Source organism: Cupressus sempervirens, chromosome 2, assembly GCF_028749045.1.
Source record: "Cupressus sempervirens isolate cs-2001-9-10 chromosome 2, ASM2874904v1, whole genome shotgun sequence".
In the NCBI taxonomy this organism is placed as follows: domain Eukaryota; kingdom Viridiplantae; phylum Streptophyta; class Pinopsida; order Cupressales; family Cupressaceae; genus Cupressus; species Cupressus sempervirens.
Window position 1 is genome coordinate 412,760,158 of NC_143119.1, and position 144,179 is coordinate 412,904,336.

The 144,179-nt window shown below is 34.4% G+C and overlaps 2 protein-coding genes across 5 annotated transcripts; both read right to left on the reverse strand.

Moving 5' to 3' along the window:
* Nucleotides 1–5,803: 5,803 nt before the first annotated feature.
* Nucleotides 5,804–100,624, reverse strand: LOC149572858 (fumarate hydratase 1, mitochondrial-like). 4 transcript variants are annotated; one of them, XM_089813931.1, is made up of 19 exons: nt 100,446–100,624; nt 100,177–100,253; nt 99,810–99,962; nt 86,770–86,887; nt 80,220–80,369; nt 65,891–66,001; nt 65,404–65,487; nt 64,668–64,766; nt 64,383–64,433; nt 64,256–64,305; nt 47,721–47,802; nt 38,131–38,225; nt 37,977–38,043; nt 37,628–37,678; nt 35,038–35,133; nt 34,705–34,803; nt 34,562–34,591; nt 34,363–34,428; nt 5,804–6,108 (listed from the first exon to the last, which is right to left on the reverse strand). In XM_089813931.1, the coding sequence occupies exons 2-19, from the start codon at nt 100,230–100,232 to the stop codon at nt 6,022–6,024; spliced, it is 1,545 nt and encodes a 514-aa protein (XP_089670057.1). In that variant the 5' UTR covers nt 100,233–100,253; nt 100,446–100,624; the 3' UTR covers nt 5,804–6,021. The 4 variants fall into 4 exon arrangements, with proteins under 4 accessions (XP_089670057.1, XP_089670058.1, XP_089670060.1 ...); XM_089813932.1 differs by having other exon boundaries at nt 100,382–100,584; XM_089813934.1 differs by lacking the exon at nt 100,177–100,253.
* On the reverse strand, nt 30,367–32,822 carry LOC149572859 (uncharacterized). The gene is made up of 5 exons (XM_089813930.1): nt 32,001–32,822; nt 31,576–31,872; nt 31,340–31,464; nt 30,969–31,245; nt 30,367–30,861 (listed from the first exon to the last, which is right to left on the reverse strand). Exons 1-5 carry the CDS (start codon nt 32,745–32,747, stop codon nt 30,475–30,477), a joined length of 1,833 nt encoding a protein of 610 aa, XP_089670056.1. The 5' UTR covers nt 32,748–32,822; the 3' UTR covers nt 30,367–30,474.
* Nucleotides 100,625–144,179: the final 43,555 nt, after the last annotated feature.

Sequence of the window (144,179 nt, forward strand, 5' to 3'; positions counted from 1 at the left end):
ACTACGTAAGGGTCTATATGACTGTCATAAAATCAGAATTATAAAGTTGCCAGTACTAGCCTTATATTTCCCATCTTTGTTTGTATCCATTTGGTGGATACAGCCACCTTCACATCCTTCTTCATCATTATCTGCTATTGCATCTTCAACAGGCGCTCCCCCTTCTACTTCTCTGAGTCTCAGATTCTCAGCTTCTATTTCTCTTACCTCTTTCACCATTCTGTTTTTGAACCTGCACTGTTGAACCCAGTTTAACAGTTTGAACCTGTCAAACCTTTGAACCAAGATGAACTTGTTGAACCTTTTGACATACTTGAACCTGCATTTCTGAACATGTTCACACCTGTGTGAACCAGACTACCTGCTTGAAGCAAGTTGAGCTAACTTGAACTGTATCGTAACATAATGAACCTGCCTAAACCTTCTGAATTGATTTGAACCTGTTCAAACCTGTTGAACCAGTTTGTACCAGTTGAACCTAACTGCACCAATTGTACCAATTTAGGCCACTGAACTTAGCCATCGAACTTGAACTCTGAATCTTTGAACCTCTTGAACCCATTTAACCGTTGAACTAGCTTGTACCATATTAAACCTGCAAACTGGGATGAACATGTTTGAACCTTTTGAACCTGTTTGTACCAGTCGAACCAGTTTGAACTGGTTCAAAATGTTTTGAAGCTTGTTCTTGAACCAAACTGGGTATGATGTGAATTAACTGGACCATATGAACCCAATTCAATGAAGTTCGGGAATCAAGGGAAATTCAAATTTTTAAAATTTTAAGTGCAGGTTTATATGTGGACCAACTCCATGGTAACACGCTTTTTCTTCTTAATGGAATCAGTATTCTCTCAATCAAATTCAACTTTTAATTTAACTATTATAATTGTTGTTCAGTCTTTTCCATAATTTGATTGTTACATTCTTATTGCTTCTTTTAAGACTTTTAGGATGATTGCTTCTTAATATGAAAGATTCGACTACGAAACTTTGACATCAATGACAATCATTCCATCAAACCTTCGGAATTGAAAGATTTCCTTGACCAAATGTAAAGATCCCTTGAAGGCCCATCACGTGAATAATGCAGGAACAATTAAACATACTTAAAGACTTCATAAATTGAACACAAGAAGACTTAAATTAATCAACAGTTAGCATTGCATTGCATGGCAGGTTGGCATTAAATTGCATAGCTAAAGTTGTCATGTCTATATATTCTGGAATCTTAAACTTATGCATAGACATGCATGGAAACACATGAGAAGTAATGCATAGTGTCATGTGGAAGTACATGATGACACTAAAACAAAGCAGCTGGCTAAAACAGACAAAAGCCAGGAAAAGACTGGGAGCCAACTTAGGGCCAACAGGCAGACACAAGCTAGAGACAGCAGAAAACACAAATAAAGCAGAATTAAACAAATTTCTTCAGAAGCTCCACCACTTCCAGCTCCAGTTGATCCATAGAGATCGCTGCACTTTTAATATCTTCAATATCCTTGTTCACGTGAAGTGCCTTCTTCCTTGTACTTGCTCGAATTCTCTTACCAAGACCAGCTGAAGCATCTTTGGGGCTCATACCCTTATCATCCATCACCTGAACAATTGCTTTCTCCTGGTTAACTTGATCCAGCTTCTCAATCAAGATCTTCAAATGCTACACGAAATCCTTGAGAATTTTATAGCTCTTCTCCCCAATTTTCTTAAAGGTGTCTCCAGACTGGTCACCCTAGCTTCCAGACCATTAAACTTGGTGTCAACAGCCCCAAACTTAGACTCATGCCTCAGTAATTGCATCAGCATCAGTCACTACCTTAGTGAGGTTCTTAAGACTATTAGGGAAAGAACTGTTCTTACCAACTTCCAAGGACAAAGCATTGTGGGACAAAGCATAAAAGTACTAATTATCATGGCATGTACAATGTTTTGGGCAGTTTGCAATGCACTCAAAATCGAATCTCGTCTACTTAAGAGGCAAGAGTGAAATGCACAAAAACAAATAAGTATATTTTCTTACCCAAACAAATAGAACAAGAGACAAAACCCACAAATTTTATGAATCTAATAAAAAATAAATGTGAAAGCCTTCATTTAATTATACAGTTTGGGTAATAAGAAAGTTTTTCTCTTTCAACAATGGGATGTCACCCCTTTCATCCCATGGCACTTTTGAATAACAGATGGATTATCCTATCTTTAAGAGTAGTTACATTGATCTGCAATTTTCAATGACAGATGTATTATATCTCACATAATGTTTTATTTAGTTGTACTAGTCAATAATAGAACACATTGATCTGTAATTTTCCATGACAGATGTATTATATCTCACATAATGTTTTATTTAGTTGTACTAGTCAATAATAGAACACATTGTATTCAGATGTGTGGGGAAGTTGTTAGTTCTTGCTTGCAAGTATAGCAACTCTACAAGTTTAACTCGTGAATAATAATGCATTCGAACCAGTTAAAGTGATATATTGTCAATCTGTTGTTTGGTATAGTATTTACTAAAACTAAGAGAGAAGATAACTTGTGTGCATTTTTTAACACATAATTATATAATAACGTTTTTTTCCCATGATCATTGGCCAAGAGACTTTGATATCTTATTACAGCCTTCACATAAATCAACGATAATTTGACAGAATCACTTTCTGAGGTTGCAACTTGGTCCAACAGCCCTGACTTTTGAACATGTGAAATCCGATCCAATTTCTATTTGTTAATCTGATTTCAAATCTCTTTTATAGGACAGCGGGTGGGGGATATTTTCCACAGAGACATGCTCCCCTCACATCCCTAGTAGAGGAACATTTCTAAGATTTGGGGACTTGGAGGAAACTTGCCCACCACAACACCACTTCTGCCAACTCCATCAGGTGGCTTGCTATACAGCACATACTATTACATACTGATTGCAACCTAACTCTGTGAAAACCTCTTTGCCTTCATTGGGCACTCACATATATGTTAATTTGCTAATTTTGCCTTGAAAGTTTCAATTCACCTCAATAGGTATATCAGCTTCACACCCCAGTCGCTTTGTCCCCATAGTCCCCTTGAAATCCTCCAATTTAGGCCCTTGATCTCCCTGTCTCTAAAGCCCATCCCCACATCCCTCACCATGAAACTTTGTAAATAGCATGCAATGTATATAGCTCAAATGTACAACAAAAAGTGTGTGGACAGTATGCCAGGAGATAAACCTGAACTGATAAATGTATGTCAAACATATTCAATATTTTAATATGTTACCCCAAGTTTCCAGTAAAGGGATAGCAAGGCACAGTAGGGTGCATTTTGGGTATACAGACGAGGGAGCCATTTTGGGGGGACATCTAGGGGAGAGCTATTAAGAAGGGGAATAATTTTAAAAAAATAGAAATTCCAAAGAATCGTCTGATAGCATTGATAAGACAATTGCTGCAGAACCTCAACACAAGACATTAGAGTTCAACTGAGATTTTCCACGACTATGATAATTGATGTGGTACAAGCTATTGGGTTTCATTTCTGTTTCAGTAGAATATAGATTTTTCAATTACTAGTTTTTTGTTAGTAAATAAAACTGCTCAGAAAAGCTGGAGAGGATATGATTTTCTTTATTTTGCAAAAATGCATCATATATTTCATGAAGAAAATTTGGAATGTATTCCTAAGTTAAAGAGTAGAAGTACGAGTGCAAATCCTCCATATAAAAAGCATGGAAAGAAGAAACCTCCTAAATGGGCTATAAATCAAAAATTTAATTTACTTAACTGAGCCGTAATAGTTTAACCCTAAGCTACCATATTCGCTCATGCCCACTAGAATTCGATAGTCGATTTGTGTCAAGGTAAGGTTCGAATCGAAATCGTTTCAAATTAATTTTTTTCCTGAGGAATTCGCTGCATATTCACCAAGATGGACCCTGGTCGAATTTGCAACGATTTTTGCCAGGCATTCGCTAGCAATGACGTGCCCAAAATGAATGCTGTGCGAAAGACCTGTAAATGTGGACCACTTTAAATAAAAAATTTATTCTTTTCATTACTATTTTTTTCATCGTTTTTGCTTTTAGGTTACGTGTGCGATAACCATTCTTCCGAGTTTGTTAGGCGTACGCGACAAATTTAAAACACCATTTAATATAAATTTCCGTTTCTACTGACCGCAGATTCGTTCTCTCATGATTATGTTGCTGCTAACACGAACCTTTGATGAAGCGATGGCCAATGAACATTTTTCTTCCACTGAAGTAAAACTTACAAATCATTCTTCATGCGGTCCACATGATCCCTGCACTTTTATTTTACATAAAGTTTATAGCTATTTCTTTATGGGTGTCTCTGTCCATCGATACTGTTCGGAAAATTTATCGGTACATAAAGTTATAAAGACAGAAGGTTATAAAATTTATTGGTACTTGATGGCTTTCTGAAGATAACAGGTTATAAAGTTTATACTATCTAAAAATGTTTCTAATAAATATACTTCATTAATTCAGAAGTTCTACATGTGCAAACTTATTATCTTTCTGTTCACAATTTAGTCATTGAAATCATACAGTACAGTACTCTCTCAGTCCTTTGCAAGACCTGACAATTTCATTAACAGTCATCTTTGGTGCTCTCTTTCATTAAAAGTCATATATATATATATATATATATATACACAGATGAACCCAAAACAAACCCGTACCCGACCAAAAAAAAATGGACGAATTTCGAACCAGAATGTTGAACCCGCATCCAAACCAGAATCCGTACCGGCAACTTAGGTTTAAGCTGAAGCGTCAAATCCAAGATGTTCATTCCTTCAAGATAATCAAGGAAACCCAAATGACAAATATTCACTCTAAATGTTTTTATAAGTTTCAAAAGCAGTGATCAGTTGCATGTAAATATCACCTCATGGTGTTTGCTTTTGTTGGATTTGAATGGCTTAACAATCACAAAATCTTCGACGGATAGGAAAATTCTCTTTTTGTTATTTGTTTGATGCTCTGTATGGATATATCCCTTTAAATCTATGTTCTGACCTTCGAAGCAGACCTTACACGAACATGAATATCAGCAATAAATTTGAATGTCGTGTTTCATTCTCAATAATGAGTTCAGGAAAAAGCCATAGTCTACACTATGGAGCCAATTCGCCCAGTCACCACATGACATTTGATCTGCCTATCTCTGTACATTTGATAAAACAAATTGAAAAAGTTCATGCTTATTATAAATTTGGCAGCTCCCATAACTTTTGAGGATCACAACATGGAAGCATGATCATCAGGTTTCAGCCAGGTCGTGTTCACTATTAAGCAATCCAGTTTATAGGTTGGAACATTTGATAAAAGTTAAAACAAATTAAGAAAGTTCATGCTTATTATAATTGGCAGCTCCGAAAGCCTTCGAGGATCAGAACATGGAAGCATGATTATCAGGTTTCAGCCAGGGTGTTCACTATATTAAGAAATCCAGTTTATAGGTTGGTACAATTGATAAAAACAAATTGCAAAAGTTCATGCTTATTATAGTTTGGCAGCTTCCATAACCTTTGAGGATCACAACATCAAAGAATGATGACCAGGTTTCAGTCAGGCCATGTTCACTATTAAGCAATCCAGTTTATAGGTTGGTCACAGCCTGCTTGTGGCCTGAAAGGCCAAAATTCCTTCAAATGTTACAATTCAAAAGATAATTGAAATGGGGACAAGCAGTCATAACTAGTGCACAATATAAATAACAATTTGTGCTAAAAATTTGCAGATCTGAACTACTTGGAAAGGAGTACTCCACAACCCAGTAAATCAGGTCAGTTAAAGAAATCAAGGGTCGATTTTATTTAGTTGAATGGAAGCTACAAACATTATTACGGGCCTATCAGGCTGATCTCTGTTCTCCACAATAAATTGGAGGAAAAAATTTCAAAGATTGAAACAAATATCTCACCTGTATTGGTTATCAAATTTATTACAATATATTTTAATATCAAAATTTATGAGAACCCCGCCAAACAGTTGGGCTAATAGAGGGATTACTCTGATGGCCCAAGCATCTTCTCCGGTACAACCAACTCATCAAACTCCTCAGATGTAAGTACTCCAAGTTGCAAGGCAGCTTCCTGGTCATTATAACAAAACATTAGCCTAAGAGTTCTTTATTCGTGAAATGCCATTTCAAACACACATAGTCAAAGAATAATCTCAAATAAATTATCTCCAACAATTAAAGTCTTATAACTACAAGATAAAACCACCATCCGTGTTCAGAATTATTTACACTCTTATTGCATATAATTTGAAACCTGTTAGATATAGTTATGCAGCAACAAACAGTATGATAGAATTTGAAAATGATTAGGTCTATTTATGTATCAACAAAGAGTAGGGTAGAATTTAAAACTCGTTGAGTTGTTTATTGCCATGTGAACATATATGGTCATATTTACAATAGCAGCCATCACAACTTTAGTGCAGTAACTTTGTCTCCAGTTAGCTTGCCATTGAGTAGGGATTAGTTTTTCATAAGATTCCAGTACCCGTATGCGATCATCTACAATACCACAAAATTTCAGTCTGATACTTCATAGGCAGTAGAGATGTTTACCTATATATTTCCAACTCGCAAAAGGATGTCTCTTCTGGTGTAAAGATTGTGCAACATATTGAATGATTGATATGGGGACATCAGTACATGTGGAATGATAGTTTGGCAATCAATTTTGGAAGAAGTTTTCACCATCTGGATGCCATCAAAACAGCCAAGGGCTACGCAACAAGAATAGCTGTTGTGACATATCTAAGAACTGCTGCTAGTTTCTTCTAGGTTTTAAACCTGTAACCTTTAGTTTGATTTGTTTCAGGCCAATATAACTTGGAGATATTATAGATCTCTTTTTGATGAAAGACTTCATGTTGCCAAATATATTATGCAGTTGTAATGTCCCCATTTTTGCTAGCATCAGAGTTTACGGGATTAGCCTATTATTGTGATTCTCGTACGCTAATTGTTGTGGATAGAGAGACTGCTAAGGTAGAGACTCGGTTATGGGAGGGTCTTCCCTTGTTCACAATTTAGTATTTTCCAGTTTGGTCTTCGTTTGACTCAGATTAGACTTTGTTTGGACTTAGTTTCATGCACCTATTTATGGCATATTTGCTGATGGTTGAGAGCAACCCTTTTTATTTTAGGAAAGTGCATTTTGTCACATGGGGAAATAATAGGTGTGACTTTTGTTTTAGTTGACATATTCAAATAATTAAGTATTTTGGGAGTTATTATTCTTTTAGTGGCCAGATAATTAGTAAATCGTTAAATGGCTTATTATAAAGTTATAATTTTACTTGAGTTGAGGGTTGACTCATCATTGGAAGGGGCCATTTATGTTATTAATTCATGGAAGTCTATGTCAAGAAATTAATTAAAGTTTGGAGTAAATGATTATCATTTTATATTATTACAAATTCAAATATGCAACAAAAAGAAAAGTTTGCATTTAAGTGAAAAGTGTATTGAAGAAGCTATTGGTTGTTGTTGTGTTGAAGAAGATTTTGGCTTTAATTGTTGTCTCTAGCTTTGATTTATTGATTTCTTATTATTTGCATTTTATTACTGTGAATTTCATGAGGGTTTCAACATTGACTAAAGAAGAGGACTGATTACTCCGTTTTGTTGGCACTTTGAGCTGTTGAAATATATAGTGAACTGTGTTCTGAGTCTGAGAGTTAATTCTGCATTTTGGGTTTCACAAATTGGTGCTAAAGTATAGCAGTTTGATCACATTAGTTGCTGTGATTTGCACCTAGTTTGGATGCCCCTTCCTAGCCTTCATTTATGTTCAAAATACTATTACTTTGAAGGTGTTTATGACCTGCAATTTTGAATTTTGATGTGCTATTGGATTCTACATTGAGCAGCCAGTTTTGAAAAGTATTGTTGGGTTTTTGAGGAGCAGCAATTCCCTTAATTGGGTTGTGTTTTGGTTTTCTACAGCTGCAACGTTGCATCTGCTAGAAACATCTATACCATTGGCTGCCACATATTTGAGTTTGGTGTGGAGACTAATTTGATCAGGTTGCTATCTATCTAATGTCAACAATACTTATAGGTTCTCTATTTAATAAGTTAAGATTGCATGTCAATTATTTGTAAAAATGTTTATTGATTGTAGATGCACATTTAATATGTAAATCATATTTATGCATTCAAATTGTTTAAAAGGATTGCATTTTTGTTTCACTTCTTTGCCTGCATTTCCTAGTAATCATTTGCAAGCATTTCAACTTGTTTTAAAATAATTTCAAACAAGTTAATACAATCTGGAAATAAAAGACAGCGAGATAAAGGTTTCATGCAAAGCATTTGACACAATGTCAAACACCTAAAAAGATAAAGCAATTTTATATTTCTCAAGTACGAACCAGCAAGGGTACTTACAGTGGCATCAAAGCGATTTCCTGTCATCCGTATGGTAGGAAAATAAAATATATTGTGCATATATCAGAATTATGGCCACTAATAAAAATAAAATGAAATGGTATTGTGAAACAGTTGAATGTGTTGGTGAATGAGTTGAATTAAAACCACAAATGGATGACAAAAGTGGTTTCAAATCCAAAATTTGAGCAAAACATGATATTATTTTTTCAAAGGAAGAAATGTGATGGTACAGTGGACACCATTAGAGAGCAAGAAAATGTTTTCAGACAAAACTTTAAGTCTGATTTTTATATCAGCAGTGACCCAGCTAAGATTACAATTGCACTTGGTCTTATAGCAAAGTTCAAAAATGTTGTTGATAGAGTAATGGATGATAATGTTCATGTTCTTGATGATACTCAAGATGATAACATGGATATTGATAGCCATATTAGTTCTGATTTGTATGAAAACAATGAGGATTTTTGACATCATGATGTTACTATGGCAGCTACAGATGTGCAGGACATTCCTTTTGAGTTGCCGCATGTCAATGTTCTGGTGTTGGACACATTGAATGTGGAGTGTGATTGAAGTTCGTTTCAGGTTGAGCCAGGTGGTGCAGTTGTTGGCGTCAATTCCCAGAATCATGCATTTGATGGTGATGCAGTGATAGTGGAAGTGAGAGTGTGTAATGATACCATCAAATCAATAGCTACTTCTGTTCTAGTTGAGCCATCTATTAAGGTGTTTAGCAATATGCATGGGGTTGTTGATGTGTGCACAAAGGATAGCACACATGTTGTTGTTGATTATGAGGTGAGTGATGTAGAGACAATGTCATGTTATAGTACAGATCAGCACAGTGGTAAGGTTCACTTGTGGACAATCCTCTATTTGATATGGATGCAAGATTGCCTAATGATAATCCATTTTTTGAGGTTGATGTTGATCACTCACCGGACTGAAGTTGCGCACAATTTACACCATCTACAAACACAATTCAGTTTCCTATACTAGTAGGTAGTAATGTTCGTACAATTATAGGTGCACATGTTACAGTTGGGATGAGTGCATCTATAGAGAGCCACATGTCGCATCGGGTTCTCCTGTGGTTACATCCACTATAGATGTTGGTGATGAGCTAGATGACAAGGGTTACATTTAGAGCTATGACAGTCAATGTTAGACCAAGGTGGGAGCCTTTTATCAGGGCTGCAAGGAGAGGGGTATTCATCACTACTACTTTGGTCCACAATCGTTTTGGTAAGGCATCAGTGTGGACTAGTTTTGAGGTTGTACCATCCTTTGTGGGAGTACTTGCCATCTGCAGTAAATGGGATTAGTGACAATAAGATGGATTTCATGCAAAGACAACACATCCTTGGGAGCCCTATAGAGGATGGAGATGGTGGTCATATTATAGACACCTCCAAATGTTTTTATTTCCATAATAGTGATAGCTGTGAGTTCAGTGTGCTTCAGGTCCCTTGTGTTGACATGGTAAGCCCTAGTGTTTGGTTGGACCTCATTGAGTGGCTTCACCATTTTGGGCTTGGTAAAGTTGAGTTCAGAGTTGAGCAGCAGACTTGAAGGATGTTCTTCTCGGCAAGCTTTTGTTCAATGTTTGGGATCCGTTTAGTGCATCGAGATTCCAAACAAGGCTGGCAAAGGAGTTTGGTATGCATGAATGATGTTGACTACATATGGTTTTACTTTTAACTCTCATGTGCATGATATTTTTCTAGTGCACAGTTCAGTTGCGCATGTGTCAGATAATGTGAATGCTGTGTCACTTTGCACAATTTGGAGAAGCAAGCTTTGTCATCTTATCAAGTTACTTCCCTTTGAGATGTTCATTCCTACAACATCTACAATCAGATTTGCCTCAGTGTGGCAGGTTCAATTAGTTGTATAGGTGATGATGTTACAAGAGTTGGTTAGTGATCATAGGGACATTACTCGGTCTTATCCATGGGATCTGAGTGGGCTGATGTGTTATTTGTTTTTGAGATTGCTTGGGGGCAAGCAATCTTGGGTAGGGTGGAGTGTAATGTCCCCATTTTTGCTAGCATTAGAGTTTGAGGAATTAGCCAACTATTGTGATACTCATAGGCTAATTATTGTGGACAGAGGGTCTTCTAAGGTAGAAACCCAGTTATAGGAGGGTCTTGTCTTCTTCACAATTCAGCATGTTCCAATTTGGTCTTTGTTCCGCTCAAATTGGAATTAGTTTCATGTACTTACTATTTGTGGCAACTTTGGTGATGGTTGAGAGGGACCCTTCCTATTTAAGCAAACTGCATTTTGTCACATTGGGAAATAATAGGTGACTCCTATTTCAGATGTCATATTTGAAAGATAAATATTTTGGGAGTTATTATTCTTTTAGTGGCCAAATTATTATTAAATCATTAAATGACCAATTATAAAGTTATAATTTAACTTTATAATTTCACTTGAGGGTTGAGTCATCATTGCAAGGGGCCATTTATTTAATTAATTAATGGAAGCCTATGTCAAGGAATTAATTAAAGTTTTGGAGTAAATGAATATCATTGAAATTACAAATTCAAATATGCAACAAGCAGAGTTTACATTTAAGTGAATAGTGTATGGAAGTAGCTCTTGGTCATTGGTGTGCTGAAGAAGATTTTGGCTTTATTTATTTTTTTAGCAAGTCTCTAGCGTTGATTTATTGATCTCTTATCATTTCCATTTTATGACTTTGTGAATTTCATGAGGGTTTCAACATTGGTTGAAGAAGAGGATTGATTTCTCCATTTTGTTGGCAAATACACAGTGAATTTTGTCCTAAGTCTGAGAATTAATTATGCATATTGGTTTTGACAAACTGGTGCTCAAGTATACAAATTTGATCACATTATTTGCTGCGATTTGATACTGGTTTGGATACCCCTTTCTAGGCTTCATTTCTGTTCACAATACTATTACTTTGAAGGTGTTTATGAGCTGCAATTCGGCATTTTGATCTGCTATCAGAATCTACATTGAGCAGCCAAATCTGAGAAGTATTGTGGGGTTAGTGAAGAGCAGCAACTCATTTAATAGAGCTGTGTTTCAGTTTTCTACAGCAGCAACTTCGCATCTGCTAGCAATGTCTATACCATTGGCTGCCATATATTTGAGTTTGGCATGGAGAATTATTTGTTCCTGCAGCTATATATCAAATGCCAACAACATTTATAGCTTCTCTATTTAATAAGTCAGATTGTATGTCAATTGTTTGTAAAAATGTCTATGAGTTGTAGATGCACATTTAACATGTAAAAAAACATATTTATGCATTTAAATGGTTTAAAAGGATTGCCTTTGTGTTCCATTTCTTTACCTGGATTTCCTAGTAATCTGCAAGCATTTAAACTTCATTTAAAATCATTTCAAGCAAGCTAATACAATCTGAAAATAAAAGACAGCTAGATAAAGGTTTTGTGCAAAGATTTTGACAAAATGTCAAACATCTAAAAAGATAAAGCAATTTGGTGTTTCTCAAGTTAGAACCAGCAGGGGTTCTTTGCAGCAGTTTTATTTTCATCTGGGATTTATAAATAACATAGAGAGCAACATGTGAAGAGAGATAATGACTTCAATGCCACAGTCTCTCCAATAAAGTTTCAATTAAATATACCCAAGGAGGGTTAGTGATGCACGTACACTGTACAACTAATGCATTTTGTTATTACTATTGATAGGAAATCATAAATCCAACCTCACAGATTTCCATGTAGTAATTCACTTCATCTAATCTTCGCCTTTTTTAATATACCTAACTTATTACCAAAAATAATCCAACAAATGCAGTTTATTTACAAATGGAATTCTATAATAAAATTGCATAATTATAATGCCAGTTTAGAGAAAATTCTAGGTTTCGACTTATAAACAATATTAATTTACATCAAAGCATCAATATCAACAATCTACAATCATATACAAATAATCTTTATTAAAAATCGTATCCTAAAATCACTCATATCTATTTCATAGCTTATTTCCATAGTGTTAATGTTTTGGTAGCAAAAGGAGATATCATTCATGCTTTGTGGTGATAGTGCTTATATGAATTTATTATTTCTCCTATATTGCTGTTGAACCTGATCGATGCTGGACTGTTCTCTTTCTATGTTCCTCAATGGTGTCGTTGAATGGGATTTTTGTTATGCCTTCATGTTCGTATATCATCTATCTAAATTTGTCATCTTCCTCAGCATTTGATGGTTCATATGTCCACTGGCTGAAAGTCGTAATTCTCAGTGATTGATTGTTCATATGTTTGCTGGCTGGAAAAAGTAATTCAATCAATTCAGTTATTAGATACAGATTTTCAGAATATTCAAAGTGGCATGTTTTTAGAGCCATGTGCATACATGGCTGTTGGCATTTAAGGAACCATATGTTCTGTAACATTGGAAATTGAAAAGCTACATGTATACATGGCTGTTAAGTTGGACATATCATTTGTAGTGGCATTTTTTATATTCAAGAGTCCGTCCTTTGGGACGGTATATGAAAGAAAATGAAGTCTTTAACACGGGAGTGATATGAAATGGTACATTAATGGTAACTGCCATCTGTACATGTGTTGCAGCAATCAGAATTCAAGGGCCCTTCATTCTTGTTGATCAGCATTCTGGGAATCACTTCACTGTTAGAGTTGCATGTGATATTGATGGTTGTTGCCATTCATTTGTGATTTGCTATCGATGTGATTCATGAGATTGTGACTGTTCAGGACTACCATCCATGTCTGTTGAGTTGCACAAGGAAGTGTAACATCACCTTATTGTTACAACAATGGTCATTGGGTATTCATTCTTTATGACAGGAGTCATATGGTCTTGTTGTCGAGGTGTCTACAGCTCACATTGTAATTCACATTTCAGTTATCTTGATTGGCATTTTATGCTTAGGAGTGAAGCCTGTGCTTGGACTTGATACCTCTAAGCAGAGTGATTGAAGATTGTATTGATCATTGTGATTCAATTCTATTTGCAGGACAGTGATAGGTTGACTAATGTTATTAAGTGGCATTACTTTCTTTATGTATTCATTGTGTGATCAGCTTGGTGAATCTTGTCTGTGATTCAAAAGAGCGTTCATATTCTGTAAATGTTTGTTATGTGATAACAGCCTTAATTAAGAAATCATTCATCTGACTTAGCTTATGAAGCTTTGTCTTTGAATTTTGATTATTAAATAAAGGATCTACTTTGAGTGTAGTGGATTTTTTTCCCCTCGGGCTGAAGGATTTTTCCATGATAAAATTCAAGTATTGCATTTGATCTTGTGTTTTTTGAGTTTCTGATTTTGCCTCTTCATTTTCTGGCTCTAAAATTAACAGATAGGACACCGGGAGATGGTCTTCCTCAACCAAGCCCAAGGGCACAAAATGCAAAAAATTGCAGGGCATTGCAGGGTGTTTTTGGTTGAGAAAAGGTACATCCACATTTTTTGAACATCACGTACCATACATTCTTAACTTAGTGATGCAAGTGATTGACACTTCAATAAAGAGGAAGAAAAGTATATACACTCCAAGTGAATGAGATTCAAATGTTTGTTACTAACCATTATATGTCACAAGTCATCTTTAGGGAGTTCTCAAATTTGAAGTTCTTGAAGATAAATTTACTCTATTATATTTACATATGTTTCAACATATTTGTGATTTGTTTTCTACACAACTTTAGATTGTTAAGAATCATATGCATCACAAAATCATTTTGAGGTGACTTGTGAAGATGAAGGTGTAGGGTGACATGATCATTAGCCACCAATGCATAAGGGACCAAAGGGTCAGGTCACTGATATTGGATGATGATTGGCAGGCTTCTGTGGACTATACCATGGCTTTCACCAAGCCTATCATGAGTATGATCAGGTTTGCAAATATAGATCAGCCATGTTCTTTCAAGGAATGACCTTGAAGAGACATTAGTCTATCATATATATAATGGATGATAATGATGATGGATATATGGATAGATATGCTTTTCTACAATCTCATTTTCTAAAAAATGAATTCTTGTGTGATCATTCTGCTTGATCATAGATAACGGTTGTAATATGTTATGCAAACTATTGTAAGGACAAAGATTGTAAAACCAAAGACAAGAAGATAGCAAAATGCTTAAAGTTAGTTGTAAGAGGGCAACTACCCCATGGGATACAAATAGCATTGATGGCATCCCAAGAGAAGCAAGACCAAAATATTCAATCGAAATCACTGTAGAGTAAAATGATATGGAACAAGAAGATAGCAATGGAAACCAATAGGACAATGAGAAAGAGTAAGGGAAGGACAAGCATGTTGCCAGCTTATGGCCATATCATCGAGATCATGAAAATAATGTATCATGTCTACATCATTTGAAGTTTATTACCCGTTGTTTCATTAACTCAAATTGCATTGCATTATTTTGTCTTTCCAGAGTTTCAGATACTTAGGAAGGTTTTTTCAATTTTTTCTGAGTTATGTTTGCATTTGCAATTGTGGTCTAGAGTTTCAAAAACAAAACAGAGCAGTAATGAAGATACTAACAGTGAAGAGGTCCAGATTCAACAAATAAGCAGTAGAAGTACTATCTGGGGTTCTAGGAATGGAGGTGTTACACAGACTAGGAGTTCAAATAACCAATTTGAATGATCTTTTTTTATGTCAAAAAGGTCCCTTTTACAATTCGCAACAGCCATAGATAAATACAAATGAAAAACCAAGGAGGTGTACATTATTGCTATATTATTTGTGTGATAAAATCCATACAAGCTGTTATAGATGAGAGTTTGACTTATTTTCATATTTTCTATAAAATAGACAAGAGGTAAAATTAAGGTAGCCTTGGCTAAGAAGGTCAAGAAAAATAAAAGAAATGTCCATAGGAACTATGTAACCTAACATATCAATTGCCTACCCAAAGCAAAGATGTTGACAGTAAAAGAGGTCAAAGTTCTACCGAGGGAAAGAAAGTGTTAAATGTATATAGATTGTTGTTTGTGGAGACTAAACTAAATTGTATTTGCAGAATAATATAATGATCAGAGCAATATTCAATTCTCTTTCTGAATTTGATATAAGTTTAATTGATTTTCTTTTATTTATCAACTGTGCTGATGAGCAATAACTTTGTCTTTCATAAGTGCAGATCTATTTTAGACTATACTGAAAGTATATGGCAGATCGAACTTGTGATATATAGCAGACTGTATTTGTTTTGAACTGAGATTTACATTACCACTGTTATTGATGTGTATCTGCAGTCTTGACAGGACATATATATAATACATTGTAACATGCCCATGTAGGGTCATGAACCTACGTGGCTCACGCCACGTAGAGTCATGACCCTACGTGGTCATGTTCCAAGTCACCATTGTTTCAATGTATTATAACCGATAGCCGATACTTTGATCAACATTTGGTCTTTAAAACAACTGATACATATTATGATTTCAATAATGTATCTTGGTAAATAATATATGTAAATATGTCAGTTGATGATAATGATACTATATACATATGTGTGTGTGTGTGTGTGTGTGTGTGTACACAGACACATATTAGATCAGACTTTCATATATTAGATTTTCATATATATTAACATATATTATATTATATATACATATAGAATTTGCTTCAATTTACTATGAGGCTAACTTTCTCAACAGAAAGCAGAACAAGTAATCTAGTTATATTTAATACTTGATCATGATAAGTAGCTAAGTCTTCTATTGTTAAATTTTACTTTGTCCATGCCATGCCATTTTTGTAAGGAAATTAAGGAAGTGGAACAACTTTTTCAGATTTTTATAACAATTACAGAAATGTTGAGAGAAATACTATAAATAACATGCATACCACAACATAGTGACCTACGGGACAACTTTTTTGGAAGAAAAACCTCACCACAAAATCCACCCAATCTATTAATCATAAATCAATAACAGATTACAATATACTTGCAAAGCAAGCTTCTCTCGAGGGTATCACCAACCAGAGATCGGAAGGTAGCTGAATAACTATAATATTTAACATCAAATCTCCATCTCATGCAACTAATGCATAGCACATACAATACACAAAACATCAAACACTATCACAAACCCAACGGCATAAAACCACATATAAAGCGGCCCCATTCTTATCTCCAATCAAAGATGCCCTATGATGAGTCAATACACACAACACTTATAACTCCCATTTACAGCTCATTTATGTGTTCAGTGCATTTTTCCATTTCCTATTTCAGGAAACCGAAAGTTTTAAGGCCATAACTTTTGAATCAAGTGTCCAATCAAAAAATTGTTTGAAGGGCCGGAAAGCTCATAACATGCTCTATCACCCAATAACCCACTAAGTTGGTTATGAACTTTTTCAAGATAAGCATCTAAAGCATTCAAAATTGAATTCAAAAGATTTCTTCATGAACTTAAAAAATGGAAACTTAAATAACTTCAAAACTGGTTATGATCTTGAAACAAAAATTTACCAGCAAGCTTATCTAGCCCATCTGAACCTTTGGGGAAAGAATAGGGAAAATTTATGCTCAAATGAAAACTTAATATAAATAGGAACTCTATGTAAATGCAAGGTTGAGACATATTTTCCTAACAATTTCCTGCAACACATTCTCTCTATTTCAAACAAATGTTCAAAGGCACAATTAATGAATAACACAAGGCTAAAGCATGCAATGGGTGAGAAATTCAATTGTCTATTCATGCATATTCAAGCCTACAACAATCTATATCTTGTTAACGGTGAAAAACGGGCATATATTGTTGCTTTTGCAGGGTTTGTGTAAAAAAAAAAAAAAGTTAACACCTATAGTGAGATTTTTTTAACAAGTAGCAATGGTGTTTCCAGGGTTTACAACAACATCCTTCATATTCTATGTCCTTGTCTTTTCTTTGCGGAAATATAATCCTTGGTAGAGTGATCCTCTCTTCCAAACAATTGATTTTTTACCTTTTTAACAAGTTCAATAAATTGAAATTTATAAATTGGCCCTAAATGAGGAAATAAAAATTCATAAAAATGAGGCCAAATTATTTTTTGGGAATAGAGCAATCATCACAAAAGTTTTAATCAAAATGTACACAAAGTAAGCTTTCAAATGAAGAGGATCCATGAATATATCTATGTTAGGATTTTGTCTACAAGTTTTTCAAACTCATAGGAGTGAGATTTTTTGTCATAGAAAAGACACATCCGTTTGTAATTTTATTAAATGAATAAAAAGAAGATTGCATTTAGTTGAGATTTGTATTTAATGATATCAATCTTTCTAATTTGTAGCCTTGTAATCAATCTAATTATCTTCTTTGTGAAATCATTTGATGTTCAGTTATTTCATCTCTCTTCTTGAAGTCAATTTGTTGGAGTCTATAAATCTACATGCAATTCTGACAAATGTAAAAGGTACTTGTCTACTCTTAGTCTTAAAATTGTAGGATTTTTCTTTTGTTAAATGGCCCATTATTTGGCAAATGTTGCAAAGTATTTTCTTGGAACAATCAATTTTGGTGTAACCTTTGCTTGTACAATCAATACCACATAATTATTTAGCTTCTTTGCTATTTTATGTCTACCTTCTATTTCTTCATCATTAGAAACATGATTCTCCATGGTGCTTGTACTATTCTAGATTCACTAAACTATTTCCATCCAATCAATCATCTTCAAGTGTTTTTCGTTTGGATCATTAAGCCATATTATTCTTACTTTCTGTCTACTGCTCTATTATATACTTTTGAGTATGAAAAAGGTGGTATAACTTTCATATTTTTCCTTAATGAAGCTCCTTCAATGAACCATCTTTTCTTTCAACAATGTGCATGTGAGTTTTCAAAGTTTACGTCTAATTCATTGAACCTACAATTATAAGTTCTTATAGGGTCCGTTTGGTTCCTGGAAGATGACAGGAATTGGCTTTTTCAAAACCCGGATTTGAAAATTTGTGCGTTTGTTTCAAAATTTGCAAAATGGAATTAGCATACGAGACTTCCAATTTTGCCTCAAAACCAAGTTTTCCAACTTCCTACTAGCAAGTAGGAATTGAAAATCAAAACCTGGTTTTGTTTTTTTAGGAGTGTAAAAACAATAGATTGAACTCCTTTTTGAAATTTGCCTTCAACTCCAAGCTTACGCACTTCACACGCATCTTCCAAGTGAAACAAACAGTTTTAGTAAAATCCCAAAAATCGGAATGAAGATATGCAAAACCTTGATTTGGCTAAACCAAGGTTTGTAGAAATCCGGGTTTTTTAAATTCCACGAACCAAACGGACCCATACTTTAATGCTTATCTTGTCTAGTGCAATAGATGTTACCTACAATTTCCTTGTCATCTCAAAGAAATTTGAATCCCTTCAAAATATTTCCATTATTTCTCCCATGAATTTCAGGAGATAGGTTCAATCTTTGTGTACACATTGATGGCCATAGCTCTTAGGGTGGCTAGAAGGATCCATAGCCAATATGCTTTGTTGTCCTATTCTACCCAAATAGTTACATCTTGGACCAACATGTCGATATGATTTTTTGTCCTGCCCAAATAGTTATATCTTGGGCCAATATGCCTTCAGCTTGATGGTAGTGTCATCATGGCTTATCTCGATGCAAGCTTAGTAAATAAAACTTGCTTTGTATGGAGATCTTATTTAGATGTTCCAATGCTCCTTCAGCACTCTTTAACACATGGATATCCTCTGCTCTTTCTACAGTTTGTGTTCCGCACGCTTGTTCAAAGTCTCTTTCATATGCTCCAATGCTTAGCTCTACATGGATCAATATCTTTTTCTTTTATTAACCCAATACCTTAAAGATTACTCCCATATGCTCTCATAACTTGTTCAATGAGGAATATTTGAACTTTACCTCAAAATGAAGACTTTCGTTGTATAGAGGGTGTAGTATTGAATCTTGATTCTTCATTCTAATTTCTGTCAATAAAATTGATGCAGGCTTCATCCAGTAATGGAAATTGTCTAGCTATTTCCACTCACGATTCGTTTGTATAATTTTTTAGTTTTTAAACAAAAGGCAAGTAGCCTGATACCTATATTAATAACAAAAGTTTGGATATGCATTACAATTCTGATAAAACCATATGCAACCAAGAACAGTAAACAACTTTAACCAGTCCATTCAAAAAGGCTTAAGAAATAGAACCAAAATGGCTTTGTTTGAAAGCAACGTTTCTGCTATTGCTGAGATAATTGAAACAGCTCCTCTGGTATCCAAATTAAGATGATAAAATTTAGCATGTCACTCCTCCATAGCTATGGGTAAAAGCTCATTCTCTCCTTGCCTCTCGAATGGCGGATACTCCCTGTGGTCTTCAACAGCATTTGGTGAATGTGTTGCACTGGCATTGTCTAGAACTTTGCATCAAAACCAATTTGCCCTGTTCCAACATTAACATCCGGGAACACTGGTTTCGGATAAGCATCTTCTTCAGGTAGGTCTTCAACATGATCGTGTTCCAGCATTACCAGGAGGGTAGTAACTTTTTGGTGAATTTAACGAGCTAACTCTTCACCAATTACCCTATTGTCTTGTTGGAGTGCATACATAACATGCCTGAAATTTTGTCTTTCCAGGGTGAGCTTCATATTATCATACACAGACATATATGAATGATCATTAAGAAGAAAGTGGCGTGAAAACAGACCCCCAACATGGACTTGGCCCTTTCACAAAGCATATTGTTCTACAGCCTTTGACAATTTATTTAGATAAATAAGAATGGTTTGACTATCTTATGTGCAATAATCTCCAGTGAAGAACATGATCTGATTGTACAAGAAAACCCTTTGAAAATTGGAGGAAACGCTTCTTCAGAGATGTCATGTTAATGCTGAGAGAAAGTGGGAATATAACAATCACTTTCAAACATTTCTAGAGTACCAACTTTGAAATGAATGCCTGCAATCAATGAACAAAAAAGGTTAGTGAAAATCTTTTTCTTGCACTTGTTGGAAGACTGCTTTTGCATGCGCCAAGGTGTTGAGCATGCAAATTAACAGGAAACTTTCATCACTGAGTACTCTTCTTTTTGCACACAAGCGTTCCAGGATTTCACCATGCGGAAAATCTGCCTTAACGTCACCCTATCACATTTTAATTGTCAATATGATGCTATGATGATTATTTCATAGTACTTGAAGCTTGCTGTGACTTTCCCGAGCTATAATATTTGCCAAGTCAGGCAAGGCTTCCATATTAAAATTGCCCTCCAAAGTGTCCATTCCCTGTTTTTATTGCACCCCATGTTGGCAAGATGAACAATAAGTTTGTTCCCCTCCCTAAATGTGTGTCAAATGAAATATTCAGAATGAATCCAATATATCTACTTCCACATGTACCTTATTGAAGCCTGGTTTTTTTACTAGAAGCAATCCATGCAACAATGCTATAGATTTGGCCACACTGTTTATTCCTAGAGGAAGTGTAATTGCTTTCCCTGTTAGTAGAGACCTGATTGATCCTGAATGCACATACAAGCCCTTGAAGCTCACAGGTTACCTCTTGAAACACCGTTGAGGATCGAGGATGCCATTTAATCTGGCTTCTATCAAGTTTGGCCTTTTATGAGAGTATTTGACTACCATTATGTTGTCGTGCATTTTGTCACCACAAAATGCAAGTAACATTACAAAACTTTTTCAAATTAGTTTTGCATTTATCTGAGTTTAGTTTGTTATTTAATTGGTTAGTATTGATCAACCAATCAACTCCAATTAATATAATGAATCCTTTTACTGAAGGCTTTTGTCAAGTCTTTTTCATTTTTTTGTTTGTTGACCCTGTGCTTGATTTTTGAGGCCTTCAAAGTCATTTTTCTCATTTTTGAGTGTGTGTTTGGGTAAAAGGAAGCTCAAGACTTGTTTTTAAAACATGTACATGCATCTCTAAAGTGTGTTTTTCTTATAACACATGCATTTGCATACCAAAAACCCGTTTTTGAAGATTCAAGGCCAAAAATTTTGATGTTTTCCTCCTCCAAAAACATGTTTTTCATCAAAAATGCTTGGATCTACCCATATAATGGCTTGAAATCCATCACAAGAGGGGTGTTTTTGAGTATGTACATTTGGGGGTCATGATTTTGCATATCCAAGACAAAAATGACTCATATTTTTGCATTTTTGAGCCACGTTTTTGTTAAAAAGCCCAGATTTGGGGCAATTTTGATCATTTTTTTTTCATATAGAAGTTGTTTTGAGGTTTTGATCCATATACATACTATTGACGAACTCATTTTTGCCATTAGAAATCAAAAATTCTTCATTTCATGCCTTTTATAAATCACATTTTTGTTAAAAAAACTCAGAAAATTGGGTTTTTAATCTGCTTTTATGCATTTAGAAGCCATGTTTTTCCATTTGGATCCATGTATTAGCATTTGGGGAAGTCGTTTTTGCATTCACAAGTAAAAAATGATCAATTTATATGCATTTGTGAGGCAAGTTTTTGCAAAAACGACCCAGATTTTGGCATGAAAATGGCATGTTTTTGTTCAAAAAATGGCATTTCTAGCCCATACCTTTGGATCGATAGGGGTTGTTTTTGAGTTTTAATGCATACCATTTCCTTTGAAGACCACGTTTTTGGCATTCTCATGTCAAATTTGACCCTTCATTGCTCATTAATATTTGTTGAATACAACTACGGAAGAAGTTAAAAAGTTGTTTGAAAATCCGGATTTGAGGGAGAACTGGTCTTCAAAGTCTATAAATCTTGCTATTTTGGCTCATAACCTCCAAGTGGATATTTTCAAGGTTGCTCATCAATTCATGCTTATCTTGCTAATTTCCATACATATTATGGCTTGTTATTGCACATTTGTCCAAATGTATACCATGTAAAGTGCAAATTCTCTTTAAATATGATGAAAACATTCATTTTAAGTGTTCGAAATTTCCTCAAATTCCAATTTCGAATTTGCACTTGAAAGCAACTTGCTTCTTGACATGTTTGAGTCTAAAACTAAAGGCATGTGTTTGTTTGTGCTTGTTTTCATTGTTTGCTTGCTTGCTTTTTCATTTTTCTTCGTTTGGAAGAAATTGCAAGTTCTTTCCCAAGAACTTGAAGATGTTTCACTTCACTCCACCTCCCACCTCTTCATGCAAGTGCATCGTTTCATTCCATATTCGCACATTGCCAAGGCACATTGCATCCACTCCTTTCATATGCAATTACACTTCAAAGAGCAATGATGTAATTCCACTTTCCATGTCATGACACACTGCATCTCATTCTCCACATGTGATTACATATAATCTCATTCTCCATCCACAATTACATGTAATCTCATCTACCATCCGCATTTACATGTAATTCCATCGTTCATATGCATTTACATATAAACCTATTTTTCAACCCCACTTACATGTAATCTCATCTTTTGAACCTAATTCCATGTTTGCATCAAGTCATGATTACATTTAAATCACTTTACATGTAATTGCATCTTGAGAACCCATTTTGACTAAAGGTCACACTTTTAAAGTCAAAAGTTATTATTTGCATACATCCATATGCATCCTAACTTGCATTCTTGGCCATACCCACAAAAACCCATCATTGCTCACATGCAATCCATCCTTCCAAGTCCAACTTTGGCCATTTCCATCCAAATACACATGCTTTCTGGTTCATTTACAGCCATCACATGTGTTTCATGAGTATCTAATGCATACTTCAAATACCCAATCCTCATGGATTCACCATTGTAACTCAAATCTCAAAGCTTTCATGGATTCAATCCCATTGAACCTTTCATGTTGCAGCAAGTCAAGATGTGTCAGAATTTCTATAAAGAATGAAGACATCCAGTAAAGAAAGCGTGTTTCAAATCAAAGAAGCAGTAATTCATTTGGTCTCTATTTTTCCAATGGTTTTTTGAGAACCTAAGTTCGTGTGGGAATGCGACAAGCACTTTGCTTCAAACAAACAAAAAAAAGTTAAAGGTGTTGACGGAAAGTTATTCCTAGTTTACATGTGGACATCATCAAGAAGGTTTTCAAAGTGTCAGAGATTCTAGAATGTGCCAATCTACAAAGGAGAATTCATTACAACTTGAGCGAGAAAAGCTTGATCACATCAAGTTTTCAAATGACAAAAGATAATTCATCAAAGAGAATCAGAAGCTATCAAAAGACACAACACCATGGCCATTAAGGTCAATGAAGTGGCACAAAATACAAGAACTCCCGATCCTGTTATCATCAGGGATTGCATCGCCAAGTACAAGGCCCTTCAAAACAATCCCTAGCATTGTTCCAATTCTCTTCCATTTTTCTTCTTCTTCTTCTTTCATGTTTGTAATTGAAGGGGATGTATTACATGAAAATGTGTAATTACATGTAATACGACTTACATGTGTAATGACATGTAATCCAATCATTTCTCTTGTTAGTTTGACCGGGTCAAAGTTGGTTGAGTTGCTCTCACTTTTTCCTCCATCTTTTTCTCAACTCCTTCGCCTGTATAAAGGAGTGCCCCCTCGTTGTAAAAATCATCTTTTGTTATATGCAAGTGTTAGTAAAATAGGATCGATTAATCTGCTCTGTAACTTGTAATAGCACTTATGGATATTTTATGTGTTTTCCAAGTTACTATACGAATGAATATATATGTGATATGAAGAGGCATGCCGCTTGAAGAGACATGTCTCTTTAATAGATTAACTTACATTAGTTATAGTTATAACACAGTTAATATACCCTCAATATATTATAATGATTATATAATAAGATATATATCACTGTTAATATAAGTTAATTATTCCAAATATAATATTTGTCATATATTATATATCTCATATATATAATATAATTTATCCGACATAATTATAACATTAATGCTCCCTCTTAATGAAGAAGGATAAAACACATAGATATTACACCATAGGTAATATTTCAAGAATAATACATATAGGAAATCTTTGATCAGAAGATTTCTAGAATATGATATCATATAAGTATTGACCTATCAAAATATCAACACATGATATTCACCAATTACTATTTGATATCATATTAGGTAACATGAGCATTGGCCTATCAGAACATCAATCAAATGATATTCACCAAGTACTCTGAGTAATGGCCTATTAGAACATCAACTAAATGATATTCACCAATTACTCAATGTGGTAATGGCCTATCAAAATATCAAGGCAAGATATTCACCAAGTACCTAAAATATATCTATTCAAGCAACTTGTAGATAGTTAAATTAATAACATCTAACGCCTAGTTGTTGATTTATAAAATAAAGCCTTTCATGATTTATTTCAACATTTACACAAAATGTATATCATGATACAAGTTATTGTAAGATCGTCACTTTTCAATAACTTCTCCTAATACAAGTGATAATCATTTAGAAGTTGTCACTTCTTCATGATGTACACAGGGGGCAGGCTCATACATGTATGACATCAAAAATTCGCATGAAGTCTCCACGAATACTGTCATATGGTGTTGTCACAACATTCACCATAAAACATATCAGAGAATACGGTTTCTCCCTCTTAGTTTGATATCAACTTTTTTGACCTCTTAGCACAAGGTTCTCTCCGATGAAGTGTCAGACTTCCTCTGAACCTGTTATCATCCTTCTAAACTCTTGGTAGCAAGTCATGTCATGCTTCCTAGTTCAATGGGTATCCAGATAGCATAAGGCCTTCCATCCTACATACATAAGACTTTATCCCATGAATCAAAGTCCTTTAGCTGTTGTAGTTTCTGACTAGTGTTGAATCCATCAACAAGGTCTACTACTTTTGAACCAAGATCATCAAAAGTTTGATTGAAGCATATCTTCTATCTACTCCCTCTCATTGTCAAAGGTTACCTCTCATAACATTATTCATGAAAGTGCACACCAAACTCCTTAGCTCCTTCATTCAAGGTTGCCCTCAATGGATTCGTCAAACTCCCTCTAAATGTGAAATTCTCCTTTGTGAAGAATTGTCTTCATCCATCAATCTTATGACTACAAACATCAAGATCTTTCTCAATTGAGTACAATTTCTTATACTTCTTAATCCATCCTGAAAGTATTTCGTTTGAAGAGATTACAAATAGTTCAAAGAACTAAACTATTTGAAAGGAAAATATCAATGATGGAAGCATACAATATTTTATTATCCCATTATTATAACATGAATTAACTACATAAAATTCATGACCAGTAATCAAAAGTATAATCATAAAATACTTATCTCTTTTGGTCAAAGATTAATAAACTCCAGATGATACTTGAATGGCTTTGACTAGGAATCTCACTATCTCCTCATTGCGAGTTTCCTCTCTCTCCTCCTGTTCAATGTATATTCTCTGATGTTACCATAAATACAACTTGATGCTACCTCACAAAGTTTGTCAGTAGCAACACATGTTTTTATATTTTCCAAAACTTAAGGATCCAAAATCCTTTCTACAGATATATGCAGGTATCTGCAAGATATATGATTCATACACCCTATTTGAAAGGACTACAAAATCAAACAGCATATGCCAGATGATTTTAATAGTCCCCAGGCTTGACTTTCTTCTGAAGGTAAGGTTTGAAATACCAAAAAATCTTCCCTCATCAATCCCTGCAATGATAAATCATTTTCTTTGCCCAAATCACTATGGGTCACAACTACAAAATCTTCTGATGATAAGCAAGATTGCCCGAGTTAAGGATGTTATTTTTCGAGGACAATCTGTCCCTTTCTTCTATTCAAGAAGACAACAACCAAGCACAAGGAGTTCACAAGTTGCTATAACACCTTTTAATAATATCGCTCCCAATTCTTGTTGTTTCAAATATACACTTGTTGTAACTAACACTCTAACTATTTCTAGCTTGGATAAAACAAGGAACATGGACTCATGAAATAATCAGACATTGCTTAAGATCGTTGTACAACACTTTTAGAATCCCATCAATCATCAAAACTTTCTCTCCCACAACATGAGTTCCCTCTCCCTCTCAAGAAATACACGAACAGTGAGGACCACTCAAGGAATTTAAGCTATATCTAGCTTTTACCAATTGAATCATTAATTTTCTCTCAATGTGGGACTCAATCTCACATACTAAAATTTGTTTCAATGTGTTTCCTCATTGTAAAAGTGAGAGATCTTATTTAAGGCTAGGGATCACGTGATAGCATCCATTTCAATGATCCTCTCATTCCAACCGTGATTCATAGTATTTGAATTGGTGACACACATGATCGTGCAACTTCATTGCAATGTATTGTTAGCGATTTTTCTTCCACTACGATCTTACCATTGAATGTGGGCCTTTCTGATCTGACTTGGCTTCTCCCTTCATTTTCATAAGCTCCCAGCTCATGCAACATTTCTTTGTCTGAATCAATATTGTAATTGATGTTTATAAAATGTTTTCAGCAATGGGATAGTCTCTAATTAGAGTTTCACTTGCATATGGCTCCATTGATAATCAAGTTTTAAAATCTGCTTGATATATATGTCATCTCTTTAAATAGATATTAAGTCACAAAAAAAAATATCATAAAGACATCCCACAATCACTGTTATACTGTAAACCCTAAATATTTCCTAGCAAGGCATATTTGGTCACGCTTTTGACATTGCTGACTTGGGCCCTTCTTTGAATAAGAATAATTTTACCAACTTCAAGATATCCTCCCAAATGCCTTCACAAGAAATGTTAACTTGGTACATTCATTTCAGGTATTTGCATCTCTTAAAACCGTAGGAGTTAAAAATCAATTTCCATAAACTCAAGGACCTGTGTATCAAACATAGGAAAAAAAAATTCATTACCACATTGATATTTATTACTGTGTAGTAATCCAATATCAAACGGAATCATCCAAAATGGATTCACAACATTCAAGACGATCCACATAGCATTACAACTTCAATTTGATAGTTTTCTGGGTGTAGTTGCTTATAGAGGTTCTACATTATTAATACCGCCATTCATATTTGTACATATTAAATAGATTTTTGTCGCATCCCTAGAGAGTGTGTGGCCATATTTTACTTGGCCATACTGGAAGGTCTAATTCTACTTGGCAAGCCTCTGTTCCCTAATAGAGCTTGATATTATTTATTGTAATCATCAACCCAAACTCAGATGATTTGTTGCCACCAAACCAGACATAGATGGCTTGTTATTGAATTCAAATTTTACTTGTGAGGTGAAACTCGTGATATTGTATCATTATCACTTCCTATATGTGTTCCCAAGTTTGCTCTAATACCATGTTAGTGAAATAGGATCGATTAATCTACTTTGTAACTTGTAATAGCACTTCTGGATATTTTATGTGTTTTCCAAGTTACTATACGAATGAATATATATGTGATATGAAGAGGCATGCCGCTTGAAGAGACATGTCTCTTTAATAGATTAACTTACATTAGTTATAGTTATAACACAATTAATGTACCCTCAATATATTATAATGATTATATAATAAGATATATATCACTGTTAATATAAGTTAATTATTCCATATATAATATTTATCATATATTATATATCTCATATATATAATATAATTTATCAAACAAAATTATAACATTAACAGCAAGAAAGCTCTGCTAAACTTGTGCAAGCATAACTTTGATTGGGCAGTTCCAATTTTGAAAAAAAGTGAATAAAAAAAGCAATTGGATTCAAAGCTTTGACTAGAAGCAATTGTGATAGAGCAAATTAGAAGCTTTGACTGTAATTTGTGTCTATTATCTTTGATTCATGTTCTTATTGTGTGTTTAATGATAGAGTGTAGTGAGTTAAGAAGCAATCGGAGCAGAAGCTTTGACTGGGAGCGATTGTGGTAATTCATAAACTAGAAGCTTTGACTATAGCTTGTATTACCATCTTAAATTCATGAAAAATAGTTAGAATTCCCTACTTCTAGAAGTCTTTGTGCCCCAATGGTAGAGGTTATTCTTATAGAATAGGTTAAAACGGAACTTAGAGCCAAACTGGTACACTTTCAACTAGCCTTTGAGTTAGTGTCAGTTTATCGGTATCACCGTTTATATCTTTAAGATAGAAGTGTAGTTTGAGGTTTCATCTTGCCCATTACTCACTCTGCGAGTAAGTGGATTCTTTCCTGAAAGCTAAGAGGAAAGAATATTGGTAACACTCCTTACAAAATCTCTCAACTTCTTGCTTACCTTGAGTTGATCCAAGGAATGATAAGAAGGGGGGGCCTTCCCTTTAAGGTAGGAGAGACTCTGTCTCACACGCTGTGGCTGGTCATCCTAATTTGCGACTGGATTTTACCCAAAATTGTTCGTTGCAAAATATCCACCCAACACATTACATGGCAAACTAATAGATTTCTATATTTTCATGATATTATCATCCCATGAAGTGAATAACGAACTGCAGTTCTTGTATTGTTGCACATTAGTATTCACTACCTCAGAGATAGATTTGTCTATAGTTTCTTGAACCTTTCCAATTAGAGATGCCTATTTCCTAAAAGTTTGCTTGGCACACTCCTACCAAATGAATTGTATAATAATCACAGGAGTTATCCTCCAAATGCATGCAAAGAATGATGTTTTATAGAGGGCAGGCAAAGATTGAAACAACCCCCAAGGTGAGTTTGGAATGGGTTTAAAAAGCTAAGGATTACCATCACAAAATTCCACCATTGTTGGGAAAAGGAACATTGGATAAATAGGTGATCCATATTTTCAAACTCTTCTCCACATAACACACATGTGAAAGGTTGTCCAATTTGTAGTTTAGTCAACCTATCACTAATGAGAACTCTCTTTCGCAGTGCTAACCATGCAAAGCTTCTTGCTTTTGGCATGATCATACTATTCCAGCAAAAAGAGTGCGCTCTTTGAGACAGCTGTTGGTTCTCTTTTTCTTGCATGGCCTTATATCCCTGTTTAACTGAATAATTGTCATCCTTGGATGAAGCCCAAATGATTGCATCAGATATATTAATTATGACAACTAGTCTTGGTGAAAGGGGATCTGGTTTAGCAAAGCTTTCTGAGTTTCCAACTCCAATATAGTCATCCTCTCTGTTCTCTTTGCTCCGCCAACATCAGAGATTGTCTATTCTCTTGGTCCTAATCACATTATGGTCTCCATTAGTGGGATCTAAAAGAATTAATTCCCTTTATCAGACCCAACTCCTTTAAAGCCAAGCACCAACATGTACTCATTCATCCGATAACGCTACTACATAGCATAATGAAGATAAATAACACATACTAATTTTAGTAGAAATATATCTTTATTCAAATGGAGTTCTTATATAAACCAAAGACGATCAGCCAAGGCTCTACTTATTTTTCTTGACTATGGAAGTCTATTTAAAGCACCTGACAGTTGCAAAATAAAACCACAACTGTTCACAACCAACAATTACCTACCCAAAATGAGTATGTGAACAAAATATATAGCTGATATAAAATATAATAAAGACATTTTACACTACCTACATAGGTATTCAAAACTATAACTATATCCTTGGAGAGGTCAATTGCAACTTTGGCATATCTATGCAAACTCAATGCATCAATCTTCATTATTTTTCTTAGTTGCCGATTCGTGACACGAATCCGATTCGGGCACGTGAATCGGATCCGTGGATTCGGGATTTTTTTTTTTTCCCAATTATGATTCGTGGAGGATTCGTGCATATATATATATATATATATATATATATATATATATATATATATATATATATATATATATATATATATATATATATATATATATATATATATATATATATATATATATATATATATATATATATATATACACTAAAAAAAAGAGAAATATACATAATTCTAAAACTAAATCATTTCATAGTATGAATCTAGTATACTTGATCAATGACATTGATAATTAATCTATTTTCACGATTATAAAGAAAATCAACACATTCACATTGAATTACTGAAAGTGAAAGCTTGTAACATTCAAAATATAGATCATTAAACTTAAAGTTTATAACATGATTTACTCATAAAAGAGTCAAGAGTCAACACTAAAGTTTTTTATTTAATCATCAAATGGATTTTCAAGAAAATCTGCATCAGAGGGGTACTGGTGAGCTGCAAGTGCTGCATCTGTATTAGTAGAGGAACCCAAACCACTAGTAGTAGAGGGGATTGTTAACTCATAATCCTCCTCCTCATCATCCACATCAATCAAAGTGGATCTAGCAAGATCTCGGATGGTCATATCTAAATCAGGAGTCTCGGGTGCTACATCCCAAAGCTTTTCGGGCCCCTTCTTGTACTTAGGATCCTTCCGTGACAACAAGCGCAAATTGTTGTGAATGAACACAAGGTCTTCTGATTTTTTTGGAGCCAACCGGTTGCGTTTGATTGAGTGGATAAAGGAGTAAGTACTCCAATTCCGCTCAGCGGCAGAAGAGCTGGCAACCTAAAGAGAAATTAAAAATTATCAATACAACAATCAAGATAAATAAATTAAATAATAAATTCAAGGAATTGAGAATGTTAACCTTAAGCTTAATTTTACAAACTTACTTGGGATAGGACCTTTATGGCAAGAGGTTGGAGGTACGTGAAGGCTTGCCCATGAAGGTACCACCATTTGATGGCACCCATCCTGCTTTGGTCTGCTATGGCAATAGGGTCAAAATCCTCACCTGAGTTGAAAGCAGCAAATTCACTCCTCACAATTGCCCCAATCTCTGGATCTTGGAATATCTTAGCTAGTGCCCTCTTATACCCATCTGCAACCTCTGCATCTCTAAATGGTGGCACTCTACCTGGAAGGCGAAGTACATCTGCACTATAGTACCTGGGGATAACAAAAGACAATTGAACACTATCAAATATCAATAGCACAAACATTGGATAAAATAAGCACAAACATTTGATAAGAACTACAGTACCTCGGGGATAGAGCATATGCAAGGAGGTGCAAAGGTGTGGTCATCTTGTTCCATCGATGATGAACAATTTTTTCCACCTTCTTGTAAAGGGTGTCCTCAGGATCATTCTCCCTCCTCTGTATGACCTAAGATATGAAATATGAATAATAATTATAATTAGTGAATATGTCAATTTAAACTTTAGAATCTAGATATCTCTCAAATAAAAAATTGTTGTAAAAGAGCGTAAAACTTACCATTTTAATTTTTTCCAGCATACTATCCATGGAATCATAAATATCCCCAAGGCATGGCTCATCACTATCTGCGAAGCGAAGCATTGCCATTATTGGATCGGTGATTTCCAACACATAACTCACAAGACCCCACCAATCCTCATCTAGTATCATTCTTCTCACATTTAAAGCCCTTGCTGTATTGGAATTCTTCCAAATGCCCCATTGGGGGCTAATGACCATATGCTTCAATGCTTCTTTTACCTTCACAAGTCGTCTCAAGACGATTGTGTGAGAGGCAAAGCGGGTTTCAGCAACCTAAGAACATGTTAAACTCAAGTTAGTAAAACATTTAAAAATTAAAACATGTTAATGTAAACAACAACAAAAATTAATAATTGTGGAATCCAATAATATTCAATTATATATTAAATATAAAAATTTACCTTCAATAACTCCAAGTCCGAGAAACTCCTAAAAATTGCTTGTGACATGTGGTGATTTGTCACAAACATTTGAATCTCTTCAGCTTCCTCATATATCATTTTCACCCAATCTATTTCGGTGCCAATTGCTTTCATCACTAAATTGAGAGAGTGGACGGTGCATGGTGTCCAAAAGATATGATCATATCTAGACTCTACAATTATCCCTGCAGCCCTGCAAACTTTTGCATTGTCCGTGACCACTTGAACAACATTATCAGGATCCACTGACTCTATGGCATCAATGAGAATGCGTGAAATAAATTCTGCATCTTTCACTTGCCCTTCACAATCAACTGCCTTCAAGAACATTGCCCCCTTAGGGCATACAGCAATAACATTGATCAATGGACGGTTTCTACAATCTTTCCAACCATCCGAAATAATAGACACACCCGATTGAACCCAAAAATCTCTTATTGGTTGAAGTTGAGCCTCTACATTTTTCCTCTCATCATGTAATATGGTAGTGCGCAACTTCTCATAACCAGGCGGTTTGTAACCATGGGGTGCATCATTTATTGCTTCCACCATCTCCCTAAAATAAGGTGATCTAGCAAAATTAAATGAAACACCATTTGCAATTAAACAACGTCCAATTTTGTGATCAGCAATGTCTCTCTTTTCAATTTGGAATGCCCTATCTAGTGGGCCTCTCTTGCGGGTGAGTGGAGATGGGTCTTCATCTTCATCATTTGTAGTTGGCATAGGCAAAAAAGGATGTGTTCTTGTGTTTGTTTGATCAAATGATGGTGTTGGTATATTTTTTTTTTGGGAAGCACCACGTTTTGCTTTTGCAACTGCTCTATCAGCATCATCTTGCTCTTTTGCTAATGCTGCTATTTGTGCAGCTGGTAATCCCTTCTTATCACTACCTTGACACATGTGAATTCCTTCACCCGCAGGGCCCAAAAAATGTAGTTTCACTCGGGAATAGGAGCTTCTATGTTGTATGTTGCAAAAATTACATTTCCATATGTATGCCCCACCCCCAGGACATTGTGCAACTCTTGTTGTGTGTCTCCATAAAGGAGACCCCTTATCAATTTTGAAGCTTGGTGATGCAGCCCCACCCCCACCCACTGAGCCTTGACTACTCATTGTTCTATTCTTGCAATCTAGAAAAAGTGAAAGAAAACCATACTTCACACTTGCACAAAAACTTGAAAATTTGGAAAACTAAAAATAAATCAATAATCTATGAAAGAATTCAAGAATATGGTTGAAATGCATACCTTAAACACTTCTTGCAAGGTATTTGAAGCTCCACAACCGATCTCCTTCGAATCCAAGCACTTCACTTCAAACTAGCAATTATGAGAGAGCAAAATGAGAGAGCAAAATAGAGAGCAAAATAGAGAGCAAATGAACTTGCATTGTGATTTAGAGGGTCGTTTTTAGGGTTTAGGGCCTTTAGGGCAAAAAAAAAACATTAAAAAATGATAATGGGCCCACATTTTTGCATTCTCCTCCTTCATTGCCGCGGATTCACGTGGATCCGCGCGTGGATCCTCGAGGATCCGGGCAGGATTACGAATCCTACCCGGCGCCCGCGGATCCTTACGGATCCACAGGCAGGATTACGAATCCTGCCCGGCGCCCGCGGATCCTTACGGAACCACAGGCAGGATTACGAATCCTGCCCGGATCCTCACGGATCCATACGTGGATCCGGATCCGAATCGGACCCGAGCCCGGATCCGGCCTTTTCCAGGCGAATCCGGTAACTAAGTTATTTTTAAATAAGGTGATATAATTCTTTTAAAGGATAAACAAAATCTGACAAGGTTTCCTTAGAAATAACATCCTACTTATGAATATAGCAATTGCATAAATTTTACAACATTGTTTCAGAGAAAAGGAACCCCTCAGCAAAGAAAATAAAATCACAACTAAGTCAGTGACTAGGAATACATGGAAAAATAGGAATCTCCTTGGTTGAGCTCAGATTTAAGCCTTGGCATCTAACTTTCTTTGAAATATTGGAATATCCAGGTATTAACCTACAAAGTAAATGTGTAAGGAATTTGTTCTAATTACAATATATTTCTGATAACAGCATTGCTAGCATATGTTTTCTTATATACACAATGCAAATATGGTTTCAGTTTATGCCCACTACACACTGTAGCAAGGTGTATGCAACGATCTTATTTGGCATGTATAATAAAAATATAAAAGCTGTTAATATCAACGTGTCAATTAAAACCAGGAAAAAATTATCACCTAAAGCATCAAATTTGCAAGAAAATCTTTTCCGTGTATGGGATGAAAAGGCATTATTCAGAAAGGAAACAAATATAATAGTAAACTTAACATTTACCTTCAATGTTGTTCCCTCCTTATGGGCTTTCTTCGCAGTCGCTGCAGCTTTATCATAACCAATTTTCTAGAAAAATAATACAATAAAGTTGAGATATTAGAATCACGAAAAATTCTGACCAACCAATAGCATCAGGAAGTTGTTTCCATAAAAAAGAAATATTGGCAGAGATATGCCTAAGGTAAATGGAAACACTTACAGGATTCAAAGCTGTAACAAGCATTAATGACTGCACAAGATCAGACACAAGTCAGCTTCTTGCAATATCAATCGCTAAATAAGTGTGTTGACTTAAATTAATATACAATTTCAAAGCTACAGCTAGAATAGTGCGGTGCTTACCTCTCGCACAAGTTGTGCTATTCTTTGATTATTGGCCTTAATTCCCCGAACACAATTCTTTTCAAATGAAGCTGCTGCATCTCCAAGTAATCTTAAAGACTGAAAAAATAACTAATTAAGAACCTTAAGCCATTTGCAATTTCAAAATTTAGCAGCACTAAAAATGAAAAGATTTATCCATACATTTCATTTACTGGGGCTTTCTATAAGAAAACCATTCATACTAAACAAGCTATTGCAATATATCTATGCTGCTAAATATATTATTGAAGTACAAAATAAAAACAAAGAAATAACAAATAACAAATACAGTAAAACAAAGGACAACAATACCCGAAGTAAGGAACTTGCAATCAATGGCTTGTACACGTTGAGCTCAAAGTGTCCATTTGATCCTCCCACTGTAATTGCAACATGGTTTCCCATAACCTACAAGCCACATTGCTAGATTAGATAAATTTGCCAAAAAGGGTATTTTATTTGGATTTGCATTTCATAATATTGAAATTATCCTAATGTCTATATATGACCAAAATAGGTCAGCAGCACTTTAGTGCATCAGCAAGCAATAATAGCAATGCAAATTCCTAAAACGAGAAGCTCCAACTTACACAATGTAAGAAAGGTTTCAAATGAAGCCTCGTATGATAAAGAAAAACCTATGTAGCAGGGTTTGTACCCACAGGCTCCATACCTGGTGCGGGTGTGGATGTGGGTGCAGGTGTGGGCCCAGTGCACTGTGGGTTCACACCCACAGTGCTGGGCCCACACCCTGTGCACAGCAAGCGCAAACCCAGATGCACCCGGGAGCACCTGCCGGCTTGCTGTATAAAAGTGGGCCCAGAACTTAATAAAAAAAAATTCTTTATTTTAAATTTTCCCGGTTACCAGCTAGAGCAGAATCAGAAAGAAAGCATTCAGAAGATGTTATTTTCTTGGCATAATAAGCAAGACGTCCTAATAAATATTGGCGGTGGAAAATTTAATAATGCTTTATCTGCTCCTTTTCAGTTACATATTAGTTATATCTTTGAGTATTTTAATGATTAATATCTGATCGAAATGATCTGGCACTATCAGTTTAGGAGTAACAAACTTATAGCTTCTTTATAACCATACCATAGGAGAAACTTCTATAAAAGTAGACCCGATCTGATCGAAATGATCTGGTACTATCAATTTAGGAGTAACAAACCTAATTGTAACTTCTTTACAACCATACCATAGGAGAAACTTCTATAAAAGTAGGCCCAATCAACATGCAAAAAAGAGAAGTGTGTGTGATTTAACAGTAGTTTTGAAAAAAAAAAAAAAGGAATAATCTGTACCTGTGTTATGAGAGTGAAATTACAAGATTGATATGTGCAATTAATTTCTTAGAAATTTGAGGGTGGCATGAAGACTGAGAGTTCTGATTGAAATGCATTGAAGATATAGAGCATTTTTATTCAAATACATATATACTGAACAGAGAATTTATCTTCAATACATAAAGCAACAGACATAGATTTAGTTTTAAAATTCTATAAATTTCTCTTTCTTTGTATATAATATACACACACTCAAACCCCCAAAAACATCCTTGCACCAACATACCAGGTTTACGTACCCACACCTGAAGTGGCGACTTCGGGAAAAAATAATGCAGTACAAAGTAAAGAGGGCAAAGAACTATGAAGTTGGTCGATCAATGCTCAAAGATTGTGATGTGGGACATTGATAATTTATTATGCACTCTAAATATGATATAGAAACATCGTAATCACTTTCAGCCTAAGTTGCAGGGTTCAGACCCTGCCAGCTGGTTCTGGGTCTGGGTTTGTTGCGGGTCCGGGTCCGGGCAGGGTACGCGCCACAGACTGTGGGTCTGTGCAGAGTCCTACAGTACTGTCTGGAATATGCTTAAATCTACTAGTTGACGTTTCACAGGGATATTGATGGTCTTGTTTACTAAATAATGATAGATTAAATAATTTTAACACTAGTAAGTTGTTCAACTTTGCTTAAATGCTAAAGAGAAGCTGCTTAATACTTTCTATATAGAAATGACCAAGCATATCAGATCTTGTATCAGCAATCAGGCAAATTTTGATCAACACAACTCCGCTAAGCACACATCAGTATCATGTCCTCTAGTGTCAACAAACTAAAAATTGCATGCGACTAGAACTGTGACATACAAAATCTAAATTTCAACTTATCTTGCACAGTAAATTCAGATTGGATTTCGGTTAAAACTGGCATAATCAAAGTGGTGAATTCTATGTGAATAAAATCTCAGTCTAAAACATTCATATCCAGCATTATAGTTAGTCTTAGTATAGTTGTCTTGCATTGTGAGTTCAATTACTCGAAAAATCATAAAATCCAGAGTACTTGTATTGGGTAAATTACAATGTTCTTAGTGGATGACCATTTACGTATCAAGGTCAAAAGAAAACTACAAGGTAGATTACTAAATCCAATATCTGCACCCGAGTTTGTAAGTATTGAAAAAACAAAAGTGAATTCCTTAGTTCTACATCAGAGAAATATAATGCACACTCTTCATATAGATTGGGGTTGTCTGCATTATCATTTATAATCCCACATTATTCTATTATTTTTGTATACACACACGAACCCCGCACACCCCCCCCACAAACCCAAATGGAATTTATTATTTTTTGGCCCAAACCCACAAACCCATACCTGAATCTGAACCCGTCCCCAAACCTGAACTGGCAACTTAGCATTGTTAGCATGCTTCTGATAGGTTTGTCAATCTATATAACAGGAGTGATGTATTATTAATGTTGCATGTTGAGCTTACATAGTGTGGCAAAAATATTAAAAAAATAACTAGCGTGGTTATCATACTTATCAAGCATTTGTATGATCTCATGAACTAAAGTAATGTTATTAGAAGAGAATGGAGGTTTACCTGTGCGCAAACCATTGTCAAAGCCTCACACTGGGTAGGATTCACCTTTCCCTGGAGCATATAGTATACAATAAGAATTTAGTACAATTAAGTAGGATACTGATCCAGCTTCAAATAAAAAAGCACAACAGTTAAATGAAACTCTAATGCAATGAATCTCCACAGGTACAACCTGCAATTTTTGGGCATGCTAGGAGTTATATTTTTATGAAATATTAAAAATCAAACACACAAGTAATAGAAAATATCCTCAGAGGAAAAATATTTCACTATTTCACAAACAATTTATGTATATCTACAAATGGAAAAAATAAAAAACTGTCCTTCCACTATATACTGTAATACTTACAGGCATTATGCTACTACCAGGTTCATTTTCAGGTAGAAGCAATTCACCCAGCCCACAGCGAGGTCCACTGATAATAGATACATATTAGCAGGACATTTCGATAAATATCTCAAAAAGTAATACTGCCGTTGATATTGAACAGTACATAATATACCTTCCTAGCAGACGTATATCATTTGCTATCTTCATTAGAGAAGCAGAAACAGTGTTCAAGGCTCCACTGGTCTCAACAAAAGCATCATGTGCTGCCTAATAAACATAAAACAACATTTCCCCAATTGAATCAGGGCATTCTATTTATGCATGTTACTTTGTACTTTAAATCAAATGAATTTCAGAAGACCATTTCAAGGTTCTTAGTATATGATATATTCATTGATATCATCCTCGCACGCAATCCGAAAAAAATTTGCTGTATCTGTTAGACATTCCATAACTTGCAGCAAGTCATGCAAGTTTAGGCAGGTCGTGAGCCATGCAGTCACTTGTGGGATTTCATGACCCGTCGCCGTAACTATCAAACACATCAAGTCATGGGCTATGACCAGCATGACTTGGCCAAGTCATGCAGGTCATGGCATGACTCGCCAAGTTTGACGGTCATGACCCACGGATATCACAAAAAGAGGTTTCTTTATCTTAATGCTACAATAGTTCATAGTATTATAATTACTGTGACATGTCAAAGGAAGAAGCTGCAATGCTCATCTGTGAGCCCCCAACTTCAACTATATATTTTTACTGCAATAAATTTGTATCAATCACTAAGCTATGGCTAGTGCAAGATGCAAGGCATAGCCGAGTAAAAAGTGTATTACATGTTCAATCAACCACAATACAATGGAGATTGTCTTAGTATTATTTTGTACACTAATTTCAATAATATTTTCCTATGATTTTCTACTCCTTACTAGAATATTATAATATTTGTTTTTATTTTTTAATGATCATCTTAGTTAGTCCTTAGTTTATGAGACAGTTTTTATTTCCGTCTTTAATTCACGATTGTTTCTTTTAGAAATATCGTCTTTGTAAATCTGTATAAGGAGCTTTCCTATCTTTTATTTAATACAACTACAACATCGATTTACCATAACTTGGTATCAGAGCAGATCGATGGGATTTCATAAAATTTGGTGAGTCTTTAAAGAAAAGTTTGAACCTCTTTTGATCTAGAAATTTTGTTTTTCAATTTTTTACAATTAAAACCATTGGAAGTATTTTATGAAATTTTGTCGTTTGTCTTAGACAATTTTTGCCAAAAATCATGAACTTGGTTGAGGGTTTTAATTGCGTGATTTCTTGATTAGGGCTAAAGTCTCTAATTTTCGAAGGTTGCATGTGAGTTGCATGTGCTTGCATGTGTATTTTGCAAAGTAACAAGAATCAAAATTGGATCGGGATCGGCAAGGCCGAATTGAATTGTGAATTGGCCATGAATAGGAATTGAATCAGTCATGATTCGGCAAATTTAAAAAACCCTTGAAATTGGAGATTTTAAAAATTTAAAACTTATTTCATGCACCCTTTATCAAATATAACTTAACACAATATAACATCATCAAATGGAAGCTAACATACATAAACAAGGAATATAAATGATAAATCCATCACATACATTACACGTAAAAAGTAAATTGTAGCTGCAATAAATAGAAATTATAGGATCATAATGAGTCAAATCATAGAATGTATGTAAGATGAAGATCCATAAGACATCAAATCATAAATGTATGTAAGATGAAGATCCATGAAATGTATGTTTATCAGTATCTATAAACAAAATGAAAAAACAAGGCTCTAGCTCAAGCCCCATCATCATCCTCATCATAATCCTCAAGCTCGGTCCTAGCCTCAACCTCAGCCTCTAAGTATCACTATCTGTAAAAAAAATGAGAAAACAAGGCTCTAGCTCAAGCCTCATCATCATCCTCATAATCATCCTCAAGCTCGGCCGCAACCTCAACCTCAGCCTCTGAGTATCTTGTCTTACTACTTGTAAACCTGTGGTTTTTCTTTTCTTTTCTTCTCTCACTTTTCCTCTCTTCTACTTATGTTAAACAAATAGGACCTTTAGGGTTAAAATAAAGAGGAAAGGCAAAAAAAAAATTAAAAAAGATGTGTTTTTTTTAATATTTGACTTGACTTTTTATCAAGCTGCGTGGGCCGATTTTTCACGATTAATGTAGGAGATTTTGGCAATTTTTTGGATGAATCGCTGAATCGGCAATTTATAGCAATGAAATCGTCGATCTAGTTCAACAATTCAAAAAAAATCGGGAAGCCCGAATTGAATTGCCAAATTGACGATTCACGTGATTTCTAGGCGATTCTCATTACTATGGTACTTTGTCACTTGCATGTGTCGTTTTATCGTGCCAATTCTCCTATTTTGACGCATGAATATTTTGTTGATGGGTTTTCATAATTATTTTTCCCTTGAAAAAATTTCTAATAGGTTTTCATTATTTTTTCATCAAAAATTGTTTTTCGGGTTCATAATATTTTTCTCAACAATTATATAATAGGTTTAATTTTTTACTCAAAAATTATAAGTTAGGTTTTAGCATTTTTCCTCAAAACATAGCATTGTATTCTCTTATCTGTGTCTTGGATTCTATTGTTTGGTTTTGATTATGTTAGGATTAATCGAGACAGAAATAACAATTACATGCAAATATAACCAATATCAAAAAATAATAAAGCGCACAGAAGAGAACACAAGACACAAAGATTTAACATGGTTCAGCCAATCCCTCAGCTACATCCACCAAAAGTGAGTCCAATATTCTTATTATCCAGTGTTTACAACCTTATTTCAATCTATAATCCCTTATAGCTCAATACCATTGTAAGAAGCTACTATCTCATCATCCATTATGAAATCCCTAACCCTAAGCCATTTTATACAAGCTTTCGTCGCTTACAAAACTAGGGCTAGATTATTGTCTTAACAAGTTAACCTGAAAAACACTTGACGAGTCAACCTTGGGAAATGGTTGATAGGTCAACTCAAAAATCCTTGACAAGACAACCACAAAAAAATCAATGAATTATAAAAAGTGTACAGTATTTTCCTGATCAGTTGCCACATATCAACATCTGGTTTTTCCAATTTTCCTCCTCAAAATCATGGCTTTTTGCGATTTGTTTTGAGATATCATGCTAATTTGCAAAGTTTGGAGAGTTTGTCAAATTTTCCTCTAAGTTCTGCTAGTTGTTCTTAGTGTTTGTCTTTGTCTCAAGGGAAGAGCAATTTCATTATCCAACATAAGGTTGGATGTTTTGTGATGATTTATGGTCAGATGTTTTGCTGATTCTGGGAAGGTTAGTAGTAGACCCATCTTAGTGGCAGAGTTAATGGGAGGCTCTTGTCTCTTGTTGCCAAACATTATGAGGAAGGGGGCACCATTTTCTGTTTTGTTTTTTTTGATGGCTTCTTGGTCATTAACATTTAGTAGATCCAAGGAAGGGCTCAACAACATAATGTTTTGAAGAATTTGTGACCTCTTATTGCCGAAGGATCCATATGTAATGACATTGTCTATTAAGTATGTGAAATAGATTCAGTATTAACAAATATTGAATATCCTAGGAAGTAATGAAGGAGTCCCAAATCTTTCATTTCGAATTCTCTAGTTAGATCTTTCTTACACTAATCTATGAGATGATCATCACTTGTTATTAGTAAATCATCGACATACAGTATCAGAATTACCATATCATCTTTATCTCTTTTATAATATAAATTTGGATCAGCTTCATTCTTGGAGAATCCTAAGCTGGTGAAATACTTATCAATTCTTTCATACCAGGCCCTAGGAGCCTCTTTAAGCCCATAGAGAGCTTTCTTGAGCTTGCAAACAAAAGCGTTAGGATCATGAGTTTCAAATCCTTCAGGTTGCTCCAGATAAACTTCTTCTATAATCTTTCCATTTAGGAATGTTGTTTTTACATCCATCTGATGTACCTTCCATCCCTTTGATGCAACAATTGCTAAGACTGCTCTTACGGAGGTATATCTGGTAACGGGAGCAAAGGTTTCTTCATAATCAATTCCTTCTTTTTGAGAAAATCCTCTGGCTACAAATCTGGCTTTATACTTCTCAATACTACCGTCAGCAACATGCTTTATTTTAAATATCCACTTGCAAGAAACAATAGATTTTCCTTTAGGTCTTGGAACAATTTCCCAAACATCATTTTTCAAAATATATTGGTATTCTTCTGTCATAGCTTCTTTCCAAGTTGTATGTTTAATAGCATCAGAAGGATTGGTTGGTTCTATTTTGGATAAATCACTCATGTCTGTTGTATAACTACAGAATCTTTTAGGTCTTTTGCTTTCTCTGACTGTTCCGAAAGGTGCAGCAAAATCTTGAGCTGCTTCAACTATTTTAATGGCCCAAAGTGGTCTTTTCTTTGAATTTTCTTCAAAGTTCATATTTTGAATTTCATCTTCAATTTCTTCCAAGTTCTCCCTCTGGGACCCAGATTCACTATTTCTTTCAAAACTAAATAAAGGAAAAGGTTCATCAGAACTTATGGCTCTTTTGAATGCAAGATCTTCTTCAAAGATTACATCCCTACTAAGTTCAATACTTTTCTGTCCAGGTATGAAAATCCTATATGCCTTATATGTTTCACTATACCCTACAAAAATACCTTTCCTCTGAAAGGCTTCTAACTTTGTTCTCTTTTCTTTTGGAACATGGATATATATAGGACACCCAAAACTTCTAAGATGACTTATATTGGGTTTTACTTTAGTAAATACTTCTTCAAGGGTTTTATCTTTAAGATAGGAGTGAGGGCTTCTGTTTTAAATATATATAGCAATACAAGAGGCTTCTGCCCAAAGATAATATTCTAGATTTTGGTCAAAAATCATAGCTCTAGCAGCTCCTATAATTGTCCTGATCTTTCTTTCTGCTACCCCGTTTTGTTTTGGATTATAAGGAACAATGTACTCCCTCTTAATCCCTGATTCTTTACAAAACTTTTTAAACAAGTCTGAGGTATGTTCTCCTCCGTTATCAGTTCTAAAAGTTTTAATTTTATGTCCTGAAAAATTTTCAGTTAATGCTTTGAATTCTTTAAATCTTTGTAGGATTTCTTCTGATTCGTTGCATTTTAAAAAATAAATCCATGTTTTCCTAGAAAAGTCATCTATGAACAAGATATAATACCAGAATCCTCCAAAAGAAGGAACAGACATAGGTCCACATAAATCTAAATGAATTAATTCTAGTACATTATTTGTTTTCCTAGTACTATCATGAAAGAGACTTTTGGTGTTCTTACCTAGAGCACACCCTTTGCAACTACTTGGGTGGTCTTTATTTAGTTTAGGTAATCCAGTAACCATCTTCTCCATAGTTGATAAAGTTTTGAAATTTAGATGCCCTAATCTTTTGTGCCATATTTCATTTATATCTGCAGCTTCATGAACTAGGGCTTGAATAGATTGACTAGATTTTGTATTCCATTCATATAAATATCCTTTTCTTTGACCAAATAACTTTGCTTTCTTGATGGAGAAGTTCTTAGCCCAAGTTAATACTTTGCCATCCACGAATGCAACATTGTGCCCATCATCTTCAAGTGTTGTAATTGAGATTAGGTTTCTTTTAATTCTTGGTACATAGAGTACACCTTTAAGAAGAAGAGTATTTCCTAAATTTAGTTTCAAAGTACAATTTCCAATTCCTTCAACGAAGTGTGCTGAATTATCACCAATTGTAACTTCACCATTAACCTTCTTTGATAAAGAGTCTAGAGTTTCTTTGTATCCCGTTATATGTCTAGAAGATCCACTATCAATTACCCGTGCTTTATTTGGAATTTCATTTGATAGAGAGGAATACAAAACACAATTTTCAGGATCATAAGTGTCTCCTCTAATAACATTTGTACAGTTTGCTTGTGGTTTGGAATTTTCAGGACAATTTGATCTATAGTGTCCAAATTTTTCACATTTGAAACACTTTATTTTAGATAGGTCTTTCTTGGGGTTTCCATTCTTTTGATTTCTCTTTTTCTTCTTGAAATGCTTCTTCTTGCCCTTATAGGAGTTTGTATTAAGAACGTGAAGTTCTTCATCTTCTGCTTTCGGTTTCCCTCCTTTCTTTAATTTTCTAGATTCCTCTTGAGGATAATCGTTCTTGAGTCTGTTAAAGTCCGGAAGATTATCTCTGGCACTTATTCCTTGTGCAAATGTCTCCCATGAATCTGGGAATCCATCTATACTATAGCCATAAGTGTTAATTTTGTGTCACTAATGGTGGTTCCTATACTTGATAGTTCATCTCTAATGCCGGCAACTCTTAGGAAGTAAAAACTTATCGATTCTCCTTTCTTTATCTAAATGTGATTAAGTTGCCTTTTTAGTGCAAGAACCCTAGTTGCATTGTTTACTTCATATGCATTTCGTAATGCATTCATCATATCAAAGGCAGTTTGATGTTTTGTAAGCATAGGTACAATATCATTTTTTACTCCAAGATGATTTGAATAGCTTTTCTATTTCCTCTGCTCCAGATAGATTTGTGCGGTTCAACTGTGGGTTGTTTGGATGCTCCATCAACAAATTGTTTTGCATCGTTCTCTTCAAGAATCATCATGATTCTGAATTTCCAGGCTTCAAAGTGCTCTTTCCCATCAAACCTGTCCTCGGGTCTGATTGTGTATGCCATTGAAGCTAGAAGATAGTTGCTAGATATATATAGAGTCTAATAACTAAATTTTGCAAAGCCTAGGTTCGACTACCAGAGCTTTGATACCATGTAAAGGTTCTAAAAATTCTTTGAATCAGACTTCTATTTCTTTCTTTAATTGCTGACAATGATCTTCTATGTTCTGAATATGATGAAGTTTACACCTATAATTCTGATCTAAGAATTATATATATCTGCAAATAGATCAGTGTAATATATTGCTGAGAAATTAATCTTAATGGTGTAATATATGAAGAACACCGAACTTCTCTTATGCTGATATAATAAGTAATAATTAACCTTGTGACTAAGAGTATCTTCTGATCTTTAATTGCAGGGTATTGGTGCTTAGAAGAGCAGACTTAATTGTTTCTATGTGTTCTCTAACTGCACCAATAACCCTCCTATATATCCTTGCCAAAGGGTATGTCCCTAAAAAGGACATATCCCTTCCTAAACTAGTATTAACTAAACCTCCTCTAAGTCAGCAATCTGGGAAGACAAAATTAATAACACTTAACTATGTTTTAGTTTAGTTAAACATTATAGAGTTTCTTCATGAGAAGTCGTCGGCTCCTTTAGGAAGAGATATATATAATCTGATGCTAGTTTGAAAATATATTATGATAAGAAGAGGAAGCACGGTCTGTACTTTCAGACCTATAGGTTATCTAGTTAGATATACTTAACATGTATGAGTGGTTGATACTATATGTCATTGCCGGGTTGGTTTTTCAAATGTATATCAGAGAATCTTTGTCCATGATGCTATCTCTCTCATGTTACTATAATTCTTATGAGATTTTATACTTAAATTAGCTCTGAATTTTCTAGGAGCACCAACCAAAGTACAAGTAGGTGCACGTTGTACTTCTGATATGTGAATATATTTAGTGAGACTGTGTGTTAGGGTCTCAAGAAGTGTGGTAAACTCCAAGGACTCACCAAGGCGGAGAAGCCTTAGATAAAGGGTGAAGAGGAGTGGCTCCCCTACAAGAAAGAAACAATATGATCAGTCATTCCATAAATGATAAAAATCTTTAAATGCCAATTACTTAAGCGTTAGCTCATGATTGTCCAAGTACACTCATTAACAAGTTGAATGGTGAGACGACACTCTAAATACCAGGATGCTCAGTTGTAGGATATGGTGTTCCCCATCTATTTTCAAGTAGGGAGGGTCTTTCTCGTTAGAGAAAGTGTGGGGATAAGTAAGGTCTATGGTTGGGTGGTTAAGCCCCTGACAATGTTTTTCCCTCTCCACAAGATGTTAGGACATGCACCAAACAAAGATAAGTTATGCATTCAAAGCATTGTTGGTAACAGGTACTTTAATTTATGATGGATTGATTTATATCATTGAATCAGTTATTTCCTTCAATGAAAGCAACTTTTCTTGTCAATATAATTGATAACCAATTAGATCAATTGATCTTCCAACTGAAGATGGAATATATCTATATGCAAGATATAGGTTTATCTAATGGATTATTATTTCAGTCTTTCATTTATGTGAATAATAAATATGAGTGTATCCTCTAACTGTATGTTATTGCCATAGTTAGCAATGGAAGGAGAAGGGATGATACAATGGTATTTGATGCCCTAAATGATACAATAGTATTTGATGCCGTAAAAGATACAATGGTAATTAATGCCCAAAATGATACAGAGGTATTTGATGTCCTAATTGGTACAGTGGTTTTTGATGCCCTAAATGATACAATGGTATTTGATGCCCTAAATGATACAATGGTATTTGATGCCCTAAATGATACAGTGGTTTTGATGGTATTTTTCATATCGATAAAGTGGTATAGCTATTCGTTCCCAAGCAGTGTTTATGGACTAACCTGGATCTTGTAGAAGCATCCCTATACAGATTTCAGTTTTGAATTCTATGGTATGTAGATTTTAAATTTCACGTTAAATTCATTGATGGTGTCTTCAATTGTTACTTATAAAATTTCCGTTTAACTGATTGCAAGCATTAATCACATTCACATGAACATAATTGTATAAGTATCTTTCTATGAATATGAAGTAAAACCTGTATTTCTTTGATATGTTAGTTGTTAGCTAAGACCTGGAAAAAGTGGTTGATACAGTACTAAAGCTAGCAATACAGATGGCAACTAAATTAGAGTACTGTTGTTACTGCAAGATGTTTAAATTACAAGATCCTCCTAGATGTTTTAAATGTATCATCCTTGTTAATATTTTCATTTACAATTCTCTCCCTTACAGATGTTTGAGCTGTCCATCAAGTTTCTAATATATTACTATATTGTTATCTACCTTTTACAACTGTTTCAGTCACTGACCAACAATTTCATTTATTTCTGACCATTACTACTGTTTTAGCTCTCAACTTCTTTATATCGCAACACAGCTATCTCAGTTTATTTTTGTCAGCCACTTGCACTTGACCTAGGTTTAATTTAACCTTTAAACTGAATGGCACGTCCTCATCACAAGTCTAAAATCCATCCCATGGCACAAGCCACAAATGTACAACAGCATATGTCCAATTATAATGTGGAATGCACCACAAACTGAAGATGTGGACTTCCTTTTACCAGGAGCACAATAATTTTCTATATGAATCAAAAGTTAAATTACATCAAAACAGAAGTGATGAATAAGAAATAAATTTCAAATTTATATTCATATGAGTTGCACGGATACATATAACAAGTGAAACTCACATCTATATTAAAGAACATGACACAAACCCATACTGTACAATGAGCATCAAAAGTGAAATTGGTTAACTACTAGTTGCAAATCTGCACCATCTGCTATATGTAGTTCTATCATTGTTCTAGTCCACAACAAATAACTAAATCCTAGGATTTGTTTCAACAATTCATCTCTGAAAAACATACTTCATATGTTATAATATTTGTTGTGCACACAAACCAAAAGACAAAATCAAATAAAAATTTTGAGCTAACCGAGCTTTTTTTTCTCTAATGGTCACTTTTGCTAGATATATATGAAAAGGTTCAACAAATTAACGAGTTACCAGAGCTTCAAATTTGTTCTCAGCTGTGACAAATGGCAACTTAGTTTCTTCAGCTACAGCTGCCGCTATTTTAGCATCAAACCTACCAAATACACAGAAGAATGCAACAGCTATTAAAAATACAATTCCCAAATAAGAATAAGGCCAGTTTACTATTATTTTCCCATGCCAAGCTATGATTTCACAATGTTATATTTAAAACTAAATGAGGGCTAAAATTGAGATGAAATTAAGATTGATTCAAAACTACAATTAGTATCTTAATTAAACACAAGAAATAGCCGAGCATGATAAAACATAGATGCATCGATACAAAATATATCTTCTATATTTGAATGAGTGAAGACAATACGGATCTATTGATAATTAAATGCTTGCATTTTACAAGAGAACATACAGTTTTGAAACGTTGACTCAATGTCTTGATCTTAGGGCCAGTTGCCCTGGAACATGGGACTATACCAACAAAAAACATCTTCAAATGAAGTTATGATGTGTCTAAGCTTCACATTGAAGGTATGAAAGAGCATTCCCCGGTACATTTCAACTTTAAAATATCATTAATATTGATGACCTCTAACTTGATAATTAATTCGTTAAAGTGATCATGGTTATACACATCATCCTGTCCCTGAGATGTGTGACAGCAAAATTTTCCCATATGTTGAGTACAGTGGGTGGATGTCTCTTTAATAACTTAAACAAATTATAAGAGGCTAAAGTTTTAAAAGACAAATCACCAAATAAACAACAATTTTCCTCCCCCTTTCCATTCAGGTCTTTAAGTACTTTTTTCCATTATAACTTACCATTCTTATTTTTATGCATCAAATGAAGCAGGCTGTCCAGTCATGGAAAAAGGAAGCATTCCCTCCAAGTCTGCAGAACATCAAAGTTGTCATAAAGACCCCCAGCGAACATCCATTTGCATTACCAGGAATAACTAACTAGGCAAACTTGGCTACAAACAAGGGCTTTCAACAGACCAGAATTCACTGTGCAAACAAGCAGTTGATTATCATTATCTTCTATAAATGAGTGCATATCTATTTCTATTATTTTGCTTAGTTAATCATGTAAACAGTATAAATTGTATATAATATTATTTTGTTCATGGATAGAACAGCAAGTTACATTAGTGTGCATCTAATTATCTCTTGTTCAATGACACGTAATGTGACATGGAAATTTTGGAAAGAAGTTTCTTATGAAAGGATTCCTTGTTAGTTGATCTCTTCTCACATCCCTGTGAAAGATCACCTACTATTGGCCATCACGTGGTCAAAGAAATCAATAAATAGAGAGGGCATTTCAATTTTCATGTAGCATAAAAAGGATCACCATAGTTGGCTTAGAAGAAAGGAGACAATAAAGATAGAGTTAATGCAAGAATGCATCGCACCATGATGCAGGAGCATCCACTGTTGTAAAGGCAAAATCTGACATTGCCCAAAATATTGTATTTTCCTTTTGTTTAGAGTTTTCTTTAGTTGTTTTAGAGCCCATAACGACACTTTCGAGGTGTAGCGCAATCAAAAGTTTGAAATGGCCAAACATAGTCCCCTGCTATTTTTAGTAAGTCAGCTTGAACATGCATGGACATGACCCTGACCTCACAAAGCAGAATTAAAAAAAATAACTGATGAAAGAATCATCTCGATATCTTATTTCATTTGGGAGAACTTAATCCCATAAAAAATATTTAACTTAAATTTTGAACATTTCAATAATCGACTGGCGCTTCAATGAATTTTTGATCAATTGATATGTGGGAAAAGCATGGTGTAGATCACTCTGACATCTTCGGTTTAAAAAAATGGGCTCAATTAAGTTCCGAAATCAAAACATATGGCTCTGGAATCTGTGATACTTTAAGAAGTGTTGTGAGAGTTTCACACCATCAGCCCATTGCAAATAGGGACCCCCTCGTTAGGTTATCTTGGTAGCAATTTTTCAAGACTCAAGTACATGAGATGAGTTTGGGCAAAACTTTGGTCTGCTAGGTAGTCAAGTCTGTCAGTGGTGTAAGCGAGAGTTAGGCTAACCTAATCAAGCATATAGAGTTGAAACGAAGAGATTTGTGATGAAAAGACTCAGAACCTAAAAATCCTCGTCCCAAATTCAATTTCATTTTAGAAAGTCAGTAAAGGTTATAGAAGGTAACAGTGCTGAAGGAATCCTTGTTCCAAAATCATTTTCACCTTAGAAAGTTTGGAAAAGCTTATGGAATGTAACATTGTTGAAGGCATGTTGAATCCTGAAATTTGACCAAGTCTAGATATTTTTGGAAGCTCCCAAAATCTAGAATCTTTATTACAACTTCTACAATACAAAAAACCTATCTCAAACATCCTGACAGTATTTATGTAGAATATAACTTAAATGTTGTATTTTAAATAAAACCTCTTGCCCTCTTGGCTGAAGAAACTGACTTACATACTTTGGGAGTTAACTTGCAAGTGAAAAATCCTATAACTAGGTCAGAATCCGACCATGCCTCCTAGGATTCCAAATCCTAGCAACCTCATGGATTCTGCCCGAAACTAAACCAAATCAATGAAACCATGAAGTGTGAATGCTTGGTATTTTGATTGGAAAAACATACCTCCACCCTTCGCAACAAGGTCAATCAGTGTGAGTAAGTAAAAAGAATACATTTAAATGATTTTATTCGCGTCGAAGTCAGCTTGATCAAAGGCGTACCTCTTCAAATGTATCAGTTGGAGTTCCCCTTTACTAAGTGATATTAGAGTAGGAGTTCATGAGTATGTGAACAAATCATAGAATGTGAGGCAATTTGCACTAGGATTTGTTATTGTGGGTCTATAAGAAAAGTTGCTAAAACGCCTCCATCAAGAAGCCATGGAGGTGGGAGGACTATCCTTGTAATAGAAAAGGGTTTAGAGCCCTAAGGAAACAAGTCCAAAAATTGCAAGAGAAGTTGTTTGTAGAATTTCAGCCAAGAGGAAGAGATCAAAGTGATGAGAATGTTAAAAGACAATTTGAAGAAGAATAAGAAATAGAAGGAGATCCTAAACTAATTAGATTGTTAAAGGCTATCTCCAAAATTGGAAAAAGGCAAAAGATTAAGTTTCCACATTTTGTAGATATCGAAGACTACTTTGAGCATGAGGAACTGGAAGAACCTAAGGATAAATTGGCAAAGACCAAGCTGAAAGGAGAAGGAAGTAGAACTAGAAAGAAATTAAAAAAGAAAAAGAAAAAGAAAAGATAACAAGATGGGATCGAAATTTGGAATGGTTGAAGAGACAATTTATTCTTGTAGTTGTTGAAGAAAATGCAAGGTTTAAAATCTATCAAAGAATACATGGAAAAGTTTACATGCATTGATCAAAACTAGCCATTTTGAGGCCAACAAAGTCACGGTAGCCCATTGTTTAAGTATTTTGAAGCCAAGTATTCAATAGGAGCTAAGTTCGATTAGAATGACCACAATTGAGGATGCTCGTCAATTTGCTCTTTTCCATTGAATTTGCTCGTCAATGGAGCTAAGTTCCATTATAATGTGTGATGTCATAGTAGCTTCCTGTGGCAGTATTGAGTTGTAAGGGATTACGAATTGTAATCAGTTTGTAATCACTAGATAATAAAATATTGGACTCGTTGGTGGATGTAGCCTAGGGATTGGGTGAACCACGTTAAATCTGTGTCTTGTATTCTCTTCTATGTGCATTATTATTTTTTTGATATTCCTTATATTTGCATGTAATTGTTATTTATGTCTCGTTAAATCCTAACAAAAAGAAGAATGAGGAAACTAGGAGCAGTCAAAACCAAAAAGGAGATAATGCCTACTACCCTTGTGAGAAAGAGGAAGGTCTGGATGAGGGCTTGGAATACAAAGCTTTCATCAAACTTGTTTCCAATGTGGATTAAAAGGGGTATCAAGCATATGGGTATAAACAACATTAAGGACCAAAGAGAGGACCTGATTTAGCAATGCATGAGTTTCCCATGTACATGAAGATGTTAAATCTAAACATTCTAAGGATGTAAGAGGAGTTCTTGTCACAAGGAAAGTTTTGCTAATGAGCAGAAAGGTCTAGTTGAGCGAGTTTATTCGAACAAGGTGTACATGGAAAGTGAAAGTTTGTAATATTATCATTGATAATGGTAGCACTGACGACCTTGTTTTAAAGGAGATGGTAAAGAAATTGAAATTACCTACACACATTTGTGGGTGTGTATGCACACTTACATACATGTGAGCATATACACAAATGCATTCTTAGAGTCTCAGATACACACACTCATATATATATATATATATATATATATATATATATATATATATATATATATATATATATATATATATATATATATATATATATATATATATATATATATATATATATTAGTTGTTATGGTTTTTAAATGTGTTATTATTATTTCTATTATTATTTTTTTCAGTTCTTTCCTATTTTACTCTTTTAGATGCAAGTTATGTAAGTTTTTATTCATTCTATTTTTTTTATATATGTGTGTGTGCATGTGTTTATATACATATTTATTTTTACTCTACTTCTTTTTAGATGTATAGGTCATTTTTTAGCTGTCTCAGTTTTGTATGCTTCCCCTCTCCTTTCTTCCTTTTTATATATCTTGCGATTGTTCTTGTCTGCATCTTAAATTTGTGCATTCCGTGCTCTATTACATCTTGATGATGGATCACGGAGTGTGATCCAAAACATTGATGATGAATAAAACACACAATCTAAACCAGAATCTACTCGATCTAATATGTTATCTACAAAACCTTCCTACTTACTATCAAGTGGAAGACAAAATAACAAGTCTGCAAGACCAAAGTTCCTTGGATTTGCATCATGCAAAATGTTTGAGCAATATATAAATCTGCTCTTGGTTAATATTATATGTGAGATTGCAAATCTCCTCCTTTATCGAATGATTTTTTTCTCTATTTCGATGCTCCTTTTCGCTGAATATGTTCTCCCCCTTATATCTTCCACTTAGAAAAACACCTTTTCATCAAGTCTATTGTCTTTTTAAGGGACACGCCTCTTCATTGATAATTGCTCTAATTAATATTAATCTCAAAAAATAATTTGCTATTAATCCCTCTAATTCTGGCTAGCCCCTAAAGCAAATCTTAGTCGTCATAATTGATTTTAATTATTTTAATTTGAGTCAACTCATTATGCTATTAATGCCCTTCACTAAGTTGGTCCTCACTTCAATATTATTGTCTAATCCCAACCTGCCTAGCTTAAATATTTTGAGGGTTACGATATGAGTTTTCAGGACTACAGATTTATTTTACCAACCCTCTAGTAGGGAATATGACAAGATTGGGGAAAATAATATGACCTGTAGTGTAAACTAGAAATATCAATCCAAAAGAAAAGCAGGATAGACTAATTTGGAGAAAGGCTGATTCTAGAGAATACATAGTCAAAGAAGGATATAGATTGATTAACAATAACCAATTGATGCAACGAACGGATGTCCCCCTTCACCTTTGTTGGTACAAAGATTGTCTTCCTAAAGCGAGAATGTTTCTTTGGGCAGCTATGTAGAAAGGAATCTTTGCAGCTAGTTGGTTTCAGAAAATAGGATTTGAAGGACCTGTTGTTTTCTAGGACTACTGCAAATGTACTAACAATGCCATTGTATTGATTGTGTTCCAAATGCAAACGAAGGCTTATCAATATGAGAGGAGGAGACATGTCTCATGAAGAGAAATGTCTCTACGGTTAAACATCACTAGTTAGCATATTAATATAATAGTAATATAAATAACCATATATGTAAGTCATCTTAAGCATATATGTAATCTTAATATGTTAACCATATATGTAATATATTATTATATTATTATATAATAATATATAATATATATTATATATATAAGATATTTATCTTGAAGATGATTTACCATCAACAAGGTATCTCATGTTAAAATCAATCCAATAGAAGCTACAATCTTAACACTCCCTCTTAGCTAGGGAGGATTTATAGAACACATTATGCTCTCAAGAATATGAAGAGATATCATCTCAGTATGGTATCCAATTCACTATGAGGCTAAATTTCTCACCTTTCATAACACACAATTGAACTAAATTCCGTAAATTAAATATAAGCTTAAACACCACCTTAAGTGTGGTCTATAATAGAAACTATGTCATGGTGTCCAACAAGATCCAACCCAAAGAACCATCACAAGTTGGATATCATGGTGTTCGGCAAAATCCGGCCCAAAGAACCATGATAACAACTCTACCATTTATAAGATCGCCGCCTTACAATGGTTACCTTCTGTCTATTCGTTATCATGACTTCCAGCACTCTAGGACGATAATTTAATGAAGTTTTTCATGATAACAGGGTTACCATTGATAAGATCGTCATCTTATAATGGTTACCTTTTGTTTATATGTGTCAATGAAAGATCGTCACCTTTCATTACATATCATATGTGAAATTGTAACCATCATGATCCCAGTCAGAGGGTGGTACAAAGGCTTTCACCTTAATTTTCTCTCACAGAGAAGAATGCATTACAAGGAGTTTCACTTAGAACTTCTCCTCATAGAGAAAAAAACATTCACAAAGGATTGCACCTCGAAATTTTCCCTCTGAACAATGAACCTAGGAAGTCAAATCCAGTAGTTACTCCCTTTGGAGCTTTTTCCGCCTAAGGATGCATGTCGAACTCCCTCTAAGTATCAATCTTCTAAGCTCCTACGTTGCTTTAGAAGAAGTGTCATACTCCCTCTTAATGTAGAATATCCTCATAATCTCAAGTTCTCAACCATCAAAGATGTTTTCTTCAAGAGTCTCACTTTATCCATCTTGATCATTAGGGTCTTTGGAGCTACTATCATTACACTGTTTGCACAATATTTGGTAGCATATATAAAGTACCAACCTTCTTTTCCTACAAGATCATCTTTAGATACAAAGGAAAAGATCAAGGTAAGTAACTCTTATAAAATTACAAATAAGAGAGTGACTACAAAGAATAGATAAATGCAAAAGATAAAAATATTTATATGCCAATGAAGATTTAAGAATTGTCTTTTTAGATTATTTGAGAATGGAACATTTCCCCTCTAAATAAGGTTCAAGTGGGAATGGAGCATTGAATATTATTCCACCCACAATATGAAATTTCCACTCATTCTTATATTGTTGAACAATTTTGTATCAAATATGACAACTACTTTCTAAGTTCGAACTTTCTTTTCGTCCAAATATTTATTTAGTTTAACACTAGAGGCAAACATGTCATTCCATTTTATCAAACTCGTCCATAATACACCAATATCTTGATTAAGTATGATTGTGCCACATGAATGACTCTACAACTCATACATCAAGTTTCATTTATCCAGGAGAGCCTCGTAGATGGTTCAAATGAATTCTTTAAAACTTCATTAACATCTCACAACAACTCAAATTTCCTTACAGTAACTTTTGTAAATACAAGTGACATCATTTAGAAGTCATTACTTCCTCAAAATGTACACAGGGGGTAGGCCCATTAAAATCACATGGCCACAATGTATGAATCACGGTCCTCTTGACAGTGATAATTTATTGATTCATGTCATGGTTTACTCCTTTTAAATCAATATGATCAAGATCATCAAAGGTTGACTAAATCATATCCTCCATCTCACTCCCTATCTTTCAAGGTTGCCCATAATGAAATGTCAAGCTTCCTCTGCCTACAATAATATTCTCAGAGGAAAAGATCAAAGCATATAGCTCTTATGGTATATATTAAAATAAGAATGCTCACATTTATTAAGATGTTAGTAATTTAACTCATGCCTGTTACTAACAACATAAATGATTATAACATAACTCTCTTTATTTTATATGTTTAATAACATAATACTTAATGGTGTATAGAAGTCAAATATACATTTGAATCATCATATATTCTCATAATGAATCTCTTTAAGTTTAACAAACATAAATTCAAACCAACATATATCATTTTGAATGAATGGATATATACAAATACATACATACATACATACATATATATAATATTTGACAATAATCTAAACAAAGAACATTATATATTATTGAACGTACATATTTTTAACTATAACAAATATATAATAAAATGTCTAAAATCATATATTTATACATATACCTTAAGGTTCGGTGCTCAATGCCTCTAAGACTTTGTCCTCTTTAGTAGTTTCCTTGGTGGATATAACAATCCCACTCAAAGGTATCCACATGATGAACACCCCTTACCAATGTGGCACATGAACTGCTATATAACATATCTCTCACGGTTTAATATGTGCATTCCTAAAATGACTACCTCATTATTTTTCTACTTCCAAACCATATGTTGTCATGTCCTTGTTTATCCATCATTTCATAGGTTGATCGTCGTTCGAGGGACATTTCTTCCCCTACAATCCTCGTTCTTTGATCCCTTCTTGATTAGGTCATTAACTAATATGCTGAAACCATTTACTAAATAATTGATCATGTGATAATTCTTTCAATTATTGAGCTTTCAACTCATTGTCATCTCTTGCATATAGATGATGACCTAATGGAATCACAATTGTATTTGTTTAACTTTATTTCTTGAAAATTGTATATCTACACTATTCTATTGATTATCACTAATGGTAGCTTCTTAATATAATAGTAGTTATCAAATCATAACATATAGATTCTTCACTTGTACTCGCAACCAAGACTTTATGAATGGATTTTAAAGATTGGTTGCAACCTTCAGCAGTAGTTGATGTGATAATGTTTATCATTTTGTGTGTTGACTATAAGAATGTTGGGTGTCTGCGTAAACCCAATTGTCCCTCATCTCTAGTAGAGAGGTGTGTTTCGATATTGGCTATCATGCCTCTCTGATTTTTCTGCATTCATTTCATTGTCTCCAAAAGGATTATATCGCCCATAATATGAATTTATTCTAAGAAAGTTACCTTTCTCTCAAACTCTAGATACTTCCACGACTCGGACTACAACGGGATAGATTATTGCTTATGAATGTTGTGCCGAATTAAGGGGGATCTCCTGTATATACTCACTAAGTTAATGGAAGTAGGAGGTGCCTACAGATTCTTTAATATCAAATGCTCCCATTCAAGAAATTGTTTCAATCAACCATCGTTACTCCCGCAGGCATCTCCATGTAATGTTTAGGGACGTTGTATATCCTCTATATCATTTGCCTCTCATCTACTTCGATTTGACCACCTCTTTGCTTGCGTATATCATGTATTTTGTCAAACTTTATTTGTCCATGTGGACATTCAATGCCAATGTGGAGCCATGGTAAATGGGATTCCTTCAACGGATGGCGCTCAAACAATTGCCCAAACTTTTGGTATGGATGAAATGTTTTAATGAAATCAAGACTCCGCCAAGGTTTGCATAAATTATTATCCATGTTAGTAATAATAATCTTGACTAAAGAATAGCCTTCAAGTATTAAGGAACGACCTTGATATTTTGCTTCAAATAGACCAATCGAGCGGACTATGAACACTGTCTTTCTATTTAATTAATATCTCCAAATTTGAACACCCGATAAACTCCCTCCAACTATAGTTTTCTTTAAAAATATCCCCTTACAACCACATCTAGGAAGCCACAGTATCTTACTTTTGATAACTCGATATTCCCATTCACTCCAATACATTTGCAAATATGATTTTTGAATTACTACAACACTTTCCAACAGATTTTATTATGCAATGTATAAATATTCACCATTTTTTACAACAAATATATTATTCTTTGTGCCATAGATTTGTGAAACCTCATAGGCTAGAAGCGAATCTGCTCTGATACCATGTTCTTTTCTAGGATTGTTGCGAATGTACTAACAATGCCATTGTATTGATTGTGTTCCAAATGCAAATGAAGGCTTATAAATATGAGAGGAGGAGACATGTCTCTACAGTTAAACATCACTAGTTAACATATGAATATAATAGTAATATAAATAACCATATATGTAACTCATCTTAAGCATATATGTATTATTAATATGTTAACCAGATATATAATATATTATTATATTTATTATATTATTATATAATTATATATAATGTATAATATATATATTATATATATAAGATATTTATCTTAAAGAGGATTTATCATCAACGAGGTATCTCATGTTAAAATCAATCTGACAGAAGCTACAATCTTAACAAGACCATCAGAATGCCCACTATGTGAGCAAAATGAGGAAAATGTCAATAACCTATTTTGGGAATGTAAATTTGCTCAGAAATGTTGGGAATGATTAAACAAAACATTACAATGGCAATCAGCCTGAAAGATCCCTGATAGATGCCCTTGCTGATCTGTTGTAGTTTTTAAATTAATAAACTATATTTTCCTGTGATTTCTTTGATGGTCTTGAGAATAGACAGAAGTTGCAGAAGGTTTTGTTTTTGTTTTGTAATTTTTGATAGTTTTCACAATAGTAATGAATAATGAACAATAAACATGAGAGGAGACTGAAAATAAATAAGAACATAGAGCCAAATCAGAATTGCTATAAATCATACCAGGCAGATTTCTGATTTATAAAGCCAAATAATAAATCCAATGCAGTTCCAAGGAGCTTACATCCAACAATGATGCCAAACTGCTACAAATGGCAGCCGTAAAATTGCAAGGAATCACGTCCCAGCTGAAAGAATCAATCTGTAACGCTGAAACCATAAATCTGCAACCTGAATCCACAATAAAGAATGGTGTACTCTATCCCTGATAGCAACGCACACTGTTTGAAGAATCCAATGCCAATAACTGCTAAGGGCTACGTCCCAGCCAATCCAGAACCTAGGGTTTGTGTCCCAGATGAAGAATTGCTCTCTCAGAGCCAATTCACAAAAACAAGTTTTTCAATATGCAAAAGATAATAAGAAATTAGGTCTCCATCTCCTTATATCCCCTTCCAACTGTAAATCGAACCCTAAAGGGAAATTACACTTTGCCCTTTAAATAAAATATAATAAAATAACATTTTCCCAATTAAAGTCGTCCATGCTATAGGAAAAACATTACTTTATTAAAATTCCATAGCTGAAGGCACCAAAAAGTCTACAGATAGTAAAAATCATGTATAATAATTCGAGACCTTTCCAACGAGCTATAACACATAGGTGTACCTGATCAACTGAAGCCAAAATCCCCTTATTACTCCAAAATGGTTATATTATTTACCTTATTTTAATTTATTTAATCACCAACTTAGGAAATATTTAAATATATTAAAATATTTCCCAAATGGTCCCAAAAGGCCCAAAATGACCAATCAAACATGAATCTGACCTTGTCACCTGTCTGTGACTAATGCCGGACAAGATGTGTCCACTGGTAGTCCATCCCTAAAATCTAGGGATGCTCCTAAAAAGTAGAAGACAGCCCCAATCAACCAAAATTGAGTCCCAATGACTCCCCTGCTGTGTGCACCTCTAAGAGAACTGTCACTGAACTGGGAGTTCCTCCTAAAAAATAGGAATGCCTCCTAAAAAATAGGAGATGCACTCTAAGTCTCCAAAACGTCCCCAGAGGTCTCCAAATGCCTCCTAGACCACTCCTAGTCAATCCCTACAAATTAGGAATCCCTCCTAAATTGTAGGAAACTGTTGTCTACTGCTCCAAATTACTTGGGAAGCTCATGCATGACTCTCAAAGTCCCTGGGTTGGTTCCCTCTACGCTCTGTTGGCCTATGGGAACCAGATAATGGACCAACCCTGCTAGAAATGTTGTCACTAAGGAAGGGCAGAAATTGGGAACATGACACAGCTAGTGCTAAAAATTTCATCAATCATCTAAAGTCTTGGCCTATTCTAAAACAAAATGATACTTATGGATTATTATGGGTCATATCCCTATCAATTATAACTTGGGAAATCTGGAAAGCAAGAAATAGAAGGATCTTTCAGTATAAAAAGATGCATGTGGAATGTATACTATCCAAAATAGAAGGGAGCATAACTAAAGTAGCTCATAATAGATTCAGAAGCATTCATCACTTTGAAGGCTCCTTTAGCAAATGGGATGAAGATCTCAAAAAGGAAATCCTAGTCTAATAGTCCCTAATTGCTATGATAAAGGAGGTAACAATAGCAAAATAGATAGGATAAATTGTAAATGTAATCCCTTAGATATAAGTTAGTGTAAACTAAACTTTGATGGAGCTTCTAGGGACAATCCAGGAGTGGCAAGAATAGGTGGTATTATACATGATCACAATAGAAAAGTTATCATGAGATATGCTAAACCAATAGGAATCGCCACCAACAATGTGGCAGAATTAGAAGCATTATTGGAAGATATTAAAAAATGTTTAGAACTAGACATTTAAAACTTAGCAATAAAAGGGGACTCACAAGTGATCATAAATGCCATTTGAAATGGCCAAGCTTCTAACTTGGATCCTTAACTCTAAGAAAACTTTAGTGTAGCCCATATATATTGTGAAGGCAATGTTTTAGCGGATGCACGAGCAAATCATGGAGCGAATGGGGAATGTATTTTAGATTTTCCTTAAGTCGTTTCATTTTGTTTTAATTATAGAAACTTTGAAATGCTTCTAAGGTTTTTGTGGTGTCCGTAGATTAGTACATCTAGCACTATATAGATTTCAAGAAGATTTAGTGAACGATAACTTGTTTAATGCTTCCCATAATAATTTTATTTTTGAATGTATGGTAATGTTCTTCAATTATAGAATAGTGGCATGTTGTGATGGTTAAGTTGTTGAGTTGTTATCCTTGCCATCAAGGTTCAAATCTAATGGGGATGAGGTCCCCCATTTGTGGCCTCACTGGTTCATAGCTCCAGGTCAAAGCGTTTACCCCTCTTTCAAAAAATGTTCTTCAATTATAGCTATGGTTGACTTGCTTATATGTTATTCAGAAACTCCCAATCTAAGATTCAAGATATTTTAGTGGAAAATGCATTCTGTTCCTTTTGATAAACTTTATAATAGGCTAAAAAGTCTTGCTATAATGAGAAACATTGCAAAGACAAGTAAAATGTGTATCAATTGTTAATTTGATCATGCTTATAACTCAAATAGTAATGAAGGATCTTAGCCAGAAAAGTTTGTAGGAATCGAAGAAATTCGGCTTTGGCATGGGCAAAATCTACAGTAAACTTGAGGTCAATAAATGAAAATTTGATAATGTGCTTTATGTTACAAAGTGACAACACTACAATGTAAAGGAAGATATGCCTTCTTAAGCCCTCTAATCAGCAGAGGCATATGTACACTCACTTGAAATCAAAATGTAGAGGAAAGAATGCCTTCCTATAAGTCCTCCATAAACGAGATAATTGTAACATTCTAATAGTCAGGGCGACCACGCCCCAAGCTAGATCGTGGGTTTTCTTCCCCATTCATTTTCTCTTGGTATCTACCCTTTGAACAGGGACAAAAATGCAAAAACGTAGAAATATAAATTTTTCAATTAATAAATATAAGGCATATGTCGTTTATTGATTTTTTTTTTAAAACTATGAGCCATAGTGTAGTGCACAATGTATCAACATTCCTTTCCTATCTAGGATAAACTATGGGTAGATGAAAATTAGCCATTGTGTAAGTGTAAGTCTCTCATTATGTATATGTTAGCCATAATGTAAATGAGATATGCAAAAGCTAGAAACTATATATAAGTGACATACACTAGAGCTAATCATTGCGCATATGTGACATATGATAGAACTCGTCACTTGTACATGGGACGTATGCTAGTGCAACTCACTATGGATATGTTATATATGTTGGAGCTAGTCGTATATGAGATACAAAAAAACTAGACACTATAAATAAGTGACATACGCTGGAGCTAGTCATTGTGCATATGTGACATATCCTAGAACTTGTCACTTGTACATGGGACGTATGCTAGAGCAACTCACTATGGATATGTTACATATGTTGGAGCTAGTCACTATATATGTGTGATGTGTATGAGCTAATCACTTGTGTATATGTGATCTATGATTAAGCCACTCACTCTACAAATTAGAGGATTATGCAATGATATAACCCTTGTATATTTGTGATGAATGATCAAGATTTGAAGGTGAAATCAAAGATCTTGTATAAGAGGAGAATGAACTCCTTCTAACATTCAAGGAGGGACTACAAAGCCTCTGATTTCCCACGAGGGATACATAGGTAGCGCTATCAAGAATAAACCCTCTAAGCATAGGTCTGGGCCTAGGGGGGATCCTGGCCTCAAGAGGTTACCACCTTTCAGTGTAAGCATAAGTGGTAGCATAGAATTGTCACCATGTAAGAAACCAAACCCGTACAACAATGGAAAATAATGATCGAACTCAATCTATGGTTAGAAGTGGTGACCAACGGTTTTACCTCAGCATTTTTAACTCCTCCACAATATAGTAGAATAGCAATGTAATAACATGAACGATCAAAAACTCAAAATTTGTAGTATGCTTTCATACACAATCAATGGGATATTAAGTTACCTGAGTTACATTCCATGAGGGACGTTTAGCAACAATACTCAGAAAAGTCTATATAGATCCGGACTTATAGACTGGGCATTTTACAAAATGAATACCAGATTAAGTAACAATGGTACCCGGTTGTCGTGAACTACTTATCTCTTCACCAAGATCATGACATTGGATAGAGTTCGTTGCCAACCCGCTTAGTTTAGACCCCCGGCAGCGTGTGTTAACATTCCCAATGCTCTCGATTGTGCTAGTGTCACATGGACCTATTATTCCATTTGTGCAACCTGCAGTCTCTGTGGTTTCCTACGTGAAAGTTAGGCCTCTTATCTCCTCTCTACGGTGAGATTATTTAATACTGACACCTTCAAATCCCCCACGTTATGAGTCAGTTTGCTTGCGATTTTCAATACCACCTCACTGCTCTGCTGATAACAGTAATGGCCACTAACTCACACTTTGTCGATTGACCCTGCTACCTTTAGTTAATCTCAGAAAAAACTTTTCCTATATACGTGTGATAAATGACTTACTTCTAAATGTTGCCCACAGCTATGATGAACACTATGCAAGCTCCACGTTTGGTTATGGGTGAAGCCTTTGATGAGTTGTTGGGGCTACGTCCAACTTCACCACTATCTCGAGGGGTTTCGTCCTCAAGAGTAACTAGTCACATTTAAGCAACCTTTTGTATTTTGACCAATATCATATTTTTCATGGTGTCAATCCTAAGGAAGCTCATTGCTTTTATAAACTCAATATGAGGGGAAGTACAAACAACTAGGCAATGTGAGATAAAAGCCATTTTCGTCTTTAAGTCACTTAAATTACTTTTCTTGTAAAATGACTCGAAGTCATAAAGTAACTGTATAAATCCACTTTATAAAATAAAGTGACTTAAATATAGAAAAGCTCTTCAACTTAAATATTTCCCCAATGAAACCAAATAAACTCTTGTGAGTGGCTAGCATCCTCAAGATTAATGTCGTTAGCCTATCCAGATGGAAAGATAGACCAACAAGGCGCCAGTAAGGCCTAGCACAGAGAAGGGGACATTACACACCACCACAGTGATTGAAGAAATCGTAAAGCCCACACTTCTAAGCTAGAACAAACATTTTTGGATGATGAAGGTGGTACTTGTTGTGAATTGAAAAAAATTAGTAGCAGCTATGGGGCATTTGTTAAATATCCGAATTCCACACTGTTACATTTATTGGTTATTTACAAGAGTATATTTTGTGAAGCATAACAATAGTGTGTTTCGAATTTCAAACATCTAGAACATTTTTTGAGAGTCAAATTAATCATGAAATAAAAAATACCCATTAAGAGTCTTTGAGGATGATTTGGAGCACCCCTTCCATCTTGTCAAACAGTTTACTAACAGTTGAGTGTAACTTTTTCAATCAATTTGGTGATGATTTGGCTCAGTCAAGTCTTAACTCGTGACCTTGATGATGACTCAAGTTTTCACAGAATAGTATATTTATTTACTATATTTCCTTCTGAGTAGCTAAAGTCACGGCAAAATCTCTTCTCTCTAAATTTTCATCTTAACCAACCTAATCGCACTATCCTCACCAAGTAGTTATTGAGTTAAAAATGTACTAATGATGAAGTACAAGCAGAAATGTTTCAATTTTTATATGTATTAGACATGTAAACCATGCTACTAGGGAGAGAACATTGTTACCTATCAGTGAAATTTGCTAGCTAGAATGGGGACTAGAGTTACAACTGCAGCAAATAGCCGAAGAAAAGATTTATAGAAACTCTTCATTGTAATAAGGCATCTACCAATCTAAAAAACTAAGCACGTACAGTTCAAAGTCTCAAAACATCACAGAAAATTCAATTGATGGGTTGAGATATAAGGAAAGGTAATCCCTAGGAAATTATTAAAATAGTGACAAGATCTTGAAATAACATATCTATTCAAGTATTATGTTTTCATTATAATAGTTGAACAATAAATTACTTTAGAGAAAGTCCAGAAGAAGGCCCTGGTTACTCCAACGATCAAAAATCTTACCCTTTTTTTGTGTTGAGACCAGTTCCAACTGCAGTCCCTCCTTGTGCAAGCTGTCATAGCAAGTATGATTTGTCAAAAAAATTATATGAATGTGTCACATATATTATAAAAATTGTGATAATTATACCTGATACATGTGAGGTAATGTGGTCGTGACACGTTCAATGCCATATTTCACCTGTATATTTATGACATAACCGAAACTCAATAACTAAGGCTTCTGCATAAATATCAACAAACATTTTCATCTTAATTCCCTCAGAAAAGTTGTGCTTGATTTATACCTCCGACCCATTACCATAAAGTCCAGGTCTCAAGGACATTCACAAGAGGAATTATACAAAAGGAATTCTAGAAATAGGTAAACTTAAGATATTATACAGAAAACGGTAAAAAGGTTTCAGAATGACACCTGTGTAGCATAGCCACTAAATTCTTGTCCAAGTGTTAGAGGTGTTGCATCTTGAGTATGTGTACGCCCAATCTTCACAATATCTTTAAATTCACCAACCTAAGTTCAACGTGTCAAAATTACAGTAAATGTGACATAAAAATCTTGCAAAGTATTTATTGCATTGACTGTTTGCAACACAAATAATATGAGTCGGAACAACAGACACAGACAATCAATACAATCAATGTAAAACAAATAATTCAATCAGAGATATCAATAGCTATGGGAGCCCCAAGTAAAAGATGAACAACCAAGAGGATGCAATGGAGAAGAGAAAGCAAGTAAAAGGAGATTGAGTGATCAAAGGATGCATTTCTATGACAACTAACTCTATGTAAATGCGGTTAGATAGAACTCCAGGCATTTATAAATGCTCCATAGTGGAGGATCCAGCAAAGATTAGAATCAAACAACAAAAAATTGCATACCTGCAAAGGTAGAAAAAAGACAAATTACCAACCTGAACAAAATATTGTGCATCTAATACCGAAACAAAACTGGAAAGTAAATAACAGTATGTGAAATTGATTCGTCCAAGAGGTCAAATAATTGAATATCCATAATTTTCAAAATAGAAAACCAGTTAAATTCCTATAGGAATCAAAAATAAAGACCAATTCAGACAAATCTATCTGGCCCAAAAAGTATATAAATGTAACTGCAAAACTATCTTTTGACTAGCCAGACTTTGTACCTTTGCATCCAATGCAGCATGTAGTTGCTTCAAGTTTGGTATGAATTTTGAATTCATTTCAACTGCTGCAGCAATGTGCATAACCTGTCAGGATTTCAATCAATTTCAATTTAAAGAGCATGAAACAGTAAATGACTTCTAATAACCACAACATATTCATTTTCATAAAGGTACAAGCACACAAAAACCACAGAGATTTCAGTATAATGTTTAATATGCAACTCTAATTGTACTAATGATTCTAACTCATGATTTTAAAACAAAAAACCATTTGCCAGGTAGATGTTGTGTGTTATGTAGCAAATTCAATCATCAGGTCGTCAACCTGTAATTAAGTATTCAACATTTCATCTACATATTTTGCAGACGGACTACTAAATTAATGTGGAAGTCAAATAAGTGTTTTATAATAAACAAGGCTTTGATAAGCTAGTCAAACCAAATTTATAACCATTCCAGTATAAATTCCAACTTAAAATTCACTTACAGTGGGAAACGTATCATTTGAAGACTGGGACTTATTCACGTGATCATTTGGATGTACAAATTTGTCACCACGTGCTTTCCCAAGAATCTCAGCAGCGCGATTTGCAATAACCTGTGAGGTGCCAAAAAAATTAAACATGTGATTATTTAATTTTAAATGGTTACAAGCTAGGAAACCCAAAACAAGGGAATCAAACTTAACAGAAAACAAGGAATCATCAAACAACAGTCCTTACTTATTAATATTAAAAAATGTCAAGGCCAATATTCAACATTATTTTAATTGCCATTTATGAACTTATATCAAAGCTCAGGAGTAGAATTATAGAGAACGAGATGGTCATGTCTAAGAGGTGAATACAGTATGTACATCTTAAAATAGACAAGACATTTCTTTCATACATTGGTATAAAATGCATTCCTGAAGGATTGCACTCAATGGCTAAAAGGGACCCTATGATATCCAAATAACATAGACAGTCATCAAACCATGGTCCTGATAAGCAGTTATCTCTTACTTTGCAGCTATAGTTAATATAGTGTGTATGGTTGCAGTAGCATTGGTAAAGGATCTCTAATTATAAGACTCTAAGGGAGTGATTAACTTCATGGTCGACTTTGTAAGGTGCTTAAAAACAAACACCCGACTTAGCATGCCCAGAAAATATTAGAACTCAGGGGAAGACTAGATAATTTTATCAAACAATTTATAAAATATATTTTAAATAAACATACTTCAAAGAGATGTTACAAAATTTGTCAGAAATATTATTGATTCCCATCATAAAACTCAAATTAGAGTTGAATACATATTGTAGACCCCATTGGGGTTGAGGGGTAGCACCCCTCATGATGGCTTGGGGCAACACCCCTAGCACTGGTTAAGGGGCAGCACCCCTCATAGGGGATGGGTACAATGCCCCCAATAGGGTCAAGTGGCAATGCCCCTCATAGGGGTTTGAAGTCAATGCTTCTAGTGGGGTCAAGGGGTAACTCCTCTAGAAGGAGGCTTTCCATTGAAACAAGAGCATCAATAGAATTAAAAATCCTATAGAAACCTACAACCTTGAATCAATGTGCACTTTTCTGCAAATTCAATCAGATTTGGGCATACTAAATGTCATTTAGTACAAAGATTGTGACAACCTAGTGCTCATGGATCAAAATCTAAGGGTCTAGGATGAATATTTCCCCTTGTAATACAAATTGTGGACATCTTTCTATTAATGTCTTCTTGCGAGTATAGCCATTAAACATTAGTTACGACAATTGTAATTTATTTCATCATTAGCATCCATCCAAAAAAATCTGCACCAAAAAAGTGGCTGCTTACCATGCTAATCCCATAAGCATCTCCTCCTAAAGCATGTAAACAAGGCCGCCAAAGAAAAAAAAATTCCTCAAAGTGTACAGTCAATAATTCCACTGACCCAAAAAGATTTGTCCATTACAACATTTATTGTTGGTAAATGCAAGGAAATAAGAGGAGAGGAAAGAGCTCTTTTCACAAAGAGGAGCGGCAGCATTACATAGAATCAGAAAAGTATTATAATCTCTACCACATTAAATGGTACAACTACTAGATTAAAAGGTAGTATAAGAAGCTCATTAAGAGCTGCAACAACTTTACTTAATAGCCTACACACAACTAACCAAGAAAACTAACAAGCGAAACACTGAATTGCATCATTATTAAATTTTAACATTCCCCTGATGACCAAACCAGAAGGATCCCGATTCTAGAGGTTTAGTCATTAAACTAATAAATGGCCCTAAAATATGGGAAAATGGCAAGAAGTAAATGTGCGAGAAAGCATCTTGAAAACATGCAAATGAGACTATTGTGAAGAAAGAACAAAGTGAACATGTCCTATTGTAGAGTTATAATTTGTTTGTTTGTCTTTTAAGGTGATGCGTCTAGGTTTTCGAAGTCATGATCAAGGTCTTTGTCAAAGTCACACTAAAGCATCGAGGCATAACAAGTAAATGCTATTGAGACAAAGTCTTAACTACAGATGGGCTTTAAATAGGCTAAACTTCAACCAAAATGCGAACACCTTCAATTACATGCTGTTGACAAATAATTGCAGAACCACCACCCAAAATCTGACACATTAGAATTTAGAACACCCAATGAACTAGAAGAGGCATAGTAAGAGTGCCATTATATGGTATTCTGTTTTAACCTGCCTAGACTTATGATTGTATTGTGGTCTCCCTAGTGTAGCTTGTAAATCAGAATAAATAAGTATGTACAAAGCAACATTGCTTGACCTAATGCCTCCGACAATTACTTTACCCTAATTTACATCCCACAAATAATGCACTCTCTCCAAGAAAACTAAACGAGGAAAGTGTTGTTTGTAATTTATCTTATTAGAAGTAATTGTTTCTTCGATCCTAAAACATAGCTAACATTCACTACCAAAAGCTTCATGCCATTGTTGAGTGTAATTCTCAAATCGCCCATTCCCTCAACTATATATGACTTGCAATCACCAAGTAGAATAAAATGCTTGAGACTATCATCAACAATAAACCTAGCAAGCCAACCCTTTCAACAAGTGAAGCACCTAGATGCACCTAAAGCAACGAACTAACAACTAATTATAGCATTGGTTGAAAGATCAATCAATTGAAACTTCTATCCGTCTTAAAAGTATCTACCACATTAAGCTCCATTCTATTGCTTCTTGTAGGATAGATCATAGTATAATTCTAGCAGCCATTCTTCACAAGCCCAAATTGTTTAGCAATACAAGCTCTATACTTTTCCTCCTGGTGTAGATGAAGGATGAGAACTATGGTTTGCACCATGAGACCATACAACAAGTGCACTTTCTATTAAAGTTTAGAAGTGGCAGGAGATTTCTGAGTACCTGTGATTGCATCAGTATTATATTCAAGATATTTGCTATGTAATTCTCTGCTGCATTATCTAATCCTTTATTACGATCAGGCTGCAAAGATTCTTCATTTATGGACGATCTTTCTTATGAAAATCCATGCCTTTTGAAGATCAAGAAGTCTTCAGCATTGGCTAACGAAGAGACTGTAAATGGATATTGAAGAGTCGAAACATTGAAGAGTCAAGACAACGAAAGGTCAAATTAAAGAAGGGGTCTTCACTTCACAACAGCAAGATATTGAAGGGTTAAGGCAATTTTATATAATCTTTTGGAGAAATTCATATGGGATGGATATTGATATCTTCTGTTTTTTAATATTACTTCAGTTTGAGCCTAGAATTTGAGCATAGTATTTCAGACGTTGCTTATTCATCAATAAAAAGATTTTATTGTGTGGTTGAGTTTAATGATATTATTGTGTGGTTGGGTTTTTCTCCTTCAAGTTGGAAGGTTTCCTAGGACAAATTTTTGTATCTTAGTGTTCATTATTTTGTTTTTGTTGTTCATCTTCATTTCTAGTCAAAACATTAACATGGTATCAGAGCAGGTTGATTAACAGCAAATGAGGATTATTCAGGCATGTTCAGATATTATTTTTGATTTGACGAATTTGTCTGATGCATTTTGCATAAGCTGGATTTTTTGAAAGATGAAAAACTTGTCTGTGAGGAGCTGGACGAAAACTCAATTCCTCCTAAAAGTAGATTCAAGATGGAATTCACACTACTGTAAAATCTGCAAAATTGGTAAAGTATTCATCATATGATAAATCTGTAATAAGTTGTGATTGACTAAGAAAAATTAATTGGGAGAATTAATGTTGATTATTGTCTGAAATTAAGGTTGCTTATTTCAGAATAGTATAGCTATTGAAATTATTGATCTTATGGTCTCAACAATAAAATATGTGGGTCCGATATCTGTAATACAAACAAGAGACAGTATATAAAAAGGATATCTAATTTAGAATCAAGCTTTGAGTCCAATTCATAAGTCGCAGCTTCAGAACTTCAAGTCTGAAGTTTAATGTTTGCTGAGAAAGTTAGAAGAGTCGACCCAAAAATACTCTATTATTTGCTGTGAAATAAATCTAAGGCAATTATTCTAGGTGCATATATTTGGTGGGCCAGTCCACTGAAGACTAAATTTGAGGGTTGGAACTATATTTTCACAGACTCGTTATACTTTGATTATATTTTATTTGGCCCTGTTGAAATATTTTATCGGGCCCATCTTTAATTCAAGAAGATTTCCCAAGGCTTGGAGCAGATATCAAAGCTCAAGATGCAAATTGTGAACAGCTCTATTGGAACAGCAATCAATATTTTAATCCTAATGTTCTGATATAGCTGGGCAAAATATTGCATTTCTATTGGTTGGAGAGGCTACGGTGAAGGAAGAAGGTATGCCCATTGAAACCTAGTAAAGCAGGGCAATAAATATTCATGGCACAATCTTTTCCGTGAAGAGTTGGGCTGCTAATAACTTCACAGTCCACATGTTCAGTTGATGGTATAAAATTATAAATAGCTATGCAGTACATACTTCTAGCTGTCAAAAGCCATCACAGGAAGCCCAAAGGCATAGAGTTGACAGCATATTATTTACACAGGAGACTAAAATTTTCCAACAGCTGGAGTCATTTCAAATGTACAGGAATTTGCTGAACATGGGGGTTAGAAAGGTTCGCTGTTCAGTTGATGGTATAAAATTATAAATAGCTATGCAGTACATACTTCTAGCTGTCAAAAGCCATCACAGGAAGCCCAAAGGCATAGAGTTGACAGCATATTATTTACACAGAGGAGACTAAAATTTTCCAACAGCTGGAGTCATTTCAAATATACAGGAATTTGCTGAACATGGGGGTTAGAAAGGTTAATCTGTATTGCAGCTGTGAAGACGGGAATGACAAATCATTGTTTGTATTGCAACACTCAAAGTGAACATCTAAGTGAGGAGGATTAGTTACTACATTGCCACTAAAGATGGTAGCCAAGTCTCAGGCTCTACATATTCATCTTGCATGAGTTCTGAGCAATAATTTACAGACAGTGAGCTTGTATCTGGATGTTAATATAATCTGTGGATTCCTTATTTGCATTTGGCAAGGCATGTCCAGTATATTGTCTACTTTAAGTGTGCAAATACTCTGAAGTGACTCTTCATTTATATATCGAGCTAGAGATTCAGAGGGAACTTGAGTGACAAATGGAAGTGCCAAGTCCTTTGCAGAGCATGAGCAAGCTCGTGAAGCAGAGTGCCTTGAAAGCTCTTTGTTTGGTCAACTATTGGGGTCATAAGTAATTTATCGTGATATTCTAAGCTGTGAGAATGCTGCCCTTGCTGAGAGGGAGTCTCAGTATCAGCTGCTCTTATTATGTTTTGCAACGCTTTTTTATCTGAGATGGAAAAATTTAATTTAAGGTGAAAGCCCTTCTAATGCATTTTTCTTTGAGAGGGATAAATTCAAGGTTGAAGCTCTTGCAATGAGTTTTTCTCTAAGAGGGAGAAATTTGAGGTGAAAACCCTTGTAATGAATTTTTATGAGTGGAAAAAATTTGGGGTGAAAGCCCTTGTAATGCATTTTTCTCTGAGAGGGAGAAATTTGAGGTGGAAACCCTTCTAATAATTTGAGAACAAGAACGAGAAATTCCCTTGTAATGCAATTTTTCTGAGAAAGAGAAATTTGAGATGAGAGCCCTTGTAATGTATTTTTCTCTGAGAGGGAGAAATTTGAGGTAAAACCCCTCATAATGCATTTTTCTCTAAGATAGAGAAAATTGACGTGAAAGTCCTTGTTGCTATTTCCACTCATGGGAGTATCCATAATGGATGTCATGTTGAGAGATTCCATGACAAAATCACGCTGAGTGACAACAAAGAGGTCCTCACTTTGTAACGACAAGATAATGAAGGGTCAAAGCAATTTTATATATTCTTCAAGAGGAATTCGTATAGGATGGATATTGATACTTGTGATTTTTATATTACTTCAGTTTGAGCCTTGTGCTTGGTCATATTGTTATTCAAGTTGGAGGGTTTTCGCAAGAAAAATTGTTTTCTAACTTAGTTCTCTTTTCTTTTGGAACATGTATATATATTGGGCACCCAAAAATCCTAAGATGACTTATATTGGGTTTTCCTTAGTAAAAGCTTCTTCACGAGTTTTATCTTTAAGGTAGGAGTGAGGACTTCTGTTTTGAATATAGACAGCAGTACAAGAGGCTTCTACCCAAAGATAATATTTTAGATTTTGATCAAATATCATAGCTCTTGCAGCTTCTAAATTGTTCTATTCTTCCTTTCTACTACCCCATTTTGTTGTGGTTATAAAGAACAGTATACTCCCTTTTAATTCATGTTTCTTTACAAAACCTTTTAAAGAAATCTGAGGTGTATTCCCCTCCATAATAAATTCTAAGAGTTTTAATTTAATGTCTTGATAAATTTTTAGTTAAGGTTTTAAATTCTTTAAATCTCTTTAGGATTTCTTCTGATTCTTTGCATTTTAAGAAGTAAATCCAAGCTTTCCTAGAGAAGTCATCTATAAAAAGTATATAGTACCAGAATCCTCCAAGAGAAGGAACAAACATAGGTCCACATAAATCTAAGTGGATTAATTCCAAAACATTGATAGTTTTTTTCTAGTGCTATCATGAAATGGACTTTTGGTGTTCTTACCCAGAGTGCATCCTTTGCATATGCTTGAGTGATCTTTATTCAGTTTAGGTAAACCAGTAACCATCTTCTCCATAGTTGACAAACTTTTGAAATTTAGATGTCCTAACCTTCTGTTGCATATTTCATTTATATCCGCAGCTTCTTGAATTAAGGCTTGAATAGGTCGACTAGGTTATGAATTTAATTCATACAAATATCCTTTTCTTTGACCAATCAATTTTGCTTTTTTAATTGAGGAGTTTTTAGCCCAAGTTATGACTTTACCGTCCATGAATGCAACATTATGTTCATCATTTGCAAGTGTTGTAACCGAGATTAGATTCCTTTTTATTCCTGGTACATAGAGTATTCCCTTGAGAAGAAGAGAACTACCCGACTTTAGTTTCAAGATGCAATTTCCAATTCCTTTGACAAAATGTGTTGAATTATCACCGATGGTGACTTCGCCATTAACCTTTTCTGATATAGTCTAGTGCTTCTTTGTATCCTGTAATATGTCGAGATGATCCACTATCAATCACCCATGCTTTACTTGAGACTTCATTTGATAGTGCCAAATACGATACACGATTCTCAGGATCATAGTTATCTTCTTTACTAGTAGTATTTGTATTGTTTACTTGTTGTTTAGAATTCTCAGGGCAATTAGATCTGTAGTGTCCAAATTTTTCGCATTTGAAGCATTTTATTTTGGATAGATCTTTCTTAGGTTTGTCATTCTTTTTATTACCCTTTTTCTTCTTCAAGTGCTTCTTCTTGCCGTTATAGGAATTTGTGTTAAGAACATGAAGTTCTTCATCTTCAATTTTCAACTTCCCCCTTTCTTAAGTTTTCTAGATTCTTCCTGAAGACAATCTCCTTTTAAGTCTATTGAAATCAGGAAGATTGTCTCTAGCACTTATTCCTTGTGCAAATGTTTCCCATCAATCTGGTAATCCAAGTATAGCCATCAGTGTCAGTTCCATGTCAATAATTATGGTTCCTATACTTGCAAGTTCATCTCTTAGACTGGCAACTCTTAGGAAGTAAGAATTCATCGATTCTCCCTTCTTTATTTGTATATGATTAAGTTGCCTTTTTAGTGCGAGAACTCTAGTTGCATTGTTAACCTCATATGCATTTAATAATGCTTTCATCATATCAAATGTTGTTTGATTTTTCGTTAGCATGGGTACTATCTCATTTTTCATTCCATCTAATATGATCCGTATGGCTTTCCTGTTCCCTTTACTCTAGATGGTTTTATGAGGTTCAACGGCATGTTGTTTGGATGCTGAGTCAATAAATTGTTTTACATCATTTTCTTCAAAAATAATCATGATTCTGAATTTTCAAGCCTCAAAATGTTCTTTCCCATCAAACCTATCCTCGGGTTTGATTGTGTATGCCATTGAAGATAGAAGAGTGATGCTAGATATCAAGTCTGATTATTTAATTTGCAGAGCCTAGGTTTGACTATCAAAGCTCTGATACCATGTAAATATTCTGCAATTTCTGAATATCAGATCTGATATAAAACATTCTTAGACTTGCTGTTCTGATCTTCTTTAATGTCAGACCTTGAAAGGAGATGATAATATTAATTAACTTTCTGAAAATGTATTGATCACAGCAAGAATCGATTTGAGGCAGAGTTGCTTAAAGGAGCAGACTTGTAATTTTAATGTGTGTCCTTTAACTACAACAATACCCTCCATATATATAATAACCAAAGGGCATGTCCCTTAAAGGGACATGACCCTATCTAGGTCGGCCCACAAAGACTTCTCATAATCAGCGCGTAGAAAGGAGATTAATTTAACAGCAAACATAACTAATTGTTAATGTTTCTAATGCTAACTTAGAGTCACCCTAAAAGGACTGCCAATCATGCCTATTCAAAGGGCAATGTATTAATAGCCTTAACAATGGTTTTATATGCTCTAAAAGGAATGTGCGATCTGCACAATCAGACTGTATGAGAATCAAAAGCTATAGTTTTAACACCTTCTCATCTACTCGTGTTTTTTAATATTACTTCAATTTGAGCCTTGTGTTTGGTCATATTGTTTTTTCAGACTTCTGCTAATTCATTGATAAAGTGATTTTATTGTGTAGCTAGGTTTTTCTCCCTCAAGTTGGAGGGTTTTCCCAAGATAAATTGTTGTGTCTTAGTGTTCATTATTTCATTTTTCCTGTTTACCTTCGTTTCTGATCAAAACATAACACCTTCTAATCTACTCTTGTTGTCATTCCTTTTCCAACAAGATGGAACTAACCTTGTCAAAGGTTATAGTCTGGCTTTTACCAATAGGAGAGTTGCAAATTTGTTAACAGTTAATCCACCCATGTCCTTATTGCCTATTGCTTTGTTGACAAAATAAGATAATCACTTAGATCCTTGATTTCTAGGAGAAATTCTGATAATGCCCCACCCTTATGTGTTTTGTAGGAAAACAGTAAATTCTTCAAATATAAGACCTGACTTTTCAACTTGATACTTCTTTTTCAGATTATTCTATAGTGTTAAGTGCAGATGGACTTTCTGAACTTTGGAGATTAAATCATCAGACACAGACAACTTAAGCAATAATAGGACTTTCGAGTGACATTTCTCAAAATTATCCAGGTTGGTTGCAACCTTGGTTCAATCTCTAGGATAATTCCATCACACATTGGATACTTCAGGATAATGAATATTTTGCGATTCCACATGCTACAAATTTATCTGATGAACTGTTGTGCCTCCAACAGCACTAAATTTTAAATATTGGCGAATATCTAAAAGAAATCCTTGGAACTCTAACAGCCCCTTTACTTTTGACCTAGAAAACTTTCGCGACAATTTTTAAGTATGATCCTAGAAATTGTCCAAACCCTCATAAATCTGAAAAACCCAAAATATTTTGAAACCCTACTTTATAGATTTTCCAGGTTCTATGAAACTTGAAGACAACTAACAAACTGAAATTCATGAAGCCAAATCTGTAATCATTTTTCCTTTAAAGGATAGAATTTTATATAATAAAAATACCAGGAACTTCTGCTCTAGTGGGGGCTGCATAATATTAAAGTTTCTCATTTTTGATAGCCCGTTGTGCCTTTTTTTTTGCTACAAATTGGACTACTAATCACTAAGGAAATTTATTGCAGTTAACATGTTTACTCAACTTTTAGAAATGTCATTTGTCTATGTGCTAGAAGCAATTTTCGGACAACCATACTGTCATTGAAGCTATGCAATCTATGGAATTTTGCTCATATTTTGCTTGCAATTTCCCATTGGTTTGAGTCTTCAATAGTGATTCATCTCTAACAACCCTGGGGGCAGAAGCGGAGGCGCGTGGATGTCAATGCTGAAGCAGAGGAGCGTGGAAGCTGGCCGGAAGCAATTTCCGGCCAACCAGATGAGATTGAAATGGCCTCCGATCGCATTTGGATGCAACAATGGCTTCCAGACACATCTGGTTTTGTCACATCGGGTTGGCCAAGAATGGCTTTTGGCCAACTTTCACATGCATCCAAGAGCCTCCATTCGCATCCATGGCCAAAAACACAAATTCATGCACTTTTTGCATTTTTTTCCACTTAAAACACCTATTTAGCACATTGGCAAAATGATCTTTTTACCTATATTTTGCTTGGAAGCCCTAAAATGGCCCTAAAAGAGGTCATTCGACCACTCTTTTTTGCATTTTGTTTGCAGCTCCTCTCTTTTCTCATTTGCTCTCCATTTAGGCCTTTTGAAGGCAAGGTGATTATTTTCAAAGAGGATCATTCGTAAAGCAAGAGACAGCGTCCACAAAAAAGTTTTAAGCAACTAAGGCAACCATTTAATCCCATTCTTAATTTCTTTAATGATTTTTTTCAAGTTTTCTTTAATTTAAATTTATTAGAAGTAAAGCAAGAGTTTAGCTATCTATTTTGGTAATTTTTTATCATTCCTTTGCACTTATATGCTTGATGTTTATTCTTTTGCACTTATATGCTTGATGTTCATTGTTTTTTTTAATTTAAATTTATTTAATTTCTTATTATAGGCATATTAAGAAATTATATTGTATTGTGAAAAAATGGCCACCATCGGTAGTCAAAGTTCAGTGGGCCAAGCAGTTGATACTTTTAAAATTGATGTAGCATCTCCTTTGGGGAGACATAACACAAGAATGTCACAAGTTTCCAAAGGTAGATTCTATATTTGTAAGTGTAATTATTATCAAAGTAACAAAGGCAAACCATTCAATAGCTCTTATTCTTGGGTCAAACTTCATTTTATGGGCCAAGCTGGTAAAGGATTTTCAATGTGTAAAGGCACAGATGGGAAGGGGTTGTCTAATGCACAAATAGCTTCATTTGTTGAGAAGCAACAAACTGCTCATAAATTGGTAAAAAGTTCAAAACGAAGTTTTTATCAACCTTCATTCTCAAAGAAAACAATGCAATTACTCAAGGAGCCAATTGTATCCTCCAAACACCCATTCTTACAAGTACCTATACTGGAAGTGGAAAAGGAAGAAGTAGAAACTATTTCCCGCAAAAGAGGTCCATTAGACAACACATCTTAAATAGAGGTAAGAGAGCTTACTGATCAAACCATTGCATGATGTCTCTGTGCCAACAGTCTTCCCTTCAATTTAGTGAGATCGCCATATCGGAAGGAAATGGTGGCAGCCATAAATAAAGCACCAACTGATTGCACAAGTCCTAGAAATGAAAAGGTGCGTACTACTTTATTGACAAAAGAGAGGCTTTGGGTAGATAGATCTATTCAACCAATTAGAAATTCATGGAAAACTTTGGGTGTTTCTATTGTTTCAGATGGATGGAAAGATATGAGCAACCGGCCATTGAATAATGTGATTGTAGTGTCACCCAAAGGGGCAATGTTCTTTAAGGCAATTGACAGTGAAGGGGAAGTGAAAGATTCACAATTCATTTCCAAATTCTCATTGAGGCCATAGAGATGGTGGGTAGTGAGAATGTAGTTCAAGTGAATACAAATAATGCAAAAAAAATGTAGGGTGCAGGTACTTTGGTTGAGGGTCGATATAACCATATTTTCGGACACCATGCATCGTACACTCTCTAAACTTGGTCATGCAATAAATTGGCACCCAAATAGATTGGGTGAAGCAAATATACCAAGAGGGAGAGGAGATACAAATGTTTGTGACGAACCACCACATGTCACAATTCATATTTAGATCATTCTCCAATTTGGAGTTGCTAAAGGTAAATTCAAATTTGCAATTTGCAATTAGTAAATACTAAATTTATTTTCTTTATTTTATTAAATTATTTGAATATATTTTGTCATGTTCAATATTTATTGACATATTGTTATGATTAACTTACTTAGGTGGCTGAAACCCGGTTTGCATCTCATACTATTGTTATGAGACGAATTATCAAGGTGCAAGAGGCATTAAGCCAAAAGGTTATTTCAAGCCAATGGGTTATATGGAAAGCTTCAAATTCAGAGATGGCACAAAAGGCCAATGCACTGATGTTGGATGACAGTTGGTGGGCTCGTGTGCAATTTTTACTAGATTTCACAGACCCTATCATGACTATGCTCTGCTTTGTTGATTAGATCAGCCTTGTTTAAGGGATGTATATAATGGCATGGACACAGTGGTTGAGAAGGTAAAACTTTCAATACAAGCACAAGGATGACCCCACAAAATGTGAAGCCTTATGCGATCAACTTGAATCAATCATTCGTCATTGTTGGGATAAGATAACTAAACTATTGCACCTCCTTGCATATGCCTTATCTCCAAGCTACTATAGTGAGGAAGTACTTGGTATGCTTGATAGAGTAGCACCATATGTGGATGAAGTAGTTGCCAATGGGTACTACAAAGCTTTTGCAAGACTCTTCCTAGATGATGAGACTCAAAGTTAGGACAGAATTTGGATTATTTGCTGTGGAACAAGACTTGGTCCTCTTGCAATAAAGGACCAATGTGACATGGGAGCTAACACATGGTGGTACCTCTATGGTCAACTATTCAAGCATCTACAACCTCTCGCAATCAAAATCCTCTCCCAAGTAATTTATTTTTGGTTTTTTAACCTTTTTTTTCCACATGTATTCTACAAATCTTTAAATTGGTTTTCATTTTATGTTTTAGCTTAATAATTAATTTTTAATTGTAAACATTGTTTAGGTTGCAAATTCTTCTACTGCTGAAATGAATTGGAGTACATACTCTTTTATCCACTCAGTAAAGCATAATCAATTGGTCTCTAGAAAAGCTGAAGAGTTGGTTTTTGTTCATACCAACTTGTGTCTTTTGTCATGTAAGGAGGATCACTGCAAGGGGAAGCCAAGCTTTGGGATGTAGAACCTGAGTGTGCAAACTTGGATGCAACGATTCAAGATCTTACCACAATCGTGGATGACCATGTTGATAGCATCATGACACATGGTGTATCTAGCACAAGTAGAACCGTTTTCGGTTTAAATGATCTTGAACTTGCAGCAGTTGGAAGAGATGAAGATGATGATACGTTTTTTGTAAATCCATATGATTCGAATTTGGATTTATAAACATTGAATGATGAACTATATCTTGACTTTGTAGTTGTGATGATTCGCTGATTTGCACTAGAATCATGAACACTGATGTTTATGATATTCATATCATTGATATGTTTTATATTTTATTATCTTATTGAGTATTTGAATATGTATTGGTGAAGTTACAAGCTATCAAATGTTTTAGTTTTGTATATTTCTTTCATTTATTTGCATGTACATAGTAGAACTATATATATATATATATATGAAAAATAAAATCATGAATATACGCATCTGCATCCCCCAAAAAAAAAATCATGCACCTGCTTCCAACATCCACATCCGAATTGGTAACTTAGGTTTCACTCATGCAGATGTACCTTTGCATACCAGCCCATGATCTGTGATTTTAAGTGTGAAAATGAGATTATTTTTACTTTTCCTGCTACACAGTTTTGACGCATCTTCTGCCCATATCTGTGTCCTAGCCAATCTTGTGATCACTACATCTTCCCAATGTTCTCTGCAAAATCAAACCCTGAATAGGAGTATTATAATAATGATAAGAATTCTCTTTGGAACATTGTTGAATCATATATTTATTTATTTATTGATAACTAACCTGATTGCAGACTCTAAATCGATATTTTTTTACCCTACCTCATTTAGGAATTCTACAGTAAATTAGGGCAAGTCCTTATAGAGCACATTACATGCAATAACTACCACTACTATATTTAATAACCTACACCTAATTACTCAAGCACACTTATGTCAGATATATTGGTGATAACACATTGTCATGCATAAGCCCCTTACAGTAGGTATTGAGTGATTCGTTTTTGTTGTACAGAACTGAGAACACTTTTCACTTTTCAGGGTTATTGACCAAAGGTTGTTACATCTGTAAGCATGGCCCAATTATGTTTAGAGCTGGTGTAATAGGTTTTCTACAAACTCACGAAATTCAATCCAAGATAAGTTTATATCCTTATATTTTTGTTTGGTGAAAATAACTTCTCAGATTGTATATTGTCTTGGTGTGATGGTTTAAAAAATAAAATATTATGCTAATATAAGCAGTTCCAAATTTCAACTAAAATAAATGAATATGTAAACCTTCTTATATGCCCCAAAAAACTTTAAAAAAATACTGCTCCTCCAAAACCCGAAGAAAACAAATCATGTTCCAAACAATAAAATTCTAGTCTCCCTTGCTCTTCTATACTAACCTCATTAGCATTCATGTTACTTTGAGTCCCACTGCCAGTTTGCCAAATGACCAAAGGAAAATGACTGTTCAATTTTCCTTCAGCAACTTCTTGAGAAGCTTGCATTATTGCTTTGCCAATAGTTGGGTCCAGACCATACTCCATATTGACCTGCAACCAAAGACTGTAAGCACATGGAGAAAAAAAGGTAGACTCTAGAAGCATAAATAGCTCCTTGGATTTACTACTTAGATTCAATAAGATTTCAAAACAATATATAAGGAAAACTCAATAATTATGCACTAAATGAAATATGCAACTTTAATATAATGGAAACAAGCAGACCAATTCTGAATTTTTCTCCTGGTCTAGTGATTGGATATGTGAATCCCAAAGCTAGTTATAGGAGCTGACATATAGTAAGACTCGTTAAACATATATCTCATATATAGTATTCCCTTTTTTTGTAGACCCTTTTTTGTTGAGAATGACTTTTTGAATTACTTCACAACTGCCCTATGGAGGTTCCTCACAGCAGCCCTCTCCTTCCATTCAGCTTCAGTATACCCAGCGGCCTAGCCCTGTTGCTTACCCCTCGGCCTCAAGTTTCTGTTCGGCTGCTCCAGTTCCTTGATGGTTGTTTGGTTGTTTGGTATTCCCATTCACCCTCCCACCTCCTTGGTTGTTCTTGTCTCTTTTCTATGGCAGTGCTTGTCTTTGGTCACTGTTCGGTATTCCCGCTAGTGGCTGTACCCTGGTTTGTAAACTTCAGTCCCATTGACCCATTTGTGGTCATTTTATTTTCTGCAGTAGATTGACTCCAATGCTGCACAAATGTTCTTATTATGCCAAACTGTACACAGAATGTGGCTGGTGTATATTTTTCTTGCAAGTAGCTAAAAATTTATAAAGCCTTTCAACAGCACTCTTTATGAATTGATAATCATAAATGCCAATAAATTATGAAGTAGCAATGCTGAACCTCTCTAACATTAGGAATATGAATACCAAGGGCATTATATTTGAACAGTTGAATCCTCCTTCCTTTGCTTGGTAGAACTTTCCTTTTTGTCGCATATCCTGAACACATGGTTTCCACCTCATTTTATAGAACTCTGGATGCTGGACTTTTCTCCTGGGCCCTACAAAAGTTCCTGCATGTGCTGGGAAATGAAACATCTATTTATTTCAATTTCTGACACTATCTTCGCAATAGTGTCCTGGACAGTAGTCTTGGACACTTCTTTTTGTTCTATCTTCTGTCTAGATTTTGGATCCATTTTACTCTTCACAAAACTTCATATCTGCTCGTCTTCTATTAAAATTTTCATAATGACTATGGATCATTTCCTCAAAGCATATTAGGCTGGTTGTTTAGAATGCTGTCAGAAAAATTTCAACTCATGACCCAAATCACATTTGCCATCTTATCTGTACAATGGACCAACAGTATTTTGATTTCTTGTAGAATATCTTGAAATTCTGTTATGAAAATTTGGCAATGTTAGTAGTGAAAAGCATATGCCTGGTAGAATAGGGTAACTTACAAAAGTTTCTAGAGTCAGAAAGCACATGGTTGAAATCTGGCATCAAGAAGTTTGGTAGTAAGTGAAAAGCTTTAGATAGGTCCAGTGACAATCAATGCAATACTCTGTCACAATGCCTGGGTATGCTTGTCTTTCACCCTGGATAAACACTGGGCATCCAGGTTCACTGTGTGTCCTTCACAGAAAGACCCGTAGATAACCCAGGCACACTGGCACTATTCTAGAGTCCTAGACACATCATACCCATACAGGATGGTAAGAATGTATGAGCTCAGATACTATTGTAATATATCCCCTTGATTTTTTTGTGTTTGCTAATGAAGTATATTTTGACATACAATTGCTCTTGCCAGTACAAATTGTAAATTGTTCGTTAATAGCATAGCAAATGGCTTCGAAAAAGCATTAATATCACCCAAGCTGATATTCAAATAACAATACCAACATCAAAACTATTTATTTTCAGTCATCGATCAAAACAAAAAACTGGTTATTCTCAGTCATTAAATCTATAAAAACCTCACATGTGCAGCCAAATGATAAATCAGTCATCTAAGGTCTGATGCCGAGGGCAGAGTAAGAAAAGTTAACAGTAACATATCATGTCTTCTACATGTGGAAATGCATCATCTGAGGAAAGAGGAAGAAATCAAAACCTAGGAGCCAAAACTAATCTCTCCAAGAGATGTGAGCAAAAATGAAGATTTCAGTATAGCTGGAAATGTGTGGCCAGCGTGAAAGAAATCCTCCAAAACTTGCAAACTCAAGCATCACTCCAAAAAATCCACTAAATACACCAAACACTGAAAACCCAAATCAACATACCCCGTATATGTTCATTTTCATTAAAACACACATCATCAACTCAGGCAATATCCAAATTTCCTATGCAACATCTGCCAGTGTGTAATCAACCATCCTTCCATCCTATTTATATTCCATGACTAAAGCATATTACTTGTTGTGAGGTTTCCACGCCATTGCTCCATTGCAAATGGGGACCACCTGTTTTTGCTTTGGCACTAGGAGCAGTGGCCTTACGTGGTCTTAGTTGGTAGGAACTTTCAAGTCTCCAAATCTTAGAGAAGAATTTGGGCAACTTTTGCTCACTGGGTAGTCAAGTCAATCAAAGGTGTAAGTGAGAGTTGGGCCAAGCTAGCCGAAGATATGGAGTTGAAATTAGGGGATTTATGATTAAATGAGCTTGTCTCTTCTAGAAAACCTTGTTATAGTTTCAATTTCATCTTAGAAAGTCAACAACGATTGTGGGAAGTAGCACTTATGGAGGTCTGCTAAAGGCTGAAATTTGGCCAAGTCTGAAATTTTTGGAAACTCCCAAAATCTAAATTCTTTACTATAGCTACTATGAATCTGAAACATATCTTAAACATGCTGACAGTACTTACATAATAATAAGTATTTATACTTAAATGTTATATTTTATACAAATCATTTTGGCCTTCGAGTTGGAGAAATTGAATTGAAGAATTGGGAGTTAAGTTGAAAAATGAAAATCGTGACAGTAGGTCAGACTCCAACCACCTCTCAGGATTCCCAATCTCAACAACCCTCAAAATTACACTTAAGTCTATATGGTTTCCAAGTGATTACAAGGATGAAAAGAAAGAGTGAAGAGTGATGTAATGATGAATTTGAGAAGTCAGCTTGCAAAAGTAAAGTAATCCTAAGAAACAAGCCGCATTCTGATCTGGTCTCAGGACTCAAAAACATGACCCCCCCCCCCCACCCAAGTATTTTAGTGCCAGAATAATGTAGAAGGAGCAAACTTGAAGGAGAAAGAAGGAGAAAAGTGAAAATCAGACAGACTTGGAGAGAGATGAGCAAAACAACTGAAGAAGATGGATAAGATAAGATAAGATAAAGATAAGATAAAATTATTAATGTCCACGAAAAACCAAAACGGTTTATGGGACTGAGCATACAAGCAGAAGAGCCGGCCAAAGCAGAGGCAGCAAATGGTGACTGAGAAGAAATAAAGCAAGAGAAAAACAAGGAAGACAAGGTAAGGACTAAAGGTCCTTCTTTGCCACAAAGAAATCAGTAATAGAGAGGTACATCCGTGGACGATCCATAGTCTTCAGATGCCGTGAAGAACCACTATAGGACTGTTGCTGCCTGGAGAGACTGGTACAATCAGATATTAATAAGTTTCAGTCAAGCCAAGAATAAATCAGATTGAACAAAACATGAGAAATCACCCTTGAAAGTCATATTGAAACATAGAATGCAAAGTGGGGGACTGAACATTCAAAGGAGAAACTATATGAAAGAGGAAATAATCCTGAGATAGAGTTAGATTCCGACCCCTTGTCAGGTAACCCTTACATTCCGCCCCCTAGAATAGCCAAGTTTCAAGTAAAAAAGGGGTTAAATTCAAACACATGTTTAATTGACATTGATTGAAGGCAAAATAATTAGTTTGCAGCTTCAATTCCATGGCCAAAAACAATAAAATCAGATCAAAACCAAAATGGAAGATAAAAATTGGAAGTTTAACTTGAGTCATAGGGATTTGTGAAGTTAGGCAGATGAGACAATCCCAAGAGGAGGTTGGAATTTGACTACCTCTTGTAATTCCTAATCTTGAGAACTGTCAAAACCCCAGTCCATCACCTTGGCAAAATGCCAACATACTTAAAATTTCAGCCCCAAATATGATGGTTTTCATTGAGAATTCTAAGCTCCAAAACCCAAAATAGAAGAAAATGAAGTCTGAAGGCTAGATATGAATGTAGTTCAATGGATAGGATAGAAATCTTAAACAAATAGTGGACAAGATAAAATGGAAAATACTTTCAAATAAGCCACAAACTTGGAATACTATTAAGAAAACTCAACAATCAAACCTAGGAGGAAGTTTGGAAGAATGAAATGGAGGTGAAAGAGAAACTAATAATCAATGAGAACATCAGAAATAATCGTGAACAAATGTGGAAACCTCCCCCTTGTTAGGATTCTCAATTCTCTGCCATGGTAAAGTAAGATAGCAGGTTGGGAGTAGGAAATTGAGTGTCGCCCTCACCAAACACCATATTATGTAACAAAAAGGAGGCAGAGATATTTTTTTATCCTTACACAATTGATTCCATAAGCAATAATTGAAGAATTCTCATGGATTGTGAAAACTTACTCACTATTATTCAAATATTTATCAAGAAACAATGGAGCAATCTATGGTCTTTGTTGAAGTATTATGTTCTTTTGAGCTTATGTTGAAGTATGGTCTTTTGAGTTTATGTTGGATGATTGTTGAGGGTAATTTGGATTGTATTGTTTTACTTCCATCTTATTTGATTCACATTTCCATCATCCAAGGTAGATAGGTCTGCTGGTTCGTGTTCATGTTCCTAATTTTCACTCTCATTGTTCTTCTCTAACAAAGGACTGTTACACAGGGTATTTGATATATCTGTGGTTGTCAGTATGTGCATATGATACTAATAGGGGTAGCTACCAAAAGGAAACTCTCGGAATAATTTGAATCTTCATCCTACACTGAATGGAGAGGTGTGGAAGCTCCTCCATCAAAGGGAAACTACTTAAATTGAAAACTAAATTTGTTCCATTTCATCTCAAGCTATCAGATAGTTGAGCTTAAAAGTCGAGAGATTTTTGCAATATATTGTTTGAATTACTCAATGCGGAGTATATAACTAGTCAACAGATATGGCACACAATATAAATAATCAACTATTTAATCTTACAGCTATGGGTTATGGTCTAAGTTGCCGATGTAGATGCAGATTTGAGAATCAGATGCGCAGATACACGAATTTAGTTTTATGGACTTTAGATGTGTCTATATATATATATATATATATATATATATATATATATATATATATATATATATATATATATATATATATATATATATATATATATATATATATATATATATATATATATATATATAGAGAGAGAGAGAGAGAGAGATGCAAGTAATATACAAAAATAAATCATTCCATAGTATGATGCTTCACCGTTGATAGTTCAACTTCAAACTTCACAAACACATATATAAAAATTGAAATAACTAATTAGTAAATTACTCAAGTTCAAGATTCCAATACAATTTGAATTACAAAATCAAAACTTAGCACATGATTCAATGTTGATCAATCAAGAGTCAAGACTCAAGATTCATTGGATGCTGGTCCAGATGCCCACAGAGGCCATGTGAAGGCACCGAAGAAGTGCTGCCTGGGCCTATGGATCCTCATGGAGGCACTTTGGGGCCTACCTGGGCACATCCACAGAGAATCGGTGAAGAACCAAGATGTAAAACGCATCCAAACCATCATCCAGGGTATCCAGAGAGAATGGTACCTAAGGAACTTATGGTGCATATATTTGTGTTTACTTTCAAAATTACTCAGCATTATCTCTGACTTTATAAAAACAGAAAAGGGGCAAGCAACTCTGGGGTAGTGCAGTCAGCAAAGTCGGCCTTTTGTAATTTTTGATTGCTAACTAATATCTTATTGTGAAAACTTTAATCAATTTGTATGTTAACTATAGGTTATAGTCTTGATTCTGTTTTAAAGAGATACAGATGAAAGGTTCTTGTGAAAAATTATGATTAGTAACTCTTGCACTGAGTTGAAAAACTCTTACTGTCAAGTTATTGCTGGCAATTGCTTTTATATGCTTACATCAGCATCTTATTATTGTTCTATTTTTGCTTCATAATAATTTTATGCTAAATATACATTTTGGTTTGGATTTGTGCATAAAAACACAAAACTAATACAAGAACGAGATATCTGTTCCCATAAGAACCATACATTAATCGGCAAGTAGAATCTGTATGTGTTAACATTAAAGAATCTGACTGCACAAACAAAACCTTTTTGTTGTCCTCATCAACAAAATGGAGTTGACTTACAGGTACTCATGAAAAGCCACATGGATAAAACCAAACCTAAATAAAATGCCTCAGAAATCCACACTATACTCTTAACCACTAGGAGGTGGAGAAAAGAAGGAAACAGCAAGTACACCTTTGCAGCACATTTTTTAAGAACACCAAATGATCGTATAATTGGTTCTGGCATCTGCTCACGCTCTCCACCAATGTCGAAGTTCTGCAGTGACCTTTGAGTCTGTGCACCCCATAATCTGTAAAATCCCATGGAGTTAGATGTATGCTCCCACCAATCTTTTTTTATTATAAAAGACAAAACAAAATCATCATACATTGAATTTGAAGAGATTAACAAGATATACACGAACTACGTTACTCACTTCAGAAAAAGCAATAATTATCATAAGCCTATTAGCTAGAGAGCATCTTTTAAACAAAATGCATTATTTAGTTTAAATTTAAAAAATTGTTACATAAGTCACCCTAACGCACACTCATGTTAACCTAGCCATTCAAACTTAAAATACTGTTATCTTCCACCCACTTGGAGAGTCTTTTCCGCCCAGAAAGACTCATGTTAAAACTTAGTGTTTCATATGTTACCTTCAACCTCTGATGGGTTGACTTGATTACATGGTCTTATTGTAACAATTGACTCCAACTTGATACAATCAAGTGGTTATAGTATAGTCCAAAACATAAATAAACGGTTCTCTTAGGCCAATGGGAATCTGATCTCTGAATTCAATCACATGAAATAGCACACATAATGCAACTGAAGAAAACAGACTTCTGCTACTGGACAAAAATTGTCATATTTTCAAGGTTCATATGAAGACTTGTGATATCTAAGTAAATAAACCATGGCTGCTGAAGGTCACATAAAAAATATAGATTGGTGGTGACAAGGGAAACATATGGTTTGTAGGAAACAAAATAAGGAAAATAATTTCAGGGTTATTCTTAAAAAAATCCAGCCCCTCTCAGTAAAAAAACAGTATTTAGATTTTGAACCATTGCAATGAATCTTGTAAGTTGACAAATAAAGGAATGCATGTTTAATTAAAAAGGGAACTTGTTGGAACCCATGAATGGGTCAAGTGGGGTTAATCTCACTCTTGCGCCTGGGGTGCCTGTTACTTGGTAAAAACCACAAGCTGGATGGTGGAAATGTAATTTGAATGGGGTTTCAAAAGGAAAATTAGGTCCCTCGGATGCAGGGTTTATCATAAGAGATGCAAATGGGGACCTTATTGCACTAGGTGGCAAAAGATTACTGGATGGTACCAATAATGTTGCAGAAGTAGAGGCTACCCTGCTGGCAATAAGAACAGCTAAAAAATTGGAGGCTTCTAAGCTTCATGTGGAAGGGGACTCCCTCATCATCATCAATACTATTATGAAGGGCTCTATGGAAGCGTGGCACCTTCAAAACTACATCATCAACATAACTCAGGAGTTGACCTCGTTAGATGATTTTAAAATTACACGCATTAAAAGAATGGGTAACACTAAAGCTGATCTGATGTCCAACTGGGCACTAAGTTTGAAATTGAATGAAGTTGTTATTGAAAAATTTAAAGATGTAATCCCACATGCGATGGTTGATGAACCAAATTCCTTGACTTAATTTTGGAAAGAGTGACATTCTAAAAGCTCTTAATTGTGAAGTTTTATTCTTATTGTGGTTCTTGTCACATGCAGCATTTAATGATTGATGGGACGGGTCTTTATTAGCACTATTTTTGACACCCTTCAACACAGTTTTATTTTTCTGCTAAGCCAAAATTCCTCTCAGTCTAGGGTTGTCTGAGTGAATTGAAGGGTGTTTAGTATGGAGTCATATTTCATTCAACTTATGATAGCCAACAGCACCCTTTTCATGAAGCGGCTAAGAAGGCAAGGATGAATCAAATGTTTGAATTTAAACACAAGCGGCTCACGAATGTGATCAAGGTCCTACTAGGGGAAGTGTTTTTTATGGTGGAGAATAGACACCAGACCAACACAGATGTCATTTTATGATCATGGCATGGGCACTACAGATTGGGGAATCTAAAGAAAAGGTTTATTATGCAGCAAATTGTTCATGTTAATGCCCTCCTTGGCATGGAAGAAATACTTAATGTTGATTCCAGGGTGGGTTCTGCTTTTAGGGGAGAAAGAAACAGGGATTGAAAAAATCCAGGGCACAAAAATTACTCTCTTTGTTCAATGCTTCATAGAAAGTAAGAGGCACATAAGGTTCAAACAAGCAAGCCAGGGATGGTATGCTCTTAAGCTACTGGTCATGGAACACATCCTAGACATGGGCATTAAGGCAATGAAGGTATGGGCTGACTGGAGGCCAGAGGATTAAGTTGCTATGAAGACACAGTTGAAAGCATGGCCTGAGGATTCACAAGCTAGTAGTGAAGACAAGTCATGGTTGGAACACAAACTAAATGCTTTGCTAAGTGAGAGAATTGGGGTCTTTGTTCCTCCAGCCCTAAGGTGATGCTGAAAGCTCTTGGCTAGCCCTTAAGTGGGTTTATGTTATTGTTGTTTTTTCTGAGTTTTTATCAATTTGTGCTTATTGTTTTGGCTGCTATGGTGTGGGGAGTTTCCAATGAAAGATAAAACACTTAGGAGAAGACATTGCTTCATATCTCTCCCCTGTAATGATGCTCATAGCCCTCGATTTTTTTGTTGGGAGCACAATAAATTTTGGTCTGTTGTAGGGTTTACCCATGATGATGGGAGATGAAAGAAAATCTGGGCTTTAATGGTTGTTTTTGGAAGGGCACCCAGTGGAGTTTTTGGCTTGCTTGAATTCATGCAGAACTAGTCGATGGCCAAGGTGAATGAAGACCAGCCAAGGTCTTTGTCAAGGCTTTCGTCTACAGCTGTTTCTTACAGCACAGGAAACAAGGGACTTCTTGTGATTGTAATTGTTTTTGTCTTTTGTGGAAACAAGTACTGAAAGATGTGCTGGATCAAAATTATGTTTTTTGGTTGGGTCTAAAGAAGCTTGTAATGTAAATCTAGAATCAAACCCCTGTGAAAGTCTAATCCGAGTTGTTTTTATTGTACTCAATTTTACTTACATTATTAATAAGTTCATTAAAAAACATTACAGAGAATAACAAAAAAAGGGAACTTGTTGGAATGTTTTGCGGCAATAGAGAATTGTTGTTATGAATCATTCACAAGAACATTATATTAAAGACCTTAGTACAAGCAAATTCCATGGCAATACATTTTGGTGAGTTCGTAACCTTAAGAGTCTTCCAAGGCAGTCTTCATAAACATCTGGCGAGTAAACAACTTGATCCACACCTGACCTTCCAACTCAAATTTTCAATTTTGTTCTTTGCTTCTAGTTGTGTCTTTATCTTTGCTTTACATCAATTTGTATTAAAATAGTCTAAATTACCAAGTTCGCTCCATGGACCCACACACCATGTCCAAGGGCATTCCTTGTGTGCACCTAGGCACATCTTGTACACACCCACAAGGTACCCACGAGAGAGGGGCCCAAAAGAAGTGTTTAAAAACACACAAAAAAAAAATTGCTTTTTTTTTTTTGCCAAAACCCTAGAACAGCCCTTTATAAGGCCATTTAAACCTAAAACCTTTCGTTTTGTTTCCTCTTTGCTCTCAACTCATTTTGTCTCCATTTTTGCATTTTGAAGGGCAGGTAATTTTTTTCAAAGTGGATTGTTCATGGAATCCCAAATAGCTTCAACAAAGGAGATTTAAGCGTCTAAGATAAGCACTTAACCCTACTCTTTTGTCTTTTTACAAAAATTTTAAAGATTTTGATGATTTTTTTCAACTTTGTGATAAGTTTTTCAAGTCTTTTTCTATTTTTTAGAAGAAAAAAAAACAGGTTTAATTCTTTATTATAATGTTATTGTATCTTTGTTTTGCACTTGTATGCTTGCATTTATTTGTTTTTTTTCAAATTTAAAATTATGTAATTTCTTATAATAGCAAAAAATCAGATTGCAAGAATGTTTAATAGTCAAAGTTCGATGGCTGTGAAAACAAACCAAAGATTCAAATTTGATAAATGATCTCCTTTATGAAGACATACCACTAGAACTGAACAACTTCCAAGAGGTGGAGGATATATTTGAAAGTGTAGTTTGTGTAATGTACAACTTCATAGTTCATATTATTGAGTGATACTTCACTTTATGGGCCCTTTCTGGGACAGAGATTGGAATATATGAAATCCAAAATGAGAAGGGGTTGTCTGCCAAAGAATTAGTGGCATTCATTTCAAAACAAGAAGATGTTGATAGAATGGCCACATGAAGAAAGCAAAGAGCTCATCCTTTCGCAAAGAAAAATAACAATGAATTTACCCACTTATACAGTAATGGCCTACCAATATTCCTTCTTGCATATACCCTCTATGGAAGTCGAAGATGAAGTAGAAATTCCAACTTGCAAAACAAGTTCATTAGACGAGGCATTTAAAACAGAATCAAGAGACATGGTTGAACAAAAAAATGCACATTGCATTTATGTCAATGGTCTTCCATTCAAGTTGGTAAACCATATTGGCAGCAAATAGTATTGGCAATCAATAGTGTACCTCCTGGTTTCACAGGTCTTGGGTATGAAAGGCGTGCAAAGAGAGAAGAATTTTGTAGATAACTCACTAAAACCAATAGAGATTCTTGGGTTGAATCAATAATTTATATTGTTTCCGATAGATGGAATGATTGCAAAAATCTTCCAGTAATAACTGTTATTGTGGCGTCCCCCAAAGAAGCAATATTCTTTAGGGTATTTGATTGTAAGGGGCAAGTCAAAGATACGAAGTTCACTTCCAAAATCCTAGTTGAGTCCGTAGAGATGGTGGGTCATGAGAATGTGGTCAAAGTCATTATGAACAATGCAAAATATTGCAGGGCTGCAAGTGCTTTGATACAAAGAAATGTGCACATTTTTTGGACATCATGCACCGTAAACTCCCTTAACTTAGTGAGGCAAGCAATTGGCAGTCAGATAGAGTGGGTAAAAGAAATATACCAAGAGGATGAGAAGATCTATATGTTCATGACAAACCACCAAAAGATCAAATCTTAATTCTTAAAAAATGTTAAGTTTGTAAAGTTTGAGTTACATATAATTGTTTTTTTCAAATTTAAAATAATGCGGTCTTATAATAACAGAAAATCAGATTGCAAGAATGGCTAATAGTCAAAGTTCAATGGGTGTGGAAAGAAACCAAAGATTCAAATTTGATAAAGGATCTCCTTTATGGAAAATCTTTCACACGCCCACAACGTACCCACAACAGGGGGCCCACAAAAAGCATTTAAAAAAATTATATTTATTTTGCATTTTTTTTTTTGCAAAACCCTAGAACAGACCTTTATGAGGCCATTCAAATCTAAAGCCTATCATTTTGTTTCCTCTTTGCTATCAATTCATTTTCTCCCCATTTTGGCATTTCGAAGGGCGTGTAATTTTTCATAGCAGATTGTTTGTGGATTGCCAAATAGCTTCCACAAAGGAGATTTAAGCATCTAAGATAAGCATTTAACCCTACTCTTTAGTCTTTTAACAAATATTTTTAAGATATTGATTAATTTTTTCAAGTTTGTGATTATTTTTTCAGGTTTTTTTCTACTTTGTAGAAAAAACAAACAAGTTCAATTCTTCCTTATAATGTTATTGTATATTGTTTTGCACTTGTATGCTTGCATTTTTTTTTTCAAATTTAAAATTATCTAATTTCTTATAATAGCAAAAATATCAGATTGCAAGAATGGGTAATAGTCAAAGTTCAATGGGTGAGGAAACAAAAAAAAAGATCAATTGGTTGAGTCTAACATGGAGACTGCAGAGCATTTGGTCATGGATGATCTAGTTGATGTTGGTGGTGACTTGTATGTTGCAGAGCACTTGGTTGTGGATGATCCGATTGTTGTTGGAGGTGAGTTATGTATTGCAAAGCATCTTGTTGTGAGCAATGAGATTGCTAGTTTGGCATGTATTGATGGAGATCTACATGTTGGTGCTGATATGGAGTTTGTTGCTACTGATGTGGAGTTTGTTGCTACTAGTGTGGATTCACTAGTTGTTGATGTGGATGAGGATTTGTTGATGAAGTATTATGTTCAGTTTGTTCCTGGGAGTGAGCATGTTGATTGGATGGTTGAGATTCTAGTGTTTGACATATGGATGCAGATGTGGAAGATTTGCACGTTGGTTTTCTTGTCCCCGTTGAGGTGGAAACCTTTGGTGAAGATAAAGATGGTTGTAGATTTTTTCTTTTTGGCGTCAAAGTGTGGGACACACTTTTCTAGCTACCTGGGGAGTCTGATGCAAGAGCATCTTGCACGAGAAATTTTTTTATTTTTTATTTTTTAAATGTGGAGGAGAGAGAAAGTGACAAAAATTAGAGGAGAAATAATAAAAAATAAAAAAGGGGAAATAGGAGAAAAGAAAAAAAAAGGGGGGATTTCTATTTTCGAGGTGCATAGGTGGCATAAAATAGAAAAATAAAATAAAAAATGGTTGTCATTCCATTTATCAAAGTGTGTAGGTGGCATCCTAGAAGCTTGTGGAAAGTTCCTTAAATCATGCATTTAATATTTGTTGTGATTCATAAAGGAAATGTAATTTTCTAATTGGGCCACATGGTGGTGCTTAGTTGTATTTAGGTGGAATTCTAGAAAGTTGTGGATATTGTAGAAGGTTGTGGATATTGTGTTGGTGGAATTCTAGAAGGTTGTGGATAAGTCATGCATTGGGTGGTAAGTGCCTATTTAAGCAAGGCATATGAGCATTTCTAATCAAGCTCAAGAAGTAGAAGCTTTGGAAGGTGAAAGCTTCAAGGTGTGAAAGCTGTGGAAGGTGAGGCTTGGAAAGGTGAAAGCTTTGGAAGGAAAAGCTTCAAGGTGTGAAAGTTGGAAGGTGTGAAGGCTTCAAGGTGTAAAAGAGAAGGAGGAAGTGAAGAGTGAATTTTCCTGAGTCTGTGGACAGAGCGTCGAATGTGAGGCAGTTTACAGCAGGATTGTGATGGAGTTGTGAGTGTGTAGACAGAGCGCCGAATGTGAGGCAGTTTACACTTGGATCTTGGATAAAGTTGGAGAAGAGCTAGTGATTGCGGTTTAGAAACAAGGAGATTGCTTGGTGGCTTGCTAGCACAAGTTGAGATCTCGGAGGTTTCTACCAGAGTGTGGATCTGGACTAGCTTGGGCTTGGATTGGATCTTGAGAGATCTTGTAGAAATGTTATTGTAATTACTATTGGATTTTCAACTGTAATAAAATTTCTTGGGAAGCATTATGTCTCTCTTTGTCTCATATTGTTGCATTCTTGGTTATGAGTTGGTAAGGGTGGTGTGGCCCTTCATCAAGTGGTATCAGAGCGTACCTTCATCAACTGACCAACTTCCAAGAGGTAGAGGATATGTTTGGAAGTGTAGTTTCTGTAATGCACAACTTAATAGCTCATATTATTGAGTGAAACTTCATTTTATGGGCCCTTTCTGGGATAGGAATTGGAAGATGTGAAATTCAAAACAAGAAATTGACTGCCAAAGAAATAGTGGCATTCATTTCAAAACAAGAAGATGTGATAGAATGGTCACAAGAGGAAAGCAAAGAGCTCATCCTATTACGATAATAGATAATCGTCTATTATTAATTAATGGTAATCTATTGTATATATTTTGCTAGCTTTAGTTAGCTTTAGCTTTTTTAGCTTTCTTTCAACTAGAATAAAATGTTTCTATTCTTTAGGATAATTTCCTAAGGAAACATCGTTCCATTCTTTTGTATATAATGACCTCTCGATCTATATTAATAACAAGCAAGTATTTTACCAATTACTTCTACAATATGGTATCAGCGCCAATACTTTAAAAAAAATTGAAAATTTTATAATTTCTTTCAAAATTATCTACTGCAAAATTTTCGAAATTATTTCAAAGGCTTTTTTCTCAACAACCCGTCTAAGGTTTCCGTTTTTTAGTAATTTGTCTGTAAAAATCCCTTAATTATTTCTAGTTTTGCCTAGGGTTTGTTGAGGATCTCTGCTAAATCACATTTTTTTCTCCTGCCTTTCGACTGAAAAAAAATGTCCTTTCTAGTTCAGCGAGCTGAAAACCGCGACATCACACAGAACTGCAAAATCGCATTTACTATTTTTGCTTCCTAAAACCCCAAACTGGAATTGTTTTGGTGATTGGACGTCTTCATCGCAAGCATTCGCTAGTGTTTTCTACTAGTCGCATTTTTATTGATGGCTCTATATTTTTCCTGAAGAAATCGCCATTTTTTCTGGCCGCATTTCTCCTGATGGCTCTGCTCATTTTTTACTAAAGAAATCACCATTGCTTGCATTCACCCACTGATCTTCCACACCACCTCTATCTGTAGCCACGATCAGGATCACCAATCGACTATTTTCTTTCCAAAAATTGCCATTTTTCTGCATTTTTCTTCCTCCATGGGCGCCGGCTAGGGTTTTGCTCGAAACCCTAAATTTTGAGCTCGAAATTTTATTTTGATTTCAGATTCTTGGTCGGTTTTTTGGGAGCTCAACTAGGTTGTCGCCAGATTTTTTTGGGTGCCTTGATTTTTGTGCCTCGATTTTTGAACTAGTGGATCTAGAAACCGATGACGTATTCCTTCTCAATTTTTCCAGCTCTCTTTTGGGTCACTCTTCAAATTTGTTCGATCTTCCTTTTTTTGCCTCAAAGAACGTGCCTTCATGGATTTTCACTTTTTCTCATTGAAAAATGTGTCGTGGCATCTCTAACAAACATTATGCTCGAGCACAACTCACGATTCAAAGGTCGAAATTATGGCACTTTAAAGCAGCATATCATCACCATTTTTGAATATCAGACAATGATCAACTTGTTCTAGGTGTTACAAAGCATCCGACTACTCCTAATACTGATCAAGATACTTGGAATCTAAATAATCGAGAGGTGGTGATGCTTCTCAAATTATCTGTGGCTAATGACCAGCTCTCTCAATTCCATCCTACAAGATAGCTATTGAGATTTGGACACATCTCAAAGGTCTTCATAAGACTTCTGAGAAAAGCAGAGCTTTCGTTTTTAAGAACACTCTATTTTCTATTATCATGGATGAGCAAACCTCACTCCAAGCACACCTGAGTAGGATTCAGGAAATCCATGATCAGTTGCTTGCCATCGGTCGCAAGATGGAGGAAGAGGACATAGTGGTTATCACTCTTCCGAGTTTACCAAAGTCCTATGAGCATTTTATCGACTCTCAACATCACGTCTTCTAGTGTTGATCTAAAGTTCACTAATCTCTACACACTTCTGCTTCAGCGAGATCAATGGAAACAACAGTTTGGTAGCAGCTCCACCTCCACCTCCACAGAGCAAAATGATTGGTGAATATAGCAAAATGGTTGACAACATATAGAGCACCCACAGTTGTCAAGGTAGAAGTCAAATCAAGAGATGCAATCACACCTACAAAGATTACATGATTATTCCATTGCATAATCATGATCACGACCTAAATGATTGAGAGGCAAGAAGAGATAGAATTAAGCCAAGTGACAAACAAAAAAAGAACACTCAAAGGACAATTAGAAGATTTGAAATTATAAAAAGGTTTAGTTAAGGTGATCATATTGGACAAAGTGATACTAAAGAGTGAAGGTTAAGAAATGTAGGATCAGCATCATTTGGATCATTGGATCAGCATAAGGCAACATTAAAGCGGTGCATTGGGAAAGGTAATACATTTTGACTATTCCAAGTAATAGACAAGGAAATCTAGTTGAAGATCGATGCGGTCAGGACAAAATTATATTAAGATATCAAGATATATGAGAAGCTCAAGGAGATCGAGTGAAAAGCTTAAGGTTTGAATGAATGGTTAGGATTAAGAGGCAACAGTTGAGCCTAACAAAACAGTTATTAAAGAAAGGTTTTGTAATGAAACAGGTTGTTGTTGAAAAGAGATCAAACAATGCTAAGAGTGTGATCAAGACATTGAGCAGAGAACAATTGAAGAAGCAGAGATCTAATTGGCTCTGACAAGCAAGGAGTGCCATACCAAATCGGTGAATTAGTTGTTCTCTAACAGTTACAACAGTTAAATCCCTAAATCGGGTGAACCCTAACAGGTTCGAGTTGTAAATCCCCTAACAGGGTAAGCTCTTAAAAGAGTATTGTAATCCTCTGAAAAGGTAGATCATAGCAGATCTGTTTGTACTTCTAACAAGCTACAAATCACTCCTAACAGGGTGAACCCTCAGAAAGGGTAATTATATGTTCCCAACCAGGCAACTCATTTACTGCAGTAGTGAGCTTGTGGGTATCATCCCCGTCGCGGTTTTCACCCTCTAACAAGAATTTCCACAATACCAAAATCACAATGTCATGTGTGATGAATGTGTGGTGGTTTGGTATTGTTATGCTTTATTTATTGATGCCAGTCATATACTTCATAGTTTGGAAGTTAATATTTCAGTTTATCAGATCAGTGATTAAAGTTTTGAGTTACCTATTTGTACTGATTCAGCCTTCTCCCCCCCACTCCGTACCTAATAATCCCAACATTGACTGCTACTCCACTCAATCACTGGTTGCAAGTCAACATTTCAAAACAAATATAAAGTTGAAAGCTCACTTGAAGAACATGAACCAATGCTTGTTGCAAAGGATATGCAAAAACAAGAGATAGAATATGAGAAGGCAATTCCACCTACAATGAAATGAGACATTGTTCAAGCTTTGTTGACTTTGCAGCAGATAATCAATGGAAAGTTCATGGCATAGACATGAAAACTACCTTTTACAAACAGTGATCTCAAAGAAGCAATTACATGACTCAACTATAATGTTTGTAGTTGAAGTTCAAGAACACAAAATGTGTAAGTTGGTGAAATTGTTGCATGTTAAAATCAAGCCCCGTGGGTCTTGTATAAAAGGAACAACAAGCAACAATTGAGCCAAACTTGAAGCATTGAGAATTTGAAGATGCAACTCTTTTGTCAAGAGAACCAAAAAATTGTATATGTTGATGATCCATTCGTAATAGAAAATAATGAAACATTTATTACAAAAATCAAAGCAAGACTAATAAAAAGTTGTGAAATGGAAGATCTGTGTCATTTTCATTACTATTTGAATATTGATGCAATTTCAAAATCCTGATACACTTTCATCAGCCAACAAAAGGTTACTACTGAAAGTTTGAGCCAAATTGGAATGGCAAACTAAAAACCAATCAACAGACACATGGAAAAAAAATCTAAAATTGACTTGAAATGACATTGAAAAGTTGGAAGTTGTGCCTAGGAAGAGGCGACTCATTTGATGCCTGATCTATGCAACACACATTAGATCAGACATTTCGTTTGTTTTTGGTGTCCTTCCTAGATTTATGCAAAAGCTGAGAGAGAGTCATTTGTTTGCAGCAAAGGCGATTTTTAGATATTTATAGAAAACTCATTTTGGGCTTCACTACCCTAATGTAGCAGATTTCAAACTAATTAAAAATTGATTCAAACTATGTAGAAGATTTTACAGATTGAAAATCTACTTCAGGTTTCTTGATGAATTGAGGATCAACAGTCATCAATTAAACATCAAAAAAAAAATCAATGCCAACCAAAATATGGCAGCTTCAAAAGCAATCAAAGAAATATTGTCGCTCAGAAGGGTTCTTGAGAATTCGCAATAAAAAACATGTTTTGCCAATACCACTGATGGTCAAAAACACTTCTATCATCAAAATGACAAATAATCCAAGTTTTCAAGACCAAACTAAGCACATCAACACCCACAATTTGGCTCAGCAAGATGTAAAAAATATAAAGTTAAACTGATCAACTGTCCAACTTCAGATCAATCAATATATATACTAACAAAAGCATGCTTGATCTCACTATAACCCCTACAAATTAACAGGTGTATGTAATATTATGTAAATATTATATTAATGATCCTTTGGTTATTGTAAGATTTGAGCAGTTATTTTGAAATTGAAATGAACAGTCAATGAAGAACTGAAAGGTCACTTCACTGATTTATTTGTATACCATCTCATTCAACTTTCCTTGTTCATTTTCAGTCCGTTCCTTGCCTGACAAATTTGTCACCTGCTCATCTAAGTTTATCATAGAGAAAATAAATCACTACAGAGTTGAGTGCCTTGCCTCAAACTATAGGCAGTGTGAGAAACGACTGCAGAGAAGTGGACTTAAAACCTCATTTAATCTTCTCAAACCGTGGGTAGTTGCCATTGGTATTGAGCTTACTTTCCTTATGTATCCTCCATAACGACGAAAAATTTTATCTTTGCCTCTACATGAATCCAGAATAAAATATCAAGGAAACATGCCTTGCTCCAGATTGTCAACGGATCCATCCACAACTCATCATTCAACCAATTCTTCATAGATAAATCTTCCACTGTGGAAGAAAGCAATCCAGAGAGAGGAAACATATCACCCAATTTGATCTTCTCAAACTAAAAGAACTTTATTCTTGTGGCGGCCATTTTCCTTCTCATTGGACAGTTGTCAATATTTACTCCCAGAATAACTTACGTACCTAAGCATTGTCCATAAGGACAAAACCTTCATCTATGTCTTTGTGCATAAGTCCAGAGGAAACTATCAAGGGTATATATTCTAGTCCTAAATAGCTCCGAAGTGAACACCTCTTCAAAATATTGTGCTTTCTTCTAAGATACAAATTGATTCAATAGATAGCTTCAACCTGAACAATTGCATCAAAAGTTACAAATCCAAGTCTGTGGTGTTCTACAAAACTCAAGGACATACTCAGACTCCCAACAGAACAAAATTCAATCAAATGAGAAACAATTACTTAATTTTCTTTCAAATTCAAAAAATTAAATATCCAGAGGATGTATAAATAAGCAATTACAGACCATAGACATGGGACTCACTGTGTCGTGAGCTTAGTAGGACTGTGCCAGAAAACACCGCTAAAAGCAATGTCTCATATGCTACTGATTTTTTAAATTGCTGAGTTTGGGTCAAAAGTTCTCCCAAATCAGAGACCAAGTTCAAATTTAGCCTTTCGTGTCTCATACAGCGACAGAGACCATTCAATGTTTCATTCAAAGATTTCTCACTGTAGCGAATAGGGATGTAAAAGAAACATATTTTGATATTTAAACATAACGAAAAAAAATTACATGCCTGTCTGCAGGTACATTAATGGGACCAAAGGTGTCCCGTTCCTCCCTAAAAGCTGTTATTGATCTGCTGCTTATAAATAATATGTTGCGCATCAACAAAGAAGCAGATAGATGGCGTCGGGATGCTGAAAGCAATGCCATTATATCAGACCGCCTACATCAGTGATAACATAGGGGATCATTTCATATCCATTTGATAAGTAGAAGATTAAAAATATTAGCAGTTGAATGATGTTGAAAAAATAAGAAAAGCAAATCTCCAGAGTGATCGGAAATAATCTTTTAAACTGCATTATGTATTTGCCCAATTTCATTAAACATTCATTTTTGCCACCCTGTAGAAAAAAATCCATTAAAACAAACTTAACTGTAATAATATAACAGATAACTTTAGCAAAAGCAGCTGGCAATACTTGTAAACCATGGGGAGAAGACCATTTCAAGGCTGCGAAGAAGTTAACTAGACCATTTATTATCCCATTTAAGAATGTAAATTCCTATCACTTCTGCGATAAGAGATCAAAGCAACAATCTTTGGCAGGCGCTAAAATAATCAAGACGAGAAGTTTTTACTTCTTTAAAATCCTAAGTTGCCAAATCAGCGTAAAAACTTATTGTTTCCAGATTTGCGTCGTACCGGAATCAGGTGCAGAGTGGAATCTACCGTCGGTTCGCTTAGAGTTCGATTTACAGATTCAAAATGTGCTTTTTGCACTTTGACATGAAAGTTGAAAACCCTAACCGACTGCCTAATGCAACAATCCAGTACCAAACCTCTGCACCTGCGAGTTTTCAAAGGTATATTATGTGACCAATCGCTGGGTAAAGGAATATCCGGCTGTTTTATTCTTCACTGGAAAATTCCGTTAAATCTTGGGGAAATGTGTCAGCTATATTGTTATTATTATTATCATAAATATAAATGTCAACCTACTTTATACAAAATATAATATAATAATAATATGATAATAATAATAATAATTTTTTTTGGTGTATTAAATTTAAGCACATTAGTCTAATATATTTCAATATAATAATATGATAATAATAATAATAATACTTTTTCGATGTATTAAATTTCAGTACATTAGTCTAATATATTTCAAATTAAATTTTTTAATATGTTTGTCTATTGTATTGCAAGTTTTAAAAATATTTATAATAATAATGTTATTTGGCTTTCTAATTTAATATTGAGGAAATACATATATGTGTATATCTATGTATGAACCTTTTTTTATTGATGAATTGAATTTCAATTTAATATCTACATTTTTATATAAGTTGGTAATTTAGTTAAGAACAATTTCAATAAGAAAATAATTTATCATATTAATTAAATTAAATTCTAACTTTATATTATATTTATAGATCTTATAAGGACAAATATTTATGTAACTAAGAGAGCATTTGAATAATTTGTTACTTTTCAACTATACTCATGAATGAGCAAATTGAAACAATTCATAGAAAAGTAGCACACCCAATGTAATTCTCCTTTCTCATATACTACGAACAAAATCATGGGAAATTTAAGGGTTGAAAGGCTACATACTATCCAAAAATATCAAAACAAAGTTGGTGTTTCCTAGTAAACATTTTCTTGGAAACTCTTTTTATTAGTTCCCACCCTAAGAACTATAGGCATTGAACCTAATTTAAACAATGATTACTAAATTTTTTCTTAACCAATCATATTAAATTTATATATATTTTCCTACAATTGATTTAAGTTTTTATATGTAACATGCAAGTTTTTTAACAAAATCAAATTTAAATTTAAATTTTGTAAATTCTAATTGGTTTTTACAATTCACCTGATAAGAGCTCTTTTTTCAAAAAAATTGTTACTAATCTTAAAATTTTGTTATTATATCTACCTATTATTATTATTATTAATTCTTTTTGTTATTATTATTTTTATTAAAATATTATAGGTTTCATTTTAATTTATATTTCATGAATATATTATTAAATTAAAAAAACAACATTTTCAAATAAATAAAATAAACAAATTAACCATTGGATTACTACATAATGAATATAATAATATATGTGAAATATATGTGAATAAAATGCAATCTTAATAATAATAATTTCACGATTTTGTATTTATTTTATAATTAAATAATATATTAAAAATAATTTTAAAACATAATAATAATAAATAAATAGATAATAATAACATGTTAAACATTAACAAGATGAAAGCAAGGTGAATGAATAATTTATTAAAATAAATAAAACAAAGAAAAGTGTCAATTTAACATAGTGTTAAAGCAATATGAAGATTTAAGTGTGTAACCTAGCTAGGGCAAAATCTGAAAACTTAAAGGACTATGTATCCACAACTCCTTCATTATCGCCATGTTGAGTCATGGTAGAAAAATATTGGGCTTTCAACCATTTCGCTTTCAACTATTCTGTTATTTCAGCCAGTCTGGTATTTCCACTCTGCACGAAATTATTTTCGTTATCTTTATCTACATTTTCTATGCTTTATAACTTATTCACTTTGATCAAAACGTGTATTCATGAATGCTACTTTTGAAGCTTAAGGTTTATCTTTGTGCCATGTTTTTGTCTTTCCTGTAATTTTTGACTTGTTTGATTTTTTTGGCTGAAGAGTTGCCTTTTTTTTTTTTTGGTTGTAGGTTATACGGTACAGAAATACCATCATCGACCATCTCGAGGGTCACAAAGTTGCATTATCAATAACACAGGTTCTAAGCTTAACTCTATTACTAGAAATAGGTTTTGCCTGTGACTGAATTAGAAGTAGTGTGGTGGATGTCCAATTTTTAGAAATGGGTTTAAGAAATGGTTTGGGAATAAAATGGAAAGGATTCCTTCCAACAACAGGAGAGCTCTTTCAATTTCCATTAATCCAAAATAGTGATTGTGGAAGAATTCAAAACTCCTTCGTAGATCACTCAAATATTTTTTAAAAACCTAAGAATGCAGTCTTCTTTGCCTTGTCACCAAAGACAACTATCTTTCCTTGTATGAAGCAATACAAACCACACTTGCCCGGGCAAACCTATAAACCTTGCCAAGAAAAACAAATTTATTAGTAGACATGCTTAAAGATGTCATCCATCTTTTAAGCATTGTGCTACAAATAAGAGCATACATAAATAAAAGTAACAACAATTTTATAGAAAAATCCAAATTGGTTCAACTGGAAAAGATTGAGTTTTCAACTACTCAAGCTACTATCTGAAAGCTGTTATGAAATGATTAATACATATATAGATACTATTTCCCTCAACAACATTACAAGAAAGGAATAGAACTTCACAATTTATACTCACCCTCTCATAATCACAGTAAGGAAAGTTTTGCAAGAAAACCAAAAAAATAACTTCCATCCTCCCAATATGATCGTCCTCATTTCATGTGCCTTCGAGGGCCATTATTATGGCAATAGAGAGTAAAATGTCAGGTAGAGTAAGTCATAGGTGTGTGTATCTTTGTGTGATGTCTTCTATACTTTGGCACTTGAATGTATGTGCATGAGTATGTAGAAGAAAAGCATTTAGAACTTTTAAAGAATAATTATTGACGAAATTGACAATCAATTACAACTGACAACGTGCATTAGTACGATTGCTAGCAAGTCACTTCACAAACTAAAGCAACAAATGTGCAAACAAATGATTAGTAATGCAAAGTACATGCAACAAAAAAGAAAGAAATTGGCAATTGAAATGTATATGGAAAAAATTAAGGACATGCCTAAACATGTATGCACAATATGTCAACAACTTAATTTCAAAGTGAACACAACAAACTTTACTCAAAAAATCAAAAAAAAAAAATATACAAATTTTTACTATCCAAAAAAATAGAATCCTTTGAAAATAAGATTTGCAATTTTTGCAAAAGGCAATTGCAAAAAAACAAAAAGCCACTATATGAATATCCAGAAAAAATTAGAACAAACAAGATATTAAAATACACACGTACCCTGACAGAACTTGAGGAAAGGTTGGTTTCCTTCGAATTGCATTTGCACAAATTTGGCAGCTAGGATACAAAAGGTCTCAAATTGGAATGCATGGAACTATTATCAATGTACCAATAGACATGAATATTATACAAACAGTGTTGCAATGGTCAACGAATGAAACATCCACAGTTGCTATCACCCTTAAGAGACGACTGCAATGTACAAATGCATACTAAAAAGGAAGGGTGCGACTAAAAGTAATAATGAATTCTCTTAAGGAGTTATGCAAAAGAAAACTATACAAAATTCAAAATATTCAGATACACAAAGAATGGAATAATCAATTGAGCCATGTGTAAGAAGAGAAACTAACTTCAACCTCTTGTACTAATTGTGACAATGATAGTGATAGTGCCATAGAGCCCGAAACAAATACTTTGATACATGGATTTGTTGAAGCAAGAACTATACATGCCATCCAAGACAAAATAATTGAAATTGCACCAGCTGAAGGAAAACAACCTCTTGGTATTTTTCAAGATAAATATGTAGAAGTGATGAACTTTCCAACATTATTTTATGGACAACCAAGGGATGAACAAGTAACAAAACAATTTTCATATCAAAAATTTGCACAATGGGAGTTAAAAAATTCAAATAGAATATTTTCTTATCATACAACAAATGTGTTCTTCAAAACCATCAAAACACTTATTCAACAAGTCTTGTCTACGATTTGGGTGTGAATACGTAAAGCAAAATTGAAAGGTAGACAACTATTGGCTAAAGATGTGAAGCACAAACCAAACCTTGAAAAAATTTTGCAATCAGATATTGGATACACTGATTTCAAGAAAATAAGAAATTCACCAGACTATTTGCGATATCTGAAGAAAAATGTTTTTGCAATGATACGTCAACTAGGTCCCCAACATTTTTTGCAACATTCAATAGTGCAGAAAAAAACTGGGAGCCATTGATAGAAATGCTAAAACATTTGTACAACTTACACCAAACCAAATCCAAAGAAAACAAAAAAGAAGAAACTAAACATGTTGATATCTCATCTTTGATAAGGAAAGACCCTGTCACTTGCACTCATTACTATAAACATAGGATTAATGCCATGAAGAAATTAATTTGCACAGATGACTCATTCTTTAGCAAAGTCACTGATTATTTCTCTATTATAGAGTTTCAAAATCGAGGAAACAAGCACAACCACTTCATGATATGGGTTAGAGATGCACCAGTGTATGGGAAGGATACTAACACTACCATTGAACATTTTGTTGACAAATATGTGACTTGCAACATCAAAATTTTGGATAATGAAACAGCTAAGTTTCATAAACATCACCATACGAAACAATGTAGAGAGATGCAAAAGGGTAGATGTCACTATGGTTTCCCACAACCTCCAATGAACAAAACCACTATTCTTAAACCATATGACACTATAGATAGAAAAACCATACCTATCACTGAAAAAATCAAATCCCACTTAAAATGTCAGGAGTACGAAAATTTTGTGACATTTGAAAATTTCTTAAACAATATAGGAACAACAGAGCATGAATACATTTTGGCAATTAGATCTACATTATCTAGGCCAACGATATTCTTAACAAGAAAACCAGCTCACATTTGGAATAATACATTTTCAAAACACATGCCACTTTTATGGAAAGCAAACACAGATCCACAATACTACTTAATGCATATGTAGTAGCAATGTACATTTGTTCTTACATGACCAAAAACAAACAACTCAATAACAAATGCCTTCCACAAAATACGCATTGATCATAAAGCACATAACATTGATACAATAAATATGATAACAAAACTTGGTAATGCCTTGCTTAATCTGCAACAGATGTCTACTCAACAAGTTGTCCACATTGTGCTTTCACTTTCTCTTAGCTCTAATTCAAGAAAGTGTACATTCATAGATACTTCTGCTATAGATGAATGCACATTTATATTAAAGAGTTCAAAGTAGTTAAACGATGAATAGACGAAACGTCAAATGTATCTTGCAAGAGTTTAATTGATCATTATATTGCACGACTTGCAACCTTCATCCATATTTGTCTTGCAGATTTTGTTTCAAAGTACAAAGTAGAAAAAGGTAGGGTGTTGCACAGAAAAAGACCACAAATAATTAGACGTATAAGGTACAACAAATGTATTGATGTTGAACATCACTATAGAGAGCAATTGTTGCTATATGTTCCTTTCACAAATGATGAAAGCAATTTAAAAAATGGATTTCGAACATGGCAAGAAGCTTTCTACCACAACAAGAATTTAATTCAGCTTAACATAGCAAAATACACCTACAATGTAAATGAACTATGGGGTGATATGGACAATGCAATTAAAGATGGAAATACTAAAACTGACACTATAGACAATGAACATATTATGCTTGGTTTATAGAAAATAAACAATGAGAAATATAATTTGGAACATGATTTGACTACAATGCAACACAACATCTACAACAACTACAAAACTAGACCATTTGAAATAGGAAAACACCCACTTATTAGACAATGTTGCATACTACAATATTGGAAGAATGTTAAACATTGAACAAGCAACAATTGTAAAAGACATATTAATGATTAAGAAACAAAACAAACTTGAACCACTTCATCTATTCTTAACAGGAGGTGCTGGAACCGGCAAGACATTCACAACAAAAGCAATATACCAAGGTGTACTTTGTATTTACAATAGTACAATCCACAGTGATCCAAACAAAAGAAAGGGCCTACTACTTGTGTATACCAAAAAAGTAGCATACAATATAGAAGGAACAACTCTACACTCTGCACTACTTATACCATTCAACAAATCCATTTCCACCCCACTTAGCGTAGAAAGATTGGATGTGTTGACAAAACAGTATTAGCAATTGCAAATAGTACTTATAGATGAGATATCTTTGGTTGGAGCATGACTATTACACTGTGTGGACAAGAGATTGCATGAAATTATGCAAAAACTAGCAAAATATTTTGGTGGTGTAGACATTATTTTCTATGGTGACTTTTACCAAGCTAAACCAATACATGATTGTCTAGCATTTCAAACTCCAAAAATAGATACTAAATTGGTACCATACAATTTTTGGAAAGAACATGTCAAATGCTATAGTTTGCAACAACAATGAGACAAAATAATGAAATCTTTATTTCTATTCTTAATAGAATACGTACAGGATCACAAAAAAACAAAGACATAGCATACACAATGAATGGTGGTATGGACATTCTATGGATCCATTTCAATGACCAAAAGATTGGCAAACTACAAGCCTCAAAATTTGGAAATTTGAACCAAAGTCACATTGACAATGGATGGGTACCAATACTTCGAGTTGTAAGACCAACTAAAACCATCTATGTTAAAAGAAATATGACTGTAAGAAAACAATTTCCAATACAGTTGGCATGTGCTCAAACTATACATAGATCACAAGGCCTTACAATGCATGTGTTGCATTTGACCCTTTATGGGTCTTCCAACATGGACTAACATACATAACTCTCTCTCGCATAGAAAATATTGAATCACCATTCTTGTTGAGTCCACTAACAGGAAAGAATTTTAGAGTGAAAGAAGCAATTAGCGAAGAGAAGAGGTGACTTGAAACAACTGCTATTTGGGTTTTACAAAATGGTACTTGTTAAAAAGCAAACAAATCATTTATTACCATATCTAGCTTGAATACTCGTCATTTCCAATCTCACAAACAAGACATCTTACATGACAAAGACTTGATGTCCTCAGATGTCATTTATCTACAAGAAACACACTGGAAAACATCAAATACACACAATGCATTGTCAGATTACAATTGTTTCACAGTAAATCGCGTCCACGACATTATGACCTGCACTAAAAGATAGATTCATATATCACATCAAACTGACTTGGTGCTTGAAAATGTTGAAGCAACTTTTCTTCCACTCATTTTCAACAATAAAACAATTTACATTTGTAATTTCTATGCAAGACCTGTGGCAACAATTATCAAATATCATACAAATAATTGATGGCATTATGTGATTTCCAATCCCTGAAACACTTGTCTACATAGTAGGTGACTTTAATGTTGGCATGTTACAATCCTCGAAGAAAACAAAAATGCTTAGTGACACAATGCAAAATCATAAATTGCACTTACTACTTGAAAAACCCAACCCTTTGTCAAGGCCAATTATTGATCATATTTGGACTAATAGTAATAAGCATACAAGCATAATTCATAGATCAGAATCATATTGGACTGACCATGACATTATTTTGTAGTAATGGTATCACTCTTTAAAAAGGTGATTATCAATAATGCATTGATTTCAAAATTTCTAGTAATGTGATATTGTTTTACTATGCATCCATCTTAATCTTTAGCTATGTATTCTTGCTCCACAAATTTGTTTCTTTATAGGTATATATAAATCATGGAATTCAGTCAAAACACATTATCTGATTCAGTCCCTTCAATGGCATTGTCTAAAAGCCACAAAAGGTAACAGATTCACACAGCCTAACAAAACTTCTCTTCTCACAATTGTTGGACTTTACAATTGTTAAACATTTACCACTAGGATATACCTAATATTTTCTTCTGCAACATGTTATAGAAATTTACAAAGCATTCAATCAAAAGAGATGCCATCTAATAAGTTGGACACAAAACTTGAGCAAAAGAAACACAAGTATGTTTATAATACTATTATCTATCTTCATGCATTGAATCTTATAATTTGTTAACCATCATGCATGATTTCTAGAAAACTTAAATAACAAAATGTCTCTAATACTTCTAAGGTACATCTTAAAACATATTGCATGCTACTATTTTATAGATCCCTCGAAGAAGCTAACATCACTTCAACACTTCTTCTCACTCCAAACCTTCCACTTGAAGAAGACCGCAACAAAAAATGGTATGGAATGTCAATATTAATACATAAAATGATAGAAAATTCAGATTTCAAACATTTAACTAACTCATTATTTCTTTGTGACTCCCTCTACAGGCAATTAGCTACTGCTTAATCAAAAGACACATTATCCCACAAGAAAAATACACAAGTTAGCCATACCAATCAAAGCTATTTGTTCAAAATAATAATAATAATAATAATAATTATATATATATATATATATATATATATATATATATATATATATATATATATATATATATATATATATATATATATATATATATACCAACATAGTTCAACTACTCCAGATTCTAATTAAATCACATTTACCATTTATGATTTATTAAATAATATATATAAAGTATTTTTTTCATTTTTAATTGCTAGGTCAACATCACCACCTCCACCCCCAAGTTCTATTTTTGATATTTGTGCACAATGTATGGGGTCTCTATTTCAAGGAGATGTGCTTGTTGTATATGGCCCTGCCTCTACAAAATACAACACTACACCAAAAAAATTTGAAATTGTTCATATTGACCTCATTGATAGTAATGGGCAAATGACCATAACAGTTAACACAAGCAACAATTTAATAACAACTTATTTGTCACGCATGTCAGTTGGCTCCAGCATTCCCATAACCAATTTCAGCACAAGAAATAAAACTCCATATGAAAGAGGGGATGCAAATTGTTGTCTTGTCCTCACTCCATGAACAATCATTGAAACAATACTAGTCATTTGCAAAAAACAAAGATTAATCCCAAATAGGAAGATCTCTGAAATTGTTGAAGTAGATTGCAACTATTCAGTTGGCTCTTTGGGAGTAATTGGTACAAGTTATCACATAAATAAAAACAATTTTGAAATGCACATAAATGATGGAGACCATCAACAAGACATGGCAACTGTACATTTCTTACCATTGACTTCTTTTCCTTTTTTACTTCAAATAGTGTGACAATATAGCATTGTATTTGACAATACCATTTTTGCAGGTCATTATTCTCAACACCAATATAGAATTCTATGAAAAACTACAAAATTATTTCTCCACCATAGACATGCCATTCATATTGTTAAAAAATGTTGTCTAAAATGGACCGAAAGGCACAGCTTCCATTGGACCTTCTACCTCTACTTTCATTGATGAGTTCAATGATGAATATACTATAGCACACTTGAAAACTCTTGCAAGATGCAAAATGGAGGCAAAAAAAAAATTACCTTGACAATTTTTTTTTTCCTATTTATTGCAAACTTCAAATTAATTTTTATAACTACATTGCAAGAAAATAATCCAAGTTCTCATATGCAGGTTCATGGCACGCTTAAGGAAAAAAATGCCCATTTCGCTCCATTTGAAGCATTTTGTAAAATGTGCCACCACACAATGCCTCTAGACAACAATGTTGTCAACTGTGTCCACTGCAAAATGCCCTCCCAGATTTCACATCGTCTAAATCTACAATGCACACTGCAAAAGCATGATGGGAACATTGATTGTTCGTTACATGGAGATCTATTGAAGGAAGCCTTTCAAGACCTTACACAAATCACATATGAACATTGCAAGGAAAATTTCTCCAAAACAGTCTTCTTGTTAAGGACATTCAAGCTACATGGAAAGTTTGCATTGTCAGTAAACAATTCAATCATTAACATTGTCAAACAGTGAGTTGTTCACACTTCTCTAAAGTTAAATAACACGATTGAACATATTTAGATAGTATGTTTATTTACCAACAGTTTCAAACTATTTATAGGCCTCTTTGAGGACAAACACTTTGCTTCCTCCATTTCACTCAAACTTTCCTTCTACACATATGAACAATATAATTTTGGCCTGCTAATAACTTTATGTTTTAAGAATGTCAATGTCTATTGGATCTGCTTTTTTCTTCAATCTATTTTCTAGTTTGTTTTTCTATTACCTTATCAAAATTATAATATGAATCTGCCGTTCCCTGTTGTTGTAGTAGTACAAGCATATTTATGTTGCTATATTTGGTAGACATTTTAAACTTTAGTTATAATTATTTACTTAAAATAAAACCTTAATATTCATTATTTCATTCAACACATTAGAATAATATAGTCATTGTCTAGGCCTTGAATTTCCTTCCATAGCTAGCCATCATCTGTAGAGTACCCAATTAATTATTTTCTTGGATGCTACTTGTTAGGATTAAACCACGGACAGAAATAACAATTATATGCAAATATAACCAATAATAGAAAAGAATAGATCACACAGAAAAGAACACAAAGCACCAAGATTTAACGTGGTTCACCCAATCCCTAAGCTATGTCCACCAAACAACAAGTCCAATATTTTTATGATCCAATGATTACAACATGATTACAATCTGTAATCCCTTATAGCTCAATACCGTCGCAAGAACCAATTTTGCATCACACCTTATGAAACAATCCCTAACCCTAAGCCCTTTTATACAAGTATTTTAACCGCTTTAGGATTATAATTAATAATTACATGTCGGCCCAAAATCTTGATAAAATAGGGCCCAAATTTTATTTTTTCAAAGAATTATGAAGTATATATAGTACTTTCCTTATCAGTCACCACAATCTAACAATCTCCCACTTGGGGACTAATCAGGCTCCACACTAAACAACAATCTCCCACTTAGAGACTGATCCTATAGCAATACCGCTACTACATGGGGCTCCCACTAGATCAAACCACCCTAGAATCTATTGTTCTTTTACTCATATTCAGTCTAGAAGACCAACCAAAGTTGAAGAGGAGTTCAACTTCCCCCTTTTTACTACCTTTGTCAACATATTTGTTGGATTGTCATTAGTATGTATCTTCTCCAGCTTTAACTGTCCATCCTCCAAAATTGACCGAATGAAATGGTACTACAACTATATGTGTTTGGTCTTTGAATGCAGAGTTGAATTCTTTGCAAGATGAATGGCACTCTGACTATCTATGAACAAATAAGTATCCTTATGAGGATGTCCCAATTCTTGCAAGAAGAAATAAAGCCATATCATCTCCTTGGTTGCTTTTGTAGTAGCTATATACTCTGCCTTTGTAGTGGATAAAGAATTAACCTTTTGTAACCTAGAAACCCAACTCACGGCTGCCCCACCAACAGTAAAGACATAACCTGTAGTACTCTGCCTGGTATCAATATCCCCTACCAAATCTAAGTCAACATAGCCCTATAAATTAGTAGTAGAGCCCCCAAAGTGTAAACACTTATGGGATGTTCCTCTCAAATATCTAAGAATCCATTTGACTGCATTCCAATGCTCAATTCCTGGATGACTCATATACCTGCTAACGACTCCCATTGCATGTGCAATATCTGCCCTAGTACATACCATAGCATACATCAAACTTCCTACAACTAAACATCTAATCCTCCTCTTCCTGTGTCTTGGGACACATCTCCTTAGTCAACTTCAAATGACTAGGTAAAGGTGTGCTGACAACTTTAGGATTCTCCATAGAGAAACGTTGCAACACCTTCTTAACATAATTAGCTTGAGATAGTGTCAATGTTTTGTTTTTCCTGTCTCTGCAAATCTTTATACCAAGAATTTGTTTTGCTACCCCCAAATCCTTCATAGCAAATGTGTGTGCTAATTGGCTTTTTAGCCCCTTGCTGTGATCCATGTTAGACCCAACTACAAGCATATCATCAACATATAAACATAAAATAATATAGCTATCATCATCCAACCTCTTAAAGTAGACACAATTATCTGAATGACACCTACTGTAACCATGCTCATGCATAAAATTGTCAAATTTCAAATACCATTATCAAGGTGCTTGCTTCAAGCCATATAAACTTTTCTTCAATTTGCACACTAAGTTCTCCTTACCTTTGACCACAAATCCCTGTGGCTGAGCCATATATATCTCTTCATCCAAATCACCATGAAGGAAGATTGTTTTAACATCTAGCTGCTCTAAATGCAAATCTTCAATAGCCACTAGACTTAAAACAGTATGGATAGAATTCATTTTAACAACAGGAGAAAATATCTCATCAAAATCAATTCCCTTTTTCTATGCAAATCCTTTTACAACTAACTTGGCTTTAAATCTTTTCTTACCTCCATCCTCTTCTTTTAACCTGTAAACCCACTTATTCTGTAAAGCCTTTTTACCTGCAGGCAACTTGCACAAATCCCATATCTTATTCTTCGGCAAAGAGTCCATTTCATCTTTCATTGCAAACTCCCACTGAATCTTAGTATCCACCTGCATAGCTTCCATATAACTTTTAAGTTCACTAGCATCAGTAAGTAAAATAGAATACAAAGAGGGAGAAAATCTTTGTGGAGGTCTAATTTTTCATGTTGACCATTTAACATTCACTGGTGTGTATGGTATTTTTTGTTGCAGTTGTTGCACATCATGAGGAATGGCTGGAACATCAACTTTTGGAGTATCATCCATCACTACATAATCATCTTCTTTCTTCTCATGTTGATGCAACAGATCTTTGTACAACACTTTCTCATTGAATATGACATCCTTGCTGCTTACAATTTTATGATTTTCAAAATCCCAAAGCCTATAACCAAACTCATTAATGCCATATCCAACAAATACACATTTCTTTGACTTAGCTTCTAGCTTGGTTCTATTTTCAGAATCTATGTGAGCAAATGCTTCACAACCGAAGGTTTTGAGAAAATAATAACTCACCTTCTTACTATTCCATGCCTCCTCTGGAATACCACAGCTCAAAGGAGTAGAGGGACCTCTATTAATCAAATATACAACAGCATTGACAGCATCTGCCCACATGTGTAAGGGCAACCTAGCATGCAACCTCATGCTCCTTGCACGTTCCATTATAGTCCTGTTCATGCGTTTAGCCACTTCATTTTCCTGTGGAGTCCTTGGAATAGTTTTTTGTTTATGAATACCATTAGTGGAGCAATAATCTTCAAATTCATGACTACAATACTCATCACCATTATTAGACTTGAGACATTTTAATTTTTTACCAGTCTCATTTTCAACCAAGCATTTCCATTTCTTAAAAGTTTGAAATACATCAAATTTTTGTCTAAGGAAATAAACCCATACTTTTCTAGTTGCATCATCAATAAATGTAACATAGTAATGAGAGCCACCAAGGGAAGATACCAGAGCCGGTCCCCATACATCGGTATACACGAGCTCTAATTTCTCCCTTTTATTTTCCTTCCCAATCTTTGCAAAACTCACTCTCTTTTGTTTTCCATACACATAACTATCACAAAAATCCATATTAACACATTTTAGGCCTAGTAAAACTTTCTTTGAATGAAGTACTTTCATACCCTTCTCACTCGTGTGCCCAAGTCTGTTGTGCCACAATACTGTATCAGAATCTACACCAGCTATTTGTTCTCCCTGCTCAACCACAACAATTGTTCTTGAACATTCATTTTTCTCTGAAATAATTAAAGTAGAAGGAACAATATGACTTGTACAAAGATATAAGGTGCCTGCTTTCACACCTTTTGCTACTACAAGGGAACCTTTTGAAACCTTCCAATTTTTATCATTAAAAGTAACTACACAACCCTCATCATCTAGTTGCCTTGTTGAAATTAAATTCCTACTTAGCCTTGGAACATGTCTTACCTCATGTAGTAGCCAATGATTCCCATTCTGCAACTTAATCTTAATTTTTCCTTTTCCAACAATCTGACAGGGTTCATTATCCCCCAAATAAACAAGCCCAAAATCTCCTTGGACATAATAAATGAAATAACCTCTATGAGGTGTAGCATGAAATGAAGCGCCTGAATCTAAAACCCATGAATCATTAACACTTTCTAAAGACAAAAGCAAAGCATCCTCTTCGGATTTGTTACTTACCACATTTGCCTCCTTGTCTCCATCAGATTTATCTCCTTCCTTTTTCTTTCGATTCCAACAATCTTTCTTTTTGTGCCCTAGTTTCCCACAATATCAGCAATCATTCAGTACTCTTGATTGAGACCTCCTCGCCTTTGACTTTCCTTTTGATTTCCCACAATTTCCAGAATTACTTCCTCTCTCAGTCATTCTACCCCTACTTTGTGCATTCAAAGCACTTCCTAATGTAGATCCACCTGAGGTTTTCCTACGAGTTTCCTGACTCAAAATAACACTGATCACATCATCATATTTTAGGGTACTAGATCCAAGAACAAAATTACTCACAACCATTACCAAGCCATTCCAGCTTACAGGCAACGAACACAAAATTAAGAGAGCCCTAATTTCTTCTTTAAAATTGATACCCACAAAAGATAACTGACTAGTAATAGTATTAAACTCATTTAAATGATCTATATCAGATCCACGTTATGCCATTTTCATATTAAATAAACACTTCATGAAAAATACCTTGTTTGAAGTAGAGGGCTTTTCATACAGTGTCGCTAAGGTTTTCATCAATTCTTTTGTTGTCTTTGCTTTTGTAATATTAAATGCCACCGATGGTGCTAGGCATAATTGAATGCTTCCAAGTGCCTTTTTGTCCAAAAGATCCCATTCATCATTTGACATAGATCTCTGATTCTTGGCTTTGCCTTCCAACGGCTTCCATAAATCCTTCTAATACAGATAGTCTTCCATTTGCATCTTCCATAACTAGAAGTTTTGCCCAGTAAACCTATCAACCCTCAGCTTACCCTCATCTGTCATTGCTTCCACTCAACTGTGAGACTCCCACTCAACTATGAAACTTTCCTACAGAGGATAACTAAAAAACAACTAGGCTCCGATACCACTTGTTAGGATTAAACCATGAACAAAAATAACAATTATATGCAAATATAACCAATAACAGAAAATGATAGATCACCTAGAAAAGAACACAAAGCACCAAGTTTTAACATGGTTCACTCAATCCATGGGCTACGTCCACCAAACAGCAAGTCCAATATTTTTATGATCTAGTGATTACAACCTGATTACAATCTGTAATCCCTTATAGCTCAATACTGCCGCAAGAACCAATTTCGCATCACACCTTATGAAACAATCCCTAACTCTAAGCCCTTTTATACAAGTATTTTAACCACTTTAGGGTTATAATTAATAATTACATGTCAGCCCAAAATCTTGATAAAATAGGGCCCAAATTTATTTATTTTTGGATTAAGAAATTGTTCGGTTAGCTTCAATTTTTTCTTTTTTTCTAAAAAAATCATAAGTTTGTTTTCATAGTTGTTTGAGATTGTATTTCTTCATCTTATCTGAGATTGTATTTCTTCATCTATTACAAGATGAAGAAAAAAGAGAGCAAATTTGAGTATTTTTAGATATGTTTTAAAATTAGTTTAGGTAAAACTTCTACTTTTGAATCATACACTATAATTTATCAATAAGATAAATAAGTAAGAATAGAAAATACCTGATTTTATGTGAATATTTTTTTGAATATTTCTGATTTCTATATATAAACTTTTTTATGATCAAAGGAAAAATATTTGTCCAGAAAGAAGATTAGAGGCATTTGTAACTTTTGTAAATTCTATGATCAAGATAAACATACCCAAAAGAAAATCAGAGGGATTTTTAAGATGAACATACGCTTAGACCTATATAATAGTGGCCAGTTGAGAGTGATGACTATATAACAAACGTAGATTTTACATGTTATGAATCCCCTTAAATAGGAAAGGTCCATTTAGGGTTTCTAGAGGCTCTAGGTTCGAAAAATCGTTCAAATTTTTCAAAAGATAAATAATTCTCATGCAATTTGGACTTTAACTAAGAGAATCACAGTCTAAGAGGAAACTATAATGTACCCCATGAAAAGCTGAAAGATCTTTTAGAAGCCAAAACAAATGCAAAATTCATTGTGACGGGCCATAGTCTAGGAGGAGCCTTGGCTGCATTGTTTATAGCAATGTTGTTTCTGAATGATGAAAAATCATTGGAAAATTTGTTGGCTATTTACACATTTGGGCAGCCCAGAGTTGGTGATAAAACATTTGTTGATTTCATTAACAAGAATCTCAATGAGAATAAAGATACACCCAGATATTTCAGAATTATGTATTCCAATGATATTATTCCAAGACTTGTTTCGATCAATGATGTTGTTTCTACTCTGAGAAGGTATTACTATTAATTATTGTTTAGATCATTGTTTGGATCAGTGATATTGATCAGGCTTGTCTTCATCATTGGACATTGATTTGATATATCATTTTGTGTTGAGAGTAGAAGGTATTAATAATTGTTTGGATTAGTCATATTGATCTACATCATTTGGGTTTGGTATATATTATTTTATGTTGTGAGTATAAGATATTAATTATTGTTTGGCTTAATGATATTGATCTACATCATTTCGATTTGATATATTGTTTTAGGTTGTGGTAGAATCTTGTAGAGACCCCAACAGAAATTTCTCACCTATCTTTTTTATACCCATAAAAATAATTGCTCCATGGGAATGGTCACAATGTTTAGTTCTACATTACATAAAGGGAAAGGAATTAAAAGAAACTAAAGTTTCTATTTTCTATAGAATGCTTGGAGTTTTGAGTCTAGGAATTTTGATTCTAGGGATTCCAGTACGTAGCCCAGTAAATTATATATCTACAAATAATATTCAATGTATATTGCATATCTATTTTGATTATCAAAACGTATCTATGTACCAATTTTTTTAAAAAAATCAGATTATGCATCTTTATAGCAAAAAAAACATTTGCTTGGAAAAGTGTTTATAATATTGATAAACAAGTCTTAATCATATGGTTATTTTAACATTTTGAGATGAAGGAATGGGCAAGAAATTAGAGACATACCTATATTCAATAAGCACTAAATATACAATTTATATAAAACGTATATTACTAAATGAGATTCAACATATAACTAAAAACTAAATTTTCTAAAATGTACTTATAAATTATTATCTAAATATGCATATGAATAAATAATAGAAACTTCAAAATTGTATATGAGACTACTAATATTGCAACAATAGATTTACGTATTTCTTTATTGAGTTTGAGAAGATAAATTTTAAAAGACTTAAAATAATTTAAAGGCTATTTAATTGACTAACGAATCACCCATCACCGTAAGAAGTTGAAAAACACTTAAGCAAAGTCAAATGTACTCTACGTACATCTAGTATACAAAAGTATAGGGTTTCAATTACATTTTTCATGCAAAACCCAAATCAATATAATCTTAAAATTATATTAACAAGAATTAAAAAATTAAAATTATATTAAAACTATGTTGCTTAGGGTTATACAACCCTGAGTATTTCCCTCCCACTCAACTATGCAAAAAAAATTAAAAAGAAAACTTTTAAATTAATAATTTATTAATTATTTTTCTTTATACAATATTTAATTCTTAAAAGAGTTAAATATTAATATATTCAAATGCAAAATAATTAATTAAATGTCAAATTAATTAAAAACCCTCAAATAATTAATTCTACAAGAGTTAAATACTATGCTAAAAGAAATAAATTAGACGAGTTGATGGGAGCGAATCAATCTTTTTTTTTAAAACTAATGTAAAATAATTAATTCTTTATGTAGGCATTCCCAATATATTTAGCCATTCTTTACAATGCTATAGATTACAAATGTGTTACTTCTTTCTTAATAGTATTTTACAATGTAAATTTTGTACAATTACTAAATAACTAAATATTGAGTTTTAATGGAACTCGCAAATTCTTCAAAATGGTTACCCATAAAATAAATTTCCATAATGCATACAAATATAGTCATGAACCCTAATTTCAATTCTCTAAATCCTCATCTTTCTCTCCTCTTCATGGCAATGAACTATCATTCTAGCTCCCTTTTTCTGGTTTTCTTTTAGCTTACAATAATTAAACTGTGTTTTTTCTTTACCATGCTCATAGTTTTTGATTCCCTATTGTATCACTTTAAATCTGTAACTCAACCTTTCTAATATTTGCTTAGTCGCACGAGAAGACTACTTCTTACATCCCAAAATATTCTTCTTTTAGTTGATACACTTTTTGCATATTCTATTTTTTGTGTCTAGTACATATGTGATAATTCTAGTTATAACAGGTCTAAACCTAGCATGGGAATTGTAAAACTATAAATAAACTACTTCTTGTTAGTGGAAAAAAAATTTAAAATTCATAACTAAATAAATGGTACAATTTTCAACAGTAACTATAATTATTAAGAAATTGACCTTTCTCACATTGTCAAGTTTACTTATCCATACCAAAGATAAATTTTCAAAAACAAAATATTGGCAGGAACTTTGTTGCATTGCAGCCTTGTTTAAAATTTTCCTCTACATTAATGTGCATTGCCTTAAGCTTGACTTTTTTGTCAAGTATGTTAACCATTATTTATTAAACTACTTTTTAGAACATTCAATAACAAAAATCCATAATCTTTTAAGAGTACATACTATCCAAAAATATCAAAACAAAGTTGATGTTTCCCAATAAACATTCTCTTGAAAACTCTTTTAAAATTTTTTCCTCTACATTAATATGCATTTTCTTAAGCTTGACTTGTTTGTCAAGTATGTTAACCATTATTCATTAAACTACTTCTTATAACATTCAATAACAAAAATCCATAATCGGCACAAACCAAAAATTAACTTGGCTTCCTGGAACTTCTTTGCGGGCAGACGTCAAGTGTCAGATTGACTTGGATAAAATCCAAGGAAGTACGGAGGATATCAAGTTGTAATTATGAATATGAAAGGGTTAAGATATATGGGTAGTTTTCATAATAGAAGAGTGGGAATTCGTAAATGTAGATATCCTTCATTGATTAATTGCCACACTTTGTGGTTTGTTTATTGCATTCGTTTCAGGGGCAACAACAGAGTTATTTTTCTTTGCTCTTTGCTTAATCTCGGTGGTCCATTCCAGTCTCATAGTGAAGAGCTTATGAGTAAAGCGGGTGTGTAGTGTGCGGAGATGGTGGGCGAGAGAAGCAAAAAGGAGCCGGTGGGGGACTTTGAGAAATGGAGAAGTAGGCCAAAAGTTTGGGAAAAGTTGGATGAGGGTGGGGTAACCAAGTATCTCATGAAGCTGTACGGTTTTGATTAGGAGGTGACCAACAGTATGGTGGGGTCTTGGAAAGATGGCAGGGTTAAGGTGAATGGCATCAATTTTTGGATTATGGAGGAGGTGATTGCAGTTGTCACCGAAATCCCTATCGAGGGTTTCAAATTCTTCAAGGATAAGAAACTCTCAACCAATGCGGTTAAGGATTTTGTGGAGAGTGAGAAGGAATTGAAGGCGTTGAAAAAAATTGACACCTACTATGTCCCCGACTCCATGAAGAAGCAGTGGAATTATGTTCTGAAAGCTGTTATTGAGTATATCACTCTGGACCCAAGGTTTGATAGAGCTCGAACCCACCACTTTGTTATTTTAAATCATTTCTAGAAGAAAGCTAGAATTTCTTTCCCTTTTTATCTGTTAACCTCTATGAGTAAGGTGATGGACAACTTCAAAAAGAAGCCCATTGCTAACCTGGCTCTACATGAGGGACTGCTGCTACTTATCCATGAGCACTTCAAAGCTCAAACTATTAGCAATGCCCCCCCTCAGACAGAGATAGTGGAGTCTGGAAGTTCCAGTTACTCCTCTGACTCAGATGATATTCAGAGCCTCAGTTTTGAGAAAGGTGAGATTTCCTCTTCAGGGAAAGCAGTGACTTATCATGTCAAAAAATCCCCCCCCCATTACCCCAAGCAGAAAAAACCCTAGGGATCTAGGGCAGAAGTAGGCTGAGAAGGTTGAGGAGGGAAGTAGCGAAGAATAGGAGGATCTAGAGTCTGAGGAGGTGGTGAAGGAGACACAGGAGGAAACAAAGGAGGACATTGGAAGGAAGAAGCACAAGAGGGAGAGTTTGGAGGATGTGCGATCTCAATATGAGGAGGTGTCTGTGCTGCCCCTTTCTCCTGTCCATCTCCACCCTGAGGAGCAGAAAGAGGAGAAAGATGGGTATGCAGAAGGGGAAGTGCAGACCAATAATAGGAGGAAAGTGTGGATCAACTTCAATGTCAAAATAGCCAAAATGGGAATCTTTAGGGAGGCCATGAATCCCCAAATCCTCATGGATAATCAAGAAGAGCAGCAGCTGGAAGAATTAATTGATCCGGCAATTGTGGCTATTCCGAACAGAGTCAGGGAGACAGGGATGAGCCTTTTAAATAATGCTCGCAATAGCATGATTGATAATTTCAGATCAATCAAATGGCTTTTTCACGAGCTTGAGGAGGTTAAAGACCAGGTGAAACACATTGAGGCAACAAGGAAAGGAATGGATGCCAATAGGAAGATGGATGCGGCTGATAGGCTCACTCTGGCGGAACAGAGGATACACAATCTGGAAAACTACAATCACAACCTTGTGAATCAGATGTTTTCCTTATTAAGTTCCATCAATAACAACATCATCTCTCTCATGGGTTGGATCAAAGACAAAGAAATGCACGATGATGAGGATGGAAATGATAGGGATGAGGCCAGAATGGAGGATGACCCTGAAAAGGACAACTCCACTCCTGCTTAGGACCAAGTGAATCAAAGGGCACAATAGATGGAAGCGGATGAGAATCAATAGGCCTTTGAGGCTACTCAGGTGATGCATGATCTAGAGCGAAAGAACAAAGAATAACTCTTGCCTGTTCTTTTGTTTATCGCTGTCTTTTGGCTTTTTGTTCTAGCTTTTGGCCGTGGCTTTGTTTGTTTCCTTTTCTTGGTCTTTTCTCAGTACTCTTTCCTTTGGCTGGGCTTAATGCTTATTATCAGCCTTTGAACTTTTACTTTTTTGGCTGGGCTGTCACACTTATTATCAACCTTCTTATGTACTAACTTTTGGGTTTCAGGTTCCTTGTAAAACCTGTTTATCTAATCAAAAACAAAAATCCATAATCTTTTCATCCTTGAAAATTTGGCTACATTGAACAACATGAAACCCCTCCCTAACAAAATTATTCTAAACTAGACATTGGGTACAATTGCATTCTTCCTAGAGATGCTTTTTCATAGAATTTAGACACACAATAACTCAAGAAATGATGCAACTTTTAAACCTCAATTATAACAGTGCTCAAGTTTTGTTGTTTTGTTATTTATTAATGTTCTTATCAATAATAGTCCACCCAAAAAAGACAAACCTTGGCTCTTTATAAGTTTTCCCATCTTGATATTTGACCTTCTTACCTTATTATTGTTTGAAATTTAGAGGCAAACATCTTTTGGGGGAAAATATTGCAAACCAAAAGTATAAAAAAAATTAATGTTTTGGATTTAATAGGGGAACAAATCGATTTTCAAAAAACTTAGAAAAGTGAAATTTAAAAATAAATAATTTTTTTTTTTAAAAAGGGGGTATTTGAATGGCATAATGATATAAAGAAAATATAAAATAAGGTTTGGGGTTGTGGGTGCTAGCCTCCAACAAGGTAGGGTAGCACTCCTCATGGTGATGGGATCAAAGGGCAATGTTGTTTTTGTGCTACCATATATGATGTAGGGCAAGGTTGAAAGGAAAACCCTTCACATCTAAGTCTTATTGAAAGACTCTAACTCCACAATAATCTTCGAAATGTATAGCATTTTTTAGTACATTAGAGGCATCTCATTTCAAACAAATTTAGCTAATATACAAGATTCATTGCTGAAGTCACTAAAAAGGGGATGAAAGTCTTGATCATTCCTTGTTACCATAAAAAAATTGACCATTTATTGTTATTAAAATATTCTTTTGAGTGTTTAGAAACCTTTGTATTTGTCAAATTTTTAATTTATTGTGAACAATAGATATCGGAGTTGCATCGAACAATGGAATAGGCAACCACATTATGCAGAAAGTGACTTCGAGCACTCTGAGTTTGCGGTCTCTTGGTAAGTGAGAAGACATGGAAAAAAAATACTTACGAGCTCATTGAATTTTAAGCTCAAACTTTTATGTGGATTAATGAAAGAATAATTGTTTGCCAGCCAATCATACACATGGTCAATTTTCATTGAAGAGTTTTGTCCAAATAGCACTAATAAACTTGTTATGAAAATATGTATATCATCAAATTATTCTACACCATTCAAATAATTAAAAGAGAATCAAATATTCTAGATTGTATAAGTCTCAGGCAAGGCCCAAGGTTTGCTTTACTTTGTTATTTCCTATCAGCAACTCACATTGAATGGGGACTTGTATTATATTGTACTTTTTTGAATTGATCAATTAAATAATTGAACGCTTCATCTTTTACTGACCAAAAAAATTTGAAAAGAGTATCAAGAATATTTTGCTTAATTTCACTATATCCTAAACTAATATAAAAATTAAAAGAAACTATTAAAAGTTATTTTACATATGCGTGTTTAAGCTTAAATTGACATAATAGTAGTTTGTCGTAGACTAGCAACCATAGTTAAGTGTAATGTATAAGTTGAAAAGGTGTGCAAAGTTCAAGTAGAAAAAAGTTTGATTTGTTTTGCATACATTTATGTTGTACATAAGGTCAACCAGAAGGTCATTTGGAAAATGATGGTGTTTGCACTACAAAGGTCTAAATGCAGAAGTAACAACTTCAAATCAGCTACATATCCACTCAGATGAACACACTCTATATATATAGACACACACGTGCATACACACAAACATATATATATATATATATATATATATATATATATATATATATATATGTGTGTGTGTGCATGTATGTACACACACACACACACACACATATGTGTGTGTGTATATATATATGTGTGTGTGTGTGTGTGTGTGTGTGTGTGTGTGTATATATATATATATATATATATATATATATATATATATATATATATGTATGTATGTATGTATGTATGTATGTATGTATGTATGTATGTATGTATGTATGTATATATATGTATCTATATATGTATATGTATGTATATATATATAATGTGTACATATACATATATATACATGCATGCATGCATACATACATACATACACACACACACACATATACATATACATATACATATATGTATATGACTATACACAAGTATATGTATATACATATGTGTGCATATACATACACACACACACATATATATATATGGTTGTATATGTACATATACACACACACATATAGTCATATACATATATGTATATGTATATGTACATATATTTATATGTATATATACATACATATACATATATAGATATACTTGTGTATAGTCATATATATTATGTATTTACACATACATATGTATGTATATGTATATATACATACACATATTCAAATGTATGTATGTGTGTATACTATTGAAAATATAGGAGGAGTAACTAAGAGGGGAGAGGTGAATCAGTTACTATTAAAATAAATTCCAGATCCCTTAGATGTCAATTAAAATTTAGATTGGTAAAACTAATTACTGCTGATACTCAGTAAACACATAGAAAAATGTTGTAACTCGGTAAATGCAAAGTGTGAATTACTTATACCTTTCAGATTGTCAAGTTGGCTCAAATACAAATTAGAATAACCAATGTTCATCACCTCATTTGGCTAGAATCAATAGGTAAATTAATTAAGCTTTACATGCCAAAATAAGAAAAATCCTTTATTAGCCAACCCAGCTCGGTAGAAACTGATTCTGAAGTGATTTCTTGTGTTAACCAATAGAAGCTCGTTTAACACTGCAAACTTACAAAATTTCTTTGGTAACCGAGTGAACTTAGTTAACACTAACTCTGTTCAACTTTCCCTTTATTAACTAAGTGAGATTGGTTAACACTCTTTTCTGCATAACTTCCTTCGATGCCCAAGTGAGCTCAGTAGATACTGCCTTCTGTACAGAGTAAACTCAGGAATGCTCAGTAGACTAGGAAAACTATCTTCACTGATCAAGTGAGCTTGGCATGCATTGACTATCAATTGATATGACATTTGTGTAACATCAAGGACACCACACAATTAATCAATTGTATCCAACAATCTCTCTCTTTGGCATTGATGGCAACACAACATGTCATAGCACAATGAAATTTTGAGAACAAGACTCTCTCTATCAGAAAGTTTCTCCCTCTTTGATTTTATGCAGAAAAATTCTCTTATAGTATTCTCCCTTTGTGAAGGAATTGCTTAACTTCTCCTTCTACAAAATTCCAGAAAGATATGACAATAAACTTCTCCCTCTTTGACAACACATGCCAAAGACAATTTTGATTAGTGCCAATGTACCTTGAGTATAGATTCATTTGCAATATGTCCTTGTCAATACTACATCAATTGATTGATCTTCAACTTAGTTCATGTTGATGCATCACTAAAATTTATTTAGTGAGCTTCAGATAGGGGAATGACCCCTAGCTTACCTCTTAGATACAAAAATGTATCCTTAGGTAATGGCTTGGTGAATACATCTGCAATTTGTTCTTTTGTATGCACATATTCCAATATGATTTCTTTGTCCTGTACTAATTCTCTTACAAAGTAATATTTTTATAGAAATGTGCTTTATTTTGGAATGCATCACTAGATTCTTTGATATGTTGATTGCATTGGTGTTATCACAATACATCCCTATTGGCTCTTTGATTTCAACCTTCTTTCCTTCCAACGACTGTTTGAACCAAAAAATGTTAGAATAATTCACTATTGCTACTACATATTCTACTTTAGCTATGGATTGAGATGTGTAGTTTTGCTTCTTGCTTGTCCAAGATACTGGAGCCTTTAAGCCATAGTCTTTAGTACCTTTCAGATATCTCAAGATTCTTTTTATTGCCATCATGTTGTTTTCTCTAGGTTTTGTTGAGAATCTTGCTACTATCCCAACTGCTAAGGCAATATCAGGCCTTGTATGTACCACATACTATAATTTCCCAATCATTGATCTATATAACATCTGATCTACTTCTTTGAAGTCATCATCTTTGGTAAGCTTAAGTCCAGTACACATGGGGGTTCCAACTGGTTTTGAATCTTCCATTCCAAATTTCTTGAGTATCTCTTTGATATACTTAGATTGAGTGATATAGATACCATATCTATTCTGATTTATCTGAAATCCAACAAAGAATTTTATTTCACCAAACATGGACATTTCAAATTATTTATTCATTTGTTTTGAAAATGCTTTGCATAGGTCATCATTTCTTGTGAATAGAGTATCATCCACAAATATTTCTGCCAACACAATCTTCTTATCTGGTCCTTCTTTGATATATGGGCTACTGTTATCATTTGTTCTTTGAAAAACCAATCTGTATCAAATAGTTATGTAGTCTTTCATACCAGGCTCTAGGAGCTTGTTTGAGACCATATAGGGCTTTGTGTAATTTGTAGACCATGCCCCTTTTTTCTAGATCAACAAAACCTCCTGGCTATTTAATGTAGACTTCCTCATCAAGAATTCCATTCAAAAATGCAGATTTAACATCCATTTGATATACTTTGAATTCTTTGTGAGCTACATAAGCCAGTAAAGTCCTAACATCTTCTAATCTTACAATAGGGGCAAAAATTTCATCGTAATCAATACCTTCTTGAGAATATCCTTTACATACCAATCTTGCTTTGTTTTTTAACACTTTTCCATCTTCCTTCAGCTTATCTCTGAATACCCATTTTGTACCAATCACATTTTTATCTTTGGGCCTAGTACAAGAGTTCAATTTTTATTCTTTTCTATCTATTCTATCTCTTCATTCATAGCCTCAATCCAAATTTCATTTTCCAATGCATCATTGACACTTCTAAATTCAAACTCAACAAGTAAACATGTACCTTTTAGTTTGCCTCTTGTCATTGTTCCATCCGATTTGTCTCCAATGATCTAATCAAGTGCATGATGCCTTCTGACATATTTAGCCAATATAGGTTCTTTAACTTTTGAATGAACTGCATTGTCTTCATTTTGAATCTCAACTTTTGGCTCGGGTCCTTTTATCTATGGCTCAAGTTCTTTAGACTCAATATGCACTAACTTGGTAGCCTCTGAATGTGACTCAGATCCTTGTGACTCGGTTTGCACTTCTTGCAACTTGGTAACTAATGGAGATTTGGAGAGCTCGGAAGATGAAGTTTCTTTTTTGTCAAATGTGTTTGGCAATGTATCAGGTTCATACTAGACAAATCTTCTGTAATCTTCTAGTTCCTTTTTGCTTTCTTCTTCAGTCTTTTATGCAAACTCATCAAGTCTCACATGTGCACTTTCTATGATTTTGTGAGTAGACAAATTCAAACATTTGTATGCTTTACTTCTACAGAAATATCCTAGAAATATACCTTCATCACCTTTTACATCAAATTTTCCTTTTCTAAATTCTTTCAAAATATAACTTTTGCTGCTAAATACTTTCAAGTAACTTACATTAGGTTTGTGGCCATACCATAGTTCATAGGGAGTTTTGTTTGAGTCCTTCTTCAACTAAACTTGGTTCAAAGTATGAACTACAATGCTGATAGCTTCTTTCTAGTATTTGATAGCAACATTCTTCTCAATCATTAGCATCCTTGCACAATCCATGATGGATCTATTTCTTTTTTCAGCTATTCCATTCTGCTCAGGAGTACTAGGGGCTAATACTTGTCTTTTTATTCCTCTTTCAGTGTAGAAATTGTTGAATTCATTTGAGATGAATTCACCACCTCTATCTGATTTTAAGCATTTCAATCTTTTTTCAGTTTCTTTTTCTACTCTAGCTAGATACCATTTGAATTTCTCAAAAAGCTTCTAATTTTTCTTTGAGATACATAATAGTCATCATTCTAGAATTATCATCAAAAAAAAGAATGAAAAACTTTTCTCCACTATAAGTTTCTATTCTAATGAGTCCACATAAATTAGTATGCACAATTTCCAAGACATCTTTTGACTGATAGTTTTTACTTTTAAAACTAGTCTTTCCCATTTTACCAAGTTGACAATTTTTGTATAATCCAACATCAGGTTTCTTCACTAGGAAGACCTCTTACTCTTCTGAGTTTGCTAATCTTGACCATCTTATCAAAGTTTACATGACATAGTCTTCTGTACCATAGCCATAGCCAACTTTCTTCTATTTGAGAAATAAAACATGAACAATCACCAAGATCAAGATAAAATAGGTTACCTTTTGTTTTCCTGCTCGATCCAATCAGATTTCCTTGGTTATCCAGTAATCTTGCCTTGCCATTCATGAATTCTACCTTGAATCCAATGTTTTTCAGCTATGCCACACTCAGTAAATTATGTTTTAGTCCTTCAACCCAATAGGCATTGTCACATACAAGTTCATTAGATAATGAGATATGACATTTTCCTTTTATGCCACAAGGTTCATTGTTTCCAAACCTTACACTACCTCCATCATAATGTTCAAAATGTTCAAACTTAGTTTTGTCTCCAGTCATATGGTGAGAACATCCACTATCTATGATCCATGTGTTATTTTTGCTAACATGAGAGACAAGTGCCATCTTATCTCCTTCATCATCAGATTCATCTTTTACAACAAATGCACTATTTCATCTTCACTGTTATCAAAATATTTAGCCATCAAACAAGTTTTCTTACCTTTGTCTTTGTAGGATTTGTGACCTTTGAATTCCTTCTTGCCTTTGTACTTGTGGCTTTTCTCTTCTTCCTTGCCTTCTTTTTTTGGACACCTAGCAACAACATGACCAATTTCTTCACAAGAGAAACATATTAGAGGGGTTTTATCTTTGTATTTTCCTCTACTCCTAGAACATTTCTTTGCAAGTACAACTTCAACAATTTCAAGATCACTATCAAAACTTTCTTCAGTTTCTTCCTCACTTTCTGATTGATTATCTTTTATTTTCTTGCCTTCTTCTATGAGTGAGAGTTTAGCTTCAAATGCAAACTCAATATTCTTGGAAGTGGGAACATAGTTGTCAAAGTTGTCTAGTTCAAAAGCTTTCAATCTTCTTACTAGGGCATCCAAACCTATATTGTTATTTGGATCACATCTCTTTTCTTGAATAACAGATACTCTAATTGCATAGATGGGAAGCAAAGTTCTAAGAATTTTACTTACAACAATTTCTTCTTTGATTTCTCCTCTAGATGCTCTGATTGCACTACACTGGCCTTGATTCTTTCCACATATTTTGTAACATTTTCATCTTCTCTCATTCTCATTTGATCAAATTGTCCTCTAAGGCTTTTTGCTTTGGCTCTTCTTACATTGTCATCTCCTTCATAGATTTCTTTTAGTTTGTTCCACATATCAAAAGTAGTTTTACATTCTTTGACCTCATCAAATTCAACATAACTGAGAGTAGATGCAATGTTAATCATCATGATGTTATGGTTCTTCTTCTCGGCAATATCTTCAACTGATAATGTTCCACTGGGAGTTTTATATTCTTCATCAAGATATTTGCATCCTAAATCATTGATGGTAGCCAAGTGAAGCCTCATAAGTCCTTTCCATTCTGCAAAGTTGTCTCTATTTAACTTTGGAATCTCTCTCTTGTAAGACATCCTGATCTTTGGCTTAGGTCCTTGAAACCTTCTTTATAAGGACCAAAAGCTTTGATACCAATTGTTGGAAATCTAGGAGGAGTAACTGAGAGGGGAGGGGTGAATCAATTACTACTAAAATAAATCTCAGATCCCTTAGATGTTAATTAAAATTAAGACTAGTAAAACTAACTATTGTTGATACTCAGTAAACACATCAAAAATTGTTGTAACTCGGTAAATGCAGAGTGTGAATTACTTATACCTTTTAGATTGTCAAGTCAGCTCAAATACAAATTAGAATAACCAATATTCATCACCTCAGTTAGCTAGAATCAATAGGTAAATTAATTAAGCTTTACATGCCAAAATAAGAAAATCCTTTGGTAGTCGACCCAACTCAGTAGAAACTGATTCTAAAATGATTTCCTATGTTAACCAAAAAAAGCTTAGTTAACACTGTGAACTTACAAAATTCCTTTGGTAACCGAGTGAACTTGGTTAAAACTGACTCTATTCAATTTTCCCTTCATTAACTGAGTGAGCTTGGTTAACACTCTTTTCTACATAACTTCCTTCAATGCTCGAGTGAGCTTGGTAGATACTACCTTCTGTACAGAGTAAACTCAGGGATGCTCAATAGACTAGGAAAACTATCTTCACTAACCAAGTGAGCTCGCCATGCACTGACTGTCAATTGATATGACATTTGTGTAACATCAAGGATAACACACAATTAATCAATTGTATCCAATAGTATACATGTGTACACACATCCATTTATAAATATATTTATATACATGTACATATATATACACATATATATGTATATGTTTATATATGTAGTCATACTAACGTACCATTTTGTATTGATGAGTTTTGTCTAAATTCCACTAATAAACTTGTTATGAAAACATGTATATCATAGAATTATTCTTCAATATTTAAATGATTAAAAGAGTATCAAATATTCTAGATTATATATGTCCTAGAAAAGAATAGAATTTTTCTTTACTTTGTTCTTTCCTATCGGTGCCAGCACTGAACACAAACTTGTATTATATTGTAATTGTTTAACCAATCAATAAAACAATCGAAGGCTTTGCCTTTTTTTTTAATAGGTAATGGGTCAAAGCCTAGAGATTATTTTTTGTTATTTATTTATTTATTGTCATTTGTTTAGATTAATTATTATTATGTGTTAAGCTCGGGTACATTTGAACCCAAGATCTCCCCAATGAGAGGCTCACAATTTACCATTGTGTTGTAGGCTCTTACCTATTTAAGGCTTTACCTCTTACTGACCAAAAAATAATGAAAATGGTATAAAAAATATTCAGCTTAATTTCACTATATCCTAAAATGATAGAAAAGTTAGAATAAATTATAGCTCAAGATCATTATATGAAAAATTATTTTGCATACTTGTATTTAAGCTTAATGTGACCTTAATAGTAGTTTATCATAGACTAGCAACCACACTTAAGTGTGCAATGTATATGTTGAATGAATGTGCAAGATCAAGTAGAAAATATTTGATTTATTTGTTTGCATGCATTTATGTAGTACATAAGGTCAACTAGAAAGCCATTTGGCAAATGATGTTGTTTGTGCAACAAAGGTTTCAATGCAAAGTAACAACTTCAAATCAACGACACATCCACTCACATGAATATACTATATATATAGACATGCATGTGTGCACACAAACATACATATGTATGCATCTATATATATGTATGTATGTATGTATATACACATGTATATATACACAAGTATATGTATACATGTATACATGTAAGTATGCACACACACACACACACACCCATATATATGTATGTATGTATATGCATATGTTTTGATCCATTTTTTGAATTTTTATATCAAATTTGAGGCCTAGTTTTTTACAGTATCTATGATGTGTGTACATATGGTTGTGGTTTTAATCCCTCCAATGGTGAACTTTGTCACAAGTTTTTTTATACATTTCTGATTTTTCATGAGATTTTTATAATTAAATTTTAAAAAAAAATTAATTTTAATATTTATCACACATTTTCCTAAATTATTTTTCATTAAACATTTTATTTCGAAGGTAAAATGATTAAAAGTATTTCAAATTATCTCCTCACATTGTCTCTGCAATCATATGATTGAGAATCTTAAAATTTAACCCTTTTTTTGTTAGAAGTGCTAAAAAAATGAGCATACATAACCAAAAGGATTGAATGCTAAAAAATTGCGCACATAAAGCCAAACACTCAAAACCAAAATAGTTATGAATGCTCTAAAAGAAAACACTTAAAAATTGTGTAGTTAACTAGGTTCATGGTTGAAATTCATTTCAAAATTTGGTTGTAAATATTCTAAACAAAATTAGGATGAGGATTAGTGAGAGCAAGGAAATTCATCAAAATGGTGTGCAAGGGCTTCAAAAATTTCAAGCAAATGCAAACTATTGGTTCTTCCTTTTGTGATATTGTACAAACCATGGAATATGATATGAATTATCTAGTTTGCGCACCATGGTATACATGCTTGTAAACTATGAAATCATAGACAAAGCATCTAATTTGTTTAGAAACATATTTTGGGGACACTTGTGTAGCACATTGGCATCCCATATGGATGGAGTTCTAAGATCGCGGATATAGACTAGAGAATGATTGGACATAGTCCAAATTGCCAAAATAACTGAATGGGAATGATAACAAGTATAACATAATGCAATGAAACTGCTATAGCGTTGTATATATGATGAAACAAAGGAAAATATGGTTTTGATATGTTAATGCAATGAAGGGATGAACTAATAGAAGAAAATGAGAAGATCAAACTTGAACCATTGGTTGATAATGTAATCCTCTCAAGAAATGTAGAGTCCACATGAGAATCCAAACCCATATACTAGTAAGAAGAGAAAAATGTTAGGGCCATTTGAGAGGCTTTCCTTAGTCAAACCCCCACTTTGGTGTTTCCACCTCTACACACGACCAAGAAATATAGTGATAAAAAGAGTGTGGACATGATAATGATATTGGTGATAGATATTATGATTGTAAGATCAAAGTTATTCTATTCTAATGGTAACAATATGAGAAAAAATATAAATATATCATATGGCAATAAGATAAAGTAAATGATGTAGGCAAGAGACACCCCCCCAAAAAAAACCACGAGGAGTGTGGGAACAAGTGAAAATTCTAAGAGAATGAGATAGGAATAATCTTCAATGCTATAAATCTACAATAAAATGGATTCATGGAGTGCAAATGGATGGTGAAGTGGAAGAGCTTGAAAACTAGAGAAAATATGAGTGATGAGTGAATACAAAATTGATTATGATTAGGGAGCCCAAGATTCAAAGAATAGAGACTTCAAATGATCTTCATGAAGGGTTTCTATCAAAATTGAGGTTAATCCCCTCATTCTTGGTATTACAAACAATAGGGTGGCAGGTTTTGTAATGCTCAAATGACTCTATTGAAGACATGAGTGTGTCACATGAACATCTTTGTGGTGCACACATGTTTGAGGTTGTCAGGGCCTACTTACATCAAGTTTGGTTAAGGTTTTGGATAAATGAAAATTTAAAGGGTTAAGGGGTTCATATGTGTATCTAGGCTAAAGGGAAACATAATGTATAAATGGCCTACCCTTGGGGGTGTAAATTTTAAGCCATTACATTTTCCCCTCATTTTAGAGAGCATATCAAATGTCAATAGATGAGAAGCTAAAGTAAGAAATACATTTTACTTGACTCACCTATGAGGAGTTCCATTATGTGGAGGTTCCCCTAGCTAAGAATCTTTGTAGTGATGTTGTGTTGGATCTAACATGTAGGGACATGCTAGATGCTAGTGGTGCCTATGATGAAGATGTTGGAATTACAATAGGAAAGGTAAACTTTTGAGAGGAGGCAGGTGAATCAGCACTTTAAACTTTTACCCATAAAACATTCACCAGACATCCATCTCATACATTCAATAAGTAAACTGAAATACCATGTGAAACATGTACATCTAAAGCATGCAAACAAGTAAGAATTCACACATATATGACACTAGATATGATTACCTAGAAACCCTCCAATGAGAAGGTAAAACTGGGGTGGGGATGACACCCACAAATCTTCACTATTGTAGTAATAAAGTGTATCCAATTAAGGTTACAATGTTTGACCATGAGACATGATCTACCCTATTAAACGCTTACAAAGATTGTTAGGTCTTACCCTGTTAAAGGATTTCAACACCCTATTAAAAGTGTGCCTTGTTAAAGGACTTCAACTCACAATAAAGTAAGCACCTTGTTAGAGGATTTCAATACAGCCTGTTAGGACTACTCTGTTAAGAGATTTAACTGATTCACCTGTTAGAATGTCTTAGCATTGATCCTATAGTTAGCACTTTGTTGTTTGATGCTAGATCGCCTCTAAACTAATGTATTCTTGATCCTTCTTGATCAAATGTCTCTCTGTTGTTCACTATTTCGTTCCTCTATTCTCCTTTAACTAATTCTACAATGCAATTTCAAATCATAATACCTTAGTCACCATGAATGTCCTAGTTTGTGCATGCAAAACTCTCCTTGATCATTCATTCATTCCCTTTGACGCTCATAAGAAGTTTAGGGTTTGTCCTCCTTAAGAAGACCTAGGTGACTTAGGGTTAGGTATGAATCAAAGGCTATTATTCATCCATTTTTTTGCTTAAACCTTCCCTTTACCTGATTGGATGCATGTACTTCATAGGGATTCCAACTTAAGATTCATCCTTATCACCAAAATATCATAATTTAATCTATAATTCGGGTAAAAATGGTTTACATTGTAGTTTGTGCCAATACAAACAACTATGACAAAACTGTGTTACTCGACATCTGAAGTCTCTGATGCTCGACATATACTAATTTCTATACTGTGACTTAACATTTGAATGATTCGGCATGCACTGCTTACTCGACTCCTGAATCACTTAGTATATATTGTTTGCTTGGCACATGAGTGACTCGACACTCACTATGGACTTGACATGCTCTATCTTATACATGTTGTGCTCAACATATACTTCTTGTTTGACATGAACTAAGTAAATGACTTAAGTGTATAGACACTCACTAGTCAAAACCAATATGAGATCAACAATCTCCCCCTTTGACATGAGTGTCAAAAACACTTGGTCATGCATTAATATCCTTATTCTTATGAGCATAACATATCTCTTATGAAGCTTCTATACAAAATTTCAAAATATCAAAATTTTGTAACAACTTATGCCTCAAAATCTTATAACTCCCCCTGAGTTGTTAGATTTGGTTCTATACTCAAAATGTTACTCTTGTTGAGTAGATGTGCCTCAATTGATGCTCTTTTATTTTCTTGTTGTGCTTGTTGTTCTTTTCTTGCTCCCCCATGCTCTTACTCTTCCTTAGCTTAGCTCTCCTTCTCCCCCTTTGCTTAAGCTAATTTTCTCCCCCTTTTTGACATTGATGTCAATGGGCTATACACTAATAGTGTGTTTTTCCAAGAAAGATTTATGAACCTCAAGAATAATCTTAAGAGTGGCATCCCAATTGTCACAAGCTACCTCCAGAGACTTAATTTAGATGCCATCTCGACAGCAAGGTGAACTAGGCAATCTAATGTAGAAAGATTGGGGTCTTTCTTCATAAGAGTTTTTTCATATCCTAGCTCCTTGTGCAAAATTTCCATGTGAGGAGTCAATGTAGTTTGGATGCTTATTAGTTTGGCCCTTATGTTGGCTTCATCTACAGATAATGTTGCTAATTGACTCTTGGTTTGCAATAAAGTCCTGAAATGCTTCTCACTTTGAGCTAGAGTCATAGGCAATTTTGCACATGAGGAATTTATTTAACTTTCCAAGCTCAGAATGTGACAACTTGTCTCCTGTGCGAAGAGTGTAGGATTACATAGTTTGGTGTACAAGGAGAAAATGTTCTCAAGTATCTTCTTCACACTTTCTACCTTAGTTGCCAATGCAACTTATGTAAGTGCTCCATCACTGGATATTTTCTCATTCACTTTACTTTGGAATTTCTTTTTAGACCATTCTAATAATTTTGCATTAGTATCAAGGTCTACATTACTTACCTTTCCACTATATTTGTTAATTGTTCAATAATTGGCATTGTTTCATTTGGAGTAGATAGACTGAATGCATCTAGGAAGATGTCTTTAATAGAAAGAAAATCTTGCTTTTGCCTATGCTCCCTTCTGAGCAATTCTTGACATTTCTTTCTAGCCAAGGCTTCTTGAAGTATACCCATTTTCTCTATTGTCATTGTAGCATAATCATATTTTGGCAAAACAATTTCTTCATCTATGCTTAGATCTCCATATGTTATTACCTCTTCTTCCTTTGATGAACTTGGACTCAACATTGAGAATTATAAAGGTGTTGCATCTGTGCTCGACCTCTGAAGAGTGTGACTGGAAGGAGTGCCAAATTTTTGGTAAAGTTATCAATGCTTGAATTGTTGCTAGCTCCTTTGGCTTGGGTGTCAACTCAGTCTCTTCAGGCTTGTCCTTTTCTGCCACTTTACCTTGAATTGCACCTTGAACTTGTGCTAGAGGTGTAGATGTATTCTCCCCAGTTGTATCAACCTTTGTTGGAGTAACTTCTGGTACTTTATCTAAAGGTTGTACACTAGTCACTTGAGGGGTGATGGTTGGTGGTTCTTGTGTTTTCACCTCCTCCCTTGTAGTGTTAGTCACCGATTCCTAAGTTTCATCTGCACTCACCAATACAGGATTGTCACATAATTTAGCTTGTAGTGTAGTTTGATCAAGTATCTTTTTCAAGTCCCTCTGTTAGGGGATTGATGTTGTGAGTAGTGAGATCAAAAACATCCTTTATTGTGACAGTTTTAGTACTTACACTGGCTATTTGTTGAGGGCTGACATTTGGCATTTGTGTATCTTGTACATTCTATTCTTATTGTTGCTCTTTCTCAGTTGTTGCATGATCATCTACATTCATTTCAGTATCTCCATCAACTATGCCTTCATTATTGTCATCTTCTTCATCCTCTTTAACCTCAACAAGCTCTTGTTCTCCTACGTTGATTGTAGCTAATCCATATGTAACTTTCCACATTTGTGTAGTCTTCTTTACAACATCTTCTATGCTATTCCATAATATGTTGAAGGCTCTATATTTAGGAAAAAATCTAACAGTATATTTCTTTATGGATTTAGCAATTTGTGCCTTGCTAAGTTTAGGCATAACTTGAGTGAGGCAGTTTCTCTTATTTGCCATTCAGTATCTAAACAACAGTGTCATTTTTGCTCAACTCTTTCATATAGGCTTTTAGGTATGGAGTTTGCAATCTCTAGAGGAGCTTTCTTGAATGTAGCCATCATGGCATATATTGGCTCCTCCAATTGATTCTTTTCAACTTTTCCAAGATTTTCAAAATCATGTGAGAAAATCACAATAAATTTGCATTATTTCTAACATTCTCACATAGGTTGTCTAGATCTAAAGATGGATTATGACTCATGACTTGGAATTGGTTGTCATTAGATTCTGTTCTTTCCTCATCAGATTCATCTTGAGCAATGTATTTTCTCTTTGGTCCTTTTTGTGCTCCTCCTTCCTACTCTATAGGTTTGACTTTCTCTTTAGCCTTTTGTGCAATGACACACGCACTAGCCCTTGTGGTAGGTGTTGTAGTTTTGGGTTGGCTTGGTTTAACAACCTTCTTGGGTCTTGTCACTGCTTGTGCCTTAGCCTTTCTCTTCTTCTGATTAGTAGGAATGGGTGCTTCCTTGGCTTCTTCTTCATAGTTTCTGTCTCTTCCTCTTGTTGATCTTCACCCTTTCCTTGTGTCAATGAAGAGGTGCTTAAATTTGAGTGTCTTCTTCCTCTTCATCCTCTTCCTACTTGACACCTTCACCAAATTTTTCTTTCAATTTCTTTACTAATTTCTCCTTTTTCTTGATGACAGAAGTAGTCTTTAATTCCATAGTAATTTTAGATTTGGCCATCTCATAATTAGCAAATGCTTTGGCATCCTTTTCTATTTCTTCTACAAGTAATGTTGTTATTGTTGCAGAGGCCTCATCTATATTAATTTCATAGCCTAATGGCCTTAGCCATCTTAGTCTTGGAGTTGCTGCTTAAACAAATTTATAATTAACATCAATTAAGAAACAAACATCATCATAATGTTTTTCCACTAATGATACTAGAATCCTCAATCTCTTCTTCATGGATTGCTTGAAGTCTTCAAAGTAATTGGTCATTACTAACTCAAAATTTTCACCTAACTGTTGAATGAACTCTCCTATTTGAATTGCAACAGACCTATTTGTCTTCCATTCCATAGTGCCAGATGTAGGAAATGTGTTTTGAACATAAAAGAAGATACATATCAAAATAGATCCAAATTTACACTAAGCACTCTTTGTTTTCCTTCTTGCTCCTAAGTTTTCAATCAATTGTTGTAGCTATGGCTTAGCAAGATCATATGTATGATCCTTCTTCACAATCTTGTAACCCATATCCACTGCAATATAGGGTACAGTGTTCAATCTACTTGATTGGTAAAACTTATGTTCAATTACCCTTACTGCAAAATCTATTAGAGGATCTGTGATGGTGTCTATGGTCATTCCCCTCTTATTCCACACAGCCCCTATGTTCTTTTCAATAACTTCTTTAGACTCACTTCTCATAGTCTTTGGTCAATCTAGGGTTGGATACCCTGTTACCCTATGGATTATTCTCTTTGATATTTTGATTGGCCCATTATCTAACCACAGTGAACTATCATGAATCCTACTCAAAACAATCCTAATTCATTTAGTTTTGAAAACATCAAGGAAATCTAGGGCACGAGTTTACCCTTTCTTTTCTACAATCTTGAATTCTTCCCTTAACATACCATTTTCACATAGTTTATCATATGCTTCTTTGATTTCCATGTCACCAATACTCTCAATTTTACAATTATAGCATTTTCTAACATCTTGAATCATTAAAACTTGTAGTGGTATCATAGATAATGCACTAGAGGGATCTTGTTTGTATGCTATGTCTGGTATGACTTTGAAAATAGGTTATTTTACTTCATTGCTAAGCAATTGAACATTCAAAACCTCTTTTCCCTCAACACCTTTTGCCTTCGAAGAACTAGACGCCATTACACAAAACTAGGGTTTATGAAATTAGAAATAACATAGCTCAACACATGATAAATACCTTGCAAAATATAATAAGATGATGTCAAATAGCTGTTCAAATCTCCTACAATAGCTTTAGATGAATTTCTAGATCACCTCTAGCTCTTCTTTCTCTCTCTCAATTTTGAATGATGTTAAATGAGTAGAAATTGATCAAATACCCCTTTGAAATACTACAATTAATGTTGAGTGCTTACACAACTGTAAGATCAATATCAACTAATTTTTGGCTCACTCAGCATCCACTAGTCTTTTAATTTGTTTGGCAACCATTACAAGCTTGGCTATAATGAACTAGTCTATTAGCTTAGCATCCTCTAGCATTTCACTTGGCAATCGTAGGAAACTTTTCATGCTCAGCAGTAACATGAAAAAATTAAATATTTTTCTTTGATTTCTAATAACACCTTGAATCTTTACTCATGCTTATGTAATCTTTTCAGAACTAAATTCTTTGGAATTGATGTATGATGTAACTTTTGAATATCAATCCCATATACCTCTTGATTGCTTAGTTTGATGAGGTGTGATCACCTGATCCATTGGGTGAAGTGATCCTTTCTCCACTTGATGTGTTGCAATCATCATTTTTCTTCTATGTCTTATTCATTTCATTTCTAACATTTTCAGTCTCTACCTTGCCTTTGCCTTTATTGAACTCACAACTTGTTGCCTTTGACCTTGTTGGACAATATTGATTGATGTGACGAATCTTCAAACAATTAAAACATGTGTATTGACTCAACCACCTTTTGTACTCACTTTTGAAGTGTGTTCTTACACAATTCTCAGGAATATGTCCATACTCTTGGCAATAGTGACAACTATACCTTGTATTATAATCTCAATAAGAGTTGTCATTGTTCTTTACCTTTTTTTTTCTATTTGATGACCATGTGGGTTTGGATTTGCACTCAAAAGCTCTATGTCCATACTTCTGATAGTTATAACAATATCCTTCAAACCTTTGAGTGTGCATGGTCTTAGTTTTGCATTCATGTGCTTGATGACCTTGTTTGTTGCACTTATGATAGTGACCCATGCTCTTTTGCTTAACACTCAGATTTATAGTCTTGCTTCTGCATACATTTGCAGTGTGTCCTTTCTTACCACAATTATGACAAGTAGGTTTGGAATTCTTACATTTGTTACTCCTTTCTTCAACACTTTTGGATGACTCTCCTTCTTCACTACTTGTGTATCCCAGTCCAGATGTATCATTGTTGGATCTAGGAGATCTCATTAATTGCTCAAAGTATTTGATGGCTTCACTTGGTTTATTAAAACTTTCAGCAAATTCCTTTTCCCTTTTTAGGTCATTATTCAATTATTCATTCTTTGACTTCAATGTTGTTATCTCAATGTCCTTGACATTCAATTCATAGTTGGCATTCATCATTTGACTCAAAGTATCCAATTACATGTTAGCAATCCTAGTTAGCTTTGATGATTTCTCTTCCAGTCTGTTGGTCAAAACTCTTTTGTCATCATCAATCATGGCTTTGTCTTCCACAGCTTTCTTTTTTTGTTCAGTTACCTCATGTAGTAGTATGGCTTGTAATTCTTGCTCTAATTGGAGATTTCTCATTTCCTTAGCTTGGCTTCTATTCTTTTCCATTAGATCTACAACTATTGCATCAAATTCATTGGAGTCTCCATTAGAAAATAGCTTAGTAGTGTCCATCTCTTTGTATCGTGTGTCATCCTCCTCAATAGTAATTTCCTCCCTTCTCTTTAAGGATTTCTTTAAGTCTTCTCTTGCTTCATTCAATTGGTGTAGAATGAGTTATCTTTCAATTCCCTAATTCTCAATGATCTTTCCCAACTTGTAGACTTCCATCTTTAAGATCTTCCTCAAAGCTACAAAATCTCTCTTCTAGAGAATAAAGCTTTGATACTAATTGTTGGAATTACAATAGGAAAGGTAAACTTTAAAAAAAAAATCCATCTCATACATTCAAAAAGTAAACTAAAATACCATGTGAAACATGTACATCTAAAGCATGTAAACAAGTAAGCATTCACACATATATGACACCAGATATGATTACCCAAAAACCCTCTAATGAGAAGGTAAAACTTGGGTGGGATGACACGCACAAATCTTCACTACTATAGTAATAAAGTGTATCTAGTTAAGGTTAAAATGTTTGATCATGAGACATGAGCTCCCCTATTAAAGGCTTACAGATACTATTAGGTCTTACCCTGTTAAAGAATTTCAACACCCTATTAAAAGTGTGCCTTGTTAAAGGACTTCAACTCACAATAAAGTAAGCACCTTGTTAGAGGATTTCAATACAGCCTGTTAGGACTACTTTGTTAAGAGATTTAATTGATTCACCTGTTAGAATGTCTTAGCATTGATCCTATGGTTAGCACTTTGTTGCTTTATGATAGGTCACCTCCAAACTGATCCTTCTTGATCATATGTCTCTCTATTGTTCACTATTTCCTTCCTTTGTTCTCCTTTAACTAATTTTGTAATGCAATTTTAGATCATAATACCTTAGTCACCATAAATTTCCTATTTTGTGCATGTAAAACTCTCCTTGATCATTCATTCATTCCCTTTCACACTCATAAGAAGTTTAGGGTTTGTCCTCCTTAAGAAGACCTAGGTGACTTAGGGTTAAGTATGAATCAACAACTATGATTCATCCATTTTTCTGATTAAACCTTCTCTTTAACTAATTGGATGCATGTACTTCATAGGGATTCCAACTTAAGATTTATCCTTATCACCAAAATATTGTATTTCAATCTGTAAGTCAGCTCAAAAATGGTTTACATAGTAGTTTGTGCCAATAAAACCAACTATGACAAAACGGTGTTACTCGGCATCTGAAGCCTCTGATGCTTGACATATACTAATTTATATACTATGACTCGACATCTGAATGATTTGGCATGCACTGCTTACTTGGCTCCTGAATCACTCGATGTATACTATCTGCTTGGCACATGAGTGACTCCACACTCACTATGGACTTGGCATGCTCTATCTTATACATGTTGTTCTTAGCATATACTTCTTGTTCAACATGAATGTAAATGACTTAAGTGTATAGACAATCACTAGTCAAAACCAATCTAAGATCAACATAATATCTCTAATAGGTACTCTGATATGGTTCACAAACTACATTATGTTGAGTCACATTGTAGGGAAACTTTGTGAGTGTTGATGATTGGATTGGCCCCAATAAGAGGCAAGTGGCATTGGATTAACCCCCCACAAAGACAATGATAATGTCCTTGTGAAGGCCTTGGTAGATTGGCCCCTATGAAGCCAAAGATAGATGGTGGTTTGGTCCCCACTAAAGAAAATAATGATAGATTATCCCCTACAAAGGCAAAGACAAATGGTGGTTTAGCCCCTACTAAGGCAGATAGAAATAAATTGGCCCCTACAAGGGAAATATGGTGTTTTTTCCCCTACTAAAGTGAGACAATGGTTTGGCCCCCACTAAGGATAGATGGTGGGTTTTCCCACATTAAGGCGAGTTGCATTAAGTAGTATATAAGAAAATACCATTTGATATAAAAAAGACATCATTTAAAAAGTGTGAGTACAACACAAATATAAATAAAACCAATCTTTGAGACAAGGTGTACTGCTCTAGAGGGATCATGAATCATTTATGAAAGGAAAAGGGAGATTAAATGGATATATTGTATCTAGTACAAGAGACACATGGGGATCTAACAAGATTGGCATTATAACCTAAAAGTGAGGATGAACATCAACTCTCAAGAGATATATCATCACTTCCATCCACGACATGAATTTGAATAAGAGCACATGAAAAAATAAAATTGGGTCAACATGAAAGGGGAGCCTAAATGCCCCCCAGTACTTTATATCATCCCCAAATTCAAAAATCAAGATCACAACCTATAAAAGAAATAGGAAAAAAAAAAAAAAAGGTTCACAACACAAGCCTCTTGTTTCTAAGTACCAACAAAGTACAAGGGTCTTCTAGGAGGAAACAATGATAAAAAGAACATAACATGGGGGGATATGTATAATCATTGATCTATAGGAGTAGAAGTAGTTCTGACCTCATATATCATTGTCCTCCCAATCTTGATCATATCATGAGGGAAGTTGACACTATAATGGAATGGTTGTCAAGGTGGTTTGAGGTGCATCACCAATAACTAGGGCCACATATGAAGTACTAGATATGTCCTCATTTAGGAGCTTGACTATAGCCAAAGATAGGGGTCTTGTAAAGATCATAGTTAGCATCATAATATCATCCAAAGAATAAAAAATACACACATTAATTCTCAAGGGTAATTATCAAGTGACTAGTGATGAAGAAGATGCTATGTTGGCCTCCATGAGAAGAGTGGAGACAAAATTAGGGGAAGGTGAGGCTTTCTCCACTACAAGAACTAAGATGGAGAGAGGGTCCTTAGATATAGATTTATGACATCTAGCTTCTTAGGCAGAACCCTACTCAATCTTTATCTTATAGGAAGGACGTATTAACCTCTTATTTTGTTGTAGTTGACCTTGTGGCACTAGGGTGATGATGGTGTGGAGGAGGCACAAATGCATCATCCACAAAGGAGGTAGGAATGACTTCCATATGCAACATGTTAATAAGTTATAAGAAGGTGGAACTTCAAGGATTGAGATGATAAGTGGAGGCTTTTATGAGGGAGGGATGAACACTTATTACCACTTAGAATGATGCCTAATAGTTACTCCTAGTATAGGGGGAGGAGTAACAAAAATATCAAATGTGTGCTTAATAGAAAAAGCAAGAGCGGTTTTGGAAGTAGGGATGGATGTAGACAAAGTAGAAGATGTAGGTCCTAAAGATGCACTCTTAACCTATATTACAAACTCCCAAGCTAGGGCCCTCTCTCTATCCTAAAACACTTACACCCATGGGCAAGCTAGTTCTAACATAGGTAGGGTCTAAGCTAAAAAGATGACATAGGAGCAGTGACACCCTTGTTCCACAGGTTGAACATATGGTATTATGGAAGACATTGTGGATGATCCAAGTGTGGCCATAAAAATAAATACTATAACTTGAGGTATTATTAAATCTGTTGGCACTCAAAATTGAGTTCCCATTTTGAGAATCCATTTAAAATTTTGAGTCAAATTAAGCCCCTTTAAAACACTTTTTAATGCCTATGTACCCAGCTATCCATTTGAGCCCTTAAGGTGTTTAATGTTTCTAACACCCTCCATTTAGTACATTTAAGTGTTCCATGATGATAAACTGGCGTTTTGAACCATTATGCGAAGTCCTATTTTGAGTGCATTTCAAATCTGCATTTTACCCTTAGTGTCAAACAACGACAAGACACCATGTTTGTAAGTGAATATCTCGCACCCAAAAAATGTTTCATGACTTATCACTTTGCGAATGTCTAGTGTCCATACTTGAGAACCTATGTTTCAGATTTTGAGTCATTTTGAGTTCGTTTGACTAGGTTTTGAATCCCTCAAAGTTGGTCAGTTATCAATGTCATGCTGATGCACTTTGCACATAATTCTAGGAAGCCTTGTTTGACTTGTAATAACTTTTGACCAGTTGATCAAAATGCTGAAATTCCTTTTGCATTGTATTGCAGAGGTTAGATACATGTTATGTTTCAAGTTTCAGCTTATGAAAAATTTGTTTGATTAGTTTTCAAATGCGATTCCAAATGCAATTTTTATCTTTTTACTGGTGTCAGCAAATGAAGATTGATTGGAACCTCTGTTTGTGATGTCATAACTCAAAATTCGTGATTGGCTAGATCAAATGGATTATACCACTGT

Coding starts and splice junctions, on each gene's coding strand:
- LOC149572859 (XM_089813930.1), bottom strand. CDS start 32,747: ATGCCAACTACAAATGATGAAGATGAAGACCCATCTCCACTCACCCGC. Junction 31,873..32,000: donor CGGACTTGGAGTTATTGAAG/GTAAATTTTTAT, acceptor ACATGTTCTTAG/GTTGCTGAAACCCGCTTTGC. Junction 30,862..30,968: donor CCATAAAGGTCCTATCCCAA/GTAAGTTTGTAA, acceptor ATTTCTCTTTAG/GTTGCCAGCTCTTCTGCCGC.
- LOC149572858 (XM_089813931.1), bottom strand. CDS start 100,232: ATGGTTTACAAGTATTGCCAGCTGCTTTTGCTAAAGTTATCTGTTATA. Junction 80,370..86,769: donor TTAAAAAATGTGCTGCAAAG/GTGTACTTGCTG, acceptor CTTTGGTTGCAG/GTCAATATGGAGTATGGTCT. Junction 66,002..80,219: donor GTAACATGAATGCTAATGAG/GTTAGTATAGAA, acceptor GGCACCTCACAG/GTTATTGCAAATCGCGCTGC.